General features: G+C 35.0%; 9 protein-coding genes and 2 long non-coding RNA genes across 19 annotated transcripts; 7 read left to right on the forward strand and 4 right to left on the reverse strand.

Annotated features, from left to right (window-relative positions):
* The first annotated feature begins 1601 nt into the window (after window positions 1-1601).
* On the forward strand, window positions 1602-47911 carry nbn (nibrin). 4 transcript variants are annotated; one of them, XM_087285710.1, is made up of 16 exons: window positions 1602-1725; window positions 4329-4450; window positions 9431-9558; window positions 11833-11992; window positions 12103-12206; window positions 13265-13382; window positions 17858-18048; window positions 19296-19393; window positions 20048-20186; window positions 24784-25110; window positions 26520-27138; window positions 27226-27288; window positions 31181-31342; window positions 31546-31659; window positions 33732-33781; window positions 47214-47911. In XM_087285710.1, exons 1-16 carry the CDS (start codon window positions 1695-1697, stop codon window positions 47227-47229), a joined length of 2442 nt encoding a protein of 813 aa, XP_087141836.1. In that variant the 5' UTR covers window positions 1602-1694; the 3' UTR covers window positions 47230-47911.
* Window positions 40204-48040, reverse strand: osgin2 (oxidative stress induced growth inhibitor family member 2). The gene is made up of 6 exons (XM_087286996.1): window positions 47175-48040; window positions 44164-44256; window positions 43863-43999; window positions 43570-43761; window positions 43221-43312; window positions 40204-42905 (listed from the first exon to the last, which is right to left on the reverse strand). Exons 1-6 carry the CDS (start codon window positions 47305-47307, stop codon window positions 41639-41641), a joined length of 1914 nt encoding a protein of 637 aa, XP_087143122.1. The 5' UTR covers window positions 47308-48040; the 3' UTR covers window positions 40204-41638.
* A 105-nt stretch (window positions 48041-48145) lies between these two features.
* LOC147840276 (uncharacterized) lies at window positions 48146-67372 on the reverse strand. Its single transcript, XM_087286991.1, has 21 exons — window positions 67167-67372; window positions 64861-65416; window positions 64687-64772; window positions 64362-64403; window positions 64183-64271; window positions 63870-64090; window positions 63724-63771; window positions 62985-63041; window positions 62767-62814; window positions 62611-62670; window positions 62142-62189; window positions 61971-62039; window positions 61659-61706; window positions 61350-61469; window positions 60123-60293; window positions 58858-59216; window positions 58452-58762; window positions 57468-57646; window positions 57033-57205; window positions 54144-54358; window positions 48146-52000 (listed from the first exon to the last, which is right to left on the reverse strand). The coding sequence occupies exons 1-21, from the start codon at window positions 67181-67183 to the stop codon at window positions 51744-51746; spliced, it is 3174 nt and encodes a 1057-aa protein (XP_087143117.1). The 5' UTR covers window positions 67184-67372; the 3' UTR covers window positions 48146-51743.
* Window positions 67373-70965: 3593 nt separating this feature from the next.
* LOC147840277 (uncharacterized) lies at window positions 70966-73557 on the forward strand. Its single transcript, XR_015511388.1, has 5 exons — window positions 70966-71061; window positions 71744-71857; window positions 72079-72233; window positions 72648-72795; window positions 72872-73557. It is a non-coding gene; the product is annotated as an uncharacterized LOC147840277 (long non-coding RNA).
* A 3331-nt stretch (window positions 73558-76888) lies between these two features.
* LOC147840278 (uncharacterized) lies at window positions 76889-81895 on the reverse strand. Of its 3 annotated transcripts, XR_015511387.1 has the most exons (7): window positions 81830-81895; window positions 80330-80857; window positions 79918-80073; window positions 78496-79775; window positions 78238-78368; window positions 77660-77973; window positions 76889-77567 (listed from the first exon to the last, which is right to left on the reverse strand). XR_015511387.1 is itself a non-coding variant. In XM_087286997.1 (6 exons), exons 1-6 carry the CDS (start codon window positions 81844-81846, stop codon window positions 77349-77351), a joined length of 1446 nt encoding a protein of 481 aa, XP_087143123.1. In that variant the 5' UTR covers window positions 81847-81895; the 3' UTR covers window positions 76889-77348. The 3 variants fall into 3 exon arrangements, 1 of the variants encoding a protein (XP_087143123.1); XR_015511386.1 differs by having other exon boundaries at window positions 78238-79775; XM_087286997.1 differs by lacking the exon at window positions 78238-78368 and having other exon boundaries at window positions 79564-79775.
* A 5599-nt stretch (window positions 81896-87494) lies between these two features.
* LOC137487843 (uncharacterized) lies at window positions 87495-88943 on the reverse strand. The gene is made up of 3 exons (XR_015511389.2): window positions 88781-88943; window positions 88270-88457; window positions 87495-88105 (listed from the first exon to the last, which is right to left on the reverse strand). It is a non-coding gene; the product is annotated as an uncharacterized LOC137487843 (long non-coding RNA).
* A 25-nt stretch (window positions 88944-88968) lies between these two features.
* gtpbp10 (GTP-binding protein 10 (putative)) lies at window positions 88969-100993 on the forward strand. Of its 3 annotated transcripts, XM_087285596.2 has the most exons (11): window positions 88969-89113; window positions 90093-90286; window positions 92565-92656; window positions 92808-92952; window positions 93159-93232; window positions 93440-93492; window positions 95602-95709; window positions 95794-95871; window positions 97376-97499; window positions 97870-98119; window positions 98747-100993. In XM_087285596.2, exons 1-10 carry the CDS (start codon window positions 89081-89083, stop codon window positions 98109-98111), a joined length of 1143 nt encoding a protein of 380 aa, XP_087141722.1. In that variant the 5' UTR covers window positions 88969-89080; the 3' UTR covers window positions 98112-98119; window positions 98747-100993. The 3 variants fall into 3 exon arrangements, 2 of the variants coding, with proteins under 2 accessions (XP_087141722.1, NP_001002454.1); XR_015510378.2 differs by having other exon boundaries at window positions 95337-95709; window positions 97870-100993; NM_001002454.1 differs by having other exon boundaries at window positions 89008-89113; window positions 97870-99003.
* A 9660-nt stretch (window positions 100994-110653) lies between these two features.
* apoa4b.1 (apolipoprotein A4 b, tandem duplicate 1) lies at window positions 110654-112564 on the forward strand. Its single transcript, NM_001079861.1, is given in 4 exon segments — window positions 110654-110689; window positions 110794-110848; window positions 111383-111533; window positions 111614-112564. Coding segments are annotated over 3 exon segments (768 nt in total). The 5' UTR covers window positions 110654-110689; window positions 110794-110808; the 3' UTR covers window positions 112191-112564.
* A 1235-nt stretch (window positions 112565-113799) lies between these two features.
* Window positions 113800-115996, forward strand: LOC100005908 (uncharacterized). Its single transcript, XM_087286998.1, has 4 exons — window positions 113800-114013; window positions 114112-114167; window positions 115320-115464; window positions 115543-115996. The coding sequence occupies exons 2-4, from the start codon at window positions 114128-114130 to the stop codon at window positions 115898-115900; spliced, it is 543 nt and encodes a 180-aa protein (XP_087143124.1). The 5' UTR covers window positions 113800-114013; window positions 114112-114127; the 3' UTR covers window positions 115901-115996.
* A 2216-nt stretch (window positions 115997-118212) lies between these two features.
* Window positions 118213-119568, forward strand: apoa4b.3 (apolipoprotein A4 b, tandem duplicate 3). Its single transcript, NM_001386381.1, is given in 4 exon segments — window positions 118213-118261; window positions 118363-118418; window positions 118532-118682; window positions 118766-119568. Coding segments are annotated over 3 exon segments (768 nt in total). The 5' UTR covers window positions 118213-118261; window positions 118363-118378; the 3' UTR covers window positions 119343-119568.
* Window positions 119569-119951: 383 nt separating this feature from the next.
* On the forward strand, window positions 119952-121437 carry si:dkey-7f3.14. Of its 2 annotated transcripts, NM_001386351.1 has the most exon segments (4): window positions 119952-120408; window positions 120514-120569; window positions 120756-120903; window positions 120996-121437. In NM_001386351.1, coding segments are annotated over 3 exon segments (411 nt in total). In that variant the 5' UTR covers window positions 119952-120408; window positions 120514-120529; the 3' UTR covers window positions 121219-121437.
* Window positions 121438-127079: the final 5642 nt, after the last annotated feature.

Genomic DNA, 127079 nt, shown 5'->3' on the forward strand with positions numbered 1-127079 from the left:
GCATCTCTGATAGTAAAATAATACACTACGTTAATCGTAAATGTTTTTAAATAAATATTTATTCAGAAAACAAAAGTTTGTCTTTGGACAAGATTTTCTTCATTTTTAAATGCAGAAAGTAAAAATAAGACGTTTGAGCTTTTACAGACACAGGAACAAGATAACACAAAGGGTGCCACTTCAGCCTAATGGGCAGCTGTGTTGTGTTTACTTCGCCTTTTTCTTTGCACTGTGCAAAAACAGAAAAGCATCTACTGTGCCCAAATTCGGGCGATTCCGCCTCGCCTCCAAAGCTTGGCTAGCTGCACTGAATAAGCATTTGCTTTCACCGTTTGTTGTAGGAATGGAAAAGATTCTCCTGGCAAGGCGCTGCAGTCGTGTAAATAAGCGATCTTGTTTCTCCCAGAATGATAGCAGATTTTCCCCTGATGACTCCTCTTAACTGAAACTTTGAACATTTCATCCATTATTTTGGGCGTCTCAACTTCTCATTCTGCAAAGCCCACTCTCTGCTTTTTTAATGCTGCCATGTCCTGACATCCACCCACAACCCACCCGCAATTAATCATAATGTATTTTTTATTAACGAACCTGCCAGACCCGCCGATTATCCACGCGTCACTACCGCATAGTAAGCCCTTAGAGGAGTAAAACCCAGAGTAATGTCAAACTACAGCTGATCAAATCATTATAAAACTGATAAGTAAAATTCTAATTCTAATTTTGTATGTTGTAGTGCTGTATTTACACCATAGTAATCTGGTGATGTTTGCTTTGCTTTGGCTTTTTCAGGGTTAATTATTATTGTGATATCCCAATTGCAGCAGAGAAATACTGGGAAATCTCATAAGACTGAAGATGCTGTTCGGTCTTATGATCTTAAAATGTCTGCAAAATAATCAATTTTGTCATCACTTTAGATATTACGCTAGAGAATTCAAATCTCTAAAGTGACGTTAGTGAGCAATGGTTTCTGCTATTTTGCCAGATGTGAATAAATGGTGGAAGAAAGTTGTTCCTCATTCAAATGGATTTTTAGACTCTCCATGTGTTATTTTCTTTTTTGTATACACATTGAACTGTTGTATAAACACAATTTATTGTATTAAATTTATTTATTATTTAGTTTGCTCACACATCCTATTGTTTGTCCACCAGGTGGCGATCAAAAAAACATTTAATTCACCTTTCAGGACGTGCTTTACACTCGCTTTTACTTCATTTCTGCAATATTATAATTAATGACTTAAAGAGCAATGCATCTGAAGTATAGGCTATGTTGTTTACATTAAAATAATGTGCAGAAATTTATTTTCTTTGGAATAGCTACATTATTCGAGTAATTCAGATATTCAATTATCGAATATTTATGATAATTTAGTATGAGTATTTTATTAAAGTTTACTTATTCAAATGAAACTTTTTAAATAAACAAGGCATAGATACTTGCAGGTCTTCTCTATGACATTTTACATTTGGAAATATATTTGTTGTTGTTGTTGATGATCATAAGGACACATACTCACAGGTAGATCGATAGCGCTTTGTGACTTTTATTTCTGCCTTAGGACTTTTATTTTTATACGGAAGTTTATTACGTCGCATATGAAGATGTAAAAGTGGCGCGCCAGTTCGTCGGTATCTTAGGATAAGACAAGTAACTTCCAGATTTCATAGTAAACACAAGTATTGAAATGTGGAAACTGCAGCCAACCGAATCTGGAGGTAATCTTCTCTGTGTAAATCGAGTCGTGTATTCCGCGTTTTAGTGGACTGACTTTATTACTTCTTTATCATCCAGTTTAATCGTAAACTATACGAGCAATAACATGTCTTCCTGTTCACGGAACGACTACTAAAAATTTAAACAACACTTTATCAAATTTGTCTGACGATGCGTTATATTATTTAGCTAACGTAAACAATGTTTATACAGCATTTAACTTCACAGATAGGCACATAATTTTAGCGAAATGTTTTATTGATGTCATTACATTTTATGTTAAAAAACCAAACTTACTTCTTTAATTTTAACAAGTGTATGAAACTCTTTGCCACTGAAGCAACCTCTCTGACTAATTGAGGTTAAGTTTGTTTTATATTCAGTCATTCGTTCAGTGACAACTTGTCACATGTTTACCATGGTATTTTGAATGTTTGCACTGAAATTACATGTAAATATGTAAATATGACTTCAAAACAACATTAGCACAATTTATTTGACTAAACAATGTTATGCATTGATAAAAATTGGCTGCTGATATAATTTATCTATTTAGAGTTCTGAAATTATATTATTAGGGTGAAAATCCGAATGTGTGAATATAAACTAACTTTACCTCAGTTTCTGACCTTCCTGAAGGTCAATCTGGTTAGGATAGAGCAGTCAGAGACTAGTTCACTCACTGCTAATTTTCTGAGTAAGACATGTAACATAGGTTGTCTTTTATTGTGTATGAGTGTCTTAAAGGAGCTCTAGATTTGACACTTTTCTCCCAAATGTCACTACTCACGTTTACATGTTTTTGGTCATGATTTATATTAGACCGATACAGACTGTAATCTTGAGGTAAAGTTGGTTTTATATTCGCACGTTTGTTCATTTTTGAACAGTGACTTGTAACACGGTCTCTATATTGTTTACCAGGCTATATTGTTTACCACACTACCCTATATTGTTTATCATGACGAATATTTGATCTCTCATTGCATGCAAGTATGACTTCAAAACAACATTAGCTGACTATTTAATTGACAGTGAACAGTGTTGTACTTTGATAGTCATAGGCTGCTAATATGATTTCTCTATTTAGAATTGGCAAATAATACTTTTCTGTAATTATATTAATAAGGATAAAGTCTGAATGTGTGAATATAAAACCTCAATCTGTAATATGTACCACTAGATGTGCCAATATTCATGAATACAGTATGTTGTGAAAATTAACATGCATGTGGGCACTTCAAAATGCTTTAAATAATTAATCACAGGATCAAATGCTTGTAGCAATACATATCCTGTTTTTTTTAATACACAAACGATTTTACAAGTTAATCTGGCCCATGAAGTACCCATGATATTGATTAAAAATGTTTTACAATAGAAAATGCTTTACAATAAGACATTATTTGTGGTTAACATTGGTTAGTTAAAAAATACAAATGATAAAAATCTTTGGTTATGCTGCTTTCTTAGTTAATGTAAACTAACTCATTAAAGCAAAAAACTGTTAGAACTGTTTTATTTCAAGGGATAGTTCACAAAAAAGAAAATGTGTCACCATTGACTTCTCTTCCACTTGTTGTAAATCTGTTTGATTTTTCTTCTGTTGAACACAAAGGCAGATATTTTTCAAGAATGCTGAAAAAATCAGCCACTTACTTTATGTAAGGTTTTTGTTTCTTCTATGGATGATAATATCTGTATTTTTCCATCATTCTAGAGAATATCTTAATTTGTGTTCAACAGAATAAAAAATCGTTAAAGTTTAAAATCATTTGAATGTGATGTACATGGTGAGGAATTTGTAATTTTTGGGTGCATTATTTCCTTCATGGTGCTAATGGTGTTTTAATTTGTTGTTGTTGAAGCTTATATGAACAATAAAGCAATACAGAATAAATGTACAGTTCCTCCTGTTACTACACTGTAAAAATGCAGGGGTTTCACACAATTCATTCATGCTGTCCCAATACAAATTGCTTAAGTTAACTTAACACTTTTAACAAATTTATGTGGATTAAACATACAAAAATTAAGTTCATGTTCCAATGAAATCTCAAAACATGTCATGTTCCAGCTCATTTTAATTAAGTAGTTTGAACAAGTTAAAAAAAAAAAAAAATTGTTAGTGTATGTAGCATTTTTTGTAACCCATGATATTATGATAAAAGCAAATATCAATTACAGAATTAAGGAAAATTGACATTGTCATGCTTATTTACTCAAAAATGATTTTTTTCTGCTTGTTCAGGCTTATTTAAAACAAGCTAAATCAACACAATTCGTGCATTTTTTTAGGACAACTTAATTGTTTTATGTTCAATCCACTTAAATTTGTAAAACAATTAAGTTAACTTGATCGATTTGTGATGGGATAACATGAAAACATTGGGTGGGACACAGCATTTTTTACAGTGTACCTCAGAATTTAGATGTACAGGTATATGTGTATTATTTTTTGGTGCTTTGATCACAAATGTGATTGGATAATGGGGATTTCAAGATATTGTTGTTCTGCAAGGAGAGAAGACTTTTCAACTTTCTGTTGATTATTTGTTTGGGATATTTTAATTCACTACTGAATGCTCTGTGTTTGTTTCTGAAGGGGAAAGTGTCATTCTGCTGGCTGGGCAGGAGTATGTGGTTGGCCGTAAGAATTGTGAGATCCTGCTGACCAATGATCAGTCCATCAGCCGTGTTCATGCTGTCCTCACTGTCACTGAGCAGGTAAGAGACTCTCATTGGAAGTGATAGTTTTAAAGCCCTATAGTAACTAATAACTACTATTAGTAACTACTGTAGTAATATAGTTTTCCATATCTATTTCTATATATCTCTTCCTGTCATTTGTAGTGCAGTTAAAGACAGTGCGTCTCATTTTGATGTCCACAAATAAAATGTACTTTATGTAAATGTAAATTAAATGTGATTTTATAGACGAGGAAATTAAGGCATAGCTCAACCAAAACTGAGAAAATTCTGTCCTTATTTATTCATTATTTCAGTTTTCTTTCTTCAAGAGTTTCTTTTTACTTTTGAACACACACATAAAACACTTGTAAAAACCTGTAAACCATGGACTTCCATATTATTTTTTTTCCTACTGTGGAAGTCAGTGGTTACCAATTTTTAGCTTTCTTCAAAATACCTAATTTTGTGCTCAACAGAAGAAAGAAACTCATAATGGTTTGGAACCATAGTGGTTAAATTTTCCTTTAAATGCCAGTGAATGGTAACTTTTGTTTTTTAACAAAAATTTAAAAATATGGATGAAATAATTGTCCATGGATCATTTAATGTAGAAGATAATTATGAAAATGTTAATAAACAATTAGAATTAAAAAAATAATAAATACATTTCTGTGTGTAAAAATGGGTAAGGCCTAGTGATTTAACGTACGGTAGCAAAGTATAAATACATATTAAAAAATACAATTAATTGTTTTTTTTTAAGCTGCACTGGTCCATCGAATCTTTTAATATGCCATCAGATTATTCTTGCTCTAAATATGCCTGACAGAGATTTCTTAAAGTACTATTGCTGCACTGGACTGGAGTGTATTCAGGAAATCATGGAATCATTTTGTGTTTGTCCCTACCTTCTGCTCACCTCTGTTACTTATAAATGTTAGTAAAATGACAATCTATAAAGCAATGATTGAAAAGGCGATTTCACATCCTCTAGAAGGCTTTGAGGCATGTCATTATTCTTCTCTCATTAATTGATTTATTTGTGCAAAATGTTTAGAATAGACCAAAATTCGATTAATTATTTGTCAACTTTGTTATTGTGATTAAGGCTGCATAATATTTGTAGTAGTCACATTTCAGCATATGCAATGTTGAGTCTGTATTATAATGTATTATTTGTTTGTGATTTTGAGGCCTGTTACTATATGAGAATTTTAAAAGCATTCAGGCTGAAGACATTGTACCTTTAATAACATTAATAAGGATTCATTTTATTAAATTATTTATTACTATTATTATTATTATTATTACATATGAGAACTAGTATTATTGAATTAGTATTATTTTTAGTTTTCAATTACTGCACCTGAATGCTCTGAGTCAGAAAATGATTAAACACTGTTTATTTTTTATTATTGTATTTATCTATGCTTTTAATTTGTTTATTATATTTTAAGCAGATGTACACACCTACAGAATCATCTTAGTCTATCTAAAATAATAAATTCTTTCAAAAATATAGATGTTCAAATTGTCTATCACAAAATATATCGCAAACTAAGAAAATATCACAATGTTTGATTTTTCCAATATCATGCAGCCCTAATTGTGATTTTTTTTTACTAAACCCCTCATTCACTTTTTAAAAACAATATCTCAAATTCAGTTTTAGACATGTCATGTGCTACTGTACACTGCAAAAATGCTTTTTTTACTTAGATTTTTTGTCTTGTTTCTAGTCCAAATATTTATAAATTCTTAAATCAAGAAGCATTTTCTAGACAAGCAAAGCATATTTTCTTGTTTTAAGAAATAATATGGCAAAATGAAGTGAGTTTTTCCTTAAATCAAGCTAAATAATCAGCTAATGGGGTAAGTAAAATAATCTTATTTTTCGATTTGTGATAAGATTATTTTGCTTATCCCATTGGCAGATTATTTAGTTAGAAGCAAGACAAAAAATCTAAGTGAGAAAAGCTTTTTTTTCAGTGTATGGTTTGAGGTTAGCAACTTGAACTAAAGCATAAAATGGTGGAAACTATTTAAGCTCTGTGTTATTGCCTACTCTGTGTGTGGTTTAAAAAGTTTAACAATAAATTAAACAAAAAATAGTAATAGAATCATATTTTTCCAATCACATTTAAGTAATTATTTTACATTAATAATGCATTCATTCATCCATTTTTTTTTTCAGCTTAGTCCCTTTATTAATCTAAGGGCACCACAGTGGAATGAACCGCCAACCTATCCAGCATATGTTTTTTTTTGCAACCCATCTCTGGGAAACATCCATACACACTCATTCACGCTCATACACTACAGACAATTTAGCCTACCCAATTCACATGTAACGCATGTCTTTGGACTGTGGGGGAAATCGGAGCACCGGAGGAAACCCACGCAGGGAGAACATGCAAACTCCACACAGAAATGCTAACTGACCCAGCTGAGTCTCAAACCAGCAACCTTCTTGCTGTGAGGCGACAGCACTACCATATGCGCCACCGTGTCACCAATAATGCATTCAGTTTACTATAAATATATATTACTATCATTCAAGTTCAAGTAAAATGAATGGAAAATGCTTGAAATGTACCCCCAATTCTGGAATGAGTCATACATTAAAATTATTTAAACATCCCTTCGACTTTTAGATTGTAACAAAATAATGTTGCAACTTTCTTTCCGCATACACAGATCCTCTGAGCTTTCTTTTCCCCTTGGCTTTCATAAATTTTTTGCGTAGCTGCTTAATAAGACCTTCTTTAAGGCAACACTACAGAGAGCAAGTAATCAAATCTTAATTTACTAATTGTCTTTTTTGTTTTGCTAATTACTCTGCCGAGCAGTAATCGCGTGCGTCATTATTTCCCTTAGTCACACTTACTGTGAAGCCAGGATGCAATAAATTATATATTTAATTATGTATTTCAAGTAATTATTAAGACAATAAAGTACACTCACATTGTTGCAAATGGCTCTGACGTTTCTTCTGTGTAGATGCAGATTATGTACTCTGCCTCTTTTGTTGTTATAGTTAATAATGGCTTAAGCTTTTAAAGGTATTTTACAGTCTTGTGCACTTATTGTTTGGTGGTGTACAGTTCATGCGAAGGTGAGCTTATACATTCACTGATGAAGTTGAATTTGAGAATTAGGTAAGGTTGATTTTAGTACAATTTATTTAAAGCAGTGTTTCTCAACCATGTTCCTGGAGGACCACCAGCGCTGCACATTTCAATGGTTGCGTCCAAAATCTCTTTTTTAGAATTTAAACTAAGGATATATCTAAAACATATAGTGTTGGTTGTCCTCCAGGAATGTGGTTAAGAAACAAAGAGTTAAAGGAGCACTCCACCTTTTTTGAAAAAGGCTCGTTTTAACCTTGGATTCACATGGGGCTTCAGAGTCAATGCTTGACCGAGGACATGTTTGAAGTTCATTCAGCATCAGCCAATGAAATTAGTCCTCAATCGGCTGCTGTCTGAGCTGAAATGTTTGCGTAAAGCGATCTGATTGGCTGGCGCTTTAGTTGGCACTTGAAAAGTTGAGAAATCCCTACCTTCTGCAACGAGAAATGCCGCTGAAGCAGTGAAGATGGACCCACAATTCAGTTTGGCAACGCTTGACATCACCCATTCAAAGTGAATGGGAAGAGTTGACGATGAATGGGGCGTAAGTGTCCTAGAGTGAAACAGATGACTGTTAAACAGTTGACCTTTTTTTCATCCATTCAGCCGATTTCTTGTTTTGGCGAGGTCATTTTTAGCTTAGCAGAATGAATTGAATCGGATTTGACCATTGGCATTTCATTCAAGAAATTAAAAAAAGGAGTTAAAATTTACATTCTGTAATAAAATTACAGTTTTCTAGGCAAATATTAATAGGAACTATACTCTCATTCTGGCGTAATAATCTCATGTCTTCATTGTTTTAAGACACCCTCTAAAATAGCCTGTTCTCATGCGCTATGTAAAATCACTCTGCCTGGTGCAGCCATGGTACAGCAGCAGAGTTTCTAGACTTTTAAGCCAGAATGAGAGAACACTTCCTAGCAATATTAGCCTAAGGCTAATGGTAAAAAGGTAAAAGTGATCCAGCCAGAACAAGAAATCAGCTAAATGGTTAAACTCTAACTCTGTGATACTTGTTAAGTGAGCCATGTAAAATGAACCTTTTTCAAAATAGGTTTAAATGTTAAACTGATTAATCTGATGTTGATTACCATATTTTACAGAAAACGCATCACCCTGACACCATTGTTTTATTAAGCGAAAAACTTACAAGTGTAGAAAAATAAATTTCTGTATCACAATATCACACAGACTGGAAAAGATTGACATTTATTATCATAAGCAGCTATTAGAGGCAAAAAGCTGATTTTATTTAATTTCTGAATTAATTAATTGCTCTGATAAATGGGTCGGCACTTTTTACACAACTGAATGGGTTGTATTTTACATGTTGTTACACAGTGTTATAAATATCACTGCATACATATTGTGAATATTTGTAAAAAGCACTCAAAAAGTTTGAATAATAAATACTTATTCACTGTATTATGAATTGCCTAGGATATCAATATTGTACGTCTTCATTATCATGACATAGTCAATTATTGACTATCAGCATACAGTCTGATATGCACACAAAGCATATAGTAATTTTCAGCTAATATCTAAATTTCAGAGGTGACACAGGCCAAAAAAAAAAAAATTCCCCAAACTAACCGGGCTTTTTCTGTTAGTGCCACCTTCTGTGAGAAAGTGAATTTGCAATTGTATTGATCTTTATAGGTGCAGTCAGTGTTGTACATTTTTACTCCTTTATGGGAAAGAAGCTGATGTGTGTTTATGTTCCAAAGTCTCTTAAAATATTATGTAAATGCGTGCTTGCAGAAGTCATGCCCTAGATGGCCCTGTCTCCATTTCTACCATAGTTTGGATGTTTGTTTTTTTTTTGGTTTCTGGTTCATTTTGCTAAGCAAATATTTTGTTGTTTTGATTGTGTTGTCAGGCAGTCACTCTGAAGGACAGCTCTAAATATGGAACTTTTGTCAATGGTGAGAAGCTTGAGTCTGGCTCCACAAAGACCTTGCAGACGGGATACAAAATCACATTTGGAGTCTTCCAGAGCAAATTCAGGTTTGTGTGTACCAATTCTTGATTGAGGTGAGGTGTTGTGCCAATCATGGTGTTTCAAATGCCTGTGACAGTAATTCTGTATTCTACTAATGGAGAACCTTTGAGTTATGTTCTGGTGAGTCTTTTCCATGTACTACAATGAATCCCTACTGGAGCTTTTATGCTTCAAAAGGTTCATGCAGGCCAAAAATGTACTGCAGTTATTTTTTAGAACCAGATCAGTTTGAGGTCCTGTTTACACATGATATTAAGATTTAAAAATCTGCTTGCAGAACTAACTAACTATATACATAAATGCATGCATGCTTTATGTTTTAGGTAAGATTTATACAAATTCTTTAATGCTTAAAAATAATAATTACTATTTAGATTTTTTTGCCATACACATTTACAACATATTTTGTATATAACATATCAGAAAACATTGTGTACATTGTAAAGAAGAGAAAATCAAAACAATAACCAAATGGAGCAAAATTCCAGCAAATCCTAGAGACGTTTTTATACGAGAAATTTCAGAGAGAAATGTTTTTATAGGATTTAATTTAATTACATTTTTTCTTAATAATTAAATTATTGTTCTAGAGATTTTTTTGGTCCCACTTTATATTAAGTGTCTTTTAAGTACTGTGTTTTTGCATTTATTACAATTATTATGTTTTTACTCTGCACTTATATTTGAACATTTATCTGCATGTAATTACATTTATAATACATTTCTGTAATCACATTTATAACTGTTGACTCCTCATATAAACCTTGACCCACCTTTAAAGCTACCCATATCACCAAACCTGTCTCTAACCTCACCCATATCCCACCTCAGTAGGACTATAAGAGTTGCAATATGATATAAACTCAATAACTATATTTCATTTTTTTGTAATTATTAGGTAGCTTATTTATTATTAGAATTTGTTCAAGCCTTAAAACAATCCAGAAAGAGTATAAAAGGGAATATGGGAAAATGTATAATTATTCTGTAATGTCTAATAATAAGTAATATTTTGTGTGAATATTTGTCCCAGCCAAAACCAGACCATGTTCTAGGGCTGCTCGATTGTGGGAAAAATCATATTTTGGTCATAATTGTAATCACGATTGTTCAGAACGATTATCAGTTGAAGTCAAAATTATTAGCTCTGCTGTCAATTTTTTTTATTTTGTTTATAAATATTTCCCAAACAATTTTTCACAGTATTTCCTATAAATTTTTTTCTTCTGGAGAAAAGCTTATTTGTTTTATTTTGGCTAGAATAACTATGACTTGCCTAATTACCCTAATAAAGCCCTTGAATCGCACTTTGAATCTGAATGCTTGTATTTTGAAAAATATTATGTGCTGTCATCATAGCAAAGATAAAAGAAATCAGTTATTAGAAATTCATTATTAAAACTATTATGTTTACAAAATGGGCTGAAAAAAAATCTTTCCATTAAATAGAAATAGGGGAAAAGGAGGGCTAATCATTCTAACTTCAACTGCATATATACAGTTATTTTTCTCCCTGCAAAGGAAAGGGTAATAAATACAATAGACTAAAAATGCAAAACAAACTGTGCTTTAAGCATCTTCACTGTTAGAAAACACTTTAGCTCCAAAAGTCCTTCAGTCAGGAGCAGTGAGGGATTTTCTCCTTTTGTTGTTTGATAAATAATGATAAAAACCGGCGGCAGCAGGAATATCACGTGTTGTCACTTGATTCTCAACTCGTTTGTTTATTACATAAATGAGGATTAATTTCAATAATTACTAAACACTGTGTTGTGACACCTCTTTGACCATTAAAACGCTCCCATTAAGATGACTTTAGATGTGTGTTCTCTGCTTGTCTTTGAGGTTGAGCGCACAGTGTGCGAATGACACCGAATGTTGACTGCATGCTGTGTGCGCGCCACAGCATGCGGTCTTATTCGCGCTTTTAAAAACATAAATGATTCAAATGTACATGGATGAATGGTGCACATTCTGTGCTGCAGATGTTACATTACAGTACATTCTTTTAGTCATTTTCATGTGAAACTGAGCTTTGCAGAGCAACAAATGTGTACAACTAGAAAGGGGTCGCTATATGGTGCAATAATCGTTTTATCTCGATTAATGTTTTTTCATAATCATTAAAAGCCGAACCGAATGTTTAATTAATTCTTCAGCCCTACCATGTTCCTTTGAATTTTTTTTTTATTAATATTGTATTGGTTTATTCCATTTTGAACAATTGAATGCATATTGTATAAGGTCATTAAGAATAATCACTGTATTCTTTCTGGCAGTCTGGAGAAAGAGTGTATTGTGGTTTGCTCCTCGTGTGTGGATAATGAAGGGAAAGTCACCCTGTCTCAAGATATTCGCTCTGTTGGAGGACGACTTGTCAGTTCCTGGACCTCTGACTGCACACATCTAGTCATGCCCACTGTAAAAGTCACCATAAAGGTAAAAAAATTTTATAAAACATCTTTTATTCTGAATTCATTCAGTTCCCTGATTAACTGCCAGTGACAGTACAGTTAAACATCAGCTGAATCAATGTGCCTCTCTTTCAGACGATCTGTGCGTTGCTGTGCTGTCGACCCATAGTAAAACCTGCGTTCTTCAGTGCACTTAGCAAAGCTGTGCAGCAGAAACTGCCACTGCCTAAAGCTGAGAGGTACATGTAAAGACTTTTACATTTAGTCATTTAGCAGATGATTTTGTGTAAAGACGAGGAATTCACCAATTCAACAAGAAGCAATATATACAAGAAGTGCTAGTTATACAAAGGAAAAGAAACATTTTGTTTAATCTAAAAAGTGAGCTAATGATGACACTATTTCGAATTGACGTTATCAGGTCTTAAAAAGTGTTGATTTGCCCTTGCACAAATGAAGTCCTTAAATCAGAGCAGTCGTTATATTAGTTGTTCAATAAGTATACAAAAAATGTTAAATATGGTACTTGACTGGTGTTCTTAAGACTGTCATGACATCTCAGTGGCAACCTTTCATGACAACATTACTGAGACAACATGACTGGTCATAAATCTGTCATAAACATGATTGCCATAAGGATTTATAATTGTCATGAATAATTTTCTGATCACCTGTTTTCAACAAAATGAATTTGTCATTAAAATTTCTCAGCAAAGGTGTCAATACCCTGCCTGTCAAATAATTTTTATTAAAATGTCATAAAATCCAATTTGTACCACTGTAGTTGACAGAAATATGAATGTCTGTTATTAAATTCATGACACAATTATAATAGCTTCATGACAGTCATGTTTATGACAGATTTATGACATTATGTTGTCTTGATAAATTGATAAAGTTGTCATGACTAAGACATCTTGAACAATGTCACCTTTGCATTTAAAATGGCATAACTGAGCAAAAGAACTGTAAAGTTCAAACAGAAAATCATGATATTTGTTGTTTTAATCCTAATTTCAGTATTTAATCATAAAATTGATTATTTTAATCAATCTCGCAAAAAAAGAACTTAGTTGAAGTAAGAAATTTTACCCAAAGTTTTAAGTGTGTATTTACTTAAACCTCAAGCTATTTATAAAACAAATTTTTGATCAAATTATTGGTGATTTGAAATACATTTTGTCTTTTTTAACCATCATTAATCAACTCATATTTTGCATTATATTTAAACTTGACATTAAGAGAGCATATAGACAAATATACATTAATAGGTATTGCTGTGGTTTGTGTTGATCAGATTTAGGCCTCAAATTGATGAGCCCAGCCTGGCTAGAGATGATGTGGATCTGAGTGCACGACCTGAGAGAAAGAGCCTCTTCAAGGGGAAAACATTCCTGTTTTTGAGCTCTAAACAGGCAAGAAGATTTTTTTTAACCACTAATATCAAAAATGGTGTCATCACTGTAACTTTGAAACTCTTCACATTAGGACAACCTCTATATACTTAGCAAACACTTATACAGGTATTTATCAAAATAGTTTACTGACATTTCTAACGTTTTTTTTTCTTTTTTACATTTGATATTAAGAAATGTTTCTTTAATAGTAAGATTAAAATTTTTGTTTTGCAGAACATAATTGCTATTTAATTGTCTTTTTTTAGATTCTCGTGACAGATACCTTTTAAATATATTGAAATTTGATACCATCTCCAATACCAACATTGCCACATTAAAGGGCACCTATGATGAAAATCACCTTTAAGAAACTGTTTGGACAGAGCTCTGTGCAAGTATAATGTGTCCACAGTGATACTGAAGTGATAGAAACACAATGTCTCTTTTTTTAAATTTCCTGATGTTAAAATAGGGGACAAATCCCTGCCATTTTGAGACCCACTGCAGCGTGACGTAGGAGTGCGGTTTCCCCGCCCACCGAATTGATTGACAGCCAGGTATTAACATGCCTTCGTAGAAGCGTGTATAATCATATCAACAAGACAGAACGTGCGCAAAGCAACTGGGACTAAAAGATGTCTCTCTGTGATCATCAATCATCATCGATTGTGATCAAGAATAAGTTTTACAAGTTTAAAACATTTTTAAAACAGTGCATGTTTGTAATGAAGTACAGCGATTTTTACCGTTTTTATCACTACAGCCACATGTCATTACAATTATAAAAGAAGACGCTTCCATCCCAGTTTGTGGACGTTAAATCAGATATATTTTGTACATTAGCATAGCGGATACCCATGCAGCAGTGGAGATTAACCTGTATCCTGTCACATTTGCTGTGCAAAAACAGTGCAAAGTTAAATGCATGCTGTGTGTGTCTGTGTGTCTGTGGGTGTGAACTTTCTATCAACATTGTGTGCTTCCTTCATGTCTTTCACTCTGACTGTTTATCTGACTTAGCCATGACGGAGATTGAGGCACGCTTTCACAATCACATTGAAACAGTGTGTGGTGAAAACCAGCATTAAAGGCAAAGGCAACAAAAACAGCTACATTGTGTTCTGAAAGATATAAAGGTATAAATGTTCTGAAAGGTATAATAAATAATCTGATGGAGGTTTTGAGCTGAAACTTTACAGACACATTATGGACAAAAGACTTATATTAAATCTTAAAAGGGGCTAAAATGGGTGCCCTTTAAAGGAATGGGTCACTCTTCTTGTTGCCATTTTTTTAAGCTTCCATAATAAAACTTTACTTTTTAATGCATAAATAAAACGGTCACACTTTACAATAAGGTTCATTAGTTAATGTTAATTAATTCATTTACTAACATAAACAAACAATGAACAATACATTTACTACTGTATTTGTTCATGTTAGTAAACGTTAGTTAATGAAAATACAGTAGTTCATTGTTCATGTTAACTTATGGTGCCTTAACTAATGTTAACAAGCATGGACTTCGATGTTAATAATGCATTAGTAAATTTTCAATTATGATTAATAAATGCTGTACATGTGTTGTTCATGATTAGTTCATGTTAGTAAACGCATTAACTAATGAACCTTATTGTAAAGTGTTACCAATAAAACTAACTTTACTTTACACACTGGTTTTTAACACGTCTTATGAAGTGGATTGATGTGTTTTTGTCACAAAAATATATTTAAATTTTTTTTTTAATTATAAACTCAAATCACTGACTTTCAGCAGATTTGTTCCCGACAACTTCTTTGACCTGACTGGACGTATGACTCATGACATAAGACTCTTTTAATCTTCTTTTTCAGTAAAAGTTAGAAATGTATCATGTCATAATTCATTAAGTTGTAATATACAAGTGAAAAGGTTGGATGTCGCATAGGAGTTCCTCCCTGCTGTTCTGCATTAATCAGGAGGTGTAAAACAGTGCTGATTAACTTTGAGAAAGAGCAGAGCATATGCAGTTGAACAGCTGGGTTATTCTCTGTAACCAGCAGGTTCGTTTGCGACTGAATACCTGCTGATAGAAACTACAGCTGTGCATTGGGGTCACATGTTCATTTTCATTTCTTAGAACAAAAAAATAGCCACTGCAGACCCAGAAAAAACGTAGTTTCTTAGTGTTTTGAGCAATATTGTGACTGATATCTTATTATCATGTTTATTCAATTTTTTTATTTATTTGTTATGTTTTTGTTTTATTCTTAGCTGTGTGCTTTTTATGGTAGAAATGTACACCACTGCATGTATGTGAGCAAAAAAACATGCTTCAAACTGTTATTGGTTTATATAAGACAACATAAAGTTATTAGCCCTTCTGTAAATGTTTTATTCTTTAGGGTATGTATAACATAGAGACAAAAGATCTTAACATCTGATTGTAATCGTAACCGTTTTAATAACACATTTTTAAAAATATAATATTTTACTGTATAAATTGCAAGATACTAGTATTCAGCTTAAAGTACAATTTAAAGGCTTAACTAAGTTAATTCGGTTAATTTGCAAGCCAATTGTAGGCTTCAGTGCTAAGGATTTTTTCTACAGGCCCGTTTGGGCTCGTGGTTCAGATTTTTACTTGCCCTGCCAACATTTTCACTGGCCCCACCAAAAAAAAAAAAAAAAAGAAGTTAATATCTATTTCTTAGCCATATATTTTATATAGTGTGTCGTAAGCTAAACATGTATATGAGCAATTCCATGCAAATGTCAATCTTGCCACGAAAAAAAGTTTTGACTAAAATAGAGAAACCATTTCTACATTTTTTTTGTGTAAGCAACTACTTTACAGTTCTTTAAGAATACTCATAAATGTATCTGTCAGTGTTTCAAACTATTATATTTAATTCACCAAAATCACACAAGTGGCAATTTCACAGCTGTCACATCCATACTGGAAAAGTGTCACATCCATGATGACACTTTTTCCTCATAAATGCAAAAATGTCAAAAAATAAATAAAATCAATCATTTTTGTTCTATAGTGAGCCGACTCCTATCTGTTTGATTAGCATCGTTTCTTTAGGGCTGTGCAGTTTAATTGACAGAATTTTTACAAAGTATGTTTTATACTGTAAACTTGCAAATTTTTTTGCAAACTGTCACATCCATAACGCATGTTTATTTTCCTCATTTAAAATAGAAAAAAGTTTACAGATTGATATTTTCTGATCCCTCAACTCTGTGGTTAGTGGTCTGCTGAAATTGCTCACACACACACACACACACACACACACACACACACACACACACACACACACAGATATATATATATATATATATATATATATATATATATATATATATATATATATATATATATATAGTGTAAATGTGCACTTTAGTTTTGACACCCACAGACAGTTTTTTTTTTAATCTATCTATTTAATTAATTAATCTATTTAAATAAAATGTTGGCTGGAATTATGCATTAAAGGCTTAAATTATAGAAAGACGTAATGGATGAATCGAGACACTCAGCAGTCAGATCATGAGGCAGATCAATGCTGATCTTTCTTTCGAGGTGTCAGTGCAGAAATGAACAAAACAATAGGCCTGATGCAAAATATTATCAGATTAAAATATGGATGGTAATTTCTGTCAATTTCCTAATGAATAAACAGCACTCTAATATTTCAGCTCACTTTTTACTTTTGGATTTGACAAAAATATGCACATTTCCCGTTAGGAATGACAACCTGCCCTACTCATCATTCTCTCTTCACATAGCTGTATATATGCCTATTACATATCCATAATACACTGTGATATAGCCTGGCTTGTTGGATCGTATTGCTTTCTCATTATAATTGACCCATTTCAGTGTTTGTTTCCATCGAGTCGAGACCACCTCATTCAGGTGATCTTGGACCGATCGATTTGACATGGAGGTATTCACACATGCCAAACAAACCACGGTTACTGGGCATATGAGACCGCTTCCAAAACAAATGTCTAGGTATGAAAACACACTTTTTGCATACAATTGACGAACAGTCACAGCCAAATTAAACTTTAGTGACGAGACCCCCCTGGGCAATTCTTATTGTCGGGCTCTGCATTGGACAAAAAAATTTCTGTAGCCAAACGAAAAAAGTTTACAAGTTAGCCGTTTTTACCTTTTTTATTTCAGCCAATTTGATATAAATAAGGCTTTCTCCAGAAAACCAAAAATTCTGTGAAAAATCATGAACCGGTCATTTTTGGTTTAGGGCAAATTATATTTATTTCCTGTAGAAACAGGAAGTCTGAGTGGGACAAACTAAACAGCTTTTATTAGCCAACTGTCTATTAAATCGACTTTTCATCATCGAGATTAAACTTGTAGTTTAATATTGATGCAGGACACTGATGTAATTAGGTTGAATACAAATTTGTAAAAACAGCAATGTAATCTCTCGGCTGAATGAGGACGTGTGTTTTACAGTTGTTTGGTGCATGTTTTCAGATGAAGCGTTTGAGTGTGGCAGTGAGTTGTGGTGGTGGTGTGAGTCAGCTGCTGGACGAGGGCGCTCTGCCTGTCTCACTCCTGGAGTCCAGCAGCACATGTGTGCTCGACATGATCTCAGGAAACTCACAGCCTGTGATTTCTCCAGCCTCCAAGAAGTGGTTGGATTCTGTGGGCCAAATTCTGCACAGGTGTGTTTGTGCTTTGCCCAGTCTATGTTGCCTCATATAAGGGTAGACCATATATATACTAATTATTTTAGAGAACGATGATAAAGCCGCTGCTTTTTATGTGTGTAATGCATGTAATAAAGGGGTAAATTGCGCCACACTGATCTAAAACTTTTCGGTCAAAGGTGTTAAAGGCCTTGTCCACAAGAACACATGGGTACTATCAAACCCGCAGTTTTATCTTAGCAGTTTGAACATTCGTCCACATGAAAACGCCGTATCAGCTGACTGCAACCAAAACTTTCCAGCTAGAGAAAAGAACTGCTGTAACAGTGTGGAATTTTTGCCTCATGATATCAGTGTGCATTCTGTTAAGTTTTCTCTGATTGGCCAACACTGCTGTATAGAGCATTTATTACTGATTCGGCATGCCCTTGACAGTGCATTTTTGCATTTTTATGTAGACAGAGATAATTTTTAAAATGAAGGTGGGAAAAAAATCTTTTTATTTATACAGTTGAAGTCATAAAAAATAATAGAAATAAATATTAACTGAACAAGACTCTTTTAATTTGAAGAAATTTAAGACTACTGTGCAGCCCCAAACTACTAAATTTCTGTCGTTTTAAATCTTAATTTGTTTGGCTGGGAACATTGCTAGGTTTTACCTGTTTGCCAGCAGGTTTTTAATTAAATAAAATATTGTATAATTTAGTATGATTTTTATTTTAAATATTTTTATAAGCAAAGGTTAATATAGGTATGTTGTTGTTGTTTTTTACGTAAATATAATTTAATGTAAATGTAATCTGCTTTACAAATATTTGACATTTTTGCTTGCTTTTTATATAAAATCATTTTTTAAACAAAAAGGGACATCTGTGACCCACATGCATGTGTTCTAGTCCAGTTTTTGTTTTGTGCCGGAAGAAGAATTCCTCCTCAGTTAATACAAATAAGTTGTTGTGTTCTAAAAAATTAAAAATGTATTGATTTATAGATTCAATATAAGATTTAATTGCATCTATGTAAGAATGTAGAAAACTATTCCATAATAAAATAATAAATGAATAATAATGCGTTTAATTAGAATAATTTTAATTTAATTAAAATTTTTTCATTAGTTTTTTTTTTTATTTATACGTAGTTTTTTTTTAGTGCCAAGTAAGATTCATAATGTATTTTCATTACGTCATATTATTTCATTATTTTTATTATGTATCAGAATGTATTAATTTTCTCTCTAATGTTTTGTTTTGCTCACACAGAAAAGGTTTGCGCTTTATCACTGAATCTGAGGTTGGATTGGCTGCCATTCATGTCAGTAATCAGACATACTGCAATCCCTGCTCTTCTTTGCAATCAGGTTGGTTTGCATACAGTTACAAATATGGCTGGTGCAGACAGACTGCTCTAGAACATTACTCAATATTAGTAGTAGTGGTTTTAACCTCCTAAACTCTGGTTTTTGATGTCATTTACTTCCGCATTCTTTAAATTTTGAAGGTCTGTACTGGCCCAATACCCCATAAGTGATTCTGGTCTCTCGTAAGTTTTAATAGAATAACTTTTGCATAGATTATAATAGAACAACCTAGACCACACAGAACCTAAAAGGTACACTTTCAAACTTGAGTTTGCAAAAAAAAAAAAAAGTGCCTCTTCTTTGAAGGGGTTTATTATAACACAGACAACATATACAATTGGTTTAATCACTTTCAACAGTGTTTCATTTAAATTCAAAGGGTTTTCTTTACAAGGATACCAAGCTTTGTAATTTACACCTCTGCATGTGGATTTAGGATGCTTTTAAATTTGGGTAGGCAAAATCCAAGCGGAAACCCCCAAATAGCCCTTGACTTTATAATGTTAAAATGTTAACAGTGTATGAATAGTAGCTGTCCTTTTTATTGTGTATATAGTGCTTACATCTGAGAAGCAGATATTAGTTTGGCTAAAAGGATGGATTTATGCAGAAACCTGACACATCAGTAACAATTTCTCAACATCTCATTTAAAGAATCAGTGAAAACGAATCCAGTCTTTGCCTCAGCAACACTTTCTCAGAGCACGGCTGTGGATGAGACTGCGCTTGCGGCTCCTTCCCAGAATATCACAGCCTATGTCGTCAACACTGAAATCTCACAGGACCAAAGCAGGTAGCGTATGTACTCTTAATAATACACAACACCTCTTTAGTAAACCTGACAGGCTACATTTTACTCTGTTGTTATTTTTTCAAATGGACTTTACTACTTTTAATTAATGACATACAGTTGAAGTCAGAATTATTAGCCTCCCGTTTGTTTTATTTTTTTTTTCAATTTCTGATTAACAGAGAGAAGATTTTTTCTGCACATTTCTAAACGTAATAGTTTTAAATAACTGATTTTTTTTTTATCTTTGCCATGATGACAGTAAATAATATTTTACTGGATAATTTTCTAGACACTTCTATAGAGCTTAAAGGGACATTTAAAGGCTAATGTTAACAGTGTATGAATAGTAGCTGTCCTTTTTATTGTGTATATAGTGTATATATTTGATAGAGTTAGCTTACAGCTAACTCTATCAAACCTCTTCAGCTGCTCCAGAACGCAGCAGCACGAGTGGTCTTTAATGAACCGAAAAGAGCACATGTCACTCCGCTACTCATCCGTTTGCACTGGCTACCAGTTGCTGCTCGCATCAAATTCAAAGCTCTGATATTTGCTTACAAAGCGACTTCTGGCTTTGCTCCTTCTTATCTGCTCTCACTTCTGCAGATTTATGTCCCGAACTCTTGCATTCAATCTGGCCAGTTGGTGGAATGAACTCCCCAACTGCATCAGAACGGCAGAATCACTTGCTGTCTTCAAGAAACGACTAAAAACTCAACTATTTAGTCTCCACTTCACTTCCTAATCTGCAATTGCCTCTCTGGATATACCACTAACTGTACTCAAAAAAAAAAAAAAAAAAAATCACATTACTAATGCTTTCCTTCTTAGGCTTTACACACCTGAAACTTGCCTACAGCACTTACTCATTGTTGCTCTTATAGTTGTGTAAATTGCTTCCTTGTCCTCATTTGTAGGTCGATTTGGATAAAAGCGTCTGCTAAATGACTAAATGTAAATGTTAACTAAGTTAATTAGATTAACTAGGCTGGTTAGGGTAATTAGGCAAGTTATTGTATAATGATGGTTTGTTCTGTAGACTATCAAAAAAAAAAAAAAAGCTTAAAGTGGCTACTAATATTGACCCTAAAATGGTTTTTAAAAATTTAAAAACCGCTTTTATTCCAGCCGAAAGAAAACAAATAAGACTTTTTCTGGAAGAAAAAAATATTACAAGACATACTGTGAAAATTTCTTTGCTCTGTTTAACATCATTTGGGAAATATTAATAAAGAAAAAAATAATTCTAATAATTCTGACTTCAACTGTATCTGTCCATTATGTAATCACATCTCACTAAATTGCATTGTTGGGAGAAAATAAAGAAACAGAAACAGTCACATTGGTAAGTCATATTTTGTAATTTCATTCAGTAGTAATATAAACATGGCCACTGGTAGCCCAAAAACAAAACAAATAAAGTTTATATATACAGTTGAAGTCAGAATTATTAGCCCCCCCTTAAAATGTTTTTCTCTTAACAGAGCAAATAAATTTTCACAGTAGGTCCGATAATATTTTTTCTTCTGAAGAAAGTCTTATTTGTTTTATTTCGACTAGAATTTAGAATTTAGTTTTATTAGACATCATTTTATATACATGTGTGTGATAATAAAAATATAAATAAATAATAATATGTGCTTTAGTTCTCATTTCACAACTATTCAAATGCGAGTATAAAACAAACAGACTCTATATTGGCATATAATACATAATAGTTTATTATTAACATCAAACATAAGCTAGTTTTTTTTTTTTTGAGAGGTGCACGTCAAAGTTGCTGACGGCCACGGTGAGGGGCTATGCATCGACGCGTAGGCTGTGGCGTAGCATATGCGTGTGCTTGACGCAGAAGTATAAATCAGCCTTAAGGCAGCGGTTCCCAACAGGGGGGTCCCAGCCCACAAGGGGGCCTCAGCCAGCTTTGTGGGGTGTCGCGTTATATTTGAAACATTTCTAAAGACTGATTTATACTTCTGCGTCAAGCGCACACGTATGCTATGACACGGCCGACGCGTGGACACATAGCCCTCGCCATGGCCGTCAGCGTCACTGACATACACCTCTCAAAAAATGTAACTGCACGTCGCAATGACATGCAGCGCAAGCTCTGTAATTGGTCGGCTTGGAAGCGCTGACGAGTGTCTGATGGAGCGATTGTTTACAAGTGTCGAGTCCCGTGAAGGAGCTCAGGATGGAAAGTTTTGTTTTGTGTTTACCTTATGGTTAAAGTTGTTGCACGTCCGCTGGTTCCTGCCTCAAAATGAGTGAGTTTGAACCACTTGTGCATTAAGGAAGCGTTTAGAACAAACAAAACACCAGTGAAGAAACTCGACACAGAGGAACATAAACACTTCACTGCCCTCTAGCATTTCGAAGGTGTTATTGCAGAGCAACAGAAACAGCGTGCAGAAATATGAATGCACAGCTACGCGCGTTGCATGCGCTGTGGGTCATGCCGATCATTTGACGCAGAAGTATAAACCAGGCTTTAGCAGTGGACAATTAGGAGAATGATCATGTTGCCTTGGTTCAGTTTGTCCCCTAGCTCAGTGGTCCTCAACCATAGGTCCAAAATGACAGAAAAAAAAACACAAACCGTGGTAAAAACAACACACTAAATGAAACATAAACAGCTCCTGATAAGAATGAACAGCAACTCAACCAGCAGAGTATCAATAACAGACTTTTATTAGTCATTTTTGCAATTTGCATGACTTTCATAACTGTTAAGTTTCATGTCAGTTATCTGGTTTGCTCTATAATGCTGTGAAGTATTGCGTGTGTGTTTGTGTTTGTGTGTGTGTTGAAGAGCCGCTGAGCTAACAGCTGACAGGCCAGGGAAGCACACACACACACACACACACACACACACACACACACACACACACACACACACTGTATTTCTGACGGTAGACATGTGAACTAGGAGAACTTTTTTTCTCTCACTTGAACCCCATCTGACACATTATAACGGCTTTAACAGACACCTTTCTAAATTGTGTGTCACAAAAACACTCTGTAATCCTTTAAAAACGTTATTGAAGCCCACTTTCGGAGCACAAATGACCTGTTATAAACGCTGATAAACATAAGTTCTAACCATTCTACCAGTAGTCGCTATGGCGCCCTCCATGCAGCAGCCAAAAAAAAGGTCTATAGTTTGCACAAGATTGTTGTTTCAAATGGAGATGTGCGGTTTGCGTGAACAAGCGGCATGATGCGCTCGCACAAATAAACCCCGGGCCGCAAAAGCACTGCAAGTCACGTGACAAGCATAGATCGATCAGCTTGTAAGGAATATTCACATTTCGGTTAGATCAGTTTTCTCAGACAAACACAACACACCAACACTGCAGTGCTTTGTACTTTTTTCCATAAATAAAACTTGTATCAGAGCGACAGCAATGTTTTTTAGCTTGTCATCCTCTGAGAAAACAGTAATGGTCGTCTAGCAACCTACGAAACCCTAAATTGGGTAAGCTAAATTGTTCATAGTGTATGTGTGTGAATTAGAGTGTACGAGTGTTTCCCAGTGATAGGTTGCAGCTGAAAGAGGATCCACTGCGTAAAACATATGCTGGATAAGTTGGTGGTTAATTCTGCAGTGGCGACCCGAGATTAATAAAGGGACTAAGTCGAATAGAAAATGAATGACTGAATGTCTAAGGTTGGAGACCAGACTACAAACTACAGATTGGGGTCTGGCCAAACAAGACACAAATGTATGTCTTGTTTGATGTGAACTAAAGGAAGTTCTGCTGTGGATGCCACTAAAGCAGAGGAATCTGATGCTCGGGGTAGCTTTCTGTTCTATAGCCGTGGTCACAATAAATTTTGAGCTTGTGAAATTATCGTACAGCACTGCAAAACTGGGTAGGATAAAACAAGATTAGACAATGATAAAGTGAGCGATTTCTCCATATTTAAATTTCTGTGCAGAAAGGTTATGTTTTGATCTTCTACTGGTTTCGCGCAATCACGTGATGTGATTTTGCAGGTCAGAGGTCACCAGGCTTGAACATTTGAATGCAGCAACTTGCAAAACTTCTGTTTGAAATGGTCTTTTGCATTTGCATGCTTATGAATGGAAGTCTGTGGAGCGAAAAGTTCAGTTTGACTGCAGCATAAAACCATTGATGTGGTTGCAAAAACATTGTTGCAGATCTGGTACACTCTCTGAGGGTAGAAAAATGATGATCCCTGCGGCCACACTGCTCATATTGTTCAGGGCTGCTTTGAAGAATATGATGAAGAGTTGCCTGAAGTTGCTATGGCCATAAAGTTTTCTCTATATCTCAATCCAGTCAAGTATCTTTGGGATGTGCTAGACTGACATCTTGTATCCATAGTGGTTCCAGATCTCAGTCAACAGAACTTGAATGATCTGACATGTAGGGGTTCTGTTGAGTACACTCTCCTGTGGCTTACTGTTCTGGCTCCATGCGAAGGACCAACAGCATAATGTTTTGACTTATCTGTGTATATAGTAAAAAATACAGTTTGGATTTCAGAAAACAAACATTTTAGCCAAAATTCTGATTGATTAATGCTTCTTTTTTGGGTTATAAATATTTATTTATTTAACACATTTCAGGATGGTTACAAGTGGGATCAGTGCAGTTGGAGAGACCCCAGAGAAAACCAATCCCAAACAGAAAGCCTCAACAACCAATAAACCCTTATCCCTTGGTCAGGAACCTTCCTCTACCCGCATCGTCCAAGAAACAGTGATGTCCTCTGAGAGCTTCAGTGTGGTTGAATCTGAACAGAAGATGAAGAAAGGGTCTGTTGTCTCAGCCAAGGGAAGAGTTGAAGGTCCTGTAAAACAGAAAGCGCCTTCCAGTGGCAACACCACATTAAAACATTCTCCCCAGAAACAGACAGCCCTCACCAGCTTCTTCCAGCCTTCCAGCAAGAAAAGGCAAGTCTAGTTCTAGTTATTTTAAGATATTTTATAATGTAATTTATTACTTTGATAGACAAATTTGGTGATCAAGTAACAATGTTTGTCAAAAAATTAGACCTATTTTAAAGATTGTATTATTCTGAGTAGAACAATTTACATTAATTAGATTTTTTGTAACATCATAAATATTTTAATGCATACTTGTTAATTAAAATGATTAATTCCCATTAAAAAATTACTGACAGATATTTGAGCGATGTTACACACAGAAAAAATACATATAGCAATGAAATGATTCCCAGATAACAAAGCCTAAAGTAAAAGCAGGTGTAGAGGCTAATGTGTCAAAACCAAGTGGCAACCTCCCAGTGACCTTGGGAAGCTAATACGGAAGTAACTAAAACAGCAATTCATCGACTTGCCTTTGGGGGCTGACTCCAGGAAATCCAGATGATTTCTGAATGCAATGGTAAACTGGCCAGTTTTACAGCTGATAAAAACATGTTTACAGCCTGGTACAAAAGATGGCGCATATAGCTAATATTACCCTTCATGACAACTGTGAAGGGGTGAATTTTTTTTTTTACAACTCATTCGTTTTATTTATATTAAGTTTTATTAAGTCTGCATAATTAAGGGCGTGGCCTTAATCTCACTTGGTCTCACTGCTTACTGTCTCGTCACCTCAGCTGATTCCAGCGGATTAGCTTCTGAATTCTGCATATACATAGTATTTTTGTTTTATTTAATGTTCCTTTACACAGTCAGTTGCCTTTTTGAGTTATTTCCTGAAATTATCAGATACAATAGTATGCTAATAATAATTAATTGTGCTCACAAACCGTTTAAGTTGCCTCCATTTCTCAGGTGTGTGAAATTATATACTTATATACCATCTCTATAAATGTATTTGTATTTTTAGGATAATTTAACATTTAAAATTTTCTTTAGACCTGTAATGCACTCCAGAATCTGACAGATGGATTAGCTGTAGGCTATAAAATGGTCATCTGAAACGTTGTCATACAGTGTTATGCCTGGATTTCATAAATTGCCTTGCATTTACTAACACAGACTATATTTGAACAATTTGGGGATAATAAAGGTACAATGTATAGTGGCACAAAGTGTTTTAACTGTGTTTTTTTAAAAGACTAAACACTTTATTGCTATAGTATACAACCAAGCATATGTGGTCAGAACACAAACGAGTCACAGGTAATGAAGTATTAAGCATTACCAAAGAAAGGGGCGAGGATTGACCCCCCCCCTGTGTGTAGCTTCTTTTGCGTTATTCAAAAACCTTTAGGTGATGTCACGGATACTACCTCCATATCTTTTACAGTCTATGGTCAAAAATGACCACTTGTGATACATTATTTTCATTTAAACTCTTTTTGTTGTTGTTGTTGTTTTCTTGGTAGGCCGCGTGAAAGCAGTGCCAGTTCTGTCCAGCCAGAACCCAAATTCTTCAAGAAAGACATCAAAGATAATGAAGATGACATCCAGCAAAGTTCTTCTGTCAATAGATCTCACAAAACCTCATCAGAGGAGACCAGTCTAGGTCAGGCTTGTGGAACTGGTCAAAACTCTAGCAGCAAGAAAAGAAAGGAACCTGAGCAGGACACCCTATTAGGCGCAGAAGAACCAACAGCCGCTGATGATTTAGAAATGTCACTTGAAGAGCTTGAATTCTTAATGTCCGACGAGATGGATGAGCCTCCGCAGACTGCAGCTAATAAAAAACAACGTCTTGAGTCAGGACTGACTAGCAAAATCAATAGCGAACAATTATCGAATCAGCAAGAGGTCACTGAGTCTAAAGGCAGGAAAGGGGAGAAGAATCAGCAAAGCAGTTCCAGCAATATTCAGAGCATGCAGTTGGACAGAGCAGGACCAGCTGTAACAAGTAAGGACACACAAACACAGTCAAAGAGGTCACCTCCAGATCTGGAAGCACATAGTTCTGCAAACAAGGGTCCAACAAAAAACAAAACACCCGAGCTTGAAGAGGTCAAAAAGGAGGAAGTGTCCTTTGTTGTGGTATGAAGGCAGCCATTATTTGATTCAAACATATCTTGTCTGTTTTTTTATCTGCAGAACGGCTTGTTCAGTGTTTTTGTTTTTCAGAATTCAAGGCCCCATAATGGCATTTCCCAGACCTCTGAGGCTGTTCTCAAACAGGAAATGCAGGTGAGAGGTTTTAAAGCAGATGCTGTTTGACCTACACATTAGAAACATATCTGTTCACAGTTTCAGATGGGTCATGATCTCCATGTTTACACTGTTTTCCTCCAATGTATCCTGTAACATTGGTATGATAACAAGCCATGCTTATAACAGCAAATAAAGGTAAATTTAAACAAAGCTTTATGACAGTTGCGAGCTGAAATATTTGCAAGATGCATTAAAACTTAAAATTTTACTTTATTTTCCATGCAAGCCGGTTACTTTTAATCCATAAAAAACTCAGTTACACAGGTGTCACAAACACTGGTAATTATCTTGAAAGGTCTTATCGCATTATCCCTCACTTTTAACTCAGGAAGTGCCTAAGTGACGTAAAAGTAAACACCCAAGTGTGTGTGCATTTTCTGTTGGCATTGCAATATTTGAAAATGGTGACCTGTCTGACCTGTTTAACCTATGCAACAAATGCTGTGCTGTAAAACACATATGCTAGATTATATTTAATCTGGTTGTAATACCTTTTTGAATTCACTGATATAAAACAAGTAACGACAATATTGTGATAACATGTTCATCACATCAGGATGTTAAATTTTAAGTTTTAAGTTATATTCTCAGATTAAGTGATTTGAGGTAACTCTTAATGCAAATTAAGAGTTGTGGTCTTTTTTACCACAGTAATGACAACAGATATTTTTCCTAAGACATTTGTGATTTGATGTCTTTTCTGTGTTGACCTTAGTGGCGGCTGCTTCAAGTCTGACTCTGTCTTTGATATGAGAGTCTCTTTCCCACAAAGCTAAACTGTTCAGATTGTTTCTGAGAGTGGTGGAAGACCAGGTGATATTAAGAAATGGCAAAGCTTGTCTGTATTCAGTTGCAAGGCCATCTGACCAGATGCGGACTAGGGGTCCCTTATCATTTAGCACACTGTCCGAATTATCAGCTAATCCACTGTAAGTTATGGCAGATTGACAAAATCTCTCAGTGAATTCATTCACAGATTCATCTTTCCTTTGCACACAAGTCTCTTTTGACCAGTCAATCTTTGGGCCAACAATGTTCTTCAGAGCTTTCAAAACACCCTCTCTCAAATCATCCTTACTGGCATGTTGTAATTTAGAGGTCACAGTATGCTCAAAACAGGTGAATTCAGATTCAGTGAGAATTTGAGACATTAGCTGGGTGACTTCTGTTAATGTCATGTCATAAAGACGCATTTTGCTGATTAGTGCTCTGCTAAACTCTGAAAAATGTGTGCGTGCTGATGGTAAGCTTTGAGACAATCTATCTATTTCTTTAGGTCCTAGTGTTCTGGAAACTGTTTGAATTTGAACAACAGAAGTGTTGTTGTGTGAACTCTCAGTTCTCTTAGATCTTCTGGCACCACAAACCTCTACTGAACCTATAGGTAAATCGCTATCTGACTGGATGGAAATGTCTGTTTCAGAGACAATTTGTAAGTCAGGATGTTTATTATCAGGCTGACTAACTTCTTCAATGTCAGTTTTTGATTTCTTGAGGTTCAGTTGTTTTGTTAATGAGGTTATCTTGGCATGAAGCTCTTGGATCTGTTTTTCTAATTCTGATTTAGCTTGAGCTTGTTGTTTAGCTCGAGATAAACTGAATTCTCTGTAGCAGCAGATAATGCCTTTTACATTGTTTTTGCGAATGCATGCATCAAGCACTTTCTTGCATTCATCTAATGTCCAAACATTATCTGGGTCAATGCTAAATTTCTTTGTCAAAGTTAGTCTGACTAACTCTGTAATTGAGTCCATGTGCTGTCGTAGCAGCGATTTGAAATCCTGATCTGACAATAAAGGAGTTTTTAAACTACCTTTTTCAGTTGTAGTGATCAGTCTTGTATTCTGTCTGAACATTTTGTGAGCTTATTATCACAAAGTAAAAATACTAAAACTTTTCAGATGAAAGTGTAGTAATTTCTTCTCTGGCAAAACAGAGGGTAACAATATTAGCACATGTTGCTAAAACTTCCTGCCTGAACAAGAGATAACATAAATTAGCTTGTATAGCTAAAGTTAGACTTCTCTGTTTGAACAGAGGTTAAACAAAATAAAAGAAAAGAAAATAGCGCATAAGGCTTAACTTCCCTGAAGAGAGGATAACTTTTTAAAAGAAAATAGCACGTAAGGCTTTATTTCTCTGTCTGAACAGAGGATAAACTTTTACTTCTGTATTGAAATAGAGGATAACTTTTTGTTAAACAAACCCTGCAGCTGTTTGTTAACTTTTCTCTGATGGAGCAGAGAATAACCATGTGTATAGACTGGTCTGTATGGTTCTTTTGATAGAGTGAAACTCACCAAATCGAGTTTGAGCTGAAAAGATTCAGTCTGGAGTGATCTGATCTTTGTATTCAGGTAGCTTCAATGTTCATCAGGGTTGCAGTCAGCAAATAGTTGAGAATTTGTGACGTCCGCTGAGTGACTTCAAATTGCCGTTGAGCTGAAGATTCCGTCTGAAGAAGTTTTCTTGATCTTGAAGGTTCAAGTTGAATTTCAGGTAGATTTCAGTCTTTTGTGGCAAATTGTTGAGAATTTGATGATTTCAGTCCCTATCAGGGTCAGCGGCGCCAAGTTGTTGTAAAAAAAATAAATGAGTGGAAAGAAGAGAAGAACCCAGTCCAGGAGACTCGAAACAAGCAGAATTCCTTTATTGAGACGTGTTGGTTAATCTGCAGTCATACAGCGTCTTTAAGATGTCCATGTGTCTGCAAGAGCCTACTAGAGGTCCGCAGTCTGCAAGTTCTTTCACAAGTCTGTCACAAGTCTCACACAAGTCTCAATTAAGACAAAGATTTCATGTCTATATTGTGTTCTTAGGAGAAGAGGATATGGCTAAACAAAGTATGCAAATTAAGAGTTGTGGTCGGCAGGGTAAACTGCTTTTCAGGCCTGAAACTGATAATTGCATCACTTTGGCTTAGCCTGTAGTCAGCAAGGCAAAGGTTAAATGACCCTCCTAGCTGGCATGTCAATGAAATGATATAATTAAAAACCAAAGAATTTAACTTTGCAGTTATACGTAGATTATTGTTCATTTGAAATTAGATGATATAAATTTATATTTCCACAGTCTTAAGGTGACGTGTACAATTTATTTCCAAATAAAAATGGAGGGTTCCTTTAAAACTCACTTCCGAAGGATGCATTTGAAGGGTGCTGTGTCATTGCGGCACAACGACGGCTGTCTCATTTAGAAAAGAATTGATGGTTCCTTCAAATGCAGCCTCAAAAGGTTATGAATCAGTTAATTTAACTGTTTCAGTCATTTTACTGTTATTTGATTTCTGTTTATTCAATAGCTAATTTTATGAAATTTAAAAAACAATAGTCAAATTGTTAATGGAATTATGAATGTAAAAATTTATTTCTGGTTAAACCATATACCTGACAGGGAAGAATTTTGATATGTTACAAAAGAGTTGGTTTAAAATATGTGATGGCAAAGCAAAAAAAAAAAATGCAAAAATTGTTTTACTTCTGAAAATGGGTTTAGTTTATAATTTAATAATTTTGACTTCAACTGTGTGTAACAATTTTAAAAATAACTGCCGAAACATGTTTTAAGCTGTCCTAATTTTCCATTAAGGAGAAAACAGTCCATATTCTTATGGTTTACTTTTGTATCAAATATTCCACATGTTAATACAGCTTTTCTTAAGTAGTAAACTTGCTTAGTAGCTCACCCGGTGCAGTTTGTTCCTATTCCTAATGTTTCTTATTCAAAGAGATTCAAGCAAAACAATATCAGTTTGCAACAATGATGTCTGGAAAATCCAGCAAAATAGACCTGGAGCAGCATATTTCAGGTTTTGTAGAAAGCAAGACACAGTTATGAGTTGTGTAATAAAATCTCTGCTGATTTTCAGGCCTCAACCTCCAATTCCGGACCTAAGAATGACCCCGATCTGCCCAGGAAGCTACTGCAGGTTCAGTTTATGTCTCTAACAGTGAACAACTCTTCCAGATCAAGACCAGGCCCATTACAGACACACAATCCAAATGACAAGAACGTCAAAAGATTCCGCAAGGTATGACAAAACGTCTCATTATCACACATCTGTAATATTGTGACCAAGTATCGTCATGCCTTGTTTATCTGCATTAGAGACATTTTTAAAAGTATAATGTTTGGTGTGTGTGTGTGTGTGTGCGTGCGTGCGTGCGTGCGTGCGTGCGTGCGTGCGTGCGTGTGTGCGTGCATGCGTGCGTGCGTGTGTGTTTACGCATGTAGAAAAATGTCCCTGGATTTGATGGGCTGCCTAAGATAATTGGAGGCTCGGATCTGGTGGCTCATAATCGCAGTAAGCACTCTGAACTAGAGGAATGGCTGAGACAGGCAGCAGAGGTAAGAGAAGAACACACAGAAAAACATTGAAAAAGTGTTATTATGATATAAATTATTCTATATTCATTAATTTTTCCTATTTTTGCATTTAGAGTATAATATATGTCAAGTTACTGCTGACTTAATGTTAATTTGTAATATTTCTAATAATGATGCATCCCCTATTTGTTTGACCATTAACCAATCAGCAGGGGTTTCAATACTATTTAGAGATAATTCAAACTAAATTTGTAAGGCTGAAAATTATTGTTAATTGAATTAGCAACAACAAAAACCTAAAGAGTTAGTTCACCTAAAAATTAAAGTTTACACAATATTTAATCACCCTCAAGTAGTTCACAAAGATATTTTATAGGATATCAGACACCAGTAAAACCATTGAATTCCATAGTAGGATATAAAATACAATGGAAGCGGGTTAATTGTTTTCAGCATTTTTCAAACTAACATCTTTTCAAGCAGGTTTGAGACAAGAAAGACAAGTAAATGATGACAGAGTTTTCAGCTTTGGGTGACTATCATTTTAACATTAAAGTAGCAAGTAAATAAATAAACAAATAAACCAAAAAACATTATGCAAACAGGAACTAGATTTCAAATTAAAACAAAATGACAACAAATTCAAACAAATAGTAGAAAATACAGTTGTTATATACAGTAGTAATGCTAAAATTGCACTGTCATTATCGATAAAAGGCCTTTTAGCTTTTATGTCATTACAGGACAGCATGGAGGTTTTCAAAACATTTCACTTCAGATTATAGAGTAATTTCGAGTAATCTGCTCATCGTGGTTTACTTTGGCACGGTAACGGGGATCACTTAAGTCTTTTTTCAACACCCCCCTCATGCACAGCTGTACACTTATCTGCAGCCACATTTAATGCTTTTTTATATAGGGGGCTTCTACATGGGTATACCTTGTCATGACACTGATTTTTCAAAATGGAAATCATTTATTTTTTAATGAATTGCTTTGTTATTGCAATTTACTCATCCTCAGAAAATCCATGTTGTTGGGGATATTTTTTCATAAGCTGAACATGAGAGAAGAAAAAAAACATTTTGGTCTCCTCACCAAACTCTAAGTGCAGGGATTTATGCTTGATAAAAATAATTCCCATGTCTACTGACGGTACATCAGCAAATTTCCCGATATTTTTATATATTGGGGCGGAAAAGTGGCTCAGTGATTATGCAGTGTCGCCTCACAGCAAAAAGGTCACTGGTTCGAGTGCCGGCTGGACTAGTTGGCATTTCTGTGTGGACTTTGCATATTCTCCCTGTGCTGGCATGGGTTTCCACTGAGTGCTCCGGTTTCCCTCACAGTCCAAAGACATGCAGTATAGGTGAATTAGGTAAACAAAACTAAACTGTGCAGAGCTGTGGCCCTCTAGGAACTGAGTTTGACACATATGCAGTAGTAGTTTCCATTTAAAATTGCAAATTTACTTTGTGCACAAAATTACATCAAATCACTTTAAACAGAGGAAAATAAACCAGTTTTCATTCCATCCATCTCATGCAATGTTATTAACTCGTATGTGTGCAATCGCAATCCGAAAGGTTTACTTTTTTGCAAATATCAAAAGTTTGATATACATTATTATGTAGCAGGGCTCACACTATAGGTGGTGGTTGAACACACTCAGTGTTGTTCATTTTGTTTAGCTGTATTCTGAATGTTTTTTTAATCTCAAAATGCAGGAGACATCGACTTTTTGTTTCACCACCAAAATACCACAGTTTCTGCCAAAAGTATTCTTTATTATTCTGCTGAGAAGTAAAATTAACTGTAAATTTGATTTTAAAAAGCTAAATATCTGAATAGCAATATATACAGTAACTTTGCTGCTCTGAATTTATACCTTATATAGCCATGAACTAATCTCTTAATTATTTTTTTCTGAAGCAAAAGCTATTGTCTTGACAAATGTTTTTAAAAATTGAATTATTCTGCACAATTCTGCTTCTCTGAATTGATTTATACAGTACTGTCTTGCTTTTACTCACAAGCCATGGGTTTGTAGGCATACATGACTTGAGTAGTCTCACACTCTCTTTCTCTTTTAGGAGGAGAAGCTGAACGAACGAGAGGAGACTTTGGGAGACGATTTGTTCAGGTATGCAGTCTATGCAGGCAGTAGGGCAGAAAAGTATGGATAAAGAGCATGGATCTGACTGGGCCGAATCTAGTGGGGCGTCTAGTGACGTCAGCACTTTTAAAGCTAATTTAAACACAGACAGATCTTGTTTGATCCCTGTACAATTCTCATCCTCGTCCAGACACTCGCCACCTGCCTAAACTAACACCACACTGACCTCCGACCCCAGAAAATCAGAGCTCACAAATAGCATTTATGATTGGCACACTGAGAGCTTAGTCTGCCTTGGACAGGCTGAGACCGGTTTAAGCGACGGGATACTAGTACGCACTGAAGCGGGCAGGACAGGGCGACGTCTGTTCCCAGTATTGTGCCCCGTTTCGAATCCTCTCTCAGATATGTAGTGGTCTACTTTGACATAGCAGTCATCTGACTGAAAATCTTCAGTCAGGAACAGAAAGTTTCTTTCTTTAAGTTCACAATTTATTATTTTTTATAGTCTTGTACATTTTTTTATGAACTGAATTCATGAACTCATCAACTGTGTGATTTGGTAATTGATGAGCCACTGGGTCTGATCCACCAGTGTCACCGCATCACGCATGAGTTCTCCAATGGATTTTTTTCTCCTTTTAGCAGATCCTTCATTTTCAGCACACTTGGAAAGTATGACGTCAATGATTTCCCAGCTGCTTTTAAGTCATTGTTCACAGTTGAGGTCACGCTGGGCTGCGAAGACCCGTCGATATTTCTAACAAGCTCCTGCTGTTTAAACACACAGTGATTAAGACCAAAAAAATACAGTGAAGGTTTAAAGGGACAGCACTGCCAAAAACGAAATTCAATTCAGTATTACTCTATTACCTTTTGCCTTTTTTCTTTTTCATTCCTTAAAAAAAGCAATGAAGCAGTGTTTATAGCAGTGAAAAGCCCTTTAAAAAGCACACAGGAATAATAAAGTGTATCAGAGTATGTTCAGGTTTAGGGGTGTGTGATTTAGTTTGGGTTTTAGTTTATTTATCATATCCAAGTTGATTTAAGTCTCATGGACTACTGTGCAATCATAAAACTTGTAGAACAACAGATTAGACTCTTCAGGATTTGACCAGAGTAGTTGAAATCAGGATATACAAAGAAATACTAAGATAAAACTACGAAATAGAAATGCTAAGCAAATAACCTGTTATGTTTTTAACATTTATCTGTCAATCATCATTACTGTACAACACAGAGTTCCCACTGAGTTCCATTGATATTTGTGTTTTGTATTTAGTGTTTTGTTAAGCTTGATTTATGAAACCTAACATGCACTTATTTGCCTTTCCTGAGTGATTTTGAGTGAACTGATGTGTTGATATAGTTTCATGAACAACACAGTCATGCACATGGCCAAGGGTGTAGACGTGTCCCCATCAATGTCCACCAATTACTGAAATGTCTCTACCAACAATTTAATCGACTTCAAAATAATATAATGCTCCGTCAGCCCAAAGTAACCTGCATGTGCACAAAGTTTGCTACGAGTTCACCGTAATACTATTAATCAAGTCTTTGGAATTAATCGAAATTGGGTTTCGATTTTGGCCTCTATGATTGTATGAAACAATAATCGGGATAATGTCTGAGATGTATGTCTCCACCAATGTCAAAGGCAAATCTACACCCTTGCACATGGCAGTGGGTCATGGCCAAGTCTTTTTTTAAATATAACATTTTAATTTAGGATTGCTTTTTTGCGAACCCTAAATCCCAAGAACTTTCTTGTCTAAAATGTACTTCATATTTAGAATAATATTTTATCATATATGTGTAGTGTTTATAGGAGAACAACAAAGATTACTGCTTTTTTTAAAGAAAAAATATATATGAAATCAGTCACTCACCAGTAACTTTTTTTAGTCTATGTCTCTTTAAGAAAACATCATAGATAATTGGAAATCCGGTGACCGCAATAATCAAACTCTTGGGAACCAAAGTTCACAGGACTGTGTTCTCTGGGATCCTCTCAAGCGGTGGCTATAACATTCTGATTGTTTGCGGCTGAACTGCATCATAGCTCATTACCATAAATGTGATGTTATTTCAACTCTCCTCGACACCCACACTGGCAAAGACGCGCCATGCCACTCTTTGCCACTTATTTCCACCGGCTCCCATTGAAAATGAATGACTTTTGGCTACTTTGACACTCTCGCCACTTTCAGTGTAAATGCACAGATAGTTTATAGCTCAATCCAAAGCCGTTTTTGTTGGTGCTGTCAATTTGGCAGTTTGCATGTTTTTAGAAATGTTAGCTTAATGTTAGAAATGTTTCAGAAATATTAGCTGAAAGTGAAGTGCCTGTCTAGCTTATTCACAGATGTTTTATTCACACCAGAAATAAATGTAATGCTAACTTGCTGTACAAGTATTTTTAACTTGCTCATTCAGATAAACGGCGAAGGGTATGCGACCGTCCAAAGACCATCTGTGTTCACATGACTCAGATGTATAAATCAGGCTTCAAGAATCAAGATTGTGTACTTTTGTTATTAATTATTTATAACAGTAATATTTATGAACTAATAATGGCATGTCAGACTTACTAAATACAAATAACCAGCACATTTTTTTAGCTTCAATAATTGTAACTTTGTCTTGTGGGCAATGGCGTAGGTTATATCACATACAACCGTAACATCATTATCATCATTACTCCTGTGTCTTAGACTCCTTTGAGAAAGAAGGGTTAGGCCTCTTTAGGCACGGAATTGTTGCCTGGAGACTGAACCTGTCTAACTGGGGACTTTCAAGTGGTGCCATTTCTCCTGCTAAGCAAAACAACACACACTCGCGCCCTCAAATATACACACAGCCACGGCCGTGTGGTTTGTCCAACACAACTGTTTGATCTCTGAATCTGCTCAGCCAGTCATGCATGGAGTGGGAACATCACACAGAAAATAAAAAGAATGAAAAGAAAACAGCACCTCTGTTTTTCCAACATCTTCTCCAGCTCCCTCCCCCGGGCTAATGAATAGTCCCAGACATGTTTTATGGAGGAGGATGTCTGGTTTGATGACTTTTAAACCATGTCTGATTTTTACAGCACACCAGTTTGTGTCAGTTGACTCGGTTATTCAATCACTGTTTACTAATTGTCACCGTAGGGTAGGAATTTTAAAAGCCTTTGTGGGAATGATTGTTGGGACTGTAGAAATGTTTTTCAATTGTGTTGAATCCATTTTGCTTTTTTCTCTTTTTCTCACAGGTACAACCCTAGGCCTGCAAAGAAACGATAGATCATTAAAGTACTAATGTCTGTGTGATGCAAGACTGCAAAGAAAAACACATGTCCGTTTTTATGAGATTTATTTCTCTAATAAAAAAAACTGTGTACAAAACATATGTATATATGTATATATATATATATATATATATATATATATTAAAAGTTGAAGTTTTACAAAACTGAGCAGTCTTAATTCACATCCAGACCAACTTTACATCACCGTGCGAAGCAGCTTCAAACAGTCAGTCTTGTATTTAAGAACTTTCTCATTTGCTCAGATTTGTTGGTTTTGGTTCCTTCAAGTGTACCTTCAAGTCTTTAGATGATATCTACTGTCTAAACTGTCACTCCACACAAAGATACCCTCAGCAGTCTAAACTTGCATGCTGAGACTTAACTTTAACAATGCTAGTTGAGAAGGTATATAAGTCATTACTTCTAAGGAATAAAACATTTATTTGGCACAACAGATGAGTATGAAGTAAAAGATTTCGCTATTAATTTCTATAAAACCCTTCATGCATAAGTAGGCCCAAGTAGGCCCACACAGAATCTGCGCATGCAGAAATCTGTAGATTTACGCAGGTTTTTAGCCCATGGTTTAGTCAGTGTATATGCTTTAAATTTATATTCAGTTTTTAAATTAATTTTACTAATATTATTGTGAAATAATAATAGTAATATTAAAATGTTCATATCATTTCTTTACCATACAGTTTGTAAAGTAATATTTTCTGTCTTTTTAGTAGTTATATTATATACACTGTAAAACCCAACAGTCAACTTTATCAAATTAAATGAGTATAGTTACTCAAAATTGACTGAAAGTTAATTCTACTCAGCTGAAGAGTTTTGAACTCAAGGTTGGAGGTAATCAGATACCTTATTACTTCAACTTAAATGGAGAAAGTGCACAGTACTCCTATAGAAAAGTTTTTTTTTTTTTTACTCGTGGTTTTTAACAATCAGTTTCCTTAAATGGTTTGAGTTGCCTTAACTTATTGGGTTTTACAGTACTTAATTTGTTTGAGTTCTATTTATTTATTGGGTTTTACTGTGCTTAAATTGCTCTGTTTACTCAAGTGAATTAAGTTTACAGTACTTATTAGGATTAGTTTTTGAACTTAAATGGTTTGTTGCAATCAGTTTCCTCAGATGGTTTGAGTTACCTTAACTTATTGGGTTTTACAGTGTCGGAGACTTGCTTTGTTTACCAAATAAGTGGACATAATTGTGTTTGTATTGTAAACACTAAATAAAAGTGAGAAATGCATTGTTTTTTTATTTCATACATTAGTTTTTATATATGATACTCCCAAAATCATTCAGCATAAATCTGCAGAGTTTTAACAAAATTCTCAGCAAAAATAGCAAAAATAATAATAATAATAATCTGCAGATTCTGTCTGGCCCTAGCCATGAGTCCAAAGCTCTAAAACCTTTCACATTAGATTCAACTTAATTCCATCAGTTCTAACCTCCATATTTATCAGTTTTACTTAAAAATGACCTTAGTGGGTGACAAGCACTGCAGTTACTATAAATAATAATATAAATGTATTGTTGCAAGGTTTGGCACTTGTTTTGGGTTACAGAGTAAGGCTCGTTTGGATGTTTTCTGATGGGAAAGATACACATTGTCTAGGAATTGCAATTTGGCCTTTTTTTTTTGTCTGAAGTTCAGACTTGTGCAGATCAGGAGCTCATGGCTCTTTTGCTGTAGTGGCACTACACATTCACTCTTTGATCACTCAAATATGTAGTTATAGAAGCCTTTTATGCAAGTTTATTTACCAGTGAAGCGCTGGTATAAACTATATTAATTTTCTGTTTAAAGTGCTATGTGTTCTATATTATAATTCCAAATAGATACATCCAAATAGATAGAATAGAACATTTCTTTTTTTCAGGATAAGGCCATGTTTGTGTACGGTCAATCTTTAGACAAGGAAATGCATTAGCTTGTTATTAACTGTGTGCATATTAATATACATGAATTGTGCGTTCATTGGTATTTCACAGCAGAAATGTTTGTGCGGTCTGCAACAATCTTTAAGAATCAAACCTTTTGACTACATCATCGCTCTTTAGGTATTGCTTTCTTTTACAGCTTAGTGCAAGCATCCTTGACTTCACACTGACAAGATTAATTCACTAAAGATTTTTTTGTGTCTGGGCTGTAGGCACTCTTACTATCAGCACTCCTATTGATAGTAGCAGCTTCTCTTCGCTTTGCTCAACCTTGACACTTTTCATTCTCAACAGTCTGTTTCTTGTGATGCCAGCTCTGAATTATGTGTGGTTACTTAACCCCTACAAACTGCTGTCAGTGTGAATGTCCCTTTAGGCACTGCAATCATGACTGGGAGATATCCTGTCTGTGATGTGATGCAAGAGCGGATACATAATTACAAATAACAAGGCAACTGACAGCATTTGCAACAATACGAAGAACATACTCTGTCTGAAATTTAAATTGACACGTTAGCACATCATTTCTGACCAGCAAAAACCCCTATTTGTATAACAATCAACATAAGACACCACTGGAAAGAGAGTAGCTTCATCTAGTCTCTTTTAAGTGGTGAAAACATTTACATTTAATTTAGCTTTCACTGCATACATATAAAAATGAGATGTGTTCCAATACAATTCCTGTCAAGAAACAGCTTCTCTGTGGCTGGGCATACACTGCATACACTGAATTCTAAATTATCTTAGAATCGGAGCGAATTTCAGCTTTGTCATGCGTCGTTTCATGTGCTGTGTTCATGCACTGTGCGATTAACCTTTTTTGCTTTTCTGATAAGGCAATCAGATTTTCTGAAATGTTAGAAATTTTAGTCTGCCCTCGTGAGGGAGAAATGGTTCTGATTAGAATATATATATATATATATATATATATATATATATATATATATATATATATATATATATATATAGTATAGTATAGTATAGTATAGTATTTTAAAATTTCTTTCATTCTAACAGAGCTTCAGACTCCTTCCTCTTATGGCCCTATTCCACTCAATGGTGTAGTACGGGTTGGTTTGGTACGCTTGTATGGGTGTTTCAAAAGGTACCTAAAAGCGAACTTTACCATATCACTTTTTGGGAACCCTTTGCAAAGAGTATCTAGCACAACAAAAGGGTACCAAAAGGCGAAGCAAGATGTGCAACTGAACGCTATTGGTTTACAGAGATACGTCACTCGCTCATGCAACACGCCAGGAGAATGAAAACGAAGGAACTGCTATTTTAAAAACACAGCTGAGACATTACACCGTAATAATATATACATATAATAATGAGCCTTGGTCGACCCGAGCTCAAACAAACCTTTTTGTTGTCTTGATTAACAGCCACAAAGCCAAGAAGAATAGCAGAATCTACCCTGTGCCTCGTTGTTTTTCACAATGCTGTCTAGAGCGCGAGTGGTTTCACTTTATCGCTTGCACTTGCCGTGCGTCTATATTTGAAATAGCGAACTTAATAATAATAATAACGTGCGCATGATTATTGAAGTGCTTCTAATATCCAATTCTTTCAGAAACGGACAAACGTAAGACTGACATGCGAAAAAACAAAAGAGCAAAGAATTCTTTCAGCAACTTAAAAGATGATCACACTGCCATGTTTAGCTATTATCATCACCTTGTGGACTATTATGAACTCAAAATGACGAATTTACTTTCTGATAGAGGTGACGTGCTGGTGAAGAATAAAGATGCAGATGAGAGGTTTACGTTGACTGCGGGCTATATGTTGCGTGTTGTTTTTGAACCCAAATCATGACTAAATCTATGCTGTGTAGTTTTTTTTTTTTTTTTTTGTAATTGGTAACGTATCAGAGAGTGTAAGGGTCTGTATGTTTTCATATATTTAGCATTTATTAATTTTATACAATGCGGATGTTGCAATAAGCTATTTCACGCTCATTGACCTGTAGTTAAAATCAAAGCATGTTCATAGAACAGTTAGTAATAAACATTCATACACAAGAATTTATGTGTATAAAGCATCTGTTTTGTGAGAAATGCTTCTTATACGATATGTGAACGACCCATATTTCCTTGAGTGAGAATGTTGTCGACTGAAACTTTCTGTCGTACCATTGGAACCCTTCAAAGACAAATGCAAGCCTGATAAAGGTGACTCGTGCTGTACTGTACTGTACCACTCAGTGTAAAGGGTCATAATGAGTCGTAAATAAAACATACTCTGGTTTGCCAAGAGGGCAAACCAGGTTGCATGTCCACCAAATTGTTTTTGAACTACAAGCATTTTTTTCCTGTTGTTGTAAACGAAAGTTTTAAAATCTGGCTGCATAGCCAATCGCTAAGCGTTTTGTTTTATGTTTTTTAAATGCTTTGACAGTTTGAGAAGTTCTCACAACTGATGCTCTGGTTTTGCAGCACAAAAAAATGCTTTGGTGAAGTTTGTGCTGACTTCCTATGCACTATGCTGCTAAACAATTGGACAGAATAGTGTGAGCACATGAATACAGACCTTTGGCTTTACATTGCATGCATTCTTTCTGTAAAGGGTGAGTTAGTACCTTGCCCAAATCGCATTGAACTCAGCATATGCCCGGCCTTAGAGACTTACACAAACCCTCCTCCTCCATCCCCACTTACTTCTCTTCCCCATCCACCACATCCTCCTTCCTCAGCAATCAAATTCCTGTTTTTCTTCATCCTCTGTTTTAGTCTGCTTAGTAAACAGCTAGCAATGCCAAGAGCACCACCCTTCAAGAACCGCACAAAGTTGTCACCAATAAGGGGTCCCATAGCAAAGAGTCCAGGTTCAGCATTGCACTCAAAGGTGTAAGGGTTTATGTCGACAGGATTCTGTCTGCAGGAAATCGGCCTACTAGGATCCAAGCCAAGGTACTGCCCTTGCTCCTTCAAGAAAAATAAGTTAGGATAGGTCCCGATCAGAACTAGTACCATAGAGACCTTGAAGACTTTAAGAACACCACTGGATCCCCTCATTACACAGTGCATGTCAGGCTGAAAGGAAAGCACACAGTGCTCAGGAAAGCTGGTGTAGCTGGGGTGCAAACAAGAACAAGGAGCTGTGGGACTGGCAATAGGTGATGCTTTGTAACCCTGGGAACACATCATGTTGTAGACCCTGTGATATTCAGGATAAAGTGTCTTTGGCAACTGTTTGAAAATAAGACCTGGGTCGTCAACACGCTTGCGAAATGCATGTAACACAGGGACCCTATGGTTCAGGGCACACAGTACTGCATCAGCTGCACTAAGCCCTGCTCCCACAATCAAAACAGGGTCTGAAGAAGAGCCCAGTTTGCCATGACCGCTGACAGCAACCCCAAGGTCACGCACGCTGTGAAACACGTAAGGGAGATCCTCTCCTTCAACTCCTAGTCGGGCAGGAGAGTCAGATGCCCCTGTTGCTAAAACAACATTCTCTGCAAATAAGCTAAAAGGGACATGAGTGTCCCCTTGGAGCTTTTGGTAACCCCTGACCTCCCAGAGTCCCTGTGAAAGCCCCTGGGACAACCCAATTTTCTCTCTTTCTTCATCTTTGCCTCTTTTATCTTCATCCCCCTCCTCAATCTCACCATTTTTAGTGCTTTTCTCAGTTCCATTTTGTAACTTCTTACTAAACCCATTTACCACTCCATTCTTGTTCTCTGTGCTGTTCTTATTGCAATTATCAAACCCATTTTTCACTTCATTGTCTTTTTCATTCCCATTCCTGTTTTCAAGACTGCGGTGAAGTTTTTGAACAGAGGTGACGTAGGTATTGTCAACAAAGTTTTTCTGGAGACCCATGAGTTTGACATAATTTTTGTAGTAGGAGGAGATCTCCTCTGGTGTTGCTCGATCATTGGATGCTGCCCTGTGAAGGAATCCCAAACACACAATGGAATCCATCAATCTCAGTAAACAAACTCAGAATATCTTCTTGATAAATACTATTGTGTGCTGTCCACCTCCTGGAGACCAATGTTCCTGCATAGTATAGCCCCAACCTGTTTCGACAAACCTGGATCAGAGTTTCTAATAATCCTAAAAACCCTAAAGCCTCTTGGTTTGGGTTCGTTTAATTAGAGTAAGAAACTAAACTTTACAGGTATGGTCCTCCAGGTAAGAGACTTGACCACCCTGTACCAATGCCTTCATCATGTATGAAGTTGTAATGCATAGCACATACCTTCTTTTGCCGGAGGTTATGTCTCTGTAGTTGACTCCCGGTAACTCCATCCAAATGCCGAGGCTAATGGTCAACATTGAACCTTCCATTGCCTTGAAGACCAAACGGAGATTATTTTGTCAAGAAAGACATTAAGACAAAAATAGCTATTTTTAGTCTCAACACCCATTATGTAAGTTGCCTTGGATACCTGTTAAAGTAAGACTATTGGGGTAAGACTTATTTCAAATGCCGTAGGGTTTAAGCAACACATTTAAATATCTCTCAAAGCTAACCAGAAAAGTAAGGAAGTTTGTTTCAGCTCAGGCAATTGTAATTTAGAAGCAATATACCCAAATAGTTTACTTACATGCCAAGCACCACCAGGTGTAGCTTTGCCCAGGACCAGATGAGGAATGTGATGTTTCTTTTCAAGTCTCCACTGCAAAACAGAGGGGAACTCGAAACCTAGATCTGCATTTGGATGAAGAAGTGTATCGAAGAGCACCGCTACAGGGTTCCCTGAACGTCCCTCTAAACCTTCACAAAGATATTCCAAGTCCTAACAAACACACGGGCACCTGGTTTGTTCCACAGTTTTGGATTGTATACAGTATTCAAAGACCAAAATTATAGTTGCTGATGTTTTTGTCATCATTTTACCTGTTCAGTGATGGGTAGCTGTTTGGCTTCCTGTAGTTTACGAAAGAGGATGTGGTTTGGGTGCACAGCCTTGGGATCCAAATAAGGAGTATATCCATTAAGCAGGTATGACAGGCATATACCAGAAGGACCATTACCTGTGAGGAGAGAGGCTTGTGAGTCTGGAATGTTCTTGTGAAGATTCTTTTCGTTTGTAAATCTATTTTACTCATATTCACACTAATTAATAGCGATTAAGATTTAATGATATTATGAATACCCATTTCTCAGTAGAATATGATCTTTCCTTCTTATGACTCACCAATGATAATGACTGGAACAGTTCGGGTACAGTCTCTCGACAAGGAACTTTCCTCCAACAGGGGCATAGTGGTAGCCAGAATTAGAGCTGGCACTGATAAATACAAAAGAAATGTGGCAATCACAATAACTTGATTCTGTCCTACAACATCTTAGCATGTTACATTAATATTGTAGAGTATATGGCATTTGTTTTGCATATTTTATTTACACTTATTATCTAAAATATAAATGCATAACAAATACATGGTACCAAGTTTTGATAGCCTGTAAATCATTTTAATACATCATCTATAGTGTATAGTGCGCAAATATAGAGCATACATAAATTTTTTTGCTCGTTTGTTTTACTTTGTGTCGAATATTCTGCCCTTTTTCTTCACTTGTCGTATAACGCAAAATTTTAATAACATGTCACAAACTACATGCAAAAAAAGACACTGCTCAGAAACTCAACCCAGCTGAGGTAATACTAGCATTAGCGCTGCCACTACTTTCTGACAAAAGCTAATCATAATCTGTTTGTGGCGTGTTGCACTGTTATCTAAGTGCACTCATTGTCTCAACTTCACAGGTGTAAATCACCCCCTGATTACGCCTCAGTTTGGCTCATAATCCATGCAGCCCGTGTTTATGTTTTTCGAAAGAAAAAAGAGGGGTCGGCATGCTGACAGTCGGCACATCGCAGCAACCCATCACAACCTGTTTTTCTTTGACCACGATTGTTTACTGTTTTCAGAGTGAGTGCGCAGGATTCCAGGCATAATCGGGGGTGAGGATGGCGGGACAGGGGTGTGTTAGGGGCGGAGGGGTCCATTGGCAGGGGTTGAAACTGGCATTTCCACCTCATTGCCCCATTTTAACAGTCTCCTGATCACATTCAGAAGGGGTACTCACATGGGCTGACCTACCACTTGTTTTCCACTCTCATTTGTCTGTTTTCAAAAAAGACTCAGTCCACATAATGTCTACAATATTTTGAATGGTCAATCACAGGACTCAAATATTTCTGAATGATGACCACTGTCTAAGGCAAAATTTTGACCAGTCATCCAGAAAAACAAATGTATCCTACAGATGTGCCTGTGATATTTTGTAGTATTTTGAGCTATAATGACTGACTTGTACATTGTACCTCATGCAAAAAAGTAATTAATTTAACTAATTTTAAATGTTAATAAAAAAATAAAAATTAATGAGTTTTTGTTGCTCCGTAAACTCTCAATTTCTTCATCAATAACATTAAACACAATCTAATGGACATTTCAAAACCCCTTTAAAAAACCTAACATCATTTGTTGGCAACAAACAATTTTGTGTTCAATAGATGTCCAATAGACATCTAAATGTAGACAGCTTGGCTAAAACAAGGCTAAACAAATAAATTTGACAGACTTTGTGTGTAGTCATTCATTCATTTCCGTTTATATGATGACTGTAGTCTAGTTTGGGCCTATTCTTAGATGTGTAGTAGATTTCACTGAAAACCTAATTTTAGCCTTGTTTTAGCCAAGACGACTATGGTCCTTATTTTACACCCGGCGCAAGGCGAGACGCAATAGTTGTTTGCTAGTTTCAGCTTGGCGCAAGAGTTGTTTTGACGTTTTGCGCCCCGCTGTTTAAATAGTAAATGCAGTTTTTGTATAATGTTATTATTAGCAGTAGTATTTATTATATGCATATGTATATTTGTTGTATTAAAAACAAGCTTAGATGTGCCCACCTGTCAGGTTTTAGACCATATGGGGCACAGCATGTGTATTTGGATATAACTCAGTTTTTTGACCACACTTTGTTATTATTATTCATTTATTAGTTTGCTGGAAATTAGAACTGAATTTAAAAATAGTTTTGAAACAAATCTTCGCGCTTAAGAAACAAAATTATTTATTAATAGGCTAATTGATGTGTGTGCGTACAACACGAGAAGGCCTTATCTCTCATTCTTACGCTGTAGATGCTCCGTTTAACTGTTTTCTCGCTAGTTAAGTGTTCAGTTTTTCCACTGACAAAGTCCGTCATGTAAATAGCAAATGCGCTTTGGGGCTACGCAACTGACTCTTAAAGGGAATGGGAGATGAGACTCTGATTGGTTTATTCTCAAAACACACCTATAACTCATTAAGAAAATACGCTCAACCCTTTTAGACCACGGCGCAAAATGGATTTTTCCATCCTTAAATTAGCAAAAGTGGATTCTGACATACCCTTATTGCTTTTGCGCTTTGCACTTTGCGCATGGATCGTCAAAATAGAGCCCTATATGTTTAGATGTCTATTAGCCATCAATTAGACATCTTTAAAAAAATAATAAAAAATGCTTCCTGGGTTGGGAATCAAAACATCAGACATAAATAAAACCACGATTTATGGCTATCTAATAAAACAGTGCAAGTACATTCATTGGGAAAGAGGGAAAGCCAGTATTATGTCTGCGTGTTGTCTAGACAGGACTATCAGTGAGTCTGAAGCCCAGACTGGATGGTATGTCAGTATGTACACATAGCCTACACACACGTGTCTGTGAAAGCACGTGTGTATGCACGTTGCCCATAAGGATTACGCCTCCAAAATTATAGATCTACAGTAGTAGAAAAAACGCAACCAGGGCAGGCAATAACGTTTAAGCCAATTTGGTGTTAGTTCAGTTTATATTGCACGTAACGGAGTGAAATACCATACGCATACTGTGCACATCAATTAAACAAATAGGTTATAGCTTCTGATTATGTCTTTATGGCCTATGCATATTTATAAACAAGAATAAACAGCATACATCTTTCTGTGGTAGTTATTAATGACACTGGATTGGCAGTTTTTCCAGTCCTCTGGTAAAAGCATTAAAAGCCCTGACTTTAAGAATGCTTGTGAAACAAAAAAGGTTTTGTGATAACGCATTAAATTGTGAGAATTATGTATGATTTAATCTGCCATAATTTAGGTCACATCTACAGTCCAATATGAGTACTGTTTGGAATGGTAATAAATACATTTCTATAATGATTTTCTTACCTCCAAACGAAAAATCTTCAAGAATGTCTGTTTTTTCAGATTCGCGTATCTCTAGAAGGCTCGGGATGCTGCACGCGGTATAAATAGTCCGTATCCCTAGTGGGAGGATCCAAGCCGAGTCACAGGATGACATGGACGAGTGATTTTCTAAAGATGATGCCAACTGTTTTTTTTTTTTTCTTCTGGGATGGCGCCGGTTAACCAAAGCGTACCACCAGTGATACAGAACTGAAATTAAACCGACGTAGCACCGAGAAGCTGCGAGGCGTCAGTCTCCATCCAACATCATCTGCGCCTCGTGCCGCACCGGCAGGCATATAGTGCGAGCCCAGATCCGCGGAGTCCGCCGTGCGCTCATGGAATCACAGAAAAAACTACACGCACTATTTCCCGTTAAACGGAAGGAAACTCAATCGATCATTACTCGGTTCGGGCAAAATCTCCTCTTTAACACACACCTATATAAGAAGGCATATTAGTTTATTCGTTTTTATAATAGTAGCAAACACGTCTTTTATATTTTGTTTAGTATCCAATTTTTCTGCAACTGTAACACAAGTAAATGTGTTAATTATATATCGACCATATGTAAAGTAGACTTTTAAAAAATAATTAGTCAACTTCATCTTGCTCTAGGCTACTTGTGTATTTGCACTTGGTGAAGCTCTTGCTAAATTCTGTCAACATTTAAAGGCACGTTTGAATCATTAAATAACTAACAATTAGTCTCGCATGAACATTTTCTTATAAGTCATTGACAACCACTGGATGGCGTAGGTAGTACACGCGCACTGTTTCCTAACCTGTTTTATATGGCGTCCGGAATGGGTCAATAACCTGACGCTGCAACGTGCACTCGTCTCACTGAACGTGACGTCTGCGTCTGCCGAACGTGACGTCTGCGTCTGCCGAACGTGACGTCTGCGTCTGCCGAACGTGACGTCTGCGTCTGCCACATTCTGTTCAGCTGCCTGAGAACGTGACGTCTGCGTGTCGTCTGCCACTTTACTGTTCCGCTGCTTATTCCAGCTTTATTTTACCTATTAGTTCTCTATTATTGTTTTCACTTAAGTCCTCAGTTATGTTTAATTTGCAATTGAGTTCTTTTACCATTTTTATTCACAGCTTTTTATTTCAACTGGTATATATATTTATAAATATTTATACAAATGATATAAACATTTTGGTATGCCATAATTAAATGTCAATTTAAATAACATAAACAATATTCGTACAGTTATAATTTTATGTAGTTGTACAGTTTGTCAAGTTTTGACTGACAGGTGTTCTGACATAATAATACAAAAAAATACACCTCAAAAGTCAAGAGCATGCTCACTTTATAATTATTATTATTATTTTGTACTTTTATAGCCTAAATGTTTTTGCAGGTACATACAAATTTTGTATTATCAGGTACAGAAAACCTGGAAGGGAATCGACATTTTAGAGTCAAGGTTTCTCTTAATTATCCCATATCATCACATATCAAGTGTGTTTAGCACCTGCAGGAAAAGCAGAAAATCAGCCCCTGATGTACTGACAAAGGCCCTCTTTTGGAATGTGTTGCACTTAAATAGGTTGTATCACATTTATTTTATCTAAGTAACGTTACTGAAAATTACCACATACATCACAAACATTCCGCGTTTGTGTCGGGTAATTAAATCGTCAGCTGTTCAGCAGTACCTGTTTCTACCGGCAGGTGGGAGTGGCACTGTTGTCACATGGTTTTAAAAAAATTCCGCTACTGCACTTCATTTATTCATTGTTTTAAGGAGCTTAAGTTGATGAGGTAATATTTTTTTCTCTTTTGCGAAAGTGAATAGTTCTAACGATTGATGAAGCTTAATATTTGTTTGCATTGTATAAAATGAGTGTAGTTTTGTTGAAATAAAATAACTGTAATCGATCATACCAATGTAAATACATGCGAATTAGTCAGTAAAATCTAAATTGTACTAGCTTTCTAGATATGAAGTAGATATCTAGGCATAGTTATCGAGATATGATATGGCCAGTCACTTGTTTCTGTAATTAAATCACAGTGAATTAATGGATCTAGCTTATTATTTTTATAGCTACATTCTACTGTAACATGCTATGTCAGTTAGCAGGGGATTATAAATCGACTTTCTTATTAAAATGCCTAAAATGGCTGTAAGAACACATATAGTTGAACTCAGAATTATTAGCCCCCCATTTACCCCTAATTTTTTCCCCTAATTTCTAATTTCTGTTTAACGGAGATTTTTTTCCAACACATTTCTAAACATTATGGTTTCAATAACTAATTTCTAATAACTGAATCATTTTATCTTTACCATTATAACTGTAAATCATATTTGACAAGACATTTTTAAGACTATACAGCTTAAAGTGACAATTACAGGCTTTAAATTCAGGGTAGGTAGGCAAGTTATTGAATAGTGATGGTTTGTTGTGTAGACTATCGGAAAAAAATAGCTTGAAGGGGCTAATCATTTTGACTTGAAAATGTTTTTTTTTTTTAAATGCAAAATTGCTTTTATTCTAGCTGAAATAAAACAAATGAGACTTTCTCCAGAAGAAAATATTATTATCAGACATACTGTGGAAATTTCCTTGCTCTGTTAAACATCATTTGGGAAATATTTAAAAAAGAAAAGAAAATTCAAAGGGGGATAATAATTCTTTCTGTATAAAACATTCATTGTCGCAGTCGTGTAAATGATCAAAGTTTTGTCATGTTTTTTCAGATCTTATTTTTATTCAACTACAGCAATAGCTGATGGCTTCATCCATATTAGGGATTTTCTGGACTGTTCATCTTCTTTGTGAGGCATATATAATTTCTGCTCAAGTATGAATGAAACGGGCATTACATGTATTTAAAGTGCTACAATGCCCACATCAACCATTTTGAGGAAAACTGAAAAAAAAAATCCCTCTAAAGTAATTTGTAGTAAACATATTTTTAGCATATAGATCTTTATTGTAATTTTTTGTACTATTTTTTTATAAAGTTATTATATCAAAAAGAGTAGCCTATTCAATATCAATATTTTGCATGGTATTGAATTAAAATATTTCAGTATCTTGACAACACACCTAAGGTAATCACTCTGTCCAACATGTTTGTAGCTTTGTATCACATTGCATAACAACTCACTCTAGAAAATAAATAATATTTTCAATTTTGAAGACATGCAGAAAATTACATTTTCAAAAAAAGTAACAAAAAAACTTAAGTGGTGTGATATGGCTTATAACAGACTAGTAATTAAAAAGTGGGTTCATTTATCAATGTTTTTTTCCTTTTTGGTGTTACAAGTCACAAAGCTTCACAATTGATTGGTAAACTGTCAACTCAAAAACCCTTTATTTATTATTAAACCATTTATAATCCTATTATTAACATTACAGTACATCACCTTATGTAAGTGAGGGTATATTAGTGGGGTGAATTAGAACGTCTTTTTTGTGTGGTTAGGGGATACTTTTTAGGGGCTAAGCCCCTTATCCCTTTCGACCCTAGCAACATCCCTGTAGCAAATGGTTAGGCAAATTTATAAAATTATGTAATTGTCCTTTTCTTACATTATCAATTGCTTGTGTCATGTTGCTCAAAAAGTGCAATTATTTGTTGAATAGTGTAACCCAGTAGTCACCAACCTTTTTAAGCCCAAGATTTCCTAGTTCAACCTTGATGATAAGGAAGGTCTACCTAAAGATAAACAGGTAGAAGACAGGTTTTTCCTTGAGCCCTTTATTTCATTATTTTGTATCAATATTCTTACACATTCTTCAGTCTGCATATTTCGAATATTTACTTCATCTCTATTTTTTGCCTTTACCATTTTAACCTTAAGTGTGGAATATTTTAAATCTTCATGTCTTATATTTGTTAAATACATTAAATTTTAATATTTCACTATAGGGCTTTTATGAGTCAAATTAAATAATTTACACTGCAAAAAAAATTTAGATTAATGTTTCAAATACATTTTTAATGTGCTGAAAATGTTGGTAGAAATTTCATGTCACCAATATAACAATGTACTTTATCAGTATTACCTGATGTAAACTATGACAGTCATTAAACAAGACTGGACTATATGTATATTAATTATTTAAATTTTATGATCACAAATTGACTGTTTTTGAGTGCTTAAACACAAAATGTATTTTTTTAGTGTACACAAAAACAGCAGGTGCTATGAACAAAGTATTTTATTTACCACAATTACTACACAAAAAAAATGTTTTTGCATGACAAAAAACACTAGACACAAAAAAGAACAATATAAAATGGGGTTACAAACAACACTAGACACAAAAAAGAACACTATAAAATGGGGTTACAAACAACACTAGACACAAAAAAGAACAATATAAAATGGGGTTACAAACAACACTAGACACAAAAAAGAACAATATAAAATGGGGTTACAAACAACACTAGACACAAAAAAGAACAATATAAAATGGGGTTACAAACAACACTAGACACAAAAAAGAACAATATAAAATGGGGTTACAAAGAACACTAGACACAAAAAAGAACAATAGGGGTTGCCATAAACTGAACTACATAACCCCAAATGTGGGGGCCTGCAAAATGCCCTCTTTCATATAAGTTTCAAAGTCCTCAAACAATCGATGCATTGGCAGCCTCAAAACAATAGTGCATGTATTTGCTTCAGGGTAAATTTTGGCATGCTCATCATCCTGTTGATGCAGGAACTCAAGTGCTGGTTGAACAGGGAAACCCAGCCTTGGAATGGAGGTTGAACCTGAAGCAAATGCTAAAACCTGGCTTAAAGAAAGTGGTGACGATGCTCCCTCTAAGAAAAAAAAAGATAAAAATAAAAAGATTAATCAGGTTTTCATTTAATTTTAAATATGGATATTCTTACAAAAAACCATAACCACTTCAGTAGGCATTTATTATGTAACAAATTTTGTTTGACTGCTCCGATCATGATCAAATTTTTTTTTTTTTAGATTGGAACAGTCAGTACTTATGTGCACTCATATGTGCTCATAGAACACTGTTTCTATAGCAATCTATGTACTTATAATGTCATGAACTAATAATGTATAATCACAAACATCAAAGAAATAAAGAAAAAAGACAGAATCAATTTATTTTTATTTTTCATATGTGTGATTTTAACCACACCTATAACCATGTAATACATGAAGCTAGAATAAATTTTTTTTGAGTGTAAAAGCAGAACATTTGGTGTCTATTTTGAAATATTTTTTGTGCAGATATTCGTGCAACAAAATATTGTGGGGGTCATGAAAATTAGATGAAAATCATTAAAAACACTGGTGGTGGCTGGCAACCTTTAAAAAAACATTGGAGAGGAAAGAAAGCACATAACAATTGTATGTTACAGAGTGTAAACCATGTATAAGGCCGTACTCACACTATGTACAGTTGCCTTGAACCGGGCCAAAGCACGCTTGTCTCCCCCAATGGCCCGCACTCACATTAAATTCGGGCCTGGGCATGCTTACGTCATCATTGCTGCGCTGCTTAGTAAGCGCTTTCGCACAGCACAGAGGTGATTTCTTAAGTTATATCGTTTTAGTCATTTGATATGCAGTGATACAGTCAAATATTTTGCAGAACAGATTGCTGCCTCGTTAGCAAAATGCAGCCTGCGGGTTAATGATGACATAACTAACATTCCACCCCAAACCACGGCACCTTAGTGAATATAACAATTCAAATAATTAATATTAATGAATATTATACCTGCTCTATGAAAATCAAATTATTCACTACATCAGTAAATCTGACATAACTTGATCAGAAATCTAAAAAGGCAAGAAAAAGATTAAGCCATCAATAGAAAATAATACTGTGGTAAAGAGTCTTGCGGGGGCAATATTTATTTTTTATTCCCACTGCAACAGTGCCATTGTGGTCCAGTGGTCAGCATGTTGAGTTACAATGCTGCCGACCAGTGTTCGAACCTCACCTGAATAATTATAATTTTTTTATTATTGTTAAGACATGTAATACTGTTAGGGTTGTATAACATTTGAAGTTCTAAATCTTTTCTTGAAAAAGATGTGATAGTGTCATAAGAAACTGAATTGATATAGTCAGTCGTGAACTGAGGTGGCCCGGTCTAAGGCTTAAACTCCAGGGCTGTAAAGGAGTCCCTCTCCGGCCCTGAGTCCTCGTGCTGCATGAACAAAATATATGCTAATAGGTATATGCTAACATGCCAATAGGACATTTAATTTGGCAGTAACCTGGGTTAATTTCTTCTGGTAAACTGATTGCCATCACAAAATCGCTTCGTTTTATGCTTGAACAACTAAATGAATGCCAAAGTCTGTTTAACTGATTGTATTTTAATTACATTACAACATCGATGCTGTAAAGGGGGCCGTATAAAATGGAAAAAAAAACACAATAAAAGGTCACTGTAAGTTTATCAGTATAGGAACATTAGCTTGGCATTTACCCTATTATGAGGTTTGCTGAAGGTGCGCAGCTGTCGTGCAGTGAGGGTTTTGCATCTTTAATAATCTACAACAGTTTGCATTTACTGAACAGCAAGAATGATTAATAAATCCATATCAAACAGTCCCTTATAAGTCACGTCTCGCTTTCAGTTTCAGGCTCTGGCGCGTTTTGCACTCACACACAAGCACTGGCCCACCTCTTCCTGATTCAGCGCACTCACACTTCTCAAACTATCAGGGAAACAAGCCTGGGCACGGTTCGGATAGCATAGTGTGAGAAGGCCCTAATATAACCCAGTGGTTTTCAACCCTGTTCCTGGGGACTTATTATCCCAGAGTTTATCTGCAACCCTTATCAAACACACCTAAAGTGGCCAATTAAGCTCCCCAAGACAGCTTGAAAATTGTTGTCAAGTGCACTAAATCCGGTTGGAAATAAACTTTACAGGATACCAGGAACAAGGTGGAAGACCTCCGATATAACCAATTGTATATTACCTTCCACATCTAGAAGCCAGTCCCTCCAGAAACAAACAATCCTGTTTTCTAGGGTCCTTTTGTTAGTGCCAACTGGTGACAGCTGCGGGATGAAGAGCTCCGCTAAGTCTTTTGCTGTAAGTGGCTTCTCTGTAAACATCAGAATTTCTCGAAAGAGACTTGGATGTTGTTCCAAATGTTGCAAAAGCTGCAAACATTCCAGGCCTTCCTTGAATCTGAAAAAAATAATAATATTAATTTAAGCATGAACAAGCTATGGTGATTTTTTTTAGTGATTTTATCTCAGAAAAAAAACAATGTACTTGATATTACTAATTATGCATAATTTGCTGTTATTACCAATAGTATCTGGATGCAGCCTTTATGATGCAAGCTGAGACTGCATCACTCAGCGATGCAGTGTCAGACACAATGCCCTCAATGGAGTGACTTTACTGTGACGGGTAGGGTTAGGTGAGCCCATTAAAAAGCATTGGATGTAGCCCAGATTGCACTGCACCAGGTCTGCAGCCAGACACCTCTCGTTATTACTGTATTAAGTATATCTGGCAACATGTAACCACTACACATTAAAATTTTGTGTTACTTATTTTCTACTCTTAATATTTGTATGTTTAAATACATTAATCTTTTTTTAGAAAGTCACCATTTCAAACAAATAATAATAATAAGGAAAGTAATCGCAGTAGAACCATAATTATTAATAAAATTACTGCTTATATTTGGCTTGTTTGTGTGCTGTTGCACATCTCTGTGTGTGGATTAAGCAAAGTGAACATACTTTGAGCACCTGCCTGTCAGGCTCATATTACTTTCACACCCTTATGCCATTGACTTTAGATCAGGTCTTTGCTAGATAATGAAGTAGTCTATTTCAGTTGCCACAAAATAAAAACATGCCAACAATGAGCCTTGTGCTATCTTATCCAGACATTTTACATTTAGGGCCCTATCGTTACACCCGGCGCAATGTGGCACAAGGGACAACGCAATTGTTGTTTGCTAGTTTCAGCTTGGCGCAAGACTCGTTTTGAGGTTTTGCGCCATGCTGTTTAAATTGCAAATGCATTTGCGCTCAAATGTGCGCCCATAGGTGTTCTAGTCTTAAACGGAAGGCATTCTGAGGTGCATTGCTAATTTGAGAAACTATAATAGATTTTTCAATAGACCAGGACAAAGCCAGTCTAAAGTCGATCGCAGAGTGCGTTAGTTGTGCGCCTTGCTTACACTGCTTAATACACACAAGATGTAGAGCAATACGCAAATATCTTTAAAAATGAAAAAGAATTAAAATATTAACGATATATATAGGACATAATAAGAATATATATAGGATATAAATATAAAGGATTAAAATATTACAAAACATTATTTTCCAGCCTACATAAATAAAATAAAAAACTGCTTTCATGCCTTCATCATCTCGGGGGGCTTTCTCAGTTCATTCCTAACAGTTTTCTTTTGTATAATGTTATTATTATTAGCAGTATTATTTATTATATCCATATTTATATTTGTTTTATTAAACACAAGCTTAGATTTGCCCACCTGTCAGGTTTTAGACCATATGGGGCACAGCATGTGTTTTAGGATATAACTCAGGTTTTTGAGCACACTTCGTTATTATTGTTCATTTATTCGTTTGCTGGAAATTAGAACTGAATTTCGAAATTGTTTTGAAACAAATATTTGCGCTTAACAAACAAAATAATTATGTATAGGCTAATGGATATCTGTGCGTACAAGGTTTCCCTATCCACGAGAGCGAAAATAGATTATGAGAGGCCTAATTTTAGTTTAACTTAACTTTTGTTTAACTGTTTTCTTGCTAGTGAAATGCTCAGTTTTTCCACTTACACTTACTTTAAGTCATGTAAATAAGCAAATGCGCTTAAGACAAGACACAACTGGCTCTTCAATGGAATGAGAGATAAGACTGGTTTATTCTCAAAACACACCTATAACTCATTAAGAAAATAAGCTCAACCCTTTTAGATCATGTGCTACGGCGCAAAGCGGATTTTTCCATCCTTAAAATGGCAAAAGTGGAATCTGACACGCCCCTTAAAGCGTTTTGCGCCCTGTGCTTTGTGCATGGACCGTCAAAATAGAGCCCCTAGTGTTAAGCTATTATTTAGCGACCTCTTCTGGTTATACATGGGTATTGCATTTTATGTTAGAGTCATTATTTCATGACATCATAAATAAGAGCCTAGGTATTCAGAAGCTGCATGAAGAGCACATGGTTGTAGCTATTATTTGCTCCTTGATACAAGAGTTACTGAAGGCACATTTGGTATGTAGACATTTTTTCATAATTTGACTTATATTTGTTTATGCTTATGCTATAGGCTTGTTTTTATACATGCAGTATGTTCATTTTGTTCCTTATTTGATAAATTGTAATATATGATTACATGTATGATTCAGTTGTGTGAAAACAGTGATCTATTTTGCATAGAGCGCCAATTGTGCTTGTTTATTTTACATATTATTTATCTAGCATATATGCCATTATGCATTGTGTATGTTTTACTTTATTTCATAAGCAACAATAAAGGGTTTAAACTTATCCCTTGAGTCTGCTGTCATTGGAAGACGTTATTTCTCTGTCGAATCAAGCAAAGCATTTGATATAAGGGGCAAAACAAGCCTGAACTCGTTTTCAGATCAGCATGCATATGGGTGCACAGAAGGAGACAAGTGCATTTTCTCTATAAAAACATGGCACAGGACATGGAAATGAAAAATGCATCAGATTTAAACTAGCAAAAAATATATATACATGCTGCTACATTGCGCCAGGTGTATTATACTTTGACTTGACTTTGAAAAGCCTTGTTTAAGTTATATCACTTATTAAGACTTTAGTTATATTTAGTAACTCACTGCTGCACAGAATCCCTTAACCTGCTCTCCAGCAAGAAGTTTGTAGCTGCTACAACCATGTCATCTCTGTCCTCTAATGTGTTGATATGCCGGAGTGACCCCAACATTGCCAGTTCGTCAGCAGCTTCAGTGATGGCATTCCGTGCATCCTCAACATTCTGTGCTGATTGGATCTAAAGTACAAGGCATTTAAGAGTAAGTGTACAAAATATGAATTCACATAATAGTCTACAGGAATAGAGTTGAGAAACACTGCATACTTCTGACAAGCTATTTATGACAAGGTCTTACAGTTGATCTACACATCTGTACAATGCAACAACTACTGTAAAAACTGCTTAAATCATGAATTACATAAGAATTTACACCACCAACTGCACAAAATGACCTTGATATGGGCATATGTAGTTTTTAAAAGAATTGCAAAAATCTTACCGCCTTTATCTTCTCTCTGAACTCGAAGTCGACAATTTCTTCAATGTCAGGTGCTGAAGGCTTAAGGTTGCACACTTGAAGAAATAGTCGCTCAGAAAAAAAATTTGGCTCCACACCACCATGGATGAGGCAGACAGCAATCATTCGTCCAACCTGCTTGTACATACCATTGTACAAAGCTGCAACACAAATAGACAAACGTGCATATGTATGTATTTGTGTGCGTGTATATATATATATATATATATGTATATATAAAATAAAAGTTCTGTCTGGTTCTTAAATCTGATTGGCTGATAGCCATGCGACATTTTGCAATATCAGAACTCCTACAGCCTCTTTACCCTTTGTGTATTACTCCGCCCACATACAACCAGCAAAAAGCAGACACTAGAGATCTAAAATTTAAAAGATGCTTGCTCAACTGTTTAACAGCTTAAGATTTGAATCCAATATGGAAGAAAATAGTTCCACAAACAAAAGGGTTTTTGAAACTCTCAGTGTTTGATTTTGTTTTTATATACGCAATTATGCCGTAAAACTGTTGTATAAACCCAATATCACACGAGTAGCAGTGCGATATGGCTGTATATCGGCACTGGTGGGGGCACTAAGGCCCTCGGCCTGGTGCCACCTTACGCCTACCACCAGTGCCGATATAAAGCCATATACACACACACACACATATATACATATATATATATATAAGATATACACACATATATATATATACATAAGAGTTTATTTATATGTCAGCTTAAGAATTCAATCCGTGGCTGAAGGACGTTCTATGAAAAATAGTGGCTTTAAAGACACCCCATTGTTGTTTTACCCATTTATGCCGTCAAACTGTTGCATAAATGTAATAGCTTTTCAATGTGGCTATATAAAAACAATTCTGTAACAACTGTGCTGATATTTCAAATGGCTTCTCATGAGATAATGCTTATAAATTACACATTTGGAACAATGGAACTAAATTACCTTTCGAATTGCACGAAAGAGACTTCTTCCAGTCAGGACCATCAAATATCTCGCTGTAATGTATTTCCTTCATTAATAAGGTTAAAAACTCCCTTGTGGGACCACCCTCATCTGCTGCCCCCTCTCCAGTACCATCCGCATCTCTGAAGACAACGTCCAGTTTTTTTTCTGGGTCAAACCTCTGACGCCGAAATGCACGAATTGCACCTCCCAGGATGTTGTCCCGTGTAATATTAATCTGATTCGAAGGTGGTGATGAATTAAAATCCACCCTGTTCTGCATGTGGCGCAGCAATGAATCGAGATCAACACTGGAAAAAGAAAATACAATATGTGTTTTTCTCTCTACATGTGGATTTAAAAATGTCAACAATGTTCATCTAAAATATAATCCTTTTCCACTCACTCTGGTTTAGAGACTGCAGCTGATGGGGATGCCACTGGAGAGGACAGAGGGGATGCCACTGGAGAAGGCCAAGGTGACGCCATTGGAGAAGGCAGAGGCGACGCCATTGGAGAAGCCCGAGGCGACGCCATTGGAGAAGCCCGAGGCGACGCCATTGGAGAAGCCCGAGGCGACGCCATTGGAGAAGGCCGAGGCGACGCCATTGGAGAAGGCCGAGGCGATGCCATTGGAGAAGGCCGAGGCGACGCGATTGGAGAAGGTTGAGGCGATGCCATTGGAGAAGCCCGAGGCGACGCCATTGGAGAAGGCCGAGGCGATGCATCTCGAGGTGATGGCTCTGAAGTTGTTGAAGGGACAGTCTGTAATAGTGAAGTTGCAGTGTTGGTTTAAAAAAAAACTACAATGTATCTTTAACAATTAAATGGTTATTTCACCCCAAAAATTTAAATTCTGTATTTTATTAAATTACTCGCCCTTATGTCATTTAACATTCGTAAGACCTTTGTTCATCTTCAAACACAAGTAAAGATATTTCTGATGAAATCTAAAAGCTTTCTGGCCTCTGATAGAACATAATTGCCACATTCAAGGCCCAAAAAGAAATGGTTAGAATAGTCTATTTGACTCCACCTTAATGTTATGAAGCAACAGGAATACTTTTTGTGTGTAATATCAACAACAATGCAAACCAAAAATAACATCTTAATTAAACAATTTCTTTTTTTCCATGTTGGTCTCTTACACAGTTGATGTAGTAAACACAACGTTGTGACATACAACCCAGAAGCGCTGCACTGTGTTCACTACGTCAACTGCGTAGAAAACTGGTATGGAAGAGAAGAAATGGTTTAATTAAGAGGTCTTTTTTTTTTGGCCCACAACATGTATTCTTGTTTCTTTGTAACATTGGTAACATAAGGTGTATTCACTGTGGTCAAATAGAGTATTTTAACAATGTCTTATTTGCTGGACCTTACATGTTTTAATTGGTAGGCTGTCAGGGACAGAACACTTTCATATTTCAGTAAAAACTTATTTGTGTTCTGAAGATGAATTTGACTAATGAACATCATAACTTTAGGTACCTTAAAAGATAACAGATAATCTCAAGATTAAATGCTGCGAAAATAATGTTCATTGTTTTTAAAAGATAGTGTACTATTGTACAGTGCTACAAAAGTACTTGGTTTTAGCCATTTAATTTGCTTTTAAAATACATTCAAAACAACCAAAAGTTGACAGTCAGATACATTAATGATTTTTACCTCCATATCCTCCATGTTCAACCACTGAACATGTATATTTAATGGAGTCGAGATTTTGTGTTCCAGAAGTGTCCCAGAGGCAGTGCTCATTATTGACATCGCTGATGTCATTTCTCTGATGACAAAAAACTCTGTTGAATCGTTGCGTGAACCAACAAAGTCAAAGAGTACCTGAAAACCAAAAACATTTATCTCAAACCAGTCATAAAAAGTTAATTTCAGAGGTATTATATGCAATAAAACTAATTATATATCAATAAACAGAAATTAAATGCTGCCTAACACCTTTTAGGCAAAAAATACTTAAGTTATTGGATTGATAAATAATATTTCTCTGTAAGTATGGAGTTACATTGCTATTTTTAAGAAACCAAAAACACAGCTTTGTTATTATACGCTGAACAGATAGATACACATCTCTGTCATTATTCAAATAAATGCTATAATAAATGTATTCAATACATGTAATGTAACACTTTATCTGTGTCTTATTTAAAGCTGGCAAAATGCTAGACACATGTCCTGTAACTGATGAAAATAATCGTCAATTTTAGACTGAAATAATTTCACTGACTTGTCTCAATTATAAAATTGAGACGATATTACCAATATTATTTATTACTGCTACTGACTGTACTTTTAGTATTATTTTTATTAGTATTGTTGTTACTGTTGGTTTTAAAAATTGTGTTGATGTCTATTACTTATCTACATGTTTTCCAGAATACAAGGAAAAATAATAATAATGTGAATGTAATATTTATTATTATTACAATTCATAAACCAATAGCTTTCATTTACCAATGATGTAAAACTATATCTATTGCTTTAACGCAAGTTTTATTTTTATGTTTGTTAAAGTCGATTTGAAATTAACACATTGCTTGTGTTGATTTGAACAATTACTCCATGCAAGTTAATCCACTGGAAAACAAAATGTTTGGTTTAGTAATTTTTTATCAAAATCTGAACATTTCCTTCCGCTCCAAATATAGATTCGTACTGGTTTCTTGTTATGTATTCATTATGTGAAGTTGTTGAAGTTTATCAGTTTTGTAATAAAAAAAATTGTCTCACACTCAATTATTGCCCTACTATCAATAACAACTTTAAAATTGTCAGCGCTGCATGTAAAATGACCATAGTATAAGCCTCGGTGTCTTGCATTAACATTGTTTAATGAACAGCCAGCTATGGATTATACTTTACATATTAAACCATTCTTACCTGCATTAGGTCAGATGGTTGAAACCTTCTTATTGTAATGGAGTCATCTGGAAAATTAAACTTTAATGGAATGCCATTAGCAGGTTCCTCAGTGACTCTGTTTTTTCTTTCATCAATTATCTGCAAAAGTTTAAAACCAGCTGTGGTGAAAATATAGTTTTTATGTTTTGAATATCTATGTGATGTCTTAATAATATACTTAAAGACTGTCTATGTGCAAATTCAACATCAACACCATTGCTATTTTATTTACTCGTAAAAGTATATTCCAAAAAAGTATATTTTGGAAAGTTATTATAAAAGTCCTACCTTTAAACGTCTCTGTTCATTTTCTTCTTCTTCACGTATCCTCTGATCCTGTAAAAGGTAACATGACACTGTATTTAAGAAACATTAAATGAATGTTTAGAGACCTGTTTCAAAAGAGTATTGCTGGTAATGACACCTATGAGAGGTTATGGAGAATGTTACATTAATAATTATCAAACCCTGTTTTGTGATAACTAGTCTTGCAATTTCTTTTACAAACATAATGAGATCAACAAAACATATATCATGTTATAATACTTAAAATTAATCAGTGATTGAGTTACATTTAATGCCCCAAAAAGATAAAAATACCTTCTCTTGATCAGTTCTTAGGGACAGAGCATATTCCTCATCTTGTTGTTGCCGTAAAGCCCTCCATTCCTAAAACAAATACAATGGTAAATAACAAAAGCATTCAAAAGTAATATAAAAAGAAGTTCATATTTTCTCAATTTAGCTAAGTGTACAGTACATGACACCAACCTGTAAGGTATCACTTTCATCAGGCTCATGGCTCCCCACCTGATGCTCCTTAAGACAAAGTTGCAGGTTCAACAGAATGTTTTATCATATTAAAACTTTCAACCACTATTTCATTTGACCTATAAGAACACTATATTTTACACTATAGCAATAATACACTCAGAAGTCAGAGCACATCAGTGCATTACATAACCATTCTATTCTCAAACAGTAAATTTAAACTTATTGTTGCACTGTGAATGGCAGTTTCATTATAAAATGTAATAGGAATTGAACACTGAAAAGTTGGTCAGTTAAGACTCAGAATCAACGCAATACTAGATAATTATTTCTAATTATTTTTAAAAAGTGCCACAATTACACGTTTTATGTGCAATGTTTTCTGTTTTGAGCACATCTAACTAAAATTAAAATTGTACTGCAATGTACAGGATCAACTTGCAAAGGCGGATTTTCATAATTGAAATACCTGTACTATGATGCTGTCCTCGGACTCTGAATCACTTCCATGGCTCCCTTCTAAGTCCACCTTATAACAATGAAAGAAAGTAGTACAAGGTTCTTATAAATGGCTGTAATATACAAAAGTCCAATGCCAAATGAGAGCCTATTAAATAAAACAAACCTGTACAACACTGTTCTCTGGTTGTGAATCACTGTCCTCAAGGTCAACCTTAACAGTATTTTTTTTAAATAAACAAAACTTTATTAGCTGTGTGATTACATAGTCAATACAACATTATGTGTTCAATCATAAAATACTACAATGTATCTAACATTGTAGGGAATGATGCTGCAATGTACATGATCAACATGCAAAGGGGAATTTTTTAATTGAAATACCTGTACTGTGACGCTGTCCTCTGATTCTAAATGACTTCCATGACTCTCCTCTAAGTCCTTATAACAATGACAGAAAGTAGTACAAGGTTCTTATAAATGGCTGTAATATACTAGAGTCCAATGCCAAATGAGAGCCTATTATTAAATAAACCTGTAAAACACTGTTCTTTGGTTGTGAATCACTGATCTTAAGGTCAACCTTAACAGCACCGTTGTTTTAAAAATAAACACTTTATTAGCTTTTTGACAAAATAGTCATTCCAACATTTTGTGTGCAATCATAAAATAATACAATGTATCACATTGAAGAGAATGACGCAGAAAACACATCATCATGCGGATACATTAATTTGTAGACAAGCCTATATAATTAACTTTTGCTCCTTTTCAAATCATTTTCTGGTTTAAACATATGTGGATTAAATAACAGTATTTTCACTTGCCACTGTTGCGCTTACTACATAAACTACATGGGTCAGGTACTTCTAGATGTTATAAATGAATGTAGGTGGAGAGAAATTTGCATATATTCATACATTTGTATATAATAAATTAAGCAATTTGAGCATTCTCATTATTTAAAGAAAGAAAAACAGAAAAACCTTTCATATTTTGATTATTAAATAACAGCTTTAAGAGATCAAAGTAATGACTACATGGTAAAAAAAAAAACATGGATGCAGACATTCTGTTCTTATTGACAAATGAAAATTTTGAGAGAACGGAAGAAATAACAAACCTGTACTACGGCAACACTGCAGTCAGATTCCCTATCCTCAAGGTCCACCTTACAAAAAACATAAACATTAATTTCATGTAATCGCAGTACAAAGTCAACAAAAAAAAAAAAAAACCACAATGATCAAACAAATGTAAGATTTGTACCTTTGGTCTTAAATACAGTGCAGATCTTCCCATGTTAGGGTACATTTTAAAATCCCTTGGTGTCTTCAAATCACAAGGCAAAGCATGCACTGTTCTGTGGCGATCTACTCTGCAGAATTCATATTCCGTGTTTTTTAATTGAGGAAATGTCATCCTTAAGAGGTCATCAAACTTCTTTGCAGGAACATTGAAGGGTGTTGTTATGCGCTTCAATGGTACAACTAAACACAAATTTTGTCAAAAGAAACAAATTGAAAATGCTTATACTGTACAATTAGACAATAAGCTGTTAAAATCTGTAATATGGAATTACCCATACGACTGTTGAACACCGACATGTTCACATCCAATATCAGTCCAATTCTAACTGATATTTTTCTTTCCACCTGTAATCCTTCCACTCTAAAATAAAACACGGATCACATTTTTTTTACGCAGACAATTTAAATTGTTGTAGAATAATAATTTACACAAAAAATTGTTAAGCCTTACTGAGAAGACATTGTTGGACTGGAAGAAGACTCATGTTCAGTACTACACACAATGAAACACAACAAGTGCAAGTTAATAACTACACGCAAATTAAATTGCTTTTGTACCAAGTTGAATTGCAAAGACAAATTAACTATCCTAAAAAGCAATCAAGTTTGCCCTATAAAAATGTATCATATGGTTTAGCAAAGTTTTAAAAGTTAGTTTTCCCCACAGTCCAAAGACAGATTAGCTGAACTTGCAGTGCTAAATTGCCTTTACTGTAGGTGTGGAAGTTGGAATGTGCATTAATTATCATTTAGCATCAACAACTCGTTTAACTTACTTTTCTCGACACTGGGTTAAATGCCTTTGCAGGTCACAAAGCGGCACCTCAAGGGAGCATTTGTGGCAAGTCTCCATTGCAAATACCTATAAATACAAAGTATTTAGTACATCAAAGTTGTAACTTGTAATTTCAATTAACAATAAATGTAAAATACATATTTTTTGGCATTACCTGTTCCTCACCCTGTGGATTACAGGGCATTAATCGCTGTTGCAAAGGTACTATGTATGCCATTGCCCTGTTCAGACCACTTTCATTCCTAAGGTAATCTATGGTATATCCACCAGGTGGCATTGGTATGTCCACTAATGACTTGTTTCTAGTGGCTCTCATTATTTTGAAGCCACCACTGTCTTTCAGTGCAGGGAAAAACTCATAGAGAGCTGTACAAAATTCCCGAAAAGAACATTTACTGTCCTTAAAGCGTATGCGACGCTTCCCAAGTCCTACAGCATGTAAAGACACTATTTCCTCTGGCCTTGGGACTGATGTGGTGTTGGGATCACGCATACAAAAAAAGTCATGGCACCAGGGAGTTGTGAAAGGTCTAGGCCTTGCCCTTACTCTATCCCTTGAACCATATGGCCTGAAGAGGGAAGAGAGCGTTGCCTGCACTCTGTCTTGTCTTGCCATAAAAGTAGACCTATCAGGAGCCTGACTCGGTCCAGCGAAAAGCTGTGCCGCATCCTGGAACATTTGTGCTGCCTCACTGGTATTGTTTTCCATGCTGCAAACCAAATCACAATTAATTACCAGCAAAGAATAAAAAAGCTAAATTTATAGAATAGATAATACAAAGGTGTCATTGACAAAATATTTTTTTTCCATAACAATTTCCAAATTACTTGTAATCAGGGCTTGACATTAACTTTTTTGATCACCAGCCACTGTGGCTAGTAGATTTCCAACATTACTAGCCACTCGCCATTTTCACTAGCCACAATTTTCTTGTTGGGAAATATACTTTATATGCATACATTAGACTTTGACATGCTAAAATGACTTGATTTAGATGTTGTGTTATGTCCACATGCCTTCTAATTCATTTCACTTTTTGTGTGTGTTGTGTATGAGCTTGCTCAGTGAGCATGAGCATATGGTTTGTGTCGCATTGCAATCATTTTTTATTTCACAACTTATCAAGGCTCAAATATAAGGATTTACCAAATTTATGTCTGACCATACCATATAAATATTTCTTAGCCACAATGTTTTAATGTGTCAAGCTGGGAAAATATAGTTTTCTAGGTGCACCTATTAATTCAACAAAACTTTAAAAAAAAGACAGTATCTAAAATATGCACAGTAATCTTAAGTCCCAGATCACAAGCAAACTACTCATAAACGAGGAGTAATCTCCCATTAAAGCAATGTTATTGTAAAAAATTATATTTTAACCATATTAACGAAAATAACTGTAAACTAATGTAAGCAGGTGATACAAAGGCTACCTTGTGAAGATGAAATAATGATCAGGCGCACATGGTTAATGTTAGGCATGTTAATAATCTGTTAAAAGAAAATTAAAATGAAACAGTGACCGCTGCTGCTTACAACAGAATATATATATTTTTTACTGAGCTTTTGAAAGCAGCAGGACTGCACAATCATCACTTTTTGACCAGTCTTTTCCAAAGGGACCCCATTGCACTAGTTGCGCGCGCTTTTTAACATTCGCGCGCGCTTTTTAACATTCGCGTGCATCACATCACCTGTGCGCGAGAGTGATCACCCTCCCGTTCGGTATTTACCCGCTATCTTTGCTCGCGCAAATAAATTAATTTTTGTCAGTCGTGATGCTTCTCGATTTCAACTACAATTTGAAATTGATTAACAACCAGCCAAAATGGCTAGTGGAGGTGTCTGTATTACCCGCCAAAGCTGAAATCTACCAGCATGGCAGGTGTCAAGCCCTGGTTATAATTCACATTAACATCACTTACACCGATAGCTTTGTGACTTGTTTGATAATGAATCTAAAAGTCAAAATAATAGCAGTCAAAATAAATGTCAACAGTAATAGCTATGTATTAAATTAATCTTTATAGAAAAATCATGAAACTGATTTTTTTTTTTTTTGCATTATCGTTGTTCATCTTAGTCCTAAGGAAAATTAACCATTTCACTGAACAGAACAGTTTTCCCTGTCTATTACACCTGGGCCTATATTCCGTCTCGCATCATTTTGGCGGGCGCGCTGAGCGTGCAAAAGGCGAAACACATTGCCTGTCAACACTAATTCATGATTTTTTTTCCCGAATATTATTATTAAATGGCAAATTCAAAAATAATTACTTTATACATACAACGTTTTTTAAATTTTATGGCAACGGGCCAAATCGGCTGCCAGGCCAGGAATTCTCTATCCCGATGGCTAGTTCGCCCCAGCGAGTGGCAGGTTATTATAATCTGTGCACAAACTAATTAAAACCTTGGAAAGTAATTAACAAAAAATCGTTTCAATATCTGCAACTTACCGATCTTCTCGGGACATGATGGAAAATCGTTCGTCGACGTCAACTGACGTATAATGCTAAAGGTGCGTTTATATATTGCCCCCACAGGCCACATCCCCCCACACAAAAAAAGCGCGCAATGAACTAAAATGGCATATACCATTTCCTTAAAGTGTGCGCGCGTTGTACACAAAAGACAGTCAACTGTTTTCTCAAATTTAATGTGTGAAATTTTTAGCTTGTTGTATTTACTTGTTAAATCACACATTATATATATATATATATATATATATATATATATATATATATATATATATATATATATATATATATATATATATATATATATATATATATATAATTGCAAGATGTCTGTTAGGTTTCTCTATTTAAAAAAAGAAAAGAAATTAGCCTAAACTATTTTTATGGCAGCACGTTTGCAGTTATATGCAACTATACTTGACAAATTATTTAGGCACAAACTTTACATTTTACAATCATCATAGTCTGTAATGCATCACTTTTTCATGTAAAAATGCCTTCATTTCTTAAAATCGCTTGACTCTATCCTCCTTATGGCTAAGCAATGTTGCTCCTGCATTTATCCAGCGGTTATAGTGGAGAACAGGAGTTTGTTACATGTTTGTGACAGAGCAAAACTGACACTGTCTTAGTGCAGTTTTAGAGAGAAAATACTACTATTACAAACAATACATACCAACAATAAAATATTATCAAAAATACAAGCAAATGGCCTGTATAGGCATATATAAAATTATTTTTTATTAGTGTCATGATTTTTTCTTTTGTGTATGTATAGGCTACTCATTCATTCATTCATTTATTAATTGTCTTTTTAGCTTTGTCCTTTTATTAATCCGGGGTCACCACGGCGGAATGAACCGGCAACTTATCCAACATATTTTTAACGCAGTGCATGCCCTTCCGGCTGCAACCTATTGCTGAGAAACACCCATAAACTTATTCACACACATAGGACAATTTAGCTTAACCAATTCACATGTGTTTGGACTGTGGGGGAAACCGGAGCACCTGGAGGAGGGGGGGGGGGGGGAAGGGTGGTTGGGTTGATGCTGCGCACGAATTGACGAGCGGGTATGGAGACGGTTGCGGGTTTGGTGCGCATGGGGACTGTACCAAAAAAGTTAGGATGTTGGGTGTGGTGGCAGTTATGGAGCCACTGCGCTGCCCCACTAATGAATTATTTTGCTCTAAAACCAGGCCTTTCAGTTTCATTGTCTAGCCCCTGTAGATGTGTAATAATACTTTTATTTTAAAATTTAATTAAAATTGGAGTTATGCCAGCATGGGCTTAGTGGGTAGCTTGTTCACATTACAGCAAGAATGTCGCAGGTTCGAGCCTCCGCAGGTTCGAGCCTCGGCTGGGTCAGCTAGCGTTTCTGTGTGGAGTTTGCATGCTCTTGTTCGCGTGGGTGCTCTGGTTTCCCCCACAAGTCCAAAGACATGCGGTAAAGGTGAATTGGGTAAGCTGAATTGGATCCGACGTGTATGTATGCGAATGAGTGTGAATGGAAGGGCATCCACAGCGTTAAACCTGCTGGATAAGTTGGCGGTTCATTCCGCTGTAGCGACAGTTTAATAAAGAGATGAAAGAAAGGATTGAATGAATGAAAATTTAAATAATAATCAGTTATTCACATTATCCACTGTTACTGTTCATCTGACAAATCGTTTTTTTTAGATCATTCTGTCTAACACTAGCAAAAATGTGTGGTTATGTTTAATAAGTGTGAGTTCAATATTTTCTCTAGTAAATATCAAATGTTTTTCTACATTAACACTGATTCATTGTCATTTCCTCAACACCCTGTCATTTCCATCACCAAACACATTTTCTTAAAAAAATATTTTAAAAGTTCTTATCACTCTTTAAAAATGTATTCACCATTTATGAGTTCGTGCTCTATTTAATATACAAATTCAGTTTATTTATTTTCTAATAAGCTCTTAACCAAAATATATATTACATTTTAGAGTGTGACAGGTGTACAATCCAGCATTTGGTCAAAACAGACTAATTTATTTATTTAATTGACAAATGTAGGCCTATAATTATTGTATACATTGTTAAAAGATTGGTCAAACTAGACAGAACATTTATTTTAGGGAATTTTTTAACTGACATAATTTATTTAATTTTGAAGCTGTATTGAGATGTGGTGGAAATGACATTTCTTTTATGTCGGAATTTTTGTGTACATTATCAACTTATCCAAAGTCCTCTTACAGACCTTAAAACTAGACAAATAGGTAAAACTTATGAGGCTATGTTATTCATCCATTCATTAATTTTCTTTTCGGCTTAGTTCCTTTATAAATCTGGGGTCGCCACAGCGGAATAAACCGCCAACTTATCCAGCAGGTTTTTACGCAGTGCATGCCCTTCCAGCCGCAACCCATCACTGTAAAACATCCATACACACTCATTCGCGAACAAAAGGAGAACATGAAAAATCCACACAGAAACGCTTACTGAACCAGCCGAGGCTCGAACCAGCAATCTTCTTGCTGAGGCGACAGCACTATCTTCTGCGCCACTGCGTCGCCCGAGGATGTTACTTTTAAAAGTCCATATAACCGACAAGATGTTCAATTACTATTAGATGAAAATTGAACTGGTAGATGTGAATGTGACTCATTAAAATAGGATTACCAAAATGAGTTTTTCCAGGGATTAATTTTATTTTACCAAATTTATTAAAACTAACATGCACCTAAACCGCTTTTGCAAATGGAGAAAAAAAATCATAAACAATTGGGTCATTCATGGCATTTGGTATTTCAGCTTGAGCAACCTCGTGTTGAAAAGTGTATTAATTGTATTTTTAAATAGCCTAAATAATTAGGCACAATTTAAACTTTCAAAAAATCTAATTTTCCCACCTCAGGCATTAAGGCCTTTATGTTATTTTTTTCTTTTATTCTTATTTATACCCATTATTCTCAACCCCGTAACGGACAAAACTAAGTTGTTAATTACAGTATGTTATAAAGCTTTTAATATAAAACCAACATTTACCTATTGCTCATGCCTCAAATCAGTGTAATGACTAAAATAAAAAAATTTTTTAATTACTATTATATGTAATTTAATTTACAATTATACAATTTATGGATTATGTGGTCTTTTGTTTTTTCTAAAAAAGAGTTTTAAATTTAGATTTCTTACCAAAACCACATATTTACAATGTTTGTCATTAACATTGTGGTTGATTGTATATATATAGATAGAAAGATAGATAGATAGATAGATAGATAGATAGATATATGTGTGTGTGTGTGTGTGTGTGTGTGTGTGTGTGTGTGTGTGTGTGTGTGTGTGTGTGTGTGTATATATATATATATATATATATATATATATATATATATATATATATATACACACACACACACACACACACACACACACACAATTATATATATATATATATATATATATATATATATATATATATATATATATATATATATATATATATATATATATATAATTGTTTTCCTTATTTTACTTTCCACAAACATTAATTTCACAGGGTTTCACAGTGACGCACTGTAAAAAGTTCTTCAAGGGTGTTGTCCATATGAATTAATTTTAAAAAGTATATTTCTTCCAATAAATTGATTACCTTTTCATTTTCAAAAGTGCAATTGTTTTTGTAACTTATTATTACCCATCAAAAAATTGTGTTTTACTGACCTTCAAAATAAATTGCTTCTACAAAACTCTATTTAAGTGTTTATATCCAAAGTAAAACTTCACGACCCGCCCACATGATGCAGAATGCAGAGCAACGACACCGTTGCTCATACCTGTACCGGACCAGTTTCGGAGTTCTGTGGAGTTTTTGAGGGCTTTATACAACGTGCAACACATGTAAGTAACTATTTACATTGCATAAAGTTAGGTTTTAGCCGACTGAGCACGCATTTATTGCACTGTAAAATGTAAACAAGTCGCCTTTCATGACAGTAACGGTTAAGTTTGTCAGTTTTGCAAGCGCCATGCGGCCTTACCGAAAGTATCGAAGTTAACATTAATCTTAAAACAACTATCGCAAACGAAGGGTCGATATATTTTCGATATATTGCCAGATTATGTTTCTACTTTGTTTAGTGTACTTTTAACAAAAAAACAAACATTGTCGTTTGTTTGTCTAGTAACGTTAGCTTTGATGAATGTGAATTATTCTGTCTCAAATCATTTGTCTTAAATGTTCCGCCTCTTTAAGAATTAGCTAGCAGAACACCACTAGCATGGGCTATCTTCCTCGTACATGTGTCAGTTAAAAGGTAACGGCTTAGTTTGTAGTCACAAATGTATTTCCTGCTTGATTGAAAAAGATGAGGACATTATATTTTAGCACCTCTGTCTGAATTGTTTCATAAAAACATTGTAAACACTTTAACTTTATGTTTTGATATATTTGTTTGAAATACCTTAATTTGCTTTAAACTATTTGTTCAATTTAAAATGTAAATATTTATTTGCATTGCAATATCATCAATGATCCTGATATTTACTTAAACTCTTCTTTTAATTTGTGTTGCTTCTTTAGAGATATGGCAGAAGCGTAAATGACATGATGGCTAGGACATATAGCTGGGGAAGAATGGAAGTGGTTGTCCAGAGCCCAGATGTGCAAAAAATTAAATAAATATGGCCTGCCCAGGTAAATGATTTATCACTCACATGCTGCTCAATCAGTTTTTGTTTAAAGGCAAATAATGGTGAACAAAGATATTTGTGATGCTAGACACACTTTTTGCTTAACACATACTGAAAATTTTACCTCACATGTTTTATGGAGGATTTCATTGCTTAAGAATAAAAGGTTGCCAATTCTTTACACATTTGGTTCCAAATAACAGACAAACAATTGATGTATTACAGATAAATGAAGAACTCCAAAGGTGTACTGCATTTCCACAAGAATCAGTGTTTATGTCCCAGCTGGACGATTACACTCCAAAACTTCTTGACCTGTTTAGTGCGAAGGGTGCAGCGACTGGTCAACGCATCAATTGAAGTTATTGGAACTGATACAGGTAAGGCAAACATGGTAACAATGTTGCTGATGCATATTTATGCAATAAGTACTTTATTTACTCATCTTGCCTAATAGGTGAATATTGCAAAAAAAGTCATTAATTTTAAGGTTAAATATAAAAAAGCATGTATGTATGTATGTATGTATGTATGTGTGTGTGTGTGTGTATATATATATATATATATATTTGGAATATGTTGAATGTGCTGGAACCAGGGTCCCAAGTTAACCTTTTGGTCTTTCAGTAGCTTGTAGACTTGATTTAAAAAATAATGTCAAATTTTTCAATTGCTGTTTCACAAAAGTAAAATCCTTGTTTTACATTATGGAGAACTCATAATCATCTGCCAATATAACTGTAAGAATGGCATTTTCAGTTTTGCCACTTATTGTTCTGTTTATTCTCATACAGGGAAAAACAGAGAGCAGTGTCTATGAAGGCTTGAAAATGTGCAATATGCAGATATATGTCTGCCGTGTACCAGATGTGGTGGGCATCATCATTGAGGGCATCCTGTGCTTACTCCTCTTGGAAACCAGGCCAGGGCTCTGAACCTGCAGTATCCACCACAACTCAGCAAAATATTTAAGGTGTTTCAAAGACTTTTGGTTAGACTTGACACACTGCGTCCAAAGTCTTCCTCCCGATTCATGACACAAAAACTTCTGAGTTAGTTGGTCAAATGGCTGCCTCACACTAAAAGGTAATCTTAAGCTTTTGTCGAGTTTTCAGTAGATTGTTCTGAATATTTAATTGTTAATTAGCTGCCGCTCAGAGGTTCTGTTTCTTTGCTTCATCACTTTTGTTCAATGGACAGTTTAACTTGGAACAATGTGGTACTCACCCACAGACTTCTTCAGTTCCTGCAAGTCTGCAGCAAATATGGGCATTTGATTTGCTTTTTTATATATGGGAAAAGTTTGTTTAGTTATGTCAAATGCTGAGATCAGAGGCACTTTATTTTATTTTATTTCAATGTCGTAGTACATATGAAAATGTACTGTACTGTGCACTAAAGTTAGTCTGTTCATGTAAATTGCTCAGGTCAAGAGTCACTGTATTTTATTGTTAGTGTACACGATTGCATTTTAAAGGTCTTCTATGCTGCACTTAAAGACGAGGTTAGAAGTTTTTGTAATTTTTCATGTTAAAATGTTTACAACATTAACAATAAAATTGATTATAGAAACTTAGTGCAACCAGTTGTTTATATATGGCAAATGTTATAGAGTAATAAACATTTGACAAATACCTCTCTTTCCTTATTAAAGTTGGATTAAAAAATCATTTGTATAAACGAAGAGCAATAGAGAAAATTATTAAAAATAAAAAAATATATATATTTTAAATGTTTATTATTTTAATTAAGTATTATTTGAAACTCAAAAATTTTGCTTTATATTGTAGACTCTACTTAATATTTTTGCAAAGTGAAATAAATAATATTGATTTTTACCAAATCAAAATAACAAGAAGTTCACTAAACTTACAAAAAGTAGTTGGAAAATGTTGCCTTAATTTTTTTTAAGCTTAATTTAAGTAACACTTTTTAAAGACGGTAACAGGGTCGAGGGGAGACTTTAATTTCAATTTTAATTAGTTTTAATTAATTTGAAATTACATCTAGACTTAACCAAAACACTTATTTATTTTAGTAAAACATTTAGCAAAGGCATTAATCACACTAAGATGAAATTAAACTTCAATTCGACAAAGTAAACTGTTGCAGGTAACTGGACCGCAAGTAACCTTTTCAAATGCTGATAAAGGCCTATATTTGTTACCAAATATATTGCTAAACAGAACCTATAATAAACAGGAGAAACAGATAAAAAAATAACAAACTGCAACTGAAAAAGTTCTTAATATAAGTTCTTATAGCCTTCCTGGTAATGTCCGAGGCTCAGACACACTCTCCCAGTTCAAAACTAGATTAAAGACCTATCTGTTTAGTAAAGCATACACTCAGTGCATCACCTAGCAGGTTCCACACTGGCTTCTACATCTTGCTTATATACACTATGAACAGCAGCTACGCTAATTATTCTCTTTATTCTCTATTTTCACCTGGGGATACTCATCCCGAGGTCCTCAGATTAGGCGGAGTCACTGATTGGATCCAAGACCAGCGACGTGATGATCCCAAGGATTCCATATCCGGGACCAGGCCATATCCTGAGCTGCTGCTGCGCTGATGGTCGTGGGGAGTGGAGAACATGAGTCTGATTCCAGCGACGCTCCAGGGACAGACGAGTCTTCATTGAGGCCATCTTCCAGCATAAACCACGGCGAATGAAGTTCTGCACAAGACTTTTGGCCAGCGGAGAAATTAAAATGGTCGTGCCCAACTGAGTCTGGTTCTCTCAAGGTTTTTTTTCTTCACTCCCATCAGGTGAAGTTTTTTTTCCCTCTCCGCTGTCGCCAATGCCTCGCATGGTTCAGGATTGGTAGAGCTACGCATCGATGAATTTGCTCTTCAGTGTTTGAACTCTCAGTAATGATTAAATCACACTGAACAGAGCTAAACTGAACTGAACTGAACTTAAACACTAAAACCTGAACCACACTGTTCCAATTACTATGACCATTTATGTGAAGCTGCTTTGACACAATCTACATTGTAAAAGCGCTATACAAATAAAGCTGAATTGAATTGAAATTAATTAAATTCTTAATTCTTGAAATAAAAATACTTAACATTAATATTAATAACAAAATGATATAGTCAGATGGACTGGTCTGAGTATTTCAGAAACTGCTGATCTACTGGGTTTTTTATGCACAAACAATCTCTAGGGGAGAAAATGATATAGTGAGTGGCAGTTCTGTGAGCCCAAATGCCTTGTTGATGCCAGAGTTTAGAGAATGGCCAGACTGGTTCCAGCTGATAGAACGGCAACAGTAACTCAAATAAACACTCGTTACAACCGAGCTCTGCAGAAGAGCATCTCTGAACATCAGCATAAGACCACCAGGGGATTCAACCAGGGATTCCTAAACCTTTTGATAGCTTAACCCTCTTTAACTATAATATTAATATGAATAGTGCCCTTAATGCCCACCCTCTCTAAAGTTAAGGAATTGTCAGATAAATTAACTATTTACATAATATAATTTTTTTTTTTTACATGTTCTGATTTTATTAGCTTTTCATTAACTCATGATGAAACTCGTGACACGTTCAATATAAAAACTGCTGCTGATACGAGTGCCATGTCTGACATAAAAGTGCGTCAAAGTTAAAGTGAAAACACTGCTTCAATTGCTATCAGTGACCCAAAAAAGTGGTATTAAGTATATATTTACTGAAATGTTTTTAATTAAAATAATTGATAAATTAGGTAAATATCTCAATCATGTTACAAATTTACAACCCCAAAACAATGACGTGTAACAGGGTTGAGTGTGATTGAGTTTTTAAAACATTTAGTCATTTAGCAGACGCTTTTATCCAAAGCGAAAACAAAATGACCTCTGCTCCTCCTGTGGTTTAAAAGAGAAGGCCCACATGGCACCAATTAAACAAGAATATGTTATATTGTTTTGGAAAAAAATAATATTTCATCTTAGTTTTATGTTACTATACATTAACTATAATAAACATCAAAAAATGTAAATAAATTTAAATTTATCTTGGCTTCTTTTGCGTTATGCTGTTAAAGAGAGCAGAATTATGTAATTTCAGTCTGTGATGTCAAGAGTGGAGTCTAAATTGTTATAAGTGGAGAATTGCTGGCGTGACAGGATTTAGTTTAACTTGAGGGACATGACATTGCAGCCTTTTTTTAATAAAAAAATCTTATTTTTATTTTATCTTTGTTTATCAACAGAAAAGAACACAAATAAATAGTTGTAGAACTGAAAAAATATTAGACACTGTGTGCCTTTTATATAAAAAATTTCTACATGCAATTTCAAAGAAATGCCTCGGGGACATGACAAATAGCTTGGTTTGTGAAAGAAATATTATATTGTTTTATGCTAAATATGCTTTAATTAACTTTTTAAGGAAAATCAATGAAAATGCTATTAAAATTAAATTTTAGTCAATGACCACTTAATATGGGGGGGCTGAAATTTTACCGAATGCCATGCATTTTTTTGGGGTTTAAACGATGAGTTTTAATGAACTGCGAATATTTTAGAATTTTCAAACTGCTAACACTTTGCAGTTTCGAAGTATGCCGTTTCTGTCTGATCGAGCCTAGGGTCACAGATTTTGATGGTCACAGAATATAGTGTAGGCTAAAACAGGCGCTGCATTTATCGAAAACAGTGCAAACATTCAGTGCAAATATCCACTGTGGTATAGCCTATTATTTCTTGTTACTATATTGAATCGCGCGAGAACTACAAAGACTATTTTACCTTTTAAATAATAGTTTAGTTTAAAATACATCTTGGACACATTAGGATTTGTGCCGAATGAAATGGGTAGCAACTTTACTTTCAGTTTCACTTGACGTGTTTAACTAAGCTATATTAAACTATTGAGATTATATTTGTAAATTAGAATCATTTTATTATTATTATATTTGTTACACTTGTTCTGTTCATATTAAACGATAGCCAGTTGTAATGCGAGAGCAACCAAAACATTGTTAAAATGCGACTTGTATGTGACGTATCATTTTAAAAAAACATTTTAATACTTTTTAAATAAAAAGCATTTTAATGTAGAACATGTTACATAAATATATGAAAAACACCAAACTGCCCTGCAAAATAATACTGCTGTTTATTCCTGATGTAAATAAAATAGTACAGATCTTGGAAATATGCAATTTTTGCATTTTTATGTGTTTAAAATAGAACTAAGGGTGTACAACTAATTAAATGATAACAGCAACAAAAAAAAAGGAAGCAAAACTTTAGGAGAGGGCCAGACCAACATAAACAACTTTCTGAGTGGCAGGTGTCAGCATCAAATAACTTTTAAAAAAAAAAGTCTGGCATTGTTTGTATAATATAAAAAGTTAAATTCAAAGACACTGGCATTCGCTCTCAAAAACACAAATTAACAAAATATGCCTTGTTTTCAGCTTACTTTTACACAGAACAGTAACAAAATTCTTAAAGGTTGCAAAAAGGCAGCTTTAAAAATCAACAAGACTAGGAGGTAAACTGAACTGCTTCACACAGTCTCAGAGCCTCTTGGTATATGTCTGTACCAAATGTACTGCTGCTCATCAATGGATCAATACTCTCATTAAGCATAGCCAGCAATGAGTCCTGGAGAGAAGTGGGCGATTCCAGGATTTCAACACTCTGAACATCATCTGGCTGTGGTACAGGACCATCCCAATCTACTCCCCAGTAAGTGAAATCAGTCTAAATGAAACAGACACACATTAGGAAATTCCCCTGTGAACAATGTCATTATTTCAAGGTTATGCTAAACAAAACAGCATCAGGCTACTAACTGGATCATTTGGAGTCTCTGTAGTTAGAAGCTGGCCTCCTATCCACAGCTGTTGTGGAGAACGGTTTCCCTCAGAGGAGAGAGGGTGATTATCCCAAGTTCTCCGAAACAGATCCAGGTGCATGTTGATTCGAGGCAGCATCACATAGTGTAGGCATATAACATGCATTTCATTTTGAATGTCCAGAGTGCCACTTTCTTCAAGGCATTGCAACGCAGAATAATAACTTGAAGTGACAGCACACCAGATGTCCCGCCAAAGACGCTCAATCCTTTGGTTGTGTACACTTCTGCCAGTAATAAAACTGGTATTTTCTAGAAAAGAAAAAAAAATTACAATACAATACATACATTTACCAGGCAGCGAGGTGACACAACAACTGAAGAAAATAGCAGAAAGATGTAATCAACACAAGACTTCTATGATGTTCCTTCAAGAGAACAAAAATCCAAAACATAGGTAAAATATGGTATTGTTAAAGTAAGTTAAGCTGGTCAATTATCTGACATATTAAATGGTCCCATGTTTCTGGGACTCAGCATGTAGCAGGCTAATCAGAAGCCTTGGTTGAGAAAGACCTTTTGTCTTGGGTGTTATATTGTTGTTCTTCAGACATCAGCCTGGCTTATGTGCTTCCTAACAGCCCTCTGCAGATGGAGATGAGCTGAGTCCCCGACCTTCTTGCTCTGCTTAAAAATGTGGTCTACAGCTGGAACGAGGCAAATGTAGGCAAGTTTTGGAACAGTTATAGACCCTACCAATATAGGGTAGCAGACATAATTGATACTGGAGTGTTTTAGTATTAGATTGTGTGGTTGAATTTGGACTGAACTCACCAGATCTCTTTGAGATGAGCATTTGCACAGAGTAGGGATAGGTGGTTCTTAATGCACTGCTGTCTATCAAAGGGTGATAGTCAAATTGTGTCCACTTGGCTAGGAAATGGCTAGGAAAGGCAACATGTGCAACTGGTGGGGAATGCAGGGCCAAAACATTCGGTTTGCAAGCAGAAATAAAAATTTGATCTGGATTGAGCATTGGATAAGGTTTTACAGATTTATGGTGAAATCTCGGATGGATAACTGCAACTGACTTTCCTTGATGTAGCTTGGTCATAGATAGATCACTAGCAGACTGGCCAAATGGCTCCTTATAATGGTTGAAGAATGCATCCTGCGATCTTGTGATTGGACCAGACTTATTAGAAATAGAGTTTGCCCATTGTAACACATGGCCGGTGAGCAGCAAAACGATGTACACTAGCAAAACTCTATCAGTTGAAAACAGCTGTGGCTGCATCTTGAAAAGTAGACAACATTATAATAAGAAGCTGCTGCAATACCATGCTATGCAAGTTAAGGTCACTGAGTGGGTCTTGGGACTTGCAGATTGTTCTGCAGTGCAAGTGATGGATGACGATAGTAACACTCTGTGTAACTGTTTGACAAGTTCCATAAATGGTTTAGCATAATCAACAGGCGGAGATAACACACCATTCAATCTGGTCATTTGTCACATGAATGCATGCACAAGAACGGGATCAAGAACATACGTCAATAGCATGTATTTAACAGAACACAACTCAAAAACATAAGGCAGTGTGGAGTATTCAAACAGGTAATGTAGCTTATAATAGCAAGCAATGTTTTTTTTTTTGTTGCAGGATAGCAGTGGAGACCAAGGCTGCCAAGTGGACAAAATGGATGAAGATGACAGGGGATAACGGGATTACAGATAGGGACTCGTTGAACTATGCCTTTATATGATTTAGGCTTTTGGGAAGCAAAACATTGTATTCAAAATAATAACATTAATAATTTTAATAATATTACAAAAATATGTATTGTTACATAAAAATGTATATAAAACAACACATGCACTTATGACCTATTCTTTATGAGTACCTGGTCCACGAAGAGGGTGTTCCAGCATAAACCGGGCAACTTCCACATTCTCTCCACCCTTGTCGCTTCTTACCCTCACAGGTAAGCCAAACTTTTCAACAGCGGCAAGAAAGCAACTCAACACAGTTGTTGCCCGATTGTTGTTGCTGGCTCTCAGAAAGACTATTTTGCGGCTGTACCCATCAATACCTCCATGAATTACAATTCGCCAACTGTACAAAAACAGCATTCCAGCATAATGTGAAAATTTGTAAGAAACCTTTTATTGCCAAGTTTGTTATCCTTCATAAAAAGTTGAAGAACAAATAATACTACAAAGAAATTTGTAAGAACAACATATAAATTGAGTCTCACTTGATCAGCTTGTGATTTCCATCAATGTGCCACAGTTCCAATGGAGCTCTTACACAATAGGATCTTCTTTGTATGATGTTGAGTTGAACCCCTCGTAGAGCTGTCCCCAGGGGATCCACTGCTTTAAGCATTGCTAATAGCCTTGATCGTTGTACTCTAGTGGTGACAAAAGTGTTTGAAATGTGCATATGTAAAAAAAAAAATCTTTTGTAGAATACACTTAAAAGGCATTTAGAGTACAGCTAGAAGGTTTTTGGTGGAAGAAGAAAGAAGAAAACAAATACTAATATATGAATACATGAAATCATGAATAGGGTGTTCAGTATTTGGTGACAGGGTCATTAAAATAATATTTGCTTTGCATCTGTTAATAACACTATTTAGAGGTAAAACATTGCTCATAAGCCTTTACCTAACACCGCGAGCTTGCAAAAAACCAGTAGCAACTCTGTAGCCAGAGTTTGGGAACTGCGAAATGAAGTCTTCAAAATGTTTTCTCAGGTCCTCATCAGAAATATCACTGTAGGCCTGTCTAACTGACAGATTGAACTCACGGAGTCTTCTCTTGACAGTCGATTTACTCACACCCAGCAATCTGGCCATGTCTGGAACTGAGAAATGCAGCTCAAGCAGGAACTCTAGCTGGTCATACGTGACTAATAAAGTTGGACGACCTCTTTCCCCAGAACGTAGTGCTGGAACTCGAAATCGTGCAGTTGAGTCATTCATGTTAGCTTGTAAAAGACCACAAGCTCTGGATATTTTCTCAATTGCCTGGTCAATACACTCATGAGGCATATCAACACACTGCAGCAAAAATTCCATAATGTTTTCTGCCTGCCGGAGAACAATTTCAGTTTGTTCTGATGAGTTTTGTGCAAGATTTTCACTTAGGTGGTTTAGGAACCCCCCCAGCACTTGTCTGATGTCATCAGAAAGTCTACAAAAATATAAAAAATAAATAAATAATAGTATTAAACACAGAGAGAGCGAATATAATAGAAAGTGGCTATCACTCTGTTATACAGTTGTCAGAATGGTTTTGGGTTACTCCTGGCTGGCCTAATAAACTACCGGTTATGTATACTTGTTGATGACTTTAAACAACTAGAATTCATAGAAATCGAAGAAGTGTTTGAGTATAGAGGAGATAATTTGAATAAAAGATCATTTCAAATAGAAGCGTTCTGGATTCATAAATTAAAATCTCTTACACCAAGAGGAATAAATGAGCAGTTGGACATTTTTGTGTTTCTTTAAGTTTGTTGTTTAGCTATAATATTTTGAATCATGGATTTTGAAAATGTAGTGATACAAATAATGAGATGAAAATTGTTATTTTTATGTCGGAATTTCATTGTATTGATGTACAGTAGACATGAATAAGTGAATGATAATAATTGATATGCTATTTTGCTGTAAATTATGTTTTTGATGGTGAGGGTAATTATTTATTGTGTGGTTTATTATAATAAATTGAAATAAAAATAAGATGTGTTTTTAATTATCGAGTGGGCGTCTAACGAATATGATGTGGGACTATTGAAGCGGTGGAGTGAGAGAATTGTCACACAAGAGGAAGGCATTTTGTCGAACGGCTGTGTTTTTGTAACCCTGTGTATCAAACTGTACGAAGCAATTAGTTGATAAGTGCGAATCGTGATCTTTTTAAACAATGTCCCATTGACAAGATTCACACATAATTTTTTTTTAAAAAACCGCAAGTGCAAAGGGCACACTTCATTACTCTACTTAAATATAGAACATGACTACATTTTTCTGTTCTCTAAAACTAGGACGACGACTTAGCAAGTAGGCTTACGTAAGTATATACAGCAAAATAGTGATAACAACAAAATAGTGATAATAACAAATATACATGAAAGTTTTTTTTTTGTCTGAATAAACTTACGTTAAACCTTCATTCATTTCTGCAAATGAATGTCAACAACGGTATGAGGAAGTTGCGTCCTTTTCCGGTTTGTGGTCGGATAGCGATACCTATACCCTGCTGCATAAAATGTCGAAATTAACATAGGACAGGTTGCTAAATGCTAGATAATTTAACATCGACTAAATCATTAATATAAATAATTGTTTTTGTAGCAAATTGTTTATTTATTAATTGATTATTTTATTTATGTTGAACTTGTTGAACATCCAAAAAATACAAATAATAATTATACTCACAACAATAATAGAAACTTAGCAACAACAAAAAATTGCAAAAATCACAAATGTGATATTGAGTTTATCCAACAGTTAAATAAACATGAAGTTAATATTCTCAGACAACATATTGGCTAATTTTGTTCTATTTATCAAAAAAAAAAAAGATTTTTTTTAGCAAACTGCAAACACAGCCACGGAGCTGTTTTGCCTCTAAGCAATATGACATTGTTTCGTGTTGAATATCAACCGTTTAAATGAGCAATGACTCAATTAATAGTGACATTCTACCACCTACTGGCGATTTTACATTAACATTTAAAGCACATTTTCACACACACACACAAAAATTATATATATATATATATATATATATATATATATATATATATATATATATATATATATATATATATATATATATATATATATATATATATATATATATATATTTCTAATAGCAGTAGGCTAACGTTTTAGGATTATACACTGTTTTGGTTATTTATTTTTTATTAAATGGTCGGGGTTTGGTTAATAGAAAATATTATTACAATTTAAAATAATTATTTTCTAGTTTAATATACTTTGTTTATTTATGTGATGCAAAGTTTAATTTTTTACATTTTTATGTCACCTGATAATTCAATGTATTAACGTTAAATAAGTTTTTCAATGATATTTTTACAGGATTGATTGATTGATTTGAATCCTGGCAAATTATTATCAAAAAAATAAATACTATCAGCATAACATTATTGCTGAATAAAAATATAAATTTTCTTTCTAAAAAAAAAGAAAAAAAAAGAATAAAATAAGTTGTTTTTTTCTTCAAAGAATCCTATTACGTTTTAAACGTAAGATGAATACAGGTGCTTTAAAAATAATTAGAAAAAATAATTTTCTATTTTTCTAATATTTTTACAGCAAAAGTATCAGATCTAACAGGCGATTGCGATAGATGAGTTGGTCATCACTGATATGCTGTAGGCTACATTAAACATGTAAAAAATAAAACACAATAAGACTCAAATGTAAAACGAATTTAAAAAGGATTTTATAAAACTAAATGACATGATTAAACTAACAAACAACCTAAACTTTACTTCCGGAGACATTTGTTATTTATCTTATACATTTTTATACGTTTTTATGCTATCTTGAAAACAAATATCTTTATATATTAATATATTTATGTTTAATTTGCAGAACATTATTGTATATTGTATAAGTTAGCCGGCAAAAAGCTAACAGCCGCACTAAAAACTGCTCAAAAATATATATTTAAAAAAAAAAGGTAGACGCAGACGTCATGTAACAAGTCAGACGTTGATGTCACGTCCATTGAGAGGAATGTATGAAGGGCAAGAAATTGTGCACTGCCTCACACACTGCACTGAGCCGTGTGAGCAGCGTGTTATGATACGTGTTAGCAAAAAAATAAATAAATAACTTCACTGCTACACGTGAATAACGCGTAACGTCTGGCTTGACACTTCACTGCCACACGTGATTTACGTGACGTCTACGTGACGTCAACGTGACGTCTACGTCACGTCAGCGTCTTAAATTGCATGGATTTAATAGCAAAAAAAATATTTTTTAAGACGTCAGTGAGACGTTCAGTGAGACGTTCGGTGAGACGAGTGCACGTTGCAGCGTCAGGTTAAAGAGCTTGGAGGAGCGCCATAGTTTTACAGAAGTCCAGCATGTAAACCTCAAATGAGTTTCCCTTCAGGAACACCAATGCTCTTCTAGGATTGGCATTGCCCATTCTATACACTACACTACACACACACACACATTTTGTCTTCACACTTATTTGGTTGTCGGTTTGTCTTTCTTTATAAGGAAACATAAAGGAAGGAAACATAAACATAAACAATAATATTCAATTAAAAAGCCTTTAATCTATTATGTGTAGGCCATTATACACTTTCAGATGTAAAGGGACAAAAGATGTCACTGGGGCAGTAACTTAACAAAAAAAAGGTTTGCAACTTATGGGTCCATATTGGTACCTTAAAAGTTGCCATTATAAGCACCAAAAATAAGTGTACCTTTTGGATTTTTCTTTTCTTCCTTTTTTATTTTATTTATTTATTTATTTTTTTGTGAGTGTTGGATATTTCATTGTATTGGTCTATTTTATATGTTTAACTGGTACCACATAAAGCCAGTGTTTGTGTTTCTGTGATATACTAGTTTGGGTAACAGTTTATAATATAGTTTTACTAGTTTATCTATTTAATACCATGAACAACACAATCTGGGGTCGCCACAGTGGAATGAACTACCAACTTATCCAGCATGTTTTTGCGCAGCGGATGCCCTTCCAGCTACAACCCATCTCTGGGAAACATCCATACAAACTCATTCACACTCGTACAATTTAGCTTACCCAATTCACCTGTACCGCAAGTCTTTGGTCTATGGGGGAAACCGGAGCACCTGGAGGAAACCCACGTGATCGCAGGGAAAACATGCAAACTCCACACAGAAATGCCATCTGACCCAGCCAAGGCTCAAACCAGCAACCCTCTTGCTGTGAGGCGACAGCACTACCTACTGCGCCACTGTGTTGCCTTTATGTTAACTCATGGTACATTAATTAATGTTAACAAGCACAGCTTTGCTTTTAATAATACTTTAGTAAATGTTAAAGTATGATCAATAAATGCAAGTATTGTTCATTTTTGGTCATCTTAGTAAATACATTAACTAATGAAACATTTTTTTATTTTTTTTAAACATTTGCATTTTTATTCATTTTTGTATTACTACTACTATACATTGTTAAAAATTAAGCTAAAATACAATCAAACCATATTGTGAAAATGTTTACATTTAACATGACTTTCCTATGTTAATGGTCTAAATGCACAGCTAGTGTGCTTCAGCCTATGATCAACTTTCAGTGAAAGCTTCATGCGACTATTTTCAATTTAACAAGGTTGCGTTTACAGCATCGATGTTGTAATGTAATTACATCCAGTCATTTAGTTGTTCAACGAGATGAAACACTGTTTCGGCTAGGGCCGTCAGGATCAGCAGGCTAGTCATATTTGAAAGATGTGGTGTGGGAAATGTAAATTACTGCAGTGCTTCTTGTCCAGTCTGAGACCCACTTGATAGGTTTTTTTTAAAGAAAATAAACCTTAAATGTGGGAATTTATAATGGAAAGACGGTTCAGCAGAAGCGCTGGGGCTGGCTGGCTGAAATTAAAAGTCTGTGTGCATATAGCCCATTGTCAGTGCATTACTCCAGTCTTCAGTGTCACATGACTCTTCAGAAATCATTTTACCAGTTTGATAATTGTTCTTGATTAAATTGTATTTTTTTAAATGTTTTGTATCAGTTTACACAGAAATATGTAGCAGCACAACTGATTTTTATAATAATCAGAATAATTTCCTAAGGATCAGCTTACATTGAAAACTAAATGATATATGAAATTATACTTGGAAGCACAAGAGTATATTAAATGTAATTTATAAAAATGTTATTGTTATTGTATTGTGATCAAATAAATGAAGTCTGGGGTGACGCAGTGGCGCAGTAGGTAGTGCTGTCGCCTCACAGCAAGAAGGTCGCTGGTTCGATCCTGGGCTCAGTTGGCGTTGCAACTGAGAAATGGGTTGCAGCTGGAAGGGCATCCGCTGCGTAAAAATGTGCTGGATAAGTTGGCGGTTCATTCCCCTGTGGCGACCCCGGATTAATAAAGGGACTAAGCTGACAAGAAAATGAATGAATGCATAAATGCAGTCTTGGTAAGCAGAAAAGATTTACGTTTTGAAATAACATTAAATAAATGAAGGGAGAAATAAATTGCTGTCTGTTTATTTATTACATTTTAGCAGGCTTATCAAGATACAGTAGGCAAGATAAAGTGAGAATTAATCAATTCACTTTTTCAATCAATTCATCAATTTTCTTTTGGCTTAGTCCATTTATTAAACAGGGGTTTCCACAGCAGAATGAGCTGCCAACTATTTCAGAATATGTTTTAGACAGCGGTTGTCCTTCCAGATGCTACCAAGTACTAGGAAACAACCATACACACTCATTCACACACATATACTTTGACCAATATAGCTTATTCAATTTACCTATACCGGACGTCTTTGGACTGTCAGGGAAACCGGAGCATCCGGATGAAACTCACGCAAACACGGGGAAAACATGCAAACTCCACACAGAAATACCAACTGACTCAGCTAGGACTCGAACCAGCAACCTTCTTGCTGTACGGAGACAGTGCTAACTACTGTGTCACTCCAGAAATAATAATTGTAAACATAATCATGATATTTTATATCCCCTCTTTAACATTTGTGTCTTTTATTATCATTAAAATTGGAAGGAAGAAAATTTTTGTTTTTATTTTAGTTAACTATAACACCTCTGCCTTAAATAAGCTCATGCTCATGATGTATCATACTTGATGGTATAAATAAACAAATTAAACTTTCACATGGTCTGTGAAACATCACCATCTTGTATGTGTCCATGTCCTTATAGAATGTTATAAAGATTAATCCTGCTATCTGAACCTGATGGATTGGTAAGTGATAATTAGCTAAATGCATTGAACTGCTCTGCTCAAACTCACTCAAATGAATCATTATAACTGAGAGAACCTCCTAGTAAAATAATCACAGATCTGAGATTTTGATCAAGTTCAACACAATATACTATGCTGATACACTGTTGCTTACCACCATTTAGAGCTTTGTAATAAAATACTACATTTTAACATAGTAGCCAGGTTGGGGAGTTGAGCAGCTTGCACCATAATTGGATGTTGATTTGCTATATTGAAACACTGATTGTGTTTATTGTCTGGGGTTGTTGTGGCACTGCAGGAATCTGCACTGTATTAATGACTCACTGAACTCAAGGGTCATGCTCCCTGGGTATGTCAAATTTACTCAACATCCAAATGTATTGTATGTTCTTTGAAAATATTAGGCCTATATATAAATACTATATCTCACAATAAATTAGGTCAAAGTATGTAAAGAATGTTCCTGTACTTTTACACATGTATTATAGTGGCCAATAAAAAAAAAATCTTTACAAATAACAATTAATTTATAGTAAATTAAAGGTATAGTTCGCCCAGAAATTAACATTTACTCACTACTCCCCAATTTTAAGTCGTTTCAAATCTTTATTAGTTACTTCTGTTGAACACAATATAAGATATTTTGGGAAAATGTAAGAAACCTGTAACCACTGATCATATTAAATAAAACAAGTAATATGGAAGTCATTGCTTACAGGTTTTCAGCATTTTTCAAAATATCTTTAGTGAAGGTTGAGCAATTCTGACAGAATCTTTAGTTTTTGGGTAACCTATGCCTTTAAGATGATTTTGCAAAAACAGATGTAGCCTATACACAACATGTTCCTATAAAAGATGTTTTAATATCTGACACTGGTGCAACAATTGGTGCGACATTTATTTCGACAAGCTTATTTCGCTGCAGTTTGAGAGAAGACGGCTTCACAAAGAAATAACGAACTACAATCTTCACATCTCGAATGACAAAAACTCGGACAAACGCTAAACTAGATGTCCATCCCTTCCGAATGGTAAGTCAACACTTTGATGATCTCTTGCCTGGACGCCCTCGCTCTTCTGCCCAGTCCGTGCGCGCGTGCCAGCACGCAGTCCACATACTTTTCCCAAAACACCTGCGCGAGCTCCATGAACATGTCTTGTTGTGTTGGTTGATTTGACCCGCTTAAGTATGTCATAAAGTCCCAGAGCCCTGCAACCGAGTCGGCGATGCGCAATTTACGCCCTTGTATAACCGCTATTGACGATGCGTCCCAGCATTCACGGTTTATCTCGCCAAGGTGCCCGGGAGCCTTTCCGCCCCCTATGCCTTCGGTGTTCAGCGCCTCGAGACTGGGTATGGAGTAAGATGAAGCGCTGGCGAGCAGCAGCAAGCACACTGACAGAAGGCGCCACCACTGGCCGGCGAGGACCCCCATCAAACGTTCCATTGGAACCTTTGGAATCAACAGGTAAATCTGTTTTTAACTTGAAAACTTACTAAGCAGAGGATGTTTCAGTACTAGTCGCATTCAGCATTTATATGCCATGCAAAAAACGACTTTTAAATTAAGCTCCTACCACAGCAAAATATTTTAATAAAATTAAATAATTAACTTACAATTTGTCGTTCAGTTTTTTCTGTCCTGCGACTGATCTGCAGACCCGTTTTCTTTCATACCATTGAGGCGAATAATTGTCTTTGAGCGAGTGTTTTACGACTTATGGAGACTTTAAAAGCCGTGCGCGCCCACGTTTCCAGCGTCATGCTGTTGACTGTAGCTCATTCCACTTTACACTGAAAAGCACCTGACGTGAAGGACGTAATTCAATTACAATCTAAAGAACACAAGTACTCAGAGAAAATGATTAGCCTGCTATTATTTGCCAATTGGTCAGCCACAAATTATTTCACTTAAAAGCGGGGTTGGAAAAATGGTGATAAATGAGTAATAATTTGTAGCTAATAAGCTAAACAAGAACGCTTACTACACTTTTAAAATCGTTAATTTCTTTATTTATTCAATAGTAATTATTAGAACAAATATCTGTTGTCTTTTGTCGAAAAATCATCAATTTGGCGACAAATTGGCTCAAATTGTAACTTGAGTGTAATTTCATTTTTGACTTACGCTTAATTGTTTATTCCAGGAGATTTCTTAAACGTTGCATTAGAAATCATATGTATTGTGTCAAGCAATAAAACAGAAATAGGATAGGAGAAACTAAAGTGAAGTCCCTCATAAAGAGAGCTCACGCCTTCACTATGATGCAGAGGCGGAAACACGGGTGATAGACAGCCCTTGCAGCCAATCACAGCGCACATTGCCATGTTTCCGGAAGTATACACGTGTTTGGCCCTTAACTTCAGTCACGCTGTAGCTTAAAACAATCACTTCAGTACGTTCTTTTCTTTCAATAGTTGTTTTGGGATGGTGTGGACAAGCAGAATTTGTTTCCGGAAGGTTAGTAACGTCGACCAGCTCGTCGAATTGGATTTAACGCTGACGTTAGCTAATGTAACGTTAGATGCTGATAGCCCGACCTAAGTTACACATGCTCCTGTATCTATCGTTTACAGACCGTGTGTAGCAAATTACTGCGTAATTATTTGACTGTTACGAATAATAAGATATGCAACGTAATTTTAGGTGATGCTAGAATAAATCACGCCATTTTAACAGCATTATTTCATTCATAGTTAATGCATTTTTTATTCATAAATAGTTATATTTAGATTAGCATTTCATGTGTACATAACCCTAAGTTACTTAAGTTATTTCAATTTCGTTATAGACCAGCGGTTGCAGAATGACGTGAATAACTACGTTATCCATCATGTCATATTTTTTGTTTCTTCTGTAATGTTGACGTCTGTTAACTTCAGAGGGCACTGAGTGCACCAATATTGATGACATTGTGTGTATACGACATTGTGCGTCATGATGAACTGTTATTCGCTTTTTTTATAAGTGAATAACAGCGGGAATGTGTCCTTATACTCGTTTAGGGAATATGACTATTTTTCATGTGCTGCTTCTTATTGTTAAACGCCCTTGAGCAATGGATAGTAATTAACTTATGTATAATAAAGTTTACTATTATTAATTAGAAATTATTTGAATATGCTGATTTGCAGTTCAAGATTTTTGTATTTTTTTTATATTGTAATGCTTAATATTTTTTAAAATGTAATCATATTAAAATAATATAAAATGTAAATGCGTTAATATAATATTTAAAGTTTTTGAGAATGTCACAGTTTGGGCAATTGAAATAACTTATATTCAACAAGAACATAATAAAAAAGATCAGGTCACAGTAAATCATTTGTAAATTTACGATAAAAAAATAGTCAGTATTTTCTCTTGAACTTTCTGTTCATGACAATGCTACAAAATTGTATGACAATTAACCCATAATTTTTTGTCTTTTTTATTTCAGTATGGCAATTTTGTGGATAATGTACGGCTGTATGTTAGAGGTGGTACTGGAGGAATGGGTTTGCCCCGTTTAGGTGGACATGGAGGGGATGGTGGAGATGTATGGGTGGTAGCCAAAAAAGACACTAGATTGAAGCAAATTAAAGACAAGCACCCTGACAAGCGGTTCATTGCTGGTGTTGGTTCAAACAGCAGGTGAGTCCTTTAATTCTGATTGATGAGAGAAATGGAAATGCATCTGATATGCAATAGAAATGCAATAGAAATTTCTTGTTTAAAAAAAAAAAAAAAAAAATATATATATATATATATATATATATATATATATATAATTTTGAAAAAGAACATTTTTATTTATTTCTCAGTGAATATAAGCATTTAACAAAGCAGATTTATTAAAATAATATTTAATCTTTTTGTCACAAAACATATTTAGAAATTGAAAAATAATACAATTAAATTCAGACAAAATATTGCAAAAAAATAAAATTTCTACTAAATTATTTTTAGGTTTTTCCTATTTTTTTATTTGTATTTAACATTTTTCTATAGCATACAAATTTGGGTGTACTAATTTTTGGACCGTTATCGTAAGTTATTTTGTTAAATAAGCTCCAGACTAATCTAATGTATATGCCCAAATATGATATTTTACAGCTTCAATTAAAAATATGAATATAAAGATATATACACACTTAAAGTGATTCCTTGCTCTGGTAAACATCATTTGGGAAATATTTAAAAAAGAAAAAGGAAATCAAAAGGGGGCTAATATATATATATATATATATATATATATATATATATATATGGGAGTTTTGGAGGGTCGAGTCAGGAAACGCTTTTCTCCGCCAGCAACACATAGTGAGCTGTCCACTTTTCTGCAAGGAGAATCAAAATCCCTCTGGCCTCTGTGCAGGACTTGTATATGTCATTTTAATGACATGGATGCTGTATTGGCCACAAAAGGAGGCCCTACACCATACTAATAACTTAATGTAGTCTACAACCAGGCATTTCAGTTTCATTGTCTAACCCCTTTATATAGTTTATAAAAATATATTTATTCTTAATGATATCATAAAATGGAGATTTTGTTTTGATGTATATTGTTTTTTATCTACCAGATTATGTGATCTCTCCTTTTGATTGTCTGTGTTGGAGTAAGAACTTTGAAACGTGTTGTAGGTGCTATTCTTCCCTTTGTCTGGAGAATCTGATTTACTGATATATTGGAAGCTCAGTAACTTAATGCTTAAATTATTGCCATGAAATAGCCTATTGAAAATATAAGACAATGTCAATGAATGTTGTTTTTATAATTCTGAAACCTGAAACAGCACAACAATATGAATCTAACAAAAGGTAGATAGATAGATAGATAGATAGATAGATAGATAGATAGCTAGATAGCTAGATAGATAGATAGATAGATAGATAGATAGATAGATAGATAGGTTGGTAGGTATTTACCTTGTTTAAAGTCATTCAATGGCTTTATGTGAATAACAGATTGAAAACCTGTTTTTGAACATCTTGTCTTCCACCTGTTCAAATTAAAATATGCAAAAGAATGAATTGTTTGCACTCAGCCAGACGAACAGCACAAGGAGAACCTGCTGTGCACAAATGATTTGATCCGTGTGTCTTATCCCATGTAAGGTTAAAATAAGCAAAATTGTGATTTTAGGGAATATGCTAAATGTTAAATTCTATGAGAATTTTTAGTGAATATGGTGAGTGGTTTTACACAGCTTCTCGTGTGAAGCATTTAGTTAAATAAATGATTTGGCCATAGCTAAGCAAATATCATTTAAGGTTGTTAAAACGTGCAAACTTACAATGAATCCTTATAAATGGGAGTACATAAAGCAAACATAATTGATGCAAAATTGATCAGATAAAAGTATCTCAGTAGACAGGATGTCACACCATTAATAGATCTATATATGAACAGTTGCATTCCTCTTGCCATATGTTGCCTGCAGAATCATGTTTTCCCGCTTTTCCAGTGTTGGTGAATGATGCACAATGCACACGCTCCAGCATATTACAGTGTTAATCCATGTTGTTCTGTTTTTGGAAACAGCTTAGGATATTACACATTCACAATCAATCAGTTCTCTGTTTAATTGTATTTTTTTCTCCAATTTTGTGAAAGACAAAAACTAATACCTCCTTTTTTTTTAGCATAGTGTTTTTATTAAATATTTATGTTTAGCAGACACTTTTATCCAAATCAACTTAGTTTGCACACACACTGTGAACACGCATCTGGAGCAGTGGAATGCTGGGGAGCAGTAGGAGTTTGGTGTCTTGCTCAAGGAACCTCAGCTGTGCTATTGAGAGTGTTCAACACATGATATTTTTTCATTTTAATAGCTGCTGGCTGTATCTGATTTGTTTTGTTTAGCTGATTTTGTAGCATATAAATTTTAAGTAAGTAAAATTGTAAATTGTTTTTTTTTATCAGTATTCAAGCTTTGCGAGGTGCTAAAGGAGAGGACGTTGAAGTCTTTGCACCCACAGGAATCAGTGTTACATCAGATCATGGGAGAATGCTAGGTAATCTTTATAATATCTAAATCATCTCTCACATCACTTCACTACTTTATTAGTTGTTTTTCTGCAAATATATTTACTCACTTTTTAAACTTTCTATCAAACACCATTTGCTGCTTCATTTGAAATTGTACTTTGTGTCATTTTGCTTTAGGAGAATTGAACCGTGAAGGAGACAAGCTTTTGGTGGCGAAAGGTGGTCGCGGTGGCTCTCCACAATCAGGGTTCTTGCCTAATAAAGGCCAAACCAGAAATATCCGGCTGGACCTCAAACTCATTGCAGATTTCGGACTTGTTGGGTGAGAGAATCTATTCTTGGAATGTGCATTGGGATAGGAAGAATTGGCCTCAAATGTTGGGAAATTTTACAAGGAAAAACAAATTACAAGCCAAAAAATACAGTTAAAATGAAGCAAAATAATGCATTTAGTTGTTTTCTCTCAATGTTAATGCATATTTGACATGTCAAACCTTTCATAGATTTACAATTGCATTATATTGACAGGTTTCCTAATGCAGGCAAATCTTCCTTGCTGACCGCCTTGTCTCATGCTAAACCAAAGATCGCCAACTATCCCTGTAAGTACCAGAATTCAGCAATAGATTATTTAAACTAATGTAGTGAAACTTCTTTTATTTAATTTAAGATAGTTAATACATCTGAAAAAGTTAATAAAAAAATGAATCAATTGTGTGTATATAAGCGTATAATCTATACATTACATTTATACATGATTATTAGTTTGACAGTTGTTGTTTTTTCTTTTCTTTCTTATTTTCCTTTAGTCACGACGATAAAACCTGAAATTGGAAAGGTCATGTATGATGACCACAAGCAGGTAGGATGACAGGCTCTTCAAAATGCCCTGAAATGGCATTATTAATCACAGGAGGATGCTGTCATGTCATGACTTACTGTAGTTATGACAACGGCACGCCTGTTCAGAAGACCACATTATGTGAGTCTTCGGGCCAGATTTGTTAAACAGTGTAAATCGGCATAATAATGCAATGCCATGACAGCACTAATGAGACTGGAAAGTTCTGTGGATGATCTGAGAAATTAATGAACACAAAGACTCATTATTAAGAGTGGTGCTAAATAAATTGACCACACCTAAACAAACCCAATGATGATAATAATAATAATAATAATAATAATAATAATGTGCGGGTAGTTAAATTAAATACTGTGCTTTTTCACTGTTAGATGATGCACATTCACAACCAACAAAAGTGTAGTTTGATGACCGCTTGCCTGAATGTGGAATCATGGGAGTTGTCTTCTTCATTGCATCCCACAGTACTCCTGCAGAAACCATGTTCACGGACTCAAGTATTCATAACTTATTATCATGGTAGTGTAGAGCAGAGTAAAGCTGACAGCATTTGAAGCAAAAGGAGACCACTGAACCAGTTGCTGGTGAGAGACAAGCGCAAAGGGGCATGAAAGCAGTAGAGATTTATTCCGCTTCCAGTTGTGCTTACATGGGGAAGAAACAGTGCTATATGACATTTGTTATAATGCCGCTCTGTGCAGTTTAATGTAATGCAACGTATTGGGGTCTTTGATGTTTCCCTGTTTTCTATAAAACCAAAATAGAAAATCGGTTTTGTGCGTAATGTTATTAGCATGAGGACAATGGACATGGTCTCTGTCACTAAGCTAAAATTGCTTAGTTCTGGATTTGAACATTCTTCAAAATATTTGGGATATTGGGATAAAAAGTAGCAAAATCAATAAGACTTTGTTTTATATTTTAATTAAAGAAAATCTAAATTTAAAGATAATCTTTAACAAGGCAGCACAATATGGTTTAAGACTTTCTTCTTTAGGTTTTAAATAATGCTGCAAACCAGTAAATTACCTGTATCAAATTACATTCATACATTCATTTTCTTTTCGGCTTAGTCCCTTTATTATTTTGGGGTCGGCACAGCGGAATGAACCGCCAACTTATCCATCACGTTTTTACGCATCTCTGGGAAATATCACATTACAATAAATGGAAAATCAAATGAATGGTTTATTTCAGTACTTGCGTCTGAAAGGGAATCTCTCACAAATGCACATGCAGTAAGGTCATCAACCTGTTCAAAACTTTATAGATTTTATGTTCTTAGTAGGGCTGAACAATATATTGTTTGAGCATAGATATCGCAGTGTGTGTATCCACAATAGTCACATTGTAGGATTAGATAATTTATTAAAGATTAAAAGATAAAGCTATTATTAAATATTATGATGACATAACATAATGATTTGAATATGGTAAGACTCCCCATAAAACTATAAAGCACTGTTCATTTCACTTTAATTTTTGCTCTTTAGTATTTATATATGCTTCTAATTAATTATATATTTTTTCGATTTCTGCATATAAAGACTTGATCACCCCAGGCAATCTAAATTCATGAAATCTTCCTGAATAGTGCTATTTTAATCCAATTATATTCATATTGCAATATATTTTGTAGCAAAAATATATATTGCAATATCAGATTTATCACAATAACTTGCATCCCTAGTTCTTAGTGATTCCTAATAGTGGATCTTTTCAGTTTTTAATATTTTAATCTGATGCAAGCTGTTAGTAAATCTAAAATCTTTTAATATAGGAAACAACTTCTTTCATTCATTCCTTCATTCATTTTCCTTCAGTTTAGTCTCTTTATTTATCAGGGGTTGCCACAGCAGAATGAACCGCCAACTTATCCAGCATGTTTTACACCGCGGATGCCCTTCCAGCTGCAACCCAGTACTGGGAAAGGAAACAACTTGATGAACACAATATATACTTGTCATCTCATAATGTAGTCTAAAAAAATAAACACAAAAAATTACAACATAGTTTTGTTTTGATGAACAGATATTTATGGTTTGTCATATAATACACGCATATTTATTAGACTGAAGTCAGAGTAAGTTACTGGATTTTGTTTTTCAGGTTTCAGTAGCAGATTTACCAGGACTCATTGAAGGTGCTCATGTGAATAAAGGCATGGGACACAAATTTCTCAAGCATGTAGAGAGAACTAAACAGCTCATGTTTGTGGTACTGCATCCATTATGTTATTTTGAGCACTTGAATACTATGTACTATCAAAGACATATGGTTAATCATGTTCTGATGTTTCAGGTTGACGTCTGCGGGTTTCAGCTTGCTAGTAAAACGCCATTTAGGTCTGCGTTTGAAACCGTGCTGCTTTTATCCAAGGTGAAATAAATTCAATTTTGTTCAAAATTGTAATATTTTTTTTACAGTAATACTATTATTTACAATAAATGCATGTTTTTTATTTACTTTGTTGCTTAACAGCTTTTTTAAAAGTAAAAAAAACAATTGTAGAAATTGATTTTTTTAATAGAACTAGTACAATCTCACAGTATTTCCTAATATATTTGTCTTTTGAAGACGTTTATTTCTTAAATTAAGTCAGTATTATCAGCCTCCTTAAGAAATAAGTTTCAATTGGCTACAGAACAAACCACCGTTGTCCAATCATTGTCTAATCAAACTTGCCTATTAACCTAACAAATGAAGATATTATCATAAAGTAATACTATTATTGTGCATAATACAGCGTTTTTTTCGTCAATGAAATATTTGTATGTATATACACTACCTGACAAAAGTCTTATCGCCTGTCCAAGTTTTAGGACCAGCAAAAAAAAATTTTGACTTCTAGTAGACTATTTAGTATCAAAAGTGGCTTATATGAAAGGCAAAGGCCTCTAGATTATGCTTATTTTACCAAAATAAAATATGATCATGCTTTGATTTTTAAATTATTTTAGGACTGTAATGTCTGACTTTGTTGAGACAACAGTCTTGTCACTTAACAGAAATAATGTACAGTATAAAATATTAAGTCATGGTTCAGTGTAGAAATAATTAAAATTGTGTTTCACTCCCATGAGCTTTGAGAACTGCAGCCATACATCTCTGCAATGACTCAAATTACTTAGTCATTTGGAATGGCAAAGAAAACGTTCTTGCACGACTCCCAGAGTTCATCAAGATTCTTTGGCTTCATCTTCAATGCCTCCTCCTTCATTTTACTTCAGACATGCTCAATAAGGTTCATGTTTGGTGACTGGGCTGGCCAATCCTGGAGCACCTTGACCATTTTTGCTTTCAGGAAATTTGATGTGGAGGCTGAAGTATGAGGAGGAGCACTGTCCTGCTGAAGAATTTGCCCTCTCCTGTAGTTTTCTATGTTATGGGCAGCACAAATGTCTTGATACCTCAGGCTGTTGATGTTGCCATCCATTTTGCAGATGTCTTGCACGTCCCCCATACTGAATGTAATGCCAAACCACGATTTTTCCTTACCACACTTGACTGGTTTCTATGAGAATCTTGGGTCCATGCAGGTTCCATTAAGTCTTCTGCAGTATTTGTGATAATTGGTATGCAGTTCAACAAATATCTCATTAAAAATAAAAAATCTACCTTCTGCCACTTTTCCAAATGATCAACTACAAGTCAAATATTATTTGTTGTTCTTACAACTGGGATCAATGACAAGACTTTTGTCAGGTAGTGTAGGCTTATTAGAAAAAACTTTAAAAAATACAGATTCAAAGCACTTCTGTTAATATAAATGCATACACACACACAAACTTGTCTAACTTGACTGTAATGCTTTTTTTTTTTTTTTTTTTTTTGCATACAAGATTATGCTGTATACTTCCTCATGGCCTTCTTTGTTAAACAGGAGCTGGAGTTGTACAAGGAGGAGCTGTTAAGCAAGCCTGCTATCTTGGTCATAAATAAAATGGATCTCCCAGAGGCTCAAAGTCATTTCCAAGAGCTAGAAGCTCAATTGGAGAACCAGGGAGGTAGGTCACAGATTGCATTTAAACATAGCCTTTGTTTTGAGTTATTGTAAGTATATACCTCCGAAAAATGCTGTAAAATGATGGATGCTTTTAGCGATCAACTGGATTCAATTACTTTTCATGTAGGTTTGATTAGCAGTGTAGAAATAGCTGCTATACACAAATGTATGTTTTGTAGGAGGTTGACCGGGTCAGAGATTTGTATTTGTTTGCTATTTTACCAGTCTCTATTTTGTACCATGAGTAAATTTAGCTGAAATATGTTTCACAAGATCGTTCCATTTGCATTGATTTTTAAGGAGCTTTTGATGGTAGTGTACAAGCCTTTTTTCTTGGTTGCTAACTTGTAAGTGGTGCTTTACTTTTTTAGAATCAATTCATCTGTTTTCTGAAGACGTCATCCCTAAAAGCCTAATGCATTTCACTCACATCGTGCCAGTGTCTGCCATGACTGGTCATGGACTGCCCTTGCTCAAGTCCCTGATCCGGCAGTCGCTTGAGGAGCAGGACACCATAGACACTGAGGCTCAGCGCAGTCAGAAGATCCTAGAGCTGAGAAGGGAGATTCCTTCTTCATCCATACCCAGCTGGGGTTTGCCACAACCCACCTGAGCTCACACGTAGGTTTGCGTATGAAATGCTGGTGGACATTTGTGGACATGGGAAATCTGCAGCATGTAATTAAAATGCATTTAGTGAATCACAAATGCTTAACAAATCAGTCTATGTTGAATAGATTAGTATTTGTGCCTTATGTGTGTATAACTGTTTCCCCTCTGACATTAAAATGCCTGGGTAAACTTTCAGGTAATGTTCTTGAAGGTGGTTTAGTCTTCTCTCAGTCTTATCAGGATGGCTTGACTTGCTGGAGTTAAAGTGGATTCAGAAACTGGTTAGCTGGTTTGTAATAATTTATTCTGCTAAAGTGAAAAATTTGCCATTGGACTATGGCTGAGAAACAAAACATGTTTGGCTCTTGAAAAGCTATAATGAGAAAACAAGAATCCTCAGATTTTTATGTCTGGGAGTTGTTTTTAAACTTTGCTAAAAGTTGAAATATTTAAAAAGCTTTAAGTATGTGAAGTTATTAAAAGGTGCATTTTAGTTTTATTTAAATCCCTGGCCTGAGTCAATTTTGGGATTTTTTTTCCCTTTTTTTTTGTAAAGTTTTGTAAATGCAACAAAAATGACCATTTTAGTTTTTGTCATTATTTATATTTATGCAGTTATCCTCCATGCTTTTCTAGGTCTCAAACTGCCAGCCCGCAGGCCCCCAACTGATGTCAAAAATATGAGATTCGGCGTGCCAAAACATATGTTTTTAATGTTTTGTTTTGACCCACTACCTACTCGACAATTATAGTACTGCATTCAGATAGTACGGTCGAAAGCAATACGCATGCATTTTAATTATGTGGCTGATTTAAATGTTAAAATATGTGTCCGTAAGTGCTGTATTCTTTTCTAAAGCTCTATTGTAAACAGTAAAGGTTTGTTTGATTATTATTGGTTTTATACCAATTGTATTTTGTTGTACAGACTTTTCTTCATGGCATATGATATGGTGGTGGTGTAACAAATATGATAATTTTGCTAATATTTGCATAAAAACATGTACATTAGTAAAATTGTACTGCTACTAGGTACTTTTCCCCTCTTTGTTGTAGTAGATATTGAGAAGAACAATTGCCAGTAAAGTCATTTAAGTCACCCAAACTGCATTCTGCTGTCCTTACGCTATTGGACAATGCAATTGGTTTGGACAGAATAACAATTATTATGACTATAATTTGTAGTATTTTCATAGTAATTTAAACTACCCCTTCAATGTGTATAGTTAAAGTCAGAATTATTAGCCCCCCTGTTTATTTTTTCCCCAATTTCTGTTTAACGGAGAGGGAATTTTTTTCAGCACATTTCTAAACAAAATAGTTTTAATAACTCATCTCTAATAACTGATTTATTTTATTTTTGCCATGACAGTAAATGATATTTAACTAGATATTTTTTAAGACACTTCTATACAGCTTAAAGGCTTAACTAGGTTAATCAGGTTAACTAGGCAGGGTAGGATAATTAGGCAAGTTATTGTTATTGTATAGTTATTAAATAAAAATATAGCTTAAAGGGGCTAATAATTTTGACCTTAATTTTTTTTTATATATTTAAAAACTGCTTTTTATTCTAGCCGGAATAAAACAAATAAGACTTTCTCCAGAAAATTATTATCAGACATACTGTGAAAATTTCCTTGCTCTGTTAAACATCATTTGGGAAATATTTTTTAAAACAGAGAAAAAAGTTCAAAGGGGGCTAATAATTCTGACTAACTGTACAACAAGAAACAAAAAGCTAGAGTTTTGACTGCATATACTCTGTGAAACAATGACTGAGTGTGTGTCTAACGCTCTTCCATACACACAACAACCAGACATATTTCAGCAGCTGATGTGTGACATGATAAACATACGGATTTGCATTATCAGTGGTTAAATCGGCCCTCGTATGAATTGTCAGTCACTGAAATGGCCCTGCGCCAATTTGAGTTTGAGGCCCCTGATTTAGAGGGAACAGAAACATAATTTCACCTCTGCTGCCATCTGCTGATTTTTCTTTCTGTTTGTGACGTTGGTATGATATGCCTCATAGTTTGATGAAAGAATTTTTTGTAGCAGATGTCAGTGAATGAGCAAGGCGGAGAGGGGGAAAGCAAATAGTGAAGAAATTGGACACTCAGATTACATGATGGTAGATTATTAAAATGGCAGTTCTTTACACATTTAATTTTGTGCAGTGTTTTGTACACTCATTGACTGTTTGGAAGTCTCTTTCAACTGCAGGATGCAAGAAAGTGACTAGCTTGAATGATAAATGAATTTTTACAGTTCATCAATCTGATGAACTGAGCAGCCATAAGACATGCTTGCTGTGGTCTTACTGCGATGGACACAGTCAGTTACAATAGTTAGCTTGACTGTAGGTTTAAATAAGACTTAACTAACTCTAAGGGCTATAGTTAGCATAACTTACATTTTAGATACAACATTGTTGACTGTTTTGTAATGAAAACTGAAGAGTTGTGCTTCTCTGAGGAACAGTGTGAATCATGTGTCTGAATAATCAACTTAATGATTGACTCGATGTGTGCATCAACATGTTTATAAATATCTGCTGTCACCTACACCAAATGTATGCTGCTTGTTCAAACTTACTTTAAATGAATTTAAACACAATGCTTAGGGTTTCTTTGGAACAGTGTAATTGATTTATGTTCTCTCCACTTAAATCTGTACAAACAACGAGTTAATTTAATGTGTTAGAACAGCATAAAGAAACTGTGAAACCCATCATTTTTACTCTGTGTGCTGCATAATTATGTTTTGACATTTCACTGCATTTTTCCCCAAAAAGTGCATGTTCCTTGATGATGTGACAGAAATACAGTGCTTGTAAACATACATTTTTACTATGTAAAAATATACTATGTAACTATTTCCCTTTAGTGTTTTCTGATTTGTAGTAATTTGTTAGGTAGAATATACAAAACTGTTAACTTTTCAGGCAACATTGTATATCATTTAAATTCTATTTCAGCAATATTAATAAAATGTTCCTTTAAAAATACCAATTAAGCATTAAACGGCTTGTTATGCCACTAGTCTGAAGAGTTAAAATATTATAGAATGGTTCGATTTTGAGTTTTAATTGAACAACATTTGTAATAGTTAATATTAGATTTGTATTTTTTCAAATGTAATTCACATTGTAGACTCGACCACACTCCAACATAAAAGACTCCAGCTCAGCTCTTTTTGGACTCGGACCGACAATTTAATCTGTGTTGTCTGAAAGTTTAGTAGAAAGAAGCAAAAGCTTTTCCTTTCACATTTATATGTAATTTTTAACTGTAAATGTTTATTTGCATTCAGTGGGGCTGAAAAAGATTAATTGTACAAAAATATGCAATCCTTCTTTATCATGTGTTGATAAGAGTGGTCTATTTTCATAAAAAAGAATGACCACATGGTGGAGCTGTGATCTTGCTGTGGCTCACCACATAGAGGACCTGGAATCTTACATTAAACCAAAACTTTTTGAACGCTGAGGGTTGCTTTCACACCTGTGAATCGATTCAGTTGTTGCGGAACAGAAATTAAAAGCATGGGTTACGATTTCTAAATCTTTTTTAGAAAGAAAGTGTTTAACTTTTGCCACCAATCTAAGCTGGAAGAAACTGCTCTTCACAACCGCATTTACATGTTTGTCAAACTGCAAGAGTGGATCAAAGATAACTCCGAGATTCTTGGCGTGATTGTGCAGATTGTCGTTTAGGGCTCCTAGCTGAGTTTTTATTGAATTGTTGGTAGCAGCAACACAATGAATAGGTTAGGTATATTAGGTAGGATTAGGGATGCAGAATAAGATCATAGACTACTTTATAAGTACTAAACAGATCTTAATAATATCAGAATAGTGGGAAATAGTTCTGAAAGTGTTACCAAAATATTTTTTGTTTATGAACCTTTCTAGTCTTCTCACTTTCATCAAACTGACTAAAATAAAGTTACATTGTGGATAACTAAAACAAAATTACTTTATAAAATAAGTCAAAGTAACATAAAAACATTTGTTGTCATGACTTTTTCTCAAATAATTTTATTTTTTACTGTGTATTTTTACATTACTGTGTACTTCAGTGATGTTTAAGGTAGCAAACACAAAATTCCAAAAGCATAACGCTTGTTAAATATTAGGAATCATTTTGATGAAAAGAAAAATAGGAAAAGAATCCTACACATATCAGGACTTAAAAACATGTTGCCATCCTAAAGGTTTAGTGATTGGTTGGTAAAATATGATTATTGCTTCTGTCTCACACACACATTCTCACTCCTACATCATAGGGTAGGACTCTTACAGACGTAATTATGATGCTTCTACTATACAAATTGTGTATTTTCTACCCCCAACCCTACACCTAAACCCAACCCACAGAGGAAACGTTTATTTATTGTTTAAAAGCATCTTTACTGTCACAAGCCCCTATGAGTCTGAAATAAAACAAGTACATACACAAAACCATGCACATTATTACATCAACTCAGCCACAACCTAAGTACACAAACAAGTCTATATTTGTATGCTTGCGCTGATCTTTCTATATCAGATTATCAGATATCTAATCTGTTCATCAGTGGAGACACTATCATGGCCGACAATAGTCAAACTGACATGTGCTTGCCTGCACAAATTAGCACAATGCCAATCTGTGGATGACGTCTAGACATCTGGCAGTGCAAGACACAGCTTGTTACAAACAAACTGCTTGTGTATTTGTGACAGTAATATACTCATCCTTGTGTGTGCGCTTCACTGGCTGCCAGTACAACTGAGAATGGATAAACAAATGTACGCATATACATCTTTCTTCAATATTCCCTGCTGCTTTGAGCCAATAATCAGAAAACTAACAGCCAGCAACTGCCATAAACTTTATTCCTCTCACTCCAAATCAAACAAAGCATAAAATTTCTGTAAAAACACACACAAAAATTAAATAAAACTATTTTTTAAACGATAAGTTGTTCTTTATAACATAATTGAACATTAAAAAGATCATTTAAATCTTATGAATAGTAAAATGATCAATTTAACCATAATTTACTTTCAACTGAATAGTATTATTCACAAGCTTACACAATAAAAAAAAGGTTGCGTTGTGTTAACCTAATGTTGGGTTTCTTTTTAAAACTCATTTTAATTTAAATTTTTAACTCAACTTGATGTTTTTTTGACCCAGCATTTGGTTAATACAACACTGCATTTTTTACGATGTATATATTGACAAACTTATCAATCAATTCTTCAGTGTCATTTTAGAGACTTTTACCAATTTTAACCCCTAAAATTAGCAGTCATTATAGCAGTCAGCATTATAAGACAAGTGTAAAACATCCCTGTACAGTAATTAGGGGCGGACTTAACTAATAAGCAAGGTAAGCACCCGCTTAGAGCCGCGGGAAATTATAGGGCCTTGACCAAAGCCAAGAATTGCCTAAATTAATCATATAGTTCATTTAATAATTGTTCTATTATATGTTGTAAAATCTGTCTATAGCCGTTAGGAATTTAACCTTATTACTTCATTTTAAAATCAGGGGCCCTCATGAATAGTGGAAAAAATCTACTCACAAATATGGCTGTTTAACTTCACATATGGTTAGTTTGTGAACTTGTTTTTTATTTTGTGAATTTATTGTATTTAATTCTTACATTAAGAAGATAAAGGTTCCACTTAAAATATATTTTAACATGCAGTTTGTCCTAAAAATTAAAATCTACAGAGAAAAAAATAAATAAATATATACACACATTTGAAGACAAAATTATTAGTCCCCCCTTTGATTTTTTTTTTCTTATTTAAATATTTCCCTAATTATGTTTTACCTAGCAATGAGATTTTCCCAGTATGTCTGATACATTTTTTTTCTTCTGGAAAAAGTCTTATTTGTTTTATTTTGGATAGAATAAAAGCAGTTTTGATTTTTTTCAACACTATTTTAAGAATGATATTATTAGCCCCTTTAAGCAAAAATTTTTCCGATAGTACGGAACAAACCACTGTTATACAATAAGTTGCCTAATTACCCTAACTTGCCTAGTTAATATAATTAACCAAGTTAAGCCCTTAAATGTCACTTTAAGCTGTATATAAGTGTCTTGAAAAATATCTAGTCAAATATTATTTACTGTCATCATGAAAAAGATAAAATAAATTAATTATTAGAAAAGAGTTTTTAAAACTATTATGTTTAGGAATGTGTTGACAAAATCATCTCTCTGTTAAACAGAAATTGGGGGAAAAACAGGGGCTAATAATTCAATTTGTCTAATAATTCTGACTTCAATTGGTAGTCTCTCTCTCTCTCTTTCTATATATATATATATATATATATATATATATATATATATATATATATATAGAGAGAGAGAGAGAGAGAGAGAGAGAGAGAGAGAGAGAGAGAATGAGAATGTTTCAATGCTTGGGCTCCATACCTGAAATTGCTTAGAGCCCCCAAATCACTGATAGTAGTTATTATCAGATCTATATTATTATCTAAATCTTTAATTAGCCGATTACATGCATGGCGGCAATTCAGTCCAGTGGTATTTAGACATATTAAGACATTCTGCTTTAGTTCCAACAAAGAATGACAATGGGGAATGATTTGTTTGATGACATGTTTGTTGGTGTCAGTCAGCTTTGTTTGAGTTATTCAGAAACTGCTGATCTATTGGCATTTTCACACAGATTTTACAGAGAATGTTCAAAAAGTGAGAGAGAAAATAGAGTTGGCACCATCGCTGATGATGGCAGACTGAGTTGACATGAAAGCAGCAGTACCTTAAATAACCACTCAACACAACAGAGGTCTGCAGAAGAGCATTTCTGAAATTACAAAACATCAAAACTTGTCAAAACAAGCTAATTGGAAATATCAGCCTAAATTTTCAGATATCCAAAAAAACATGCTTAAACAATTGACTGCAGTTTCTAAGTTAAATGAATACTACAAGGCACTATGATGATACCAATAACATTTGTTCCTTTTCACACTAATGATATTTGCAGGGACATATTATTGATGAATTAAGCAGTGTTTCTCACTGGAGGACCACTAGCTCTGCACATTTTCCATATCTCCTTAAACACACCTGATTTAGATCATCAGCTCATTAGCAGAGACTGAGGCCGTACTCACACTATGTACAGTTGCCTCGAACCAGGCCAAAGCACACTTGTACCCCCTCCCGTCTCCCCCGCTGGCCCAAACTCAACATCTGATTACAATCAGGCCTGGGCACGCTTACGTCACCGATGCTGCGCTGTTCAGTAAGTGCTCTCGCTCAGCACAGTGGAGATTTCTCTAGTTATATTGTTTAAGTCAGGCAGGGAGAACATGCAAACTCCACACAGAAACGCCAACTGAGCCGAGGTTTGAACCAGCGACCCAGCGACCTTCTTGCTGTGAGGTGACAACACTACTGCGCCACTGCCTTGCCCTCATTGAACAGTAGGATTGATTAATAAATCCATATGAAACAGTCCCTTAAAAGTCACGTCTCGCTTTCAGTTTCGGGCTTTGGCGCATTTTGCACTTACACTACAAGCGTACTGCGCCAAAGCCCAAGTGAACCGTGCTCAGGCCCACCTCTTCCAACCGGGCCAGGGCCAGCCAAGTAAACCGTGCCTGAGCCCGATTCAGCGCACTCACACTTCTCAAACAATCCGGGAAAGGGCCTGGGCGCGGTTCGGATAGCATAGTGTGAGTAGGCAATGAAAGATCTGTAATGGGAATGAAATACAAAGGAAACATCTAAAACATACAATGTTGGTGGTCCTCCAGGAACGTGGTTGAGAAACACTGCAATAAAGGATTGTTTTTTGTGAAGTTTTTTGCACCATTTATAAATAAATACCACAAAACAATGTAATATCTCCATATGGACAACTTTAATGGTGGTCAGTTTGCTCTGTAGCCTTTTTTTGGGTGGTGTTAAACTTGTAATGTGGTGCACTCGGGTTTGGTTTGTTGGGCTTAGATGAGCAGTTCGGTAGATGATTTGTAGACCAAGCCCTACCTTCTTATAGTCATCTCAAAGAAAGAATCTAAAATGTACAACAAAACATGCTACAAGTAAATTATTTCAGATTCGCAAAAATGTAGACAGTGCCCTCTTGTAGGTTTGTCATCTGAAACGTGCAACAAAATGTACACAGAGCAACCTACAAGAATGACCTACAAGAATGAGCTCCAGGAGCAGAAGAACATGCATATAGTGAGAAAGGTTTGGCTGCAAACCAGCTGCAGATGCAAGCTGAGCTGCATGCAATGCTTAAAAATGCACACATCTAACCCCACCCCTAAAGCTGATTTTCCACTTCACACGACAAGCGGCAGAACGGAAAACTCAGATCCGAATAGAGCTGCAGATACATTGAAATATTTGAACTACCACGACTAGACCGAATGCGACCGGCTAACCGGATGTGATGAATTTCAGTATCACCCAAGCAGGTCCATAAGCGTTTTTATTTTATTTTATTTATTTTTTTTAATCAGAAAAAATTCTATATTCAAAAAACACATTTCTATTCAAAAATGAGTAATACATTTTTTTATGTTGTCTCCACATTCCCTCCAAAACTTTTGGCGGTCTATGAGTCTCTAGTATTCATTTATTCAACCATGGTGAATGCACAGAGAATAAAGGCTCTTGCTTTTGCACAGCGAGCTCTCCCATGGTGCATGACAAAACTGAATATTCTGTGTGACTGCCTTAAGGGGGCGTATTCTGACAGTCGTGTCCTAAAGTCGTGTACAGAGGAAAGGTGGCTTAACCGTGCCCATCATAGTGACGTCACTAACTCTATTGAAAGCATTGTGTCTGATATTGCATGACTTAGCTTGCGTATGCAAGTCTGCAGTCAGATTCTATTGCATGTTGTTTCAGCCTAATCTCACGAAAAAACGTTGAAAATGTGCAAAACGATTTTATATTTTGTCGGTTTAGTGGCTAATTCAGATGACTTAAGTTGTATGAAAATGTGCGATTTTAAAAAGGAGGCATGGCACTCAACACTGCCCCTAAACCCAACTGTTTTTGGTGGAATAAACAAATCTTATAAATTCATATGAACTACACTCTAAAAAATATTGTTTAGACCAAACAAAAAAATAAATAAATAACGCAATAGTTCGCATCAATATATTCAAGTAACGACATTATTTGACAAAATGAAGTTCATACAACAAGCTTTATTATGTTAGCTTTTTCCTCTTCAGAGGCATTTCAATAAAGCTCCACTTTTTAACTATAAATAACTATTTTTTTTATTAAAATGTAAAATAAATCCAGTGTTATGTACTTAATTACCATAATTATACATGCAAGTTTTCATGTTTAGAATCTCAAATAAATTAAAATAGTTTTGTATGTTTTTAAATTTACTGTTCATGTAGTTGCTTGTAAGAAATACATCCAACATTTTTGCTTTGCATTAATTGCTATTTATTTACAGTTTTCCAGTATTTTGCAAAACAAAAAATGTGCACTGTCTCATATAAACAGTCTGAAAAATAACAAAAAACATCAGTGTGTGAACTTAAAAATACAAAACAGCATAGAGTGCAACATAAAGAGCAAAATCTACTTCGAAATAGAGATTTCAGAAAATAATGTTCTTGAGATGCATTACTTTTGCACTGGGCTTCAGTCCATCGAGTTCGAGAAACTTCACAAGTATTTTTAAGATCCTTGAGGTAGCTTAGATTTAGAGCCTATTATGCCCGTCAGCAGAGCAGAGTACCTTGAGATATCCATTCCATTTAGGATTCTTATGCCCTCAACCATAATGGTTTCCATCTTGTAGTTCAATTCCATAGTAGACTGATCACCAGGGATGGAAATTGTCATCACTTGCCTTTCAAGTTCCTTCTCAAATTCTTGTGTAATCTTGTAAAACAAGAACATTTTTTTTTTCAAACTAAACAACAATGCTAACATCAACTGTATTTACCAGGAGTAGCCAACACTCTAATCAGCAATTTAGAATTTTTAAGTTACAACAATGTATTAAACTATGTTGTGGTAACAGACTTCTTGAGTTATTTTTCACTAAATCAAAAAGTTACAAATTTCCATGAGATTGTGTTGGTTGTTCAGTGTTTCTCAACCACGTTCCTGGAGGACGTCCAACACTGCATGCTTTGGTTGTCCCTTTTGTCTGTCACACCCATTACAGGTCTTTCAGTCTGTGCTAATGATCTGATGATGTGAATCAGGTGTGTTTGGTTAAGGGGACATTGAAAATGTACAGACCTGGTGGTCCCCTAGGAATGTGGTTGAGAAATACTGATGTAGTTGACACTCCAGCCAGATAAGAACAGCAAACAGAAGCTACAATTATAGCAGTCTGTTCTTAATTGGTTCCGTACGTTTTGCATGTCTTTCTTATTTGTCACACAAAGATCAGTTAATGGATTTCTGTAAATGTGTCGATGATCTGAATCAGGTATGTTAAGCAACGAAGGCATACAAAATGTGCAGGGCATGGAGGCCTGAGGACTGGAATTGAGAACTACTGAATTATAGTGACATTTGGATGGCTGTGTCAGAACTGAATATTTGAAGAATGTTTACAAAAACTTAAATGTATGACAATAATTATTAAGGCACTTCTGAAGGTAATAGCAAGTTTTAAGTGGCCAGTAAATATATGCAAACATTAATAACTTACATGGATATAGAAAACAGGACTGAATAACAAATATATTTAAGATAACTTTACTGTTGTAATAATAATATTGATGATGATAAAAAGAGCACAAAAATCTAACATTGTGTTTGATAAGAGTGACACAGATTGCATGTTGTTGCTCTTAATCCTCAAGGCTACAGTAAATGTTTATGTGTGGAGGAAATCAGATATGCAGTTGAAGTGTTGTAAGTGGACTCTGCCCCTCCACGCTGGCTGGACGACGAGAGAGGTGTGCCTGCCGTTTGGAGGGGCTTGAACAGAAAGTGAATACGAGCCAACTGAACTGAACTATAAAGTCCACACTATGTTAAAACAGCAACTTACACATGCTAATTAAAGCAGAACACAACTGATCTTGTACACAGTACACAAAACATATACTCAAATTATTATTCAGTTAATACAAACATTAAAATCATCCAAATCATAAAAATGGCAGGCGTGAACTTACACAAGTTGCCCAATTTAGTTCTCCGGTAAGAGTTATAGTTTATTTTATAGTTTGTTAATTTTGATACAGTAAATTGTGCCCTATTTTACAGATGTTTCTAATAATAGTAATAGTTTATTTTATATAGCGCCTTTAAAACTTAATTCTCAAAGTGCTTTACACAAAAAATACAGATATAAAACAGTTTAGAAAAACAGTCAAATTTAATCATTCAAGATAAAATGTTCAAAATTGATAAAACATTTAAAATTTCGCACTAGTCTCAAAAGCATAGATTTCTATTTACTCATACTTGACTTCTGTGATGCACAAAAATGTTTATGTTGATCAAAATTAATTAAATCACTATTATTGTAATGAAACAAAAATAAACCCCCTAAAATAATTGAAATGACATACATTTAAATTTTTAAACTTTTTATTTCACCAACATTTTACTAATAAGAAGCAAAACATCATTTGTAAATAAAAATTTGTAAAAATTTCTCCATAACAGATATTATAATCCCATAATAACCCTAAAACTAATACCTTCATAAATAATAACAATAATAATAAAAAATGGGGGGATTGTCCTTTGCATATATCAACATACGCTACTGTATGATGACACTGTTATGATAAACATAAAAACATTTTTCTTTCTTTCTTTAGTTGACTTAGTATCAAAATAAATTAAATAAATAAGTGAAGGCAGAAAGACAATGCAGCCACATGTGCAAGACAACTGCCCCAATTTACCCTTAGTTGAAAGTTCACGTCCATCTGAACTAAATATTGTGGAGGCACAAAGGTCATGACTTTATATTATTTAATGAAAAATATGAACATTAAGAAAAACTTCATACAAGTTTCCCACCCTCTTGATTTCAAAAATCACTCATTTAAAAACGTGAAACTACTTAAAGTAAATCAATCACTTATACTCAGTAAATTACAGCAAATAGACTGTAAAGATCTAATTCCTTTTGCGCAATTTCATTTTTAAAATTGAGGTTAACCCTTTAACATGCAGTACTCAAGAAAAAAGATTGTAACACAAATTTGATAAATATTATACTGATAAATACTGTGATATCCTATGATAATGGTAACCTATGGATAAAAGGTCAACCAGGTGGTTACAATGCCTGTTAAAGGGTTAATGCTGACGGTTTTGTATGCCATATAATACCTATTGAGTCTGTGTTTAGAGAAAGTAAAAATAGTAATCTCTCTGACATTAATTTGTATTGAGCCTTAGTATCAGTCAGTTCAAAGGACAGCATCATGTGACCGCAGGCTGAAAGTGATGGTGGGGGAGCGCCACTGACAACATGGCATTGGAAGCTGGACTTTGATTTTTTCTATGGATATATATAGCCGACTGTCCTCACTAAAGCTTACTGGACTAAGCAATACCAGTGGGACTTAAAGGTAATTTAAGCTTGACAGACTATGACTGAAATGTATTATGCATATAAACATGCACCGTTTAAGACATTTTAATGCAAATAATTAAAATCATTTCTCTTTTTTAGCAAACAACAGTGAAGATGAAACTGTATCTGATACTTGCCTTTGTGGCATTCACAGGTAAATCCTCTTTTGGTTTAGATTTTTTTAATACATCTATATGTGTGTATATAAAATGATATAAATGAAGATGGTATCACTTTATTTTGATGGTGGATTTACTGCATCTTAAGTTCACATTGGAGCCTTGAAAATTGTTTTAGAATATTTTTTAGAGAGCACTTATAGGCTTTTGCATTCTTTATGTTTATTTGGTGTTACTTTGTTTAATGGTACCTTTTGCACATTTTGTTGATTCTAAGTTAAATGAAATGCCAAAAATTATCACTAGAGTATTTATAGATTGTAAGGTTAGGGTTAGTGTAAGTTACATGGAGAGGAGAATGTCTGTTGGTGGAGCAGTGTCAGCAGTTATTAAGCAGTCAGCTAATAGTCTAATGAGAATTGCAGTTATTGGTGCACTTTCTTCTCGGGTTCAGCCGTTATATAGTGGTTATATATATAAAAGAAAAAACTCACTTGAATGTTTATAATTGGTGCAGATTTGGAAATTGATTGGGGAACATAGATTTAATTATTTGTATTTTTTACCAGGCTGCCAGGCCAACCTATTCTATGCTGATGAGCCCAAACCACAGCTGGAGCAGCTGACAGATGCATTCTGGAGCTATGTTTCCAAAGCAACACAAACTGCAGAGGAAACCGTCAAGATGATCAGAGAGTCTCAACTGGGTCAAGAAGTCAAGTGAGTCAAAATCTTCCTGCTGGACATCATTATTTAGAGTATTTCTGTATGAAACTCAAATGTTCTTCTCCACCTCACAGTGAAAGACTGACCCAGAGTGCTGATATGGCCAGTGAATACGCCGTCACCCTCAAGAAACAGGTGGATCCTCTGACTGAAGAGCTGATGAACAAAATCACCAAGGAGACTGAAGTGCTGAGGGAGCGTCTGGGCCAGGACCTGATCAACGTGAGAGAGAAACTCGAGCCCTATGCTGACAACATGAAGAGCCAGATCCAGCAGAGAGTGGAGGAGCTCAGGGCGGCCATGGCTCCGTATGCTGACTCCCTGGATTCTGAAACCCTGAAGGCCACTCTGCTCCAGAAGAGCGAGGAGCTGAGAGGAAACCTGGAGCAGAGCGTGAAGGAGCTGCAGGCTCAGCTGGAGCCCTACACTGCTGAACTCAAGGAGAAAGTGGACCAGCATCTGCAGGAGTTCCAGAAAACTGTGAGTCCTCTAGCTGAGGATCTGCAGGTCCAGATTAGAGAGAGAGCCCAGATTGTCCAGCAGAGTCTCACACCCTATGCTGAAGACCTTAAGGAGAAGCTGGACCCCTATGCACAAAACCTAAAAGACCAGCTGATCTCTCTGTACGATTCTTTCACCAAGAGATATTAAATGCTCAACAGACTTCTTCCTACTGTATGTCACTAACAGAACTGTTTTTCCTTTTATGAGTTTTTTTTTGACTCTAAAATCTAAGTCTCCAATTACTGTGACCCAAATCACACTTCTAAACAACAACAAGATCTTTTTGGGTCAAACACTAATATACATAAAGGAATTGGGGATTGGTTTTGTTCTAAAATACAGTTGTTTACACATTAGCCATCCCACCAGATGCAGAAATTTCACTCACTTTCTAACTGTTGTGTATTTATTAAGCAACTCTTTATTACTTCTGACAGAAAATGCTTTTCTTGCAAATGTATAAATGCCAAGTGTATCATTTGTCGTATTTATGCAACAATAAAACACCTGCAATTTATTAACACAGTGCTTCTGAGCATTATGTCCACTCAACCCACACATGTAATGCATTACAAGTGACTTTGAATCATAATACATTTTTAAATATTACATTTCTAGCTCTAAAAAAGCACAAAGACAACATTACTTCTTTTTTTTTTATCAATGAAATACCCCATGACAAGATTACACATTCCTAATGAAAGCACCAAACAAACAAATTTATTTCTAAAAATAAATGAATAAACGGTTTAACAATCCTCGGCTTCTTAAAAGTTTATCATTATTTAATAAAAAAAAAAATATATATATAAATATATATATATATAAAAAAAAAAAAATATATATATATATATATATATATATATATATATATATATATATATATATATATATATATATATTTCTAAATCTTTACTTTCTGTTATATCAGCTTTGCATCAAAAAAGGTAAATTGCAATGCAAAAAATTCGTCTATACAGTTGAAATCAGAATTATTAGCCCCCCTAATTATTAGGATTTTTTTTCCTTCTTTTTAAATATTTCCAAATGATGTTTAACAGAGCAAGGAAATTTTCACAATATGTCTGATAATATTTTTTCTTCTGGAGGAAGTCTTATTTGTTTCATTTTAGCTAGAATAAAAGCAGTTTTGAATTTTTTTTATACCATTTTAAGGTCAAAATAATTAGCCCCTTTAAGCTATATTTTTAATAAAATATTTTTTTTAATAAAATATATTTTTAATAAAATAAATCAGTTATTAAAGATGAGTTACTAAAATTTTTGTGTTTAGAAATGTGTAAAAAAAATCTTCTCTCCAATAAACAAAAATTGAGGGAAAAAATATAATATAAAAATTTAAATATAAAAAATAACTCAAAAAAAAAAAAAAAAAAACTATTTGTAGTACTCTCCCATTAACTGCACTTCAAATAAGACATCCCAGAAATGTCAAAAAGACCTATTAGGGACTAGACATCCATTGTGGTAGTAATAATTAAGGTTTGTAGAATTCAAATTTGGCATTAGAAATGTTAAAAAAAACTGTATTTCTGAATGTCTGTACATTTGCCAGAAATACTATTTAAAAGAAACTATCAAATATAGACTCGTGCAAAAATCAAGGTCATCTCAACTGACGCATAATAAAGATAAGATAAGGTTGAGAACTTTCCAAAGGTGGAACTTACAGTCATTTGTGGTTGTACTTATAGTATGACAAATCATACATTAACATGATGTCTGTCTGTTCTTTGTTATCAGTACTGACGCAGATGTGTGCAGTAACTCATGCCCATGGTCTTTTCAAGTGACGTCCAGATTACCCACACAAGAATATGTAGTCCCAACATATCCAGATAGGAGATACTCAAATTTATTCCCAATCCTGTATAAAAGCAGCTATGAAACAGCCATCTCCATACTTGCTCTTTACACTGGACAGTGTCAATTAAATCACACCAACAAAGGTAAGAGGAGACGTTCATTATTAGTTCAAAATATCAAATATGTTTTAATATGTAAAATAGCGTGCATTTCATTACATTATATTCATTTTATTTTTCAGACTAATCTTCAAAACCATGAAGACTCTTGCGGTCCTTGTATTGGCTGTTTTTACAGGTTAGATATGGAACTGGTGAAAAAAAAAAAATACAGTTTTGTTGTTTTAAAAAGCAAGATTCTAAAGCATATCAAATATATTTTGCACATAGTTTTGTAGACAAATATAAATGATGATTTTTGTATAATAATTATTTCTGCTAGAAATCCTGGTACCCCTAATATTATTCCTCTCTGCTCACATTTATTATGTGCAAAAACAAAAAAATCAAAATGAAGAGATCAGATGCAAAAACCTAAAAGCGCCACTTCTAATTTTCTTCTACAAAGAGCATTTTTTCAGCCTCTTATGTTTATGTTCATTTTTTTTTATTATTGAATGCTATGAAAATAACCTATTCTTTGCCATAAAGTGAAATTACTTAATCAAAACATAGGAGCCTGAGAAAAATGCTAAACTTAGAACAAAATTTCTGATGGCACTTAGAGGTTTTTGCATCTGAACTCTTTATATCATTTTATTCTTTCGATATCTCCGGTGTTCCAGAAGGCTTTGGGTAACACTTTATTTTGATGGTCCATTTGAGTATTAATAGACTGCTTAATATCTGTTGATACTGCTCTTTCAACAGACATTTAACTGAATATAAGAAACTTTGCAAGTACATGTCAACTCACACTATACCCCAACCGAACAGTCTACTTATAATCCAATAAGAATTAGTTGGCATGTAGATGCAATGTAACTTAAATTCAACAAATGAACCATCAAAATAAAGTGTGACCTGTATTGGTCCTTCTTTTATTTAACATTTACATGGTACTGTTTAGTTAAGTTTTCAGAGGAAGATTGAACTTTGTTTTCATGGCAAGAAGCTCTGTCTAGCCTAATTACATTCTCCCACCATCATTCCTTTAAATGTTTAGACAAAGTTCAGTTATATTCTCATAGTTGTCTTGAATAATTATAAAACCCCATATTTTTCTCTGTTTAAAGACTAACATTTCTATTTCCATTATTGTTTTATTATTAGTATAAGTAGTGTGTGATTAAAACATAATGATACTCCTTTCTTATTGTATTAAGATGCTATACATTTCAAGAATGTGATGTTAAAATGATGCTATTCCAAACCTGAAATGTCAAAAATGGCACTATGTTGCTCCAAAATGACGTTGAAATGATCTGATTTATTCAATCCCTAATGACAGGCTGCCAGGCCAACTCATCTAATTCCAAAGAGCTGCACAATCCTCGTCTGCAACCCTTCATAAATGCTTTCTGGACCTATATTTTCCAAACCGTAAATACTTCTGATGAAACTTCCCAAATGACCAGCGCGTCCCAGAATGTAGAGTAAGTTTACCACAAATTTTATTTGAAACAAAATTAACATTTTCTAGACATGAATTTAGTATTTCCCCTGTCCATTAGGCAAACACAGGCTCCTGCATCTGAAGACCTGATGACCAAAATCACCAAGGAGGCTGAAATCTTGAGGCAACGTTTGGAACAGGACCTAACCACCATGAGAGAAAAACTGGAGCCCTATGCTGACCATCTAAAGAGCCAACTCGAGGAGAAGGTGGAGGAGGTCAAGGCAGCCATGGGTCCATATGCAGGCTTCCTGAATACTGAGACTTTGAAAGGAAGCCTGGAGCACAGCATGAAGGACATGCAGACTCAGCTGGAGCCCTTCACTGCTGAACTCAAGGAGAATGTGCACCAATATATGCATGAGATGAAAGAATCATTTGTTGCTTCAACAGAAGATCTCAAGTCCCATAATTAACCTGAGTTATGTCTGGGTTCTCTTTTATAATTCTGCATTGCATTGCATTTTTCTTACACTTGTTTCTGTTAATACAGCAATAAAACATCTACCATCTGTGTAGGTTTATGTCTTTTATAGAAAACTTATTTTACAAATGATTTCTTTGCACCGTTTATTATTCCAGAATGTGCAACAAGAGGCGTCGTTTTTTTGCAAAGCATGCTAACTTTTAAGGCTCAAAGGGGGAATTTGAGCATTATTTATATTTTTGTCTGAGGGGAAAAAAAGATTTTCATGCATTCTGGCCATTATTTAAACACTACCATATCAATCAGTGTAATAATCCCCACCATTTCAAAACTATCTGGATGCAGCCTTTGTGACGCAAGCTAAGATTGTATCACTCAGCGATGCAATGTCAGACACAATGCACTAAATGGAGTGAGTGACGTGACTGTGGCGGGTATGGTCAGAGGTGGGATTGGGTGAGCGCATTAAAAAGCATTGGATGCAGCTCGGATTGCACTGCACCAGGTCTGCATCCAGACCTCTCTCCACGATTTACTAGTTGTAAACCTTTATGAGATTCTTTATTCTGTTGAACACAATAAATTATATTTTACAGCAAGATGTTTCACAGTAATTACACACTCAGAAATCTGTCATTGGTTTAGTACCTTTTTCAAAATGTACACTTTTGTACCATACAGGTGGACATTACTACCTTTAGGGTACACTTTTAAGGTGCTATGCATTTAGACATTTAGCTATTTATATGTACCTTAAAGGACCTGTAAAAAAACTGTACCTTTTGACAAGGTTACCACCCCAGTGAAAGATATTGTATCTTTATTTCTGGGAGTGTATAAGAAAAATACTACGGAAGTTGATGGGTACAATCAATCAGCATTTTTCATAATAACTTGTTTAGTGTTCACCAGAAAAAAATAAGAAAAACTCGAATAGGTTTTGAACAACTAAGGGCTAAGTAAACGATTAAAGTGATTTCATTTTTGGGGTGAACTTTGTTTTTAAGGATCACAGCGTAGTGCCAAAATACTAATTGAAAGTCACTTTTGATTTTAAAACATTGCTACAACACTTTCAAAAATAAAGGCACAGGAGCTGTCACTGGGGCAGTACCTTTTCAAAAGATACATATTTGTACCTGTAGAGTCCAAAGTATTACCTCGAGGTACATATTAGTACACAAACGCACCTAAAATGTATCTTTGAGGTACCAATGTGGACCCTTTAGCCACATATGTGCACCTTTTGAAAAGGTACTGCCCAAGTGATAGCTCTTGTACCTTTATTTCTGACAGTGCATGCTGTGTACCAATTGAAAATAAGTCATTACAGTTAAATCACCTATTCTTTTATATATTTCAACAAATGCATAGCTTGTAAATAGAACACTAACTCATTCATTCATTCATTCATTCATTTTCTTTTCGGCTTAGTCCCTTTATTAAGCTGGGGTCAGATGCCCTTCCAGCCGCAAACCAACTCTGGGAAATAGAACACTTAACTCGTATAATGAAAAGTAGTGACATTGCTCTCTAGTGGTGAAATATGCTTCCATTTTTTTGTAAATTGTACTACATAGCTGTGCTGAAAAGAGAATATATGATTAAAAATATACATTTCCTTACTGTAGACTAACCAGTCAAAATTTGTTATGGATTATTTAACATTATGTTCTTTTGGCATTATGTTAATGACATTCATGACATTATGTTCATATTGAGGTCCAGTGGCAAAATTACAAAATTAACCAACCATTGAATATATTACATTTAAAACCACTTATAACACCAGAATCACATCAGAAGCTAAATTTAGTATCTGTTTTAAAGCAGTTTTTATACAAAAGTAAAATGCCAACAGATCTGTCAGACATCATCTGAACACACATAACATTGTTTTTATTAATTTTTATTTATTTATTTATTTATAATCATTTGACTTTTTATTAGGTCAGTGGTTCAAATTACTCTGCATGGATTAAGTTTTTAAGATGGGCCTTAAATAATATGTTTTCCAGATCACTCATTTTGTGATATATTTAATAAATTGATGTTTCAAGAAAATTTAAATCCCTTTCATAACCTTTCGAGTGCTAACTCATAAAAACTAAAATGCAAAGTTCCACTGTTATCAATATCTGCTCTGAATCTGAAAGTCTGTGATGGTTAAAGGTGCAGTTCAGAGCATTATGATGTGGAGCATTGACAGCAAGGCACTACCTATTGGACTTTGGGTTTCCACTACAGCAGTCACCTCCCTGTGCTATACTGTATAAATACAGATGTGAAATATCCACCTTCACACTTGTTCCTCATACAGGACAGCATCAATTAAAGCACACCAACACAGGTAAGAGGACAGACTTACTTTCTTTCCATTTAAGGTACTGCTATAATGATGATTTGACAGAGAAAAAAACAATGCTGATGAAACATGTCATTTAATTACAGACTAAAAGTGAAGACCATGAAGGTTCTTGTGGTGCTCACACTTGCTGTGGTTACAGGTAAGAAACTAAAATTATAATTAAACTTTTAGCCTCTTCAAAATGTTCAGGCTTGATAAATTTAGTGTTTATTTACAACATCATTTAATCTGTTTAAATCTTTCAATCGACAGGCTGCCAGGCCAATATATTCTATGCTGATGAGCCCAAACCACAGCTGGAGCAGCTGACAGATGCATTTTGGAGCTATGTTTCCAAAGCAACACAAACCGCAGAGGAATCCATTAAGATGATCAGAGAGTCTCAACTGGGTCAAGAAGTCAAGTAAATCAAGAACATTTACCTGCTGGACATCATTATTTAGAGTATTTCTGAATGAAACTCAAATGTTCTTCTTTACCTCACAGTGAAAGATTGACCCAGAGTGCTGATATGGCCAGTGAATACGCTGTCGTCCTCAAGAAACAGGTGGATCCTCTGACTGAAGAGCTGATGAACAAAATCACCAAGGAGACTGAAGTGCTGAGGGAGCGTCTGGGCCAGGACCTGATCAACGTGAGAGATAAACTCGAGCCCTATGCTGACAACATGAAGAGCCAGATCCAGCAGAGAGTGGAGGAGCTCAGGGCGGCCATGGCTCCGTATGCTGACTCCCTGGATTCTGAGACCCTGAAGGCCACTCTGCTCCAGAAGAGCGAGGAGCTGAGAGGAAACCTGGAGCAGAGCGTGAAGGAGCTGCAGGTTCAGCTGGGGCCCTACACTGCTGATCTCAAGGAGAAAGTAGACCAGCATCTGCAGGAGTTCCAGAAGACCGTGACTCCCCTGACCGAGGATCTGCAGGTCCAGATTAGAGAGAGAGCCCAGATGGTCCAGCAGAGTCTTACACCCTACGCTGAAGATGTGAAGGAGAAGCTGGACCCCTATGCACAGAACTTGAAGGACCAGCTCGCTTCTCTGTATGACTCTTTCATCAAGAGAAATTAAATGCATTAAAGACTTCTCTTTTTTACCAAATTAACTCTTCACAAACTTCGAAATTTGACATATTTGATCCATGTTTTTTTCTATCGATTCATCCTATCATGCCATAAATTAAGTCTAGTTTCCTAACTGTGCAATATTCAATGTCCTTTACATTTGCAAATGTTCTGTTTTAATGTGTGGTGCTGGATATTTATTTAATAAAATATCAAATATTTTTCAGACAAAATGTTTGTGATGTTTACAAACGCCACACATTTGACCATAACTATCAATCATTCATTCATTCATTTCCTTTTTGGCTTAGTCCTTTTATTAATCTGGGGTCGCGAAAGGAGAATGAACTGCTAACTTTAGCATATGATTTACGCCGCGGATGCCCTTTCAGCTGCAACACATCACTGGGAAACACCCATACACTCCCATTCACTACGAACAATTAACCAACCCAATTCACCTATACCACGTCTTTGGATTAGTGGGGGAAACCAGAGCAACCGGAGAAAACCACGTGAAACATGGGGAGAACATGCAAACTCCACACAGAAATGCCAACTGACCTAGCCGAGGCTTGAACCAGTGACCTTCTTGCTGTGAGGCAATCATGCAACTCACTGTGCCACCGTGACGCCCAACTATAAATCAATAAAAACAATTTAACAGAATGGTGATATTCTTAACAGGTGTATATGCCACAACAAACAGCCATCATCTTTTTTTTAACCAAAAATGCTCCACAAAAAATGTATTAGAAAACAATTCTGCCAAAACACCATAATTTTAGTTGTGGCGCAATACTAAATACAGGTCTTTACTTGTTCTGAAGTGTCCATTGCTTACAAACACACACTGAGTTTTATGTTTGCTTTGAACGTGAGGATTTGTGGTGACAAAAAGTTCCAATCAGGACATTTTGATATGGAGTAATCATGAGTCACGCACTACCCACTGGACTTTGGGTCTTCATTGCGACAATCACTTCTGTTAGTATAAATGCAGATTAACAACCGCTGTTGATTCACAATTTAACTTCAGATGGGACAACTTGAGTTTAAACACACCAACGCAGGTAAAAATTTGATATTTTTTTAAGAGTTTTTTATTAATATTATTATTATATTACTTTGCTTCTATTTGATTTATATCTTACTTCATGTCTGTAATTTTCTTGCAGACTAAAACTGAAAATTATGAAGATTCTCCTGGTTATTACATTGGCGATGTGTACAGGTTAGACAAGACAAAACAAATTTAGCAAATAGTTTCATGGTGCTTTGAAAAAAGTCTTCACTGTCTTTCAATGTATTTTATTCACGCTATTCATTTGCATCTATTGCATATGCATTTTTTTGTGGATAGCAGAATATATATAAAAAAAGATTATATTATTTGAGCATTGATTATTGATATCTGCAGGTTGCCAAGCCAACCTTTTTGATGCTGATGAACCCAAGCCACAACTAAAGTTAGCTGATGTATTCAGGAGCTTTGTTGACCAAGCCAGACGCACTGCAGAGGAAACCATTGAGAAGATTCAGACTTCCCAAGTGGGACAAGAACTCAAGTAGGTCAAGATTTCTATTTTCTTTATAGAAATCTGCTACTAATAACTTCTAGTAAGATTTTTAATGTCACAAATATTGTCAATATGACCAGTCAGCACACCACCAACCTGAAGGAAACGATGGATCCTCTGATGACCCAAATCACAGAAGGTGCTGACATGCTAAAGAATCGTATAGAAGAGGAAATGAGCGTTGTAAAGTGTGCACTAAAGCCCTACATTGAAGCTGTCACCGATCCATTTGAGAAGGCAGCAAATCACATGAGAGAAGCTCTGAAATTTGAGAATCTGAAGGGGAGAGAAGTGAAGAGCTGAAAGGGAGTCTGGAGAAAAATGCAAGAACTGAAGACTTTCATAACTGCAATAACAATTGCTCTTTTCATCAACACAGAGTTGTACTAGAATCTTATTTGTTGTATATTTAGAAAGCAATGACCTGTTGAGATGTATAATGTAATGTAATGTATAAAATGTGCCTGCTAAACTACTATTGCTGTGTGGTAAATTAGTAAGCCCAATAAATCCTCTAGAAAAGTATAAATTAATTCTGATTAAGGTGACCAGATTTCTGAAATTAAAACAAAAGGTAACACTTTAGTTTAAGTGACAGTTATCACAATTAACAAGTGGCTTATTGCCTGCTTAAGATATTGGATGTTTATTTGTATTAATATTCTGCTCAATCTTAATCTACATCCCTAATTCTACCCAATACCTAAACCCAACTAATAGCTTACTAGATATTACAGTTTGTCAATTGCTAAAATCATAAAACCTATTGGCTGAACACAGTTCTTAGATTCCTGACCTCATTTAGCTAACTGTGCAGTAAGTTGTCAATACCTTAAACCAGTGGTTCTCAAACTTTTTTCACCAAGTACCACCAAAATTGTCTTTCCAAGTGCCACCATAATGACCAGTATTAAAATACAGTAGCGAAGTAGGCCTAATTAATAAAATTCCTGAATTTGCAGTAACTGAAGTTCCAACAAAACAACACAGTTCTGCTAAAAGGCATCTCTAGCGCGTATCTGCTCTGCAAGTGTTGTGTGCCTCTTCCTCTGGCTCTGCGCCAAGCGGACTAATATTTAACATCTAATGACATGAAAAATAAACACTCCCAGCTAGCAAAATTCATGTGGCTTAAATCCGGCCCACACCAGACACTTACATCCGGCCCACATACAGCATGAAATGATGACATTTAGGCGGTCCACTCTTGTTTGCCAGATCCGGGCCACAATTAAGCCATAGCAATGTCACATATCAGCCAGAACTCAACCAAAAGAACCAGAACTGACCCTATTCTGGGCCACAGTTTGCTTTTATTCTGGCCCAGATCCGGCCCACACCAGACACTTACATCTGTACCACATACTGAATGGAATGATGGCTCTAGGGCGGTCCGATCTTGTTTGTCAGACCTGGGCCACAAATAAGCCAAAGCAATACCATATATTAGCCAGAATTCAACCAAATGAACCAGAACTGACCCTACTCTGGGCCACAGTTTGCTTTTATTCTGGTCCATATCTGGCCTTTTACTTCTAATAATGGATTAAACATTGGTAAACATCAGTGAATTATATTATATCATCACAGGTTGTGCCTCACTTCATTTTGTTTGCTGTAATAAATAAACTTTTCAAGCAAAGTTCTTAAAAGTTACAGCAGCCCAAAAGAAAATTTATATTAAGAGGTTCAAGGCTATGAGTCCAACTAAACACTTTTCACCATGATGGTCACTTTAGTCAATGTGGTCCACATTTGTTTTAGGATAACTGGGCCACATTTTCCTCTGGGCCACTATAGGCTCAAATCCACATTAGCCAGAGCTTACTGTGCCGAATATTTGCCAAAAGTCACCCATATATGTTTTAAGATAACTGGGCCACATTTTCCATATCTTCTCTGGGCCACTATAGGCAAATGGCTGCATTAGCCAGAGCCCAGAGCTTACTGTGCCAAATATTTACTAAAAGTGGCCCACATACGTCTTAAGATAACTGGGCCACATTTGCACCTACACGTGTGAGCCACTTTAGGTTTAAACCCAGATTACCCTTAAATGACTAGGCCACATTTTTGCCAACTGTGGTCCACATTTGTCTTTCATCATTTGGGCCAAATATATAATTACCACATTGGCCACATTAGGCTCACATTCAGATTACACTTTGCCATAAGTGCCAAATCTTTGCCTTAAATGGCCCATATATGAATTTGAATCTTTGGCACCCCTTAGCCAATGTACAAGTGGGCCACTTCAGGCTCACATTAATTTTGTCTGGGCCGAAGGAATACCACATAACAGCCTAAAGTGGCCCACATTTGTATGCTATCTGGGAAAGCTTGATGTTAACCTTTTTTGATCACCTGCTCAAATACTATGTTTTTTCTGTTGCTTGTTTTTTTTTCTTTGGCTATATTTGGTTTACCACTGCCTATATATTTAAAACTTATATTTATCACTCAACAGGAAAACAATATGGTTTCATTAGTTGATGTTATGGTATTTACTGGCATAAAAATCATCTGCACAGCATTTATCAATCATAGTTCAGCATTTACAAATAAATTCCTTAATTCTAAAGTTCCAACACTAACAACGATGAATATGTACTGTAATATTTCATCACCTCGGAATTATAAAGTTCTACCTGCGTTCTGAATGATTTTGAGATATTGAGCTCCAAATTTTTTGCATTCCAAAGCAAAAAGTGCTATTTTTTTATTTTTTTATTTATTTTAAATAAAAAGTCTTAAAATGTAAACAACATCCCATTATGTAAATTTGTCATTTAATAAAAATATGTGAATAACTCAAGTTTGACAAAAATGTCAGATGGAACCTTATAGTTCTAAGATGACGATATGTATTGTTCATGAAAATATATTAACTAATAGAACCCTGTTGTAAAGTTTTAACTAAAAAAAATTGCTAGAATATTAGATTGCGTTGTATGTTAGATGACCACTGCACTTATATGTATATGGGCAAAAAAAATTAATCCAAATATATTGTCTCATACATCTACCCATCATCTGTCAACCACCACTTGTATCTATAACTTCTGGGTGGTCCTGCGTAGAATGCTTACAGCTATTTTAAGTCATATTTGTCTTTTACATACATGTATTTGGTAGATGCTTACATTGCATTCCCCATATTTTTACAGCATGTGCAAACTTTTGAAAAGTTTAACCCATGACACCAAGGGGTCTATTTTAACAATCTAGGCGGAGCAATGTCTAAACTGTACGCCACAAAAGCATTAAAGGCGTGTCCGAATCCACTTTTGCTATTTAAGGAACGGAAAAATACCCTCTGCGCAGGGTCTAAGAGGGTTCCCAGCTAGCAAAATTTATGTGTCTCTAGGACGGCCCACATCCCGCATGGAATGATGGCACTTTGGCGGTCCGGTCCTGTTTGTCAGATCTGGGCCACAATTAAGCCATAGCAATAATACATATATTAGCCAGAATTCAACCAAATGAACCAGAACTGACCTTATTCTGGGCCACAGTTTACTTTTATTCTGGCCCAAATCTGGCCTATTACTTCTAATTATGGATTAAACATTCGTAAACATCAGTGAATTATATTATTTCATCACAGGTTGTGCCTCACTTCATTTTGTTTGCTGTAATGACAAACATTTCAAGCAAAGTTCTTAAAAGTTACAGCAGCCCAAAAGAAAATTTATAATAAGAGGTTTAGGGCTATGAGCCCAACTAAAGCAAAATCTTTTCTCCATGATGGTGACTTTAGTCTATATGGTCCATATATGTTCAAAGATAATTGGGCTACATTTACCATATCTCCTCTGGGCTGCTTTAGGCTCACAGCCACATTAACCAGAACTGTGCCAAATATTTGCCAAAAGTGGCTCACATTTATTTTAGGATAACTGGTCTCCATTTGTCATATCTTCTCTGGGCCACTATTGACTTAAATCCACATTAGCCATAGCTTACTGTGCTGAATAATCGCCAAAAGTGGCCCACATATGGTTTAAGATAACTGGGTCACATTTTCCATATCTTCTCTGAGCCACTATAAGCTAACGACTGAATTAGCCAGAGCTTACTGTGCCGAATATTTGCCATAAGTGGCCCACATATGTTTTAATATAACTGGGCCAAATTTACCATATTTTTTCTGGGCCACATTAGGCTCACAGCCACAATAGCAAAAGCTTACTGTGCCAAATATTTGCCAAAAGTGGCCCTCATATGTTTTAAGATAATTGGGCCATATTTGCACCTATATGTGTGAGCCATTTTAGGTTCAGACCTAAATTAGTCTTAAATGACTAGGCCACTATTTTGCCCTTATTTGTCCTCTGTCATTTGGGCCAAATTTATAATTTTCCACATGGGCCACATTGGGCTCACATTCAGATTACATTTAGCCATAAGCGCCAAATCTTTGCCTTAAATGGCCCATAAATGAATTTGAATCTTTGGCACCCCTTAGCCATTGTACAAGTGGGCCACTTCAGGCTCACATTCATTTTGTCTGGGGTGAAGGAATACCACCAGTGCCGCATAACTGCCTAAAGTGGCCCACATTTGTATGCTGTCTGGGTTCTAAGCACACCAATGTGATCGAATGCTTCAGAGAACAGCCAATGCTGTGTGTTCATTTTATTCTTTTATTATTTAGCGATTCTTCTGCAAGCCAGTAGAAGGGAGTCACAGTACGGTACCACAGTTTGAAAAGGATTAAATTTATAAAACATAATACACTCTGAGCTAACTCAAACAATGTTAATTGGGAGACAAACTTAGGCATGGAAAAAAATACACCATAGAATCTATACTGCACATATACACAAGATACACTCTATACATATACACACATGATACACTATATACATATACACTGTATACATATACACACATGATATACTCCATACATATACATACATAATACATTACAGTCAGGGTCTGGGATAAAATAAACATATGAAGTTTCATTGCAAAACGAGATAAATCCATTTTGAGAAATGTTGCTTATTTGACATTATTATTTAAGACATCAACAGTCAATTTTATTCACAAATTTTTGCACATTAAACTATTACTTGAGCTCAGTGAAGGCCAGGAACACAATATTTTCAAATCCAGGATATTTTTATTGAAATTTATGTCGATTAATAGTTAATAAATAAATCAAAACCCATGCAAAAATGCAACATATCAATCTTAACATTTTCAAACATCTTAAATTGGTAAAAAAAAAAATAATAATAACATACATCATAAATATATACAAAGATTGATAAATAATAATAAGATTCTTAATTAGTTTTGGCCAGAATGTACACAACACAACATAACATTATTTTATTTTTTTATTTTTTGCAAAACGCTATCCACCTTAGGCTATATTCTACTGCTATAATACCCTTAAGAAAAGCGAGTGAATGAATGTTTTGTTTGATAAGTAAAATTAAGTTTGTTTTATAAACATTTTGTAGAGTCGACTTGTAACGACTTGTAAAAGTGGAGGCTCCTTCCACACCGCTGCTGAAAAGAGTGGGCTGTGTCACAGTTCTTATCTCTGTTGCACCAAGTTCGCGACACAAGCTCGCCTCGCCCTGTCATTTTTAAGGAATTATTTCACTGTAATAATAATAAAAATCAGGGCTTGACATTAACTTTTTTGATCACCAGCCACTGTGGCTAGTAGATTTCCAACATTATGCCAATCAATATTTTCACTAACCACAATTTTGTTGTTGGGAAATATATTTAATATGTATAAATTTGACTTTGACATGCTAAAATTACTAGATTTAGATTTTGTTATTTCCACATGCCTCCTCATTTATTTAACTTTTTGTGTGTCGTGTATGAGCTTGCTCAATGAGCATGAGCAAATGGGCCTGGTTTCATTGTGTCGTATTACAATTAGTTTTTATTTCACATTACTTTACAGAGCTCAAAATGAAGCATTTACTAAATTTATCTCTGACCACACCAAACATAAACTATTATTATTTCTTAGCCACAAACTTTAAACGTGTCAAAACAAGCAAAATATAACTATATAGTAATACTTTTTATCTAACAAAACATTTCTTTAAAAAAAAAAAAACAATATAAATATACACACAATACACTCTACACTTATACAATCAATACTGTACATATACACACATGATACA

The sequence above is a fragment of the Danio rerio genome, chromosome 16, assembly GCF_052040795.2.
Source record: "Danio rerio strain M-AB ecotype USA chromosome 16, GRCz13ab, whole genome shotgun sequence".
Classification (NCBI taxonomy): Eukaryota; Metazoa; Chordata; class Actinopteri; order Cypriniformes; family Danionidae; genus Danio; species Danio rerio.

Bases quoted from the DNA above. Each gene is read 5' to 3' on its own strand.
- LOC147840278 (XM_087286997.1), bottom strand. The intron at 77,974-79,563 runs GTACTCATAAAG...TTTCTTTTCTAG, and splicing joins ACACCCTCTTCGTGGACCAG to AAAATACCAGTTTTATTACT. The intron at 77,568-77,659 runs GTTAGTAGCCTG...TGTTTCATTTAG, and splicing joins CAGAGACTCCAAATGATCCA to ACTGATTTCACTTACTGGGG.
- LOC100005908 (XM_087286998.1), top strand. From the start codon at position 114,128: ATGAAGACTCTTGCGGTCCTTGTATTGGCTGTTTTTACAG. The intron at 114,168-115,319 runs GTTAGATATGGA...CCCTAATGACAG, and splicing joins TGTATTGGCTGTTTTTACAG to GCTGCCAGGCCAACTCATCT. The intron at 115,465-115,542 runs GTAAGTTTACCA...CCTGTCCATTAG, and splicing joins AGCGCGTCCCAGAATGTAGA to GCAAACACAGGCTCCTGCAT.
- osgin2 (XM_087286996.1), bottom strand. From the start codon at position 47,307: ATGTCATCCTGTGACTCGGCTTGGATCCTCCCACTAGGGATACGGACT. The intron at 44,257-47,174 runs GTAAGAAAATCA...TGTATTTATCAG, and splicing joins TGAAGATTTTTCGTTTGGAG to TGCCAGCTCTAATTCTGGCT. The intron at 44,000-44,163 runs GTGAGTCATAAG...CTCTCCTCACAG, and splicing joins TGTTCCAGTCATTATCATTG to GTAATGGTCCTTCTGGTATA.
- LOC147840276 (XM_087286991.1), bottom strand. The intron at 61,470-61,658 runs GTAGGACTTTTA...AAACTTTTGCAG, and splicing joins ATGAACAGAGACGTTTAAAG to ATAATTGATGAAAGAAAAAA. The intron at 60,294-61,349 runs GTAAGAATGGTT...TTTGGTTTTCAG, and splicing joins AACCATCTGACCTAATGCAG to GTACTCTTTGACTTTGTTGG.
- si:dkey-7f3.14 (XM_087286141.1), top strand. From the start codon at position 120,375: ATGGGACAACTTGAGTTTAAACACACCAACGCAG. The intron at 120,409-120,755 runs GTAAAAATTTGA...TGATATCTGCAG, and splicing joins GTTTAAACACACCAACGCAG to GTTGCCAAGCCAACCTTTTT. The intron at 120,904-120,995 runs GTAGGTCAAGAT...CAATATGACCAG, and splicing joins CAAGTGGGACAAGAACTCAA to TCAGCACACCACCAACCTGA.
- gtpbp10 (XM_087285596.2), top strand. From the start codon at position 89,081: ATGGTGTGGACAAGCAGAATTTGTTTCCGGAAG. The intron at 95,710-95,793 runs GTACTGCATCCA...CTGATGTTTCAG, and splicing joins CTAAACAGCTCATGTTTGTG to GTTGACGTCTGCGGGTTTCA. The intron at 97,500-97,869 runs GTAGGTCACAGA...TTACTTTTTTAG, and splicing joins TCAATTGGAGAACCAGGGAG to AATCAATTCATCTGTTTTCT.
- nbn (XM_087285709.1), top strand. From the start codon at position 1,695: ATGTGGAAACTGCAGCCAACCGAATCTGGAG. The intron at 19,394-20,053 runs GTTGGTTTGCAT...TTAAAGAATCAG, and splicing joins CTGCTCTTCTTTGCAATCAG to TGAAAACGAATCCAGTCTTT. The intron at 27,139-27,225 runs GTATGAAGGCAG...TTTGTTTTTCAG, and splicing joins AGGAAGTGTCCTTTGTTGTG to AATTCAAGGCCCCATAATGG.